This window comes from Oncorhynchus nerka, linkage group LG25 (genome assembly GCF_034236695.1).
Source record: "Oncorhynchus nerka isolate Pitt River linkage group LG25, Oner_Uvic_2.0, whole genome shotgun sequence".
In the NCBI taxonomy this organism is placed as follows: Eukaryota; Metazoa; Chordata; class Actinopteri; order Salmoniformes; family Salmonidae; genus Oncorhynchus; species Oncorhynchus nerka.
The window spans coordinates 27,520,786-27,661,791 of record NC_088420.1 but is presented as its reverse complement, the minus strand read 5'-3'; the positions used below and the strand labels follow the sequence as shown (position 1 = coordinate 27,661,791).

The 141,006-nt window shown below is 43.4% G+C and overlaps 10 protein-coding genes across 25 annotated transcripts in view; 2 read left to right on the top strand and 8 right to left on the bottom strand.

Annotated features, from left to right (window-relative positions):
- Positions 1 to 17,866, bottom strand: part of LOC115109313 (NEDD4-like E3 ubiquitin-protein ligase WWP2) — a 43,439-nt gene extending 25,573 nt beyond the window's left edge. For both annotated transcript variants that reach the window (XM_029634090.2, XM_029634091.2), the window contains exons 1-5: positions 17,780 to 17,866; positions 4,553 to 4,634; positions 3,637 to 3,790; positions 3,339 to 3,460; positions 2,872 to 3,009 (exon numbers count right to left, since the gene is read on the bottom strand). In XM_029634090.2, the coding sequence (XP_029489950.1) occupies positions 2,872 to 3,009; positions 3,339 to 3,460; positions 3,637 to 3,790; positions 4,553 to 4,622 (484 nt within the window). In that variant the 5' untranslated portion in view covers positions 4,623 to 4,634; positions 17,780 to 17,866. The remainder of the gene's footprint in view (positions 1 to 2,871; positions 3,010 to 3,338; positions 3,461 to 3,636; positions 3,791 to 4,552; positions 4,635 to 17,779) is intronic.
- Positions 17,867 to 27,133: 9,267 nt separating this feature from the next.
- polr2c (RNA polymerase II subunit C) lies at positions 27,134 to 32,418 on the bottom strand. The gene is made up of 9 exons (XM_029634083.2): positions 32,148 to 32,418; positions 31,746 to 31,795; positions 28,836 to 28,904; positions 28,675 to 28,727; positions 28,432 to 28,560; positions 28,283 to 28,334; positions 27,980 to 28,148; positions 27,810 to 27,884; positions 27,134 to 27,565 (listed from the first exon to the last, which is right to left on the bottom strand). The coding sequence occupies exons 1-9, from the start codon at positions 32,387 to 32,389 to the stop codon at positions 27,421 to 27,423; spliced, it is 984 nt and encodes a 327-aa protein (XP_029489943.1). The 5' UTR covers positions 32,390 to 32,418; the 3' UTR covers positions 27,134 to 27,420.
- ciapin1 (cytokine induced apoptosis inhibitor 1) lies at positions 31,529 to 47,764 on the top strand. Of its 6 annotated transcripts, none has more exons than XM_029634086.2 (9): positions 31,529 to 31,607; positions 43,118 to 43,280; positions 45,342 to 45,485; positions 45,578 to 45,657; positions 45,744 to 45,912; positions 45,997 to 46,073; positions 46,161 to 46,282; positions 47,121 to 47,202; positions 47,296 to 47,764. In XM_029634086.2, the coding sequence occupies exons 2-9, from the start codon at positions 43,124 to 43,126 to the stop codon at positions 47,404 to 47,406; spliced, it is 942 nt and encodes a 313-aa protein (XP_029489946.2). In that variant the 5' UTR covers positions 31,529 to 31,607; positions 43,118 to 43,123; the 3' UTR covers positions 47,407 to 47,764. The 6 variants fall into 6 exon arrangements, with proteins under 6 accessions (XP_029489946.2, XP_029489949.2, XP_029489944.2 ...); XM_029634089.2 differs by lacking the exon at positions 31,529 to 31,607 and adding an exon at positions 41,845 to 41,928 and having other exon boundaries at positions 46,000 to 46,073; XM_029634084.2 differs by lacking the exon at positions 31,529 to 31,607 and adding an exon at positions 41,846 to 41,928.
- Positions 32,608 to 41,832, bottom strand: coq9 (coenzyme Q9 homolog (S. cerevisiae)). Its single transcript, XM_029634082.2, has 9 exons — positions 41,747 to 41,832; positions 39,847 to 40,081; positions 35,346 to 35,481; positions 35,084 to 35,226; positions 34,877 to 34,961; positions 34,333 to 34,437; positions 33,852 to 34,007; positions 33,116 to 33,169; positions 32,608 to 32,846 (listed from the first exon to the last, which is right to left on the bottom strand). The coding sequence occupies exons 1-9, from the start codon at positions 41,802 to 41,804 to the stop codon at positions 32,811 to 32,813; spliced, it is 1,008 nt and encodes a 335-aa protein (XP_029489942.1). The 5' UTR covers positions 41,805 to 41,832; the 3' UTR covers positions 32,608 to 32,810.
- A 31-nt stretch (positions 47,765 to 47,795) lies between the features above and the next one.
- prmt7 (protein arginine methyltransferase 7) lies at positions 47,796 to 52,600 on the bottom strand. 3 transcript variants are annotated; one of them, XM_029634079.2, is made up of 17 exons: positions 52,331 to 52,594; positions 52,050 to 52,086; positions 51,705 to 51,854; positions 51,432 to 51,540; positions 51,002 to 51,114; positions 50,684 to 50,913; positions 50,398 to 50,578; positions 50,193 to 50,320; positions 49,908 to 50,046; positions 49,706 to 49,789; positions 49,547 to 49,594; positions 49,364 to 49,450; positions 49,037 to 49,198; positions 48,879 to 48,953; positions 48,545 to 48,705; positions 48,295 to 48,391; positions 47,796 to 48,141 (listed from the first exon to the last, which is right to left on the bottom strand). In XM_029634079.2, exons 1-17 carry the CDS (start codon positions 52,423 to 52,425, stop codon positions 47,983 to 47,985), a joined length of 2,055 nt encoding a protein of 684 aa, XP_029489939.2. In that variant the 5' UTR covers positions 52,426 to 52,594; the 3' UTR covers positions 47,796 to 47,982. The 3 variants fall into 3 exon arrangements, 2 of the variants coding, with proteins under 2 accessions (XP_029489939.2, XP_029489940.2); XM_029634080.2 differs by having other exon boundaries at positions 48,545 to 48,702; XR_003860500.2 differs by lacking the exons at positions 47,796 to 48,141; positions 48,295 to 48,391 and having other exon boundaries at positions 48,617 to 48,702; positions 48,879 to 49,198; positions 52,331 to 52,600.
- Positions 52,601 to 52,894: 294 nt separating this feature from the next.
- On the bottom strand, positions 52,895 to 62,396 carry exoc3l1 (exocyst complex component 3-like 1). Of its 2 annotated transcripts, XM_029634077.2 has the most exons (13): positions 60,037 to 62,396; positions 59,329 to 59,495; positions 58,494 to 58,713; positions 57,846 to 58,264; positions 57,335 to 57,624; positions 56,547 to 56,664; positions 55,311 to 55,436; positions 55,030 to 55,130; positions 54,736 to 54,852; positions 54,255 to 54,531; positions 54,009 to 54,167; positions 53,675 to 53,808; positions 52,895 to 53,492 (listed from the first exon to the last, which is right to left on the bottom strand). In XM_029634077.2, exons 1-13 carry the CDS (start codon positions 60,074 to 60,076, stop codon positions 53,306 to 53,308), a joined length of 2,355 nt encoding a protein of 784 aa, XP_029489937.1. In that variant the 5' UTR covers positions 60,077 to 62,396; the 3' UTR covers positions 52,895 to 53,305. The 2 variants fall into 2 exon arrangements, with proteins under 2 accessions (XP_029489937.1, XP_029489938.1); XM_029634078.2 differs by lacking the exons at positions 59,329 to 59,495; positions 60,037 to 62,396 and having other exon boundaries at positions 57,846 to 58,259; positions 58,494 to 58,582.
- A 97-nt stretch (positions 62,397 to 62,493) lies between these two features.
- Positions 62,494 to 74,336, bottom strand: LOC115109306 (anillin-like). 6 transcript variants are annotated; one of them, XM_029634072.2, is made up of 24 exons: positions 74,018 to 74,336; positions 73,738 to 73,832; positions 73,463 to 73,642; positions 71,053 to 71,121; positions 70,716 to 70,891; positions 70,420 to 70,512; positions 70,198 to 70,287; positions 69,777 to 69,930; positions 68,724 to 69,028; positions 68,493 to 68,587; positions 67,605 to 67,734; positions 67,252 to 67,387; positions 66,849 to 67,040; positions 66,517 to 66,643; positions 66,106 to 66,154; positions 65,916 to 65,972; positions 65,760 to 65,792; positions 65,479 to 65,500; positions 65,275 to 65,384; positions 64,804 to 64,857; positions 64,393 to 64,479; positions 64,167 to 64,274; positions 63,868 to 64,013; positions 62,494 to 63,605 (listed from the first exon to the last, which is right to left on the bottom strand). In XM_029634072.2, the coding sequence occupies exons 2-24, from the start codon at positions 73,826 to 73,828 to the stop codon at positions 63,440 to 63,442; spliced, it is 2,670 nt and encodes an 889-aa protein (XP_029489932.1). In that variant the 5' UTR covers positions 73,829 to 73,832; positions 74,018 to 74,336; the 3' UTR covers positions 62,494 to 63,439. The 6 variants fall into 6 exon arrangements, with proteins under 6 accessions (XP_029489932.1, XP_064865782.1, XP_029489933.1 ...); XM_065009710.1 differs by having other exon boundaries at positions 65,335 to 65,384; XM_029634073.2 differs by having other exon boundaries at positions 69,777 to 69,927.
- Positions 74,337 to 89,476: 15,140 nt separating this feature from the next.
- LOC115108891 (monocyte chemotactic protein 1B-like) lies at positions 89,477 to 93,058 on the top strand. The gene is made up of 3 exons (XM_029633452.2): positions 89,477 to 89,766; positions 89,971 to 90,091; positions 90,267 to 93,058. The coding sequence occupies exons 1-3, from the start codon at positions 89,703 to 89,705 to the stop codon at positions 90,397 to 90,399; spliced, it is 318 nt and encodes a 105-aa protein (XP_029489312.2). The 5' UTR covers positions 89,477 to 89,702; the 3' UTR covers positions 90,400 to 93,058.
- On the bottom strand, positions 90,613 to 129,562 carry LOC115109305 (septin-7-like). 2 transcript variants are annotated; one of them, XM_029634070.2, is made up of 13 exons: positions 129,234 to 129,562; positions 119,856 to 119,955; positions 104,036 to 104,142; positions 101,167 to 101,267; positions 100,879 to 101,013; positions 98,059 to 98,176; positions 97,857 to 97,949; positions 97,619 to 97,715; positions 94,138 to 94,189; positions 93,888 to 94,016; positions 93,473 to 93,608; positions 93,226 to 93,371; positions 90,613 to 93,105 (listed from the first exon to the last, which is right to left on the bottom strand). In XM_029634070.2, exons 1-13 carry the CDS (start codon positions 129,270 to 129,272, stop codon positions 93,066 to 93,068), a joined length of 1,293 nt encoding a protein of 430 aa, XP_029489930.1. In that variant the 5' UTR covers positions 129,273 to 129,562; the 3' UTR covers positions 90,613 to 93,065. The 2 variants fall into 2 exon arrangements, with proteins under 2 accessions (XP_029489930.1, XP_029489931.1); XM_029634071.2 differs by having other exon boundaries at positions 119,856 to 119,952.
- A 2,223-nt stretch (positions 129,563 to 131,785) lies between these two features.
- LOC115108890 (C-C motif chemokine 4-like) lies at positions 131,786 to 133,311 on the bottom strand. The gene is made up of 3 exons (XM_029633451.2): positions 133,146 to 133,311; positions 132,921 to 133,041; positions 131,786 to 132,348 (listed from the first exon to the last, which is right to left on the bottom strand). The coding sequence occupies exons 1-3, from the start codon at positions 133,213 to 133,215 to the stop codon at positions 132,234 to 132,236; spliced, it is 306 nt and encodes a 101-aa protein (XP_029489311.2). The 5' UTR covers positions 133,216 to 133,311; the 3' UTR covers positions 131,786 to 132,233.
- Positions 133,312 to 141,006: the final 7,695 nt, after the last annotated feature.

The window sequence follows — 141,006 nt, the reverse complement described above, 5'->3', positions numbered from 1 at the left end:
TAGTAACCAAAAAAGGTGTTCAACAAATCCAAATATATTTTATATTTGAGATTCTTCAAAGTAACCACCCTTTGCCTTGATGACAGCTTTGCACACTCTTGGAATTCTCTCAACCAGCTTCACCTGAAATGCTTTTTGAACATTCTTGAAGGAGTTCCCACAAATGCTGAGCATTTGTTGGCTGCTTTTCCTTCACTCTGCGGTCCAACTCACCCAAAATCATCTCAATTGGGTTGAGGCCAGGGGATTGTGGAGGCCTGATCATCTGATGAAGCCCTCCAACACTCTCCTTCTTGATTAAATAGCCCTTACACAGCCTGTAGGTGTGTTGGGTCATTGTCCTGTTGAAAAACAAATTATAGTGCGACTAAGTACAAACCAAACGGGATGGCGTATCGCTGCAGAATGCTGTGGTAGCCATGCTGATTAATGTGCCTTCTAAATGACAGTGACACTCACAGTGTCACCAGCAAAGCACCCCCACACCTCCTCCTCCATGCTTCACGGTGGGAACCACACATGCAGAGATCATCCGTTCACATACTCTGCGTCTCACAAAGCCACGACGGCTGGAACCAAAAATCTCAAATTTGGACTCATCAGACCAAAGGACAGATTTTATTTACTGGTCTAATGTCCATTGCGTGTGTTTCTTGGCCCAAGCAAGTCTCTTCTTCTTATTGGTGTCCTTTAGTAGTGGTTTCTTTGCAAAAATTCGACCATGATTCCTGCAGTCTCCTCTGAGCAGTTGATGTTGAAATTGTGTCTGTTACATGAACTCTATGAAGCATTTATTTGGGCTGCAATTTCTGAGGCTGGTAACTATAATGAACTTTTCCTCTACAGCAGAGGTAACTATTGGTCTTCCTTTCCTGTGGCGGTCCTCATGAGAGCCAGGTTCATCATAGCGCTTGATGGTTTTGCAACTGCACTTGAAGAAACTTTAAAAGTTCTTGAAATGTTCCGCATTGACTGACCTTAATTTCTTAAAGTAATGATGGACTATTGTTTCTCTTTGCTTATTTGAGTTGTTCTTGCCATAATATGGACTTGGTCTTGTACCAAATAGGGCCATCTTCTGTATACCACCCCTACCTTGTCACAACACAAGTGATTGGCTCAAACGCATTAAGAAGGAAAGAAATTCCACAAATTAACTTTTAACAAGGCACACCTGTTAATTGAAATGAATTCCACGTGACTTCCTCATGAAGCTGGTTGAGAGAATGCCAAGAGTGTGCAAAGCTGTCATCAAGGCAAATGGTGGCTACTTTGAAGAATCTCAAATATAAAACGCATTTTGATTTGTTTAACACTTATTTGGTTACTACATGATTCCATGTGTGTTATTTTATAGTTTTGGTGTCTTCACTAGAAAATAGCAAAAATAAAGAAAAACCCTTGAATGAGTAGGTGTGTCCAAACTTTGACTGGTACTGTTTAAACACACAAAGATACACATTTATGAACCATACGCTCAGAAACCCAACCCTGACTTGTGCTGTGTTCATTCACTAGGAAACACTCTGGCTCTGTGATTCGGAATGAAAAGGCTTGTGTGTTATTTCATACACAGATGAGAGATGCATGAACTGAGAAATTCAAGCCACCTCTATAAGTCAGTTTAATGTGTTGTTATTCATTAAAAACACCACGTTTAACAAACTCAAGAGGCAAGTCCAATCTTTGTCTCACAAAAGTATATTTGTCTGCTGTTTGTAAACAGAAGACACTGCTGCACTGTTTGGGTGGGCTTTTTTACCACTCATTTGTATACATGCAGTAAAGTGTTCACAACATAAAAAGACCTGTCACTGTCGTTAACCCTATCTGTCCCGAAAACACAGCAAAAATCTGCTTCAAAATCAGACTTTCATTTATATGCATGTCCAGTCCTTACATTTAGCCTCACAATGAAGTGTTTGGCCATTTTCTTTTCAGGACAAGTATGAACAAATTAATTTCACAAACAGTCACAATAATAAAAAATAAAGGTCAGACAAAGCAAAAACGTGATAAAAATGACTTTATATGAATGCTGAAAGTACAGAAATGGTTCGCTCAGTGGGAAATTAATATCCAACGAGTCCTTGACAACTGTGTCGTGTTTGTGACAGAAACAATGTGATCTTATTACAGTATTACAGACACTACGTCCTGGGATTTCCTATGATCTTCTATGTAGAAGAACCCCTTACCTTCTAATGACTCTTGTGTTGCTTTAGAGCAAAACATGTTACATGTGTGTGTTTGTGAGAGATCTCAGGTTTGAGATCTCTTTTAATAGTTTGCAGCTCAAACCATTTGGACTTTACAGAGGTTTTTATAAAAAGATCCAGCCCGGGCCCCTTCAGGATCCGCCCTTGTCTCACAAACAACGCTCTAGCTAAGCCCTCATTAATCACACAGACTAATTGTTGGTCTAGACGAATTCAATAGTACAACCCAGAAGTCTGTAGCTCAAACTCAATGTTTTAAAGGGGTTACAAGTCCAAAACGTGCCAGCGTCATGGTGAGACTAAAGAGTTACCAGCTAATTATGTTTCTGTGTTCACAAGTTATAGTGGATATTTAGCAATAGTATCAACTAGGTCTACGTGCAAATTTGGAAAGTTGTAATTGTCAAATAGCCACATAAAACTCATCACAAAGTACACTCTTTGCCGTTCTCCAAATGAGCCCTGCACTTCTTGCTTGGGTGGAGTCTGAAAAGCATAAGTCACTAACTGTAAAGTGAGTGAATATATACCAGAGAGCAAGATAGAGAATACGAGAAAGAAAGTGTGTGGGAAGATTTTGTTTGCATTAAAAAAAGAGTGTGCACTCTTTTCTAAGTGTTAATGTGTGTGTGTGTTGCAAGGCGGGACTCACTGTCTGTTGCTGTGCTGCCATTGGGCAAAGATCCCAGATCAACAACCAGGCCGTCCAGACAGACGTTCAGCTCGCCTCCAGCTACAAGTGAGCCTTTGTTCTCGGTCTGCAAGACCAGACTGAGCTGCAGATTCTCCACTGGAGGGTTAGGGGGAAGTGTGGGATGGAAGGAAGGAAAACGAAATAGAAAGAAAATTAAGGATTTGGGAAAAGTAAGATAGATGATAAGAGATAGGTCACTGCTCTTCAATAACCTATCAACTGCGTATAGAAAACCAAAGTTCTTTCTCTGACATGTTTGTAAAAAAAATTAAAGACTTACACAATTTTAAACTTGATCTTGCAGTTCGGTGGAAGGTAACCCCAAATATTTTAAAGTAGATAGAATACTACAGTAGCATGACTGGGAGTCCTGCTAACTATCCATGGACAATGGCCTACATAAAAATACACTTTTATTGTCTTACTCTTGCCATCATGTGTACGCAGAGTGTCAAGCAGGTCAATGGTGGCAGTCCCTAGTAACTCCTTCCTCAAAGTGTGGCAGCTCCACAGCTTAAGATCTAACCGGCTCTGAGGCGTCACATTCCTACACAAGTCATAATCAGATACACAGTCAAATAGGCCTACATTACACACACACACACACACACACACACACACACACACACACACACACACACACACACACAGACACACAGACACACTAAACAATATACAAGCATCAACAACAGAGTAAGTGAGGTTGAGATTAGGTGGGCTCACAGGGTGAGGTCCTCATTCCACTGTAGCTCAAGGTGTCCAGTTCGTTTGCCCGTTTTCTTGGTTTCACTAGTCAGGCCATCTGCAGTCACCTCCACAAAAGAGCTGAGTCTGGAGCGGGTGGGCAGCTTGGGTGACTGAGGCTTTGCTGAGACCACTTTGTGAAGAAGAAAAAAACAAAACAATTGTTGAACATATAGCAAAATACAAAAAAGACTACTGTGGTACACCAACTCCAGCCAATCCCTAACCTACAGTTTGTAATACAAATACTTATTACAGCTACTCTGGATTTGTAACTGTATGACAAGCAAACACTAAAATGCAAATGCCGCCCTCTAGCTGTCACAGGCAAACAGGGTGGTAGTTTAGGCACAGTGTACTTCTGTTCATAAATGTGCTGTTGATTGCTCCATATTAATGTGATATTCACTTGGCCAGCGAAATGTCAAACCTTTCTGGCTACCGTGGCTATCCATGTCAAAATTAACATAGAACTGAATTACATATCCGCTCAGGAAAACGTGGGCCGAATAACTGTTAGGATACTGCTGAATCTTTTCAACAGGGAGGACAGACCTGAAATGTTCCAATTATTTAAAACTGTCAAGGTGAATTAAACTTGTTTCATTTGATCTTATACAAGTGGGGGAGTGAGTGATGGGTGACAGCATAGTAGTGCATGCAATATTAACTGAGGAAAAGAGAGAGGAAAGGGAGTAATAAAGTGCAGGGAGAACAAATGGAAAAGTGGAATAACAATGGAGGCTGAAAAATGAAAGTGGGACAATAATTGCTTGGGGTGGTTCAGGTTGTCATGAGTTTAAGAGAAATGCACACAGACACAGGGAAGAGGGTGAGTATTAGAGTAGGTTACAAGAGCAGGTGATAGATGAGAGGAATTAAAAGCTGCTTATACCTTTCAAGGTCAACTGTGATTTCTCTGTGGTCTGGACATTGCCGGGTCTTGTCACACTGGCTGCTGCCATGACATCACAGCCCTGAGAAAGACACAGGCACAATCTAAGAACACACATAACTGACATGACACAGCAAACTCCGAAGTGAATCACTCACTGCAATACATAAAAATAGCTATCTATCTATTTCCCGTGTAACCTCCTTTCCAACATACACAGTGGACCACAACATAACAGTGGAGGCTCCTCAGAGGAAGGGGAGGACTATCCTTCTGTGAATTTCAAAAAATAAAAATTGTATTGATAACATTGAAAAAGTTATCCTTTTCAGATAAAGATGGACTAAATATATTCACATCACCATATAATTTATTAAAACACATTGTTCTGTAATGAAGGACCTACAGTAACCTCAGCAACACTCTGTAGGGTAGCACCATGGTGTAGCTGGAGGACAACAAGCTTCCGCCCTCCTCTTGGTATATTGGCTTCAATACAAAACCTAGGAGGCTCTTGGTTCTTACCGCCTTCAATTGACTTACACAGTAATTATGACAACTTCCGGAGGATGTCCTCCAACATATTAGAGCTCTTGCAGCATGAACTGACATGTTGTCCACCCGATCAAAGGATCAGAGAATGAATCCTGCACTGAAAGCATAAGCTACAGCTAGCTAGGAGTGCAGTGCATAAAATGTGGTGAGTAGTTGACTCCAAGAGATTAAGACAATAGTTGAACAGTTTTCAACAAATTCACTTATTCAAAAATTAAGGAGAAGCAAGAGATAGAGAGTCATTTTCTTTCACTTTCAGTTTCTCTTACTTAGCTAGCAAAATGCAGCTGGCCAGTTTAGTTACTCAAACACCTGGCTCAAACAGAGGGATGCTATGTTAGCTAGCTGGCTATGACTATCCAACACAACACTGGAACTCTTCCAAGTAATAGGTAAGCTTTAGGTTTAACAAATGTATTGCCACCGGTGCCCGCCGGTGTAACTGCTTAATGACTATACACTGTAATGTTACTGCATGATTGTAGCAAGTTTACTAACACATTAGTTCTATTAGCTATATTGACTAAAACGTTACTTTAGCTAATATGGGGACAACGACGTAGGCTGTGTGTAGCAGTTATGACATGGTTTGGCTTGGAAAGGTTTTTTCGCTAGGTCACATACAGCTGATGTGTTGTTCATTGAAGTCCACAAACGAAGGGAATAGGTGAGAGGAGGAGAGTGCATAGAGGCGAGAAGGAATACAACGTGGCTGCTATGAAAGTGAACTGTGTTTATGCGTGATCAGGGGTGTATTCATTCCACTGATTCTGTTGAAAAACATTTCTCAAACGGAAGCGAACAAAGCAGGGATAAAAAATACCTGAATTTGTCTCGTTTGCAAATGTTGGACTAATGATTACACCCTATATCAGCTAGATGCAGGCAAGAGTGTGCAAGGTGGTATTGAATGCATGTATTTAACTAGGCAAGTCAGTTAATTAAGAACAAATTCTTATTTTACAATGATGGCCTACCCCGGCCAAACCCTCCCTTAACCCAGACGATGCTGGGACAATTGTGTGCCGCCTTATGGGACTCCCAATCACAGCCGGTTGTGATACAGCCCGGGATCGAACCAGGGTCTGTAGTGATGCTTCTTGCACTGAGACGCAGTGCCTTAGACCTGTGTGCACCTACGTTGTCAACTGTCATTCATAGGCTAGGATGTAGCAACCTCATGATGGGTATAGGGAAAATTTGATTATCAAATCAAATTTTATTTGTAACATGCGCCTAATAAAACAGGTGAAGACCTTACAGTGAAATGCTTACTTACAAGCCCTAACCAACAACGCAGTTAAACAAAATATATGTAAAAACATACTTTAAAAAAACAATTAACAAAAACAAACAAAAAATTCAAGATCAGCAGTAAAATAACAATAGCGAGGCTATATACAGGGGGTACCAGGCAGTGGCAATGTGCGGGGGCACCGGTTAGTTGAGGTAATTGTAATATGTACATGTAGGTAGAGTTATTAAAGTGACTATGCATAAAAAATAACAGAGAGTAGCAGCAGTGTAAAAAGGGGGAGTAGCCATTTGATTAGATGTTCAGGAGTCTTATGGATTGGGGGTAGAACCTGTTTAGAAGCCTCTTGGACTTAAGACTTTGCGCTCCAGGACCGCTTGCCATGCGGAAGAAGAGAGAACAGTCTATGACTAGGGTGGCTGGAGTCTTTGACAATTTTTAGGGCCTTCCTCTGACACCGCCTGGTATAGAGGTCCTAAATGGCAGGAAGCAAGGCACCAGTGATGTACTGGGCTGCATGCACTACCCTCTGTAGTGCCTTGTGGTCAGAGGCCGAGCAGTTGCCATACCAGGCAGTGATGCTCTCGATGGTGCAGCTGTAGAACCTTTTGAGGATCTGAGGACCCATGCCAAATCGTTTCAATCTTCTCCTGAGGGGGAATAGGTTTTGTTGTGCCCTCTTTCTGACTGTCTTGGTGTGTTAAGACTAGGGTTGCAAAGGGTCGGAAACTTTCCGGTTAATTTCTTGAATTTTTCCGGAAATTTTCCATGGGAAGTTAAGCCCGGAAATTTGGGGAATTTTGCTTAAATTCTTTAAAAAGTTAGCTTATAACAGTGAACCTTTTTGTGGGATACACATAAGTCAATTTTATGTATTGCGGCATATTTTGGTTAAACTATACCCAATTCAATGGAATTGCAACAATCTGCATGCACAGTGCATTCTTCCATCACATGTACAGCTGATCTAATGAGATGCTATTGAGCCCACACTACTACACTGTCTGAGCCAAGGACTACATGCTTTCTGGTAAGTTTTGATTACAATACTGGGTGGGGTGAGTATATTTTACATGACATACATAATTTTTTGATAACTAGTAAATAGTAGCCTACAGCATAGTGTTTAAATAATTTATAATTTGTTAAAAAATTCTGCTCTTTAGTTTTTGCAACCATGTGAGTTTTAGCTTGCTTGAGACTGCTAACTGAGGAGTGTCAATTCACCCGTTTCCATACATGTTTAATTTAAAAAAAAATCTTACAAAGGAGTTGTTTAATCTAACTGCACATGGAATTGTATTTTAGGTTTTTTTACTCATTTTTTCCCAATCTTTAAAGAAGAATTCCAGGGCACTCTGATGTGTGGAGACATTTCACTGCTGCTAAGGTAGAAGGAAAAGCTGTGTACATTTGCAAATACGGCGCAAAATCATATGCTAAGAATGCAACAAAGATGCAGAATCATCTGGCCAAGTGCATAAAGTTCCCTCGGTACTCACAACAAGCAACCTCTGACAAAAGTCCCTCTACTTCTATTCGAGGTGAAAATTATGAATCCTTATCGATAGCAACAGCTCATTGTCCTCCTGGAATCAATAGTTTTTTTTTACTCAATGGCGGAACATAAGAGAAATACTGATGAACGTCTTGCTCAAGCTGTGAATGCAACTGGTTCACCTCTGATGCTCACAGGCAATGTGTATTGGAAGAGATTTCTGAATGTTCTTCGCCCAGCATACAGCCCTCCAACCAGACATACTTTATCTACTAATTTGTTGGATGCAGAGTTCAACAGAGTTCAAGTGAAGGTCAAGCAAATCATAGAGAAAGCAGACTGTATTGCAATCATCTCTGATGGGTGGTTGAATGTTCGTGGGCAAGGAATAATTAACTACATCATCGCCACCCCTCAACCAGTATTCTACAAGAGCACAGACACAAAGGACAACAGACACACCGGTCTCTACATTGCAGATGAGCTGAAGGCAGTCATCAATGACCTTAGACCATAGAAGATATTTGCACTGGTGACAGACAATTCTGCAAACATGAAGGCTGCTTGGTCAAAAGTCACACCCCACCCAATGTCTGTGCTGCTTGTGCATTGAATCTGCTCCTCAAGGACATCATGGCACTGAAAACAACAGATACACTCTACAAGAGAGCCAAGGAAATGGTTATGCATGTGAAGGGTCATCAAGTTATAGCAGCAACCTACTTCTCCAAGCAAAATGAGAAGAAGCTGCCCAGCAACACCTGTTGGGATGGTGTGGTCATCATGATTGACAGTCTCCTGGAAGTGAAGGAGTCTCTCCAAGAAATGGCAATATCAGTCTGCCAATATGGACAGCCTCATCAAGAAGATCCTCCTGGATGATGTATTTTGGGAGAGTGGTAAGCAGCCTGAAACCTATAGCAGTAGCCATTACACGGATTGCGGGAGACAATGAAATCCTGTCTGATGTTCAGACTCTGCTTGTAGATGTAAGAGAAGAAATCCGTACTGCCCTGCCCACATCACTATTGCTCCAAGCAGAGGAAACTGCAGTTCTGAAATACATGAAAAAGTGTGAAGACTGCCTGAAGCCCATACACGCCGCAGCGTACATGTTGGACACCAAGTATGCTGGCAAGAGCATCCTGTCTGGTGCAGAGATCAACAAGGCCTGTGGTGTCATCACTACTGTGTCTCGCCACCTTGGCCTGGATGACGGCAAGGTTCTTGGCAGTCTGGCGAAGTACACTTCCAAGTAAGGGCTTTGGAATGGAGATGCAATATGGCAGTCGTGCCAACATATCTCATCAGCCACCTGGTGGAAGGGACTTTGTGGATCTGTGGCTCTTTCCCCTGTTGCCTTCATCATCCTCCAAATCCCACCAACATCAGCCACCTCAGAGTGCAAAATGTCCTTGTTTGGGAACACACACACCAAAGCACGCAACAGGCTGACCAATACAAGGGATGAACATTTGGTGGCCATCTGGGCAAATTTGAGGCTTCTTGAGCCTGACAACAAGTCATCCTCAACAAGGTTGGAAAGTGACAGTGAAGATGAGGCCTCTGAGTCTGATGTTCAAAAAGTGGAAATTTTGGAGGTCCAGGGAGAAGAAATGGAAGCCCGAGAGGAAGACAACCATAGCCTTAGCTTCTAGACTATAACTTTACAGATTCTGGGAGATGCGATGGATTATTGGGGATCATTCAATATTCCCTTTCTTTTGTTGTTCAGTGAAATCATCCCATATGAAGAGTCAACTCATTTAATTAAAGTTCAATTTGTAACTATATAGTTTTTAAAATTTCTATTGGAAGGATTTAATCATTTGCAACTATGTCTACTTATGATTTTTTAAATGTAACCTTTATTTACAGTTGAAGTTTACATACACCTTAGCCAACTACATTTAAACTCAGTTTTTCACAATTCCTGACATTTAAATCTTAGTGAAAATTCCCTGTCTTAGGTCAGTTAGAATCACCACTTTATTTGAAGAATGTGAAATGTCAGAATAATAGTAGAGAGAGTGATTTATTTCAGTTTTTATTTCTTTCATAACATTCCCAGTGGGTCAGAAGTTTACATATACTCATTAGTATTTCGTAGCATTGCCTTTAAAATTGTTCAACTTGAGACAAACGTTTTGGGTAGTCTTCCACAAGCTTCCCACAATAAGTTGGGTGAATTTTGGCCCATTCCGCCTGACAGAGCTGGTGTAACTGAGTCAGGTTTGTAGGTTTCCTTGCTCGCACACGCTTTTTCAGTTCTGCCCACAAATTTTCAACGGGATTGATTGTCAGGGCTTTGTGACGGCCACTCCAATACCTTGCCTTTGTTGTCCTTAAAGCTTGGTCGCAAATGGGTCTTCCAAATGGACAATGACCCCAAGCATACTTCCAATGTTGTGGCAAAACGGCTTAAAGATAACCTTCTCCTTAATGCAACCGCTGTGTCAGATTTCAAAAAAGCTTTACGGTGAAAGCACACCATGCGATAATCTGAGTACAGTGCTCAGCCACCAAAACAAGCCATACAGATACCGGCCATGTTGTGGAGTCAACAAAAGTCAGAAATAGCTTTATAAATATTCACTTACCTTTGATGATCTTCATCGGAATGCACTCCCAGGAATCCCAGTTCCACAATAAATGTTTGTTTTGTTTGATAAAGTTAATCTTTATGTCCAAATACCTCCTTTTTGTTCGCACGTTTAGTTCACTAATCCAAATGCACAAAGCGTGTGCACTAAGTCCAGACGAAAAGTTTTTAAAAATTAATTAAAGTTCGTAGAAACATGTCAAACGATGTATATAATCAATCTATAGGATGTTTTTTTATCATAAATCGTCAATAATATTCCAACCGGACAATTCCGTTGTCATTAGAAAGGAAAGGGAACGGAGCTCACGGCCACGCGCCATAAACAACTCATGGCTTTCAGCTGAGCCACCTGCTTTGAGTGGTCTTATTCTCTCCCCTTTCACAATAGAAGCCTGAAACAACTTTCTAAAGACTGTTGACATCTAGTGGCAGCCTTAGGAAGTGCAATCTGACCCCATTTACACTGGATAATGGAAAGGCAATCACTTTGAAAAACTACAAATCTCAGATTTCCCACTTCATGGTTGGATTTTCTCGGGTTTTCGCCTGCCATATGAGTTATGTTATACTCATAGACATCATTCAAACAGTTTTAGAAACGTCAGAGTGTTTTCTATCCAAATCTACTAATAATATGCATATCCTAGCTTCTGGGCCTGAGTAGCAGGTAGTTTACTCTGGGCACGCTTTTCATCCGGACGTGAAAATACTGCCCTCTAGCCCAACGAGGTTAACTTCCTGACTAATGTCTTGAGATGTTGCTTCAATATATCCACATAATTTTCCATCCTCATGACGCCATCTATTTTGTGAAGTGCACCAGTCCCTCCTGCAGCAAAGCACCCCCACAACATGATGCTGCCACCCCCGTGCTTCACGGATGGGAGGTGTTCTTCGGCTTGCAAGCCGCCCCTTTTTCCTCCAAACATAATGATGGTCATTATGACCAAACAGTTCTATTTTTGTTTCATCAGACCAGAGGACATTTCTCCAAATAGTACAATCGTCGTCCCCCAGTTGCAAACCACAGTCTGGCTTTTGTATGGCAGTCTTGGAGCAGTGGCTTCTTCCTTGCTGAGCGGCCTTTCACGTTATGTCGATACTGAACTAGTTTTACTGTGGATACAGATACTTCTGTACAGGTTTCCTCAAGTATCTTCACAAGGTCCTTTGCTGTTGTTCTGGGAGTGATTTGCACTTTTCACACCAAAGTACATTCATCTCTAGGAGACAGAATGAGTCTCCTTCCTGGTCGGTATGACGGCTGCATTGTCCCATGGCATTTATACTTGCGTACTATCGTACAGATGAATGTGGTACCTTCAGGCATTTGGAAATTGCTCCCAAGGATGAACTAGACTTGTAGAGGTCTTGGCTGATTTCTTTTGATTTTCCCATGATGTCAAGCAAAGAGGCGCTGAGTTTGAAGGTAGGCCTTGAAATACATCCACGGGTACACCTCCAATTGACTCAAATTAGGTCAATTAGCCTATCAAAAGCTCCTAGAGCCATGACATTTCCTGGAATTTTCAAAGCAGTTTAAAGGCACAGTCAACTTAGTGTATGTAAACTTCTGACCCACTGAAATTGTGATACAGTGAATTATAAGTGAAATAATCTGTCTGTAAATAATTGTTGGAAAAATTAATTGTGTCATGCACAATACATTGTCAATACAATACATACACAATGTCCTAACCAATTTGCCAGAACTACAGTTCTGTGGAGTGGTTGAAAAACAAGTTTTAATGACTCCATCCTAAGTGTATATAAACTTCAGACTTCAACTGTAACTAGGCAAGTCAATTAAGAACAAATTCTTATTTAAAATGACGGCCTAGGAACAGTGTGTTAAGTGCCTTGTTCAGGGGCAGAACGGACTTTTACCTTGTCAGCTTGGTGATTCAATCTAGCAACCTTTCGGTTACTGGCTCAATGCTATAACCACTAGGCTACTTTCCACCCCTGAAAAGGTAAAAGGTTTATGTTTGTCTCTCCATATTATATGGTAAATATAGACAATGCAAAAAACATCGACATTTAAATGGTATTAATATTAATTTGCATATATTTATTTCCGTTAATTCCCATGGAAAGTTTCCAGCTCTGAATTTCCCCAAAATGTGCAACCCTAGTTTGGACCATGATAGTTTGTTGGTGATTTGGACACCAAGGAACTTGAAGATATCAACCTGCTCCACTACAGCCCCGTTGATGAGAATGGGGGCGTGCTCGGTCCTCCTTTTCCTGCAGTCCACAATCACCTCCTTTGTCTTGATCACGTTGAGGGAGAGGTTGTTGTCCTGGCACCACACGGCCAGGTCTCTGACCGTCTCGTCAGTAATCAGGCCTACCACGGTTGTGTCATCGTCAAACTTAATGGTGTTGGAGTCGTGCCTGGCCATGGAGTCATGAGTGAACAGGGAGTACAGGAGGGGACTAAGCAGGTACCCCTGAGGGGCCCCCGTGTTGAGGAGCAGCGTGGCAGATGTGTTGTTACCTACCCTTACCACCTGGGGCGGCCCGTCAAGAAGTCCAGGATCCATTTGCAGAGGGGGGTGTTTAGTTCCAGGGTCCTTAGCTTAGTGATGAGCTTTGAGGGCACTATGGTGTTGAACACTGAGCTGTAGTCAATTAATATCATTCTCACATAGGTGTTCCTTTTGTCCAGGTGGGAAAGGGCAGTGTTGAGTGCAATAGAGATTGCATCATCTGTGGATCTCTTAGGGCAGTATGCAAATTGGAGTGGGTATAGGGTTCTGTGATAATAGTGTTGATGTGAGGCATGACCAGCCTTTCAAAGCATTTCATGGTGTGCTACGGGTCGGTAGTCATTTAGGCAGGTTATCTTAGTGTTCTTGGGCACAGGCACTAACTATGATGGTCTTCTTAAAACATGTTGGTATTTCAGACTCAGGCAGGGAGAGGTTGAAAATGTCAGTGAAGACACTTTCCAGTTGGTCAGCGCATGCTCGCAGTACACGTCCTGGTAATCCGTCTGGCCCTGCGGCCTTGTGAATGTTGACCTGTTTAACCTCTTAAGTCGACCCTCTACTTTTTTGAACATTCTGTTAAAAATCGCGCAACATTTCAGCGCCCTGCTACTCATGCCAGGAATATAGTATATGCATTTGCTTAGTCTGTGTGGATAGAAAACACTCAGACGTTTATAAAACTGGTTAAATCACTGCTGTGGCTTTACCAGAACGGCATTTACATCGAAAAGCACAGGAAAAACTGATCACTGAAAATGGGAAAATATATCCATGCGCTACTTGAACCCATTGATAAAGGTGAACCACAATTAATTGACTGAGGTTGCAGTACCTACAGCTTCCACACGGTGTCTAGAGTCTTGTCATTTCCCTTCGAGTTTTTTCTTGGTCAAACACATGCAGGGCACCGTATCTCCTCAGGTCTAGGACCGGATATTTTCGTTGAGTTTCTAGCCGGACATTTTTCCAGACGGACAGCTAATGATCTTTACATCGCCTCCTGATGAATTTTATCGCTTATTAACGTTTACTAATACCTAAAGATGCATTACAAAAGTATTTCGAAGTGTTTTGTGAAAGTTTATCGTCGACTTTTGAATTTTAAAAAATGACGTTACGTTTTGAAACAATGTTTTTTTCGTTTATCACACAGTCTACATATAACGATATCTAGGCTTTATATGGACCGATTTAATCGAAATAAAGACCCAAATAGTGTTTATGGGACATCTAGGAGTGCCAACAAAGAAGATGGTGAAAGGTAATGAATGTTTTCTATTTTATTGTGCGGTTTGTGTAACGCCGAAATGCTAATTATTTTGTTTACGTCCCCTGCGGGTCTTTTGGGGTGTTACATGCTATCAGATAATAGCTTCTCATGCTTTCGCCGAAAAGCATTTTAAAAATCTGACTTGTTGCCTGGATTCACAACGAGTGTAGCTTTAATTCGATACCCTGCATGTGTATTTTAATGAACTTTTGAGTTTTAACTAATACTATTAGCATTTAGCGTAGCGCATTTGCATTTCCAGAGCTCTAGTTGGGACGCAAGCGTCCCGAGTAGAAGCAAGAGGTTAAAGGTCTTACTCACATCGGCTGCGGAGTGCGTGATCACACTATTGTCTGGAACAGCTGGTGCATAGCGGGATTTCTAATAAGGTTCCAGGTTAGAGTCCCGCTCCTTGAAAGAGGCAGCTCTACCCTTTAGCTCAGTGCAGATGTTGCCTGTAATCCATGACTTCTGGTTGGGGTATGTACTTACAGTCACTGTGGGGACGACGTCATCGATGCACTTATTGATGAAGCCAGTGACCGATGTGGTGTACTCCTCAATGCCATCGGAAGAATTGCGGAACATATTCCAGCCTGTGCTAGCAAAACAGTTCTGCAATTTAGCATCTGCTTCATCTGATCACTGTTTCATTGACCGAGTCACTGTTGCTTCCTGCTTTCATTTGAGCTTGTAAGCAGGAATCATGAGGATAGAATTAGGGTCGGATTTTCCAAATGGAGGGAGAGCTTTATACGCATCTTTGTGTGTGGAGTAAAGGTGGTTTGGATGAGGGTTTTCCTGTTTGCTTATGGCCGTATTCAGCTCATTGAGTGCGGTCTTAGTGCCAGCATTGGTCTGTGGTGGTATGTAGACAGCTACGAAAAATACAGATGACAACTCTCTAGGTAGATTAGTGTGGTCTACAGCTTATCATGAGATACTCTACCTCAGGCGAGCAAAATCTTGAGACTTCCTTAGATATCTTTCACAAGCTGTTGTTTACAAATATACATAGACTGCTACCCCTCGTCTTAGCAGAGGCTGCTGTTCTGTCCTGCCGATACAGTGTAAAACCCGCCAGCTGTATGTTGTTCATGTTGTCGTTCAGCCATGACTCAGTGAAACTTAAGATATTACGGTTTTTAATGTCCTGTTGGTGGTTTAATCTTGCTCGTAGGTCATTGATTTTATTTTCCAATGATTGCATGTTTGCCAAAAGAACAGATGGCAGTGGGGGTTTACTCGCTCGTCTATGGATTCTCAGAAGGCAGCCTGACCTCCACCTCCTTTTTCTCCATCTTCTCTTCACGCAAATAACAGGGATTTGGGCCTGTTCCCGGGAAAGCAATATGTCCTTCACGTTGGACTCTTTAAAGGAAAAAGCTACCAGTTTGTGGTGAGTAATCACTGTTCTGATGTCCAGAAGTTATTTTCGGTTATAAGAGATGGTAGCAGCAACACTATGTACAAAATAAGTTCTAAAATAAGTTACAAACAATGCAAAAAAACAAAACAAATAACACATTTTGTTAGGAGCACGTAAAACGTCAGCCACCCTCTCCGGAGCCATTCTACATGTAGTAGCCTAAACCTAGCAATGTTACATTGAACTGGGTGCTTTCACACAGGTTTGGCTCCAGAGTTAATTAAACAATTAACATCCCATCATGCTTAGGGTCATGTATAAACATTTTTCATGTTTACTACCATGGCTTTGCCCCCATAGAATGACAATGTTTCCATCCACAGGGCACGAGTGGTCACTGAATGGTTTGATGAGCATGAAAACTATGTCAAACATATGCCATGGCCGTCTCAGTCACCAGCTCCCAACCCAATTGAACACTTATCAGTCTGACTTTGTTGAGTAATAGTAAAATGCACAAGGTGCAATTTCGAAATTGGGTAGTGTGTCATCAGTTTTCCCCATCATGTCAGTCATTGCATACTTTAGAGAGATATTTATAACTTGTCAGAAATGCCCAGATCAATTAGCCCATGTCAGATGTTTTTTGACTAGATTTATTAGCCCATAGATTTTGTAGTAAAGTTTGAGTCACTTAAATATCACATGAATACACATTAGACATGGCAAATTTATTGAATTGCAATAAAATGAGCTTTGAAACAGCAACATTTGCTCTGCACCCAATGACAAAATGTGCAGAATTGCAGGAAACAAGCTTTAAACCTGCAACATTTTCTCTCTGCCAACAAGAGGGGTGTGAACAGTTTGTGTCATGAACACGCGAGAGGCATGAGTGAAAATGTTAGGGAACCCCTTCACTTTGAGATAGTCATAGGAGACAGTCGTAGCTTGAATAGTTTAGTCATATCTGGGTGTTATCACGTCCTACAATACACCTTTTCGATCCAGCATAAATGTTACCCCAAAAACAAACCGTTAACTAGACATCAGATCCGAGCCACTTGCTCCTCCGCGGACACATCACTGACAAACTGAAATGGTCCACCCACAGACAGTGTGGTGAAGAAGCCTGAAGAAATTTGGCTTGGCACCTAAAACACTCACAAACTTTTACAGATGCACAATTAAGAGCATCCTGTCAGGTATCACCGCCTGGTACGGTACCTGTACCGCACGCAACCGCAGGGCGCTCCAGACGGTGGCGGCAAACTACCTGCCCTACAGGACATCTACAGCACCCAATGTCACACAAAGGCCAAAGATCAAAGGATAACAATCACCCGAGCCACTGCCTGTTCACCCAGCTATCATCCAGAAGGCGAGGTCAGTACAGGTGCATCAAAGCTGGGACCGAGAGACTCAAAAACAGCTTCTATCTCAAGGTCACCAGACTGTTAAATAGCCATCACTAGTGCCTTAGAGGCTGCTGCCCTATATACAAAGACTTGAAACTGGCCACTGTAATAATATTTGCATAACTAATCTCATATGTATATACTGTATTCTACTGTATTTTAGTCTATGCCGCTCCAACATTGCTCATCCAAATATTTATATATTCTTAATTCCATTACTTTAGATTTGTGTGTATTGTTGTTAGGTATTGCTGCACTGTTGGAGCTAGAAACACAAGCATTTCGCTAGCCCACAATAACATCTGCTAAACACGTGTATGTGACCAATGAAAATTTAGTTGACAATTTTTTTTAATGGTAAACGAACGGAGTGACTATCTTCATTTATCCACCATCTTTGGAGTGATCCCAACAAAAGGGAACCTAAACATTTACTGCGTGTAAGATGCACAGGGTGAGACATCGCATTTGCTGATAACTACTAGCTTAATGTACATCGATTAACTGTACACATCAACAACTCAAAGTGGCTCATTGCCTCCATATTTAAATACCCTGCCCACAAAAACAAAACACGGAAGATGGTGAGCTAACGTTATAGCTCCTAGCTAGCCAACAGCTTTGTGTGGGCATAAGGACATGACAGCCACCTTTTCTCGTAAACGTAGTTAGATAAATGTGTACTATTGAAGAAATGTTTTCTACAATCCTGTTTTACTTGACATTCCTGGCAACGTATTTCGTTTATTTTCTCATAAATACCGTTTTCAGCTGTGGTCCTCTGGTACCGCTAGCTGGTTAACTTTCATTTCCGCCTACCTCAATGACGGGGTCACGTGATTCACAGTAAAAGGCTAGCGCAATGAATTGTGGTTCACAACATGCAAATACAGGTACAGTAATTTGACCGCTTTAATAAACCAAAGATAACAATGCATGTTTATTTAAAATACATTTGCACCCCTTTATCGGCAAACCTATATGTGACAAAAAGGAGAACACGTACTGGAAAGATAATCACAAATACACAAACTATCTGAAATAAAATCAAAACAATATATAAATACAATAGAAATTATCTTCCTAGAATGTTCTGACAGTTATGAAATCTCAGTAAGAGGGCAAGCACATCACAACTATCACATTTCTTATAGCTTTATAAGCTTGCCAAAGTATCAAGTACAATTCAGCTATATACTGTATTTCACTCCGTTCACACTGTGTGTGAATTCAACATGGTGTGGTTGGCCAGTAAAGAATTAACAGCACAATTCAATTGGAAGCTATACTGTATAATTCATTTTGTGCTTGAACTCAACATGGTGTGGTTTCCCAATAGTTTTCACCAGGCAGTTAGTTACCAGTAGTCTGAAAAAAGTTGGCTATGATCCATAAACCTACAGTAAACGTTGGGTGACTTGTGAACAGTGAATAAGCAGCCCTATCTTTCATGTGTGATTGAGTCACATAATGACAGGACACAGGCTCCAAAGATTCAAATTCAAAATAATTATGAATAGCTGTGGTGTATATTTTGTTGGTCTTTCAACAAAAATAAAAATAGATATTAAGGCTGTGATAACTCCCAACAAATGGACGAATCCTAAACTGGATAGTAGTCTTTCAAAGATATCAAAAAGTGCTGGAGCCTATCCAAAGTCAGCATAAGTGAGTGATCATGACAAACAGTCAGCAGCGGACAGTCCAGGAGGACGTTGGCCATGGTGACTCGTGTAGTGGTCGTGGACATAGATCATCACAGCCAGATAAGGACCCAGTAGCAAGCACAGCCACACCAGCCCACTGCCATAGTTACCCCTGAAATAGTGTCCAAGGTAAACAGCTACCAGGAGCTGGGGCAGGGAAAGAGAAGGGGGCGTTAACATTCATGTTCAAACACACACTGCATGAACACATATAGACCTATACTGTATGGTAGTTCACTGTAACTCACCTCAAAGAGCATCATGATGAAGATCCCTAGACGACAGTTGTACAAGGGCAGAGCAATGAGATACTGGCACAACAAAACAAACAAAATGTATAATATATAAATTTATAAATATATGCTGGAATTTATAGACATTAAAGACATTACGTGGATATAATATATAGTATATCTGTAGAATACATAGGATAGTATAGTATATACAGCAATAGTTAAATAGTTAAATAGGATGACATTGACTTGAATACAGTATACATATGAAATGAGTAAAACAATATGTAAACATTATTAGTGACCACTGACCAGTGTTCCATTATTAAAGTGACCAGTGATTCTATGTCTATGTACATAGGGCAGCAGCCTCAAGTTGCAGGTTTGAGTAACCAGGTGGTAGCCGGCTAGTGACCGTGTCTAAGTTCAGGGCAGGGTACTGGGTGGAGGCTGGCTAGTGATTACTATTTAACAGTCTGATGGCCTTGAGATAGAAGCTGTTTTTCAGTCTCTTGGTCCCAGCTTTGATGCACCTGTACTGACCTCACCTTCTGGATGATAGCAGGGTGAACAGGCCGTGCCTCGGGTGGTTGATGTCCTTGATGATCTTTTTGTCCTTCCTGTGATATCGGATGCTGTTGATGTCCCGGAGAGCAGGCAGTGTGCCCCTGGTGATGCGTTGGGCAGATGACACCATCCTCTGGAGAGCCCTGAGGTTGCGGGTGGAGCAGTTGCCGTATCAGGCTGTGATACAGCCTGACAGGATGCTCTTCATGGTGCATCTGTAAAGGTTTGTGAGGGTCCTAGGGGCCAAGCTGAATTTCCTCAGCCTCCTGAGGTTGAAGAGGCGCTGTTGCGCCTTCTTCACTACACTATCTGTGTGGATGGACCATTTCAGATTGTCAGTGATGTGTACCCAGAGGAACTTGAAGATTTTCACCTTCTCCACTGCGGCCATGTCGATGTGGTTGGGTGAGTGCTCCCTCTGCTCTTTCCTGAAGTCCATGATCAGCTCCTTCGTTTTATTGATGTTGATTGACATGTTATTTTCCTGGCACCACTCCGCCAGGGCCCTCACCTTCTCCCTGTAGACTGTCTCGTCATTGTTGGTAATCAGGCCTACTACCGTTATGTCGTCTGCAAACTTGATAATTGAGTTGGAGGTGTGCTTGGTCACGCAGTCATGGTTGAACAGGGAGTTCAACCATGTGGGGCCCCTGTGTTGAGGATCACAGTTATTCAATCACAGTACAAACACATGTATTTAATACATAAACATATCACCTGCTGTATGATTACCACCATCATTTGAGTAAAGACCACCTGAAAGAAGAGGCAAAAATTAAGAGGGTGGATAATAGTGTAGCCCTCATCTCACCATTTTTTACCAGCCTCTAACAAAAGACGTTGATTTGGACCCTGTGGGTCAAGGGGAAGTCTCACTGGTAGCATAGAGTGGGTTCCAGGAGGAAGAAGTAAAGGTCTGACAGAGCAAAGTCAATATCATTAACTGTCTATGTGTTCTTTGTCTACAACTAACCAGGCAGAAATTGTGTACGCCAAGAAAGAATAATTGTTCTCACCTTTAATATTCAGGTGTTCTATGTGTTTGTTTGTTTCATGTAATATACACTTGTCAGTCCCTGGAAAATGTATATATATTTTTTAAACTAGGCAAGTCAGTTAAGAACAAATTCTTCTTTACAATGACGGCCTACCCCGGCCAAACCCGGACGACACTGGGCCAATTGTGCACCACCCTATGGGACTCGCAATCACGACTGGTTGTGATACTGCCTGGAATCAAACCAGGGTCTGTAGTGATGCCTCTAGCACTGAGATGCAGTACCTTAGACCGCCTCACCACTTGGGAGCAGAATGCAGATATTTACCACAATAAAAATCCAAACTTTGCAGTTTTTCGTTTTTTTATGTGTTATTTCTTACATTATTAGCCCAGAAAGGTTTTGGGCTATTACATACAGACAAAAATAACTTTTGGATATCAGAACGGCGGTAACTCATCAGCATTACCAGCATTACGACCAGGAATACAACTTTCCCGAATTGGATCCTTTGTTCAAACCCCCCAGGGAAATTGAACCGATTCCAGAGGCTGATCCAAAACACCGGCAGTGGAGAAGAGGTATTCGGAGTGGACATTACTCATCTCATATGTATATACTGTATTCTATTATACTGTGTTTTAATCTATGCTGCACCGACAATGCTCTTCCAAATATGTATATATTCTTAATTCCATTTCCTTTACTTTACATTTGTGTGTATTGTATTGTTTGTATTGTGTGTATTGTTGTGAACGTTTTATATATTACTTGTTTGATATTACTGCACTGTTGGAGCTAGAAACACAAGCATTTCACGACACCCACAAAAACATCTGCTAAACATGTCTATGTGACCAATACAATTGGATTGAATTTGAACAAGAGAATAATTATCTTCCCTGTCCACTACCCACAATCAGTGGTAACAGCATCAAACCAACCATCAGTAACTACTGCACCCACTAACACTAGAAAGTAAAAAACAAACTGGATCGAACTGATATCCCTGGATATGAAACCGAACCCCTGACAACACCAACTGTTGGTTTCTTGGTAAGAATAAAGCTTGAGCCCAAGAACAGTGTAGGGCCAGAGAAATAAGTATGTTCCTCCTGATGGGTAGACAGTCAAACAGTCTGACCAGACAGGGTGAGTCATCATCTCAAGTTGAGGTGCAAATTCACACAAAGCTACAGTGGCAAGAAAAAGTATGTGAACCCTTTGGAATTACCTGGATTTCTGCATATATTGGTCATAAAATTTGATCTGATCTTCGTCTAAGTCATAACAAAAGACAAACACAGTCTGCTTAAACTAATAACACACAAAAAATTATATGTTTTCATGTCTTTATTGAACACACCGTGTAAACATTCACAGTGCAGGGTGGGAAAAGTATGTGAACCCTTGGATTTAATAACTGGTTGATCCTCCTTTGGCAGCAATAAACTCACCAAACGTTTTCTGTAGTTGAGGATCAGACCTGCACAGAGGTCAGGATGAATTTTGGACCATTTCTCTTGTGGTATCCCAGGAGGTCTACCCTGGGGAATGGTAATAAGAGGGGAGGTGCGTGAGGCGACGTTGGCTCCTTCTGCTGGGAATACGGGAGCTAGGCACCCCGACACGGACGGCGCTAAGTGTAGGTAATTAGAGGAAAGTGCCAACCAACCGTGGAGGCCAAATAAAAGGAGCAAGGTGGCACACCGCGAGAGACCGACACCAAGCCACAGTAGAGAAGAAGGACTGAGACAAACCTAAGTGATTTTCTTTCATGTTTATTTTCTGTGTTAGTAAAGTTGTTTTTGTGGACTAAAGCCTCCCTGTCTCTGTGTCAATCTCTGCACGCTCAACACAACGGTTTACCACACTCTTTACAAAACTGTTTCAGTTCAGCAATATTCTTGGGATGTCTGGTGTGAACTGCTCTCTTGAAGTCATGCAATAGCATCTCAATCGGGTTGAGGTCAGGACTCTGGGCCCCTCCAGAAAGCTTATTTTCTTCTGTTGAAGCCATTCTGTTGATTTATTTCTGTGTTTTGGGTCGTTGTCCTGTTGCATCACCCAACTTCTGTTGAACTTCAATTGGCGGACAGATAGCCTAACATTCTCCTGCAAAATGTCTTGATAAACTTGGGAATTCATTTTTCTGTCGACGATAGCAAGCTGTCCAGGCCTTGAGGCAGCAAAGCAAACCATGATGGTCCCTCCACCATACTTTACAGTTGGGATAAGGTTTTGATGTTGGTGTGCTGTGCCTTCTTTTTCTCCACACAGTGTGTTCTTTCCAAACAACTCAACTGTAGTTTCATCTGTCCACAGAATATTTTGCCAGTAGCGCTGTGGAACATCCAGGTCAGAGAAAAGATTGGACAGCAGTGGGTTCTTCTGTGTTGTCCTCCCATGAAAAACATTCTTTAGTGTTTTACATATAGTAGACTCGTCAGATATGTCAGCATGTTCCAGAGATTTCTGTAAGTCTTTAGCTGACACTCTATTATACTTAACCTCATTGAGCATTCTGCGCTGTGCTCTTGCAGTCCTCTTTGCAGGATGGCCACTCCTAGGGAGAGTAGCAACAGTGCTGAACTTTCTCAATTTATAGACAATTTGTCTTACCGTGGACTGATGAACAGCAAGGCTTTTAGAGATACTTTTGTAACCCTTCCAAATTTATGCAACTCAACAATTATTATGTCTTAAGAGATCTCTTTTGTTCAAGGCGTGGTTCACATCAGTCAATGCTTCTTGTGAATAGCAAACTCAATGTGTGAGTTTTTTAATTGGGCAGGGCAGCTCTAACCAACATCTCCAATCTTTTCTCATTGATCGGACTCCAGGTTAGCTGACTCCAATTAGATTAGTCATTTAGTCATTAGCCTAGGGGTTCACATAATTTTTTCCAACCTACACTGTGAATGTTTAAATTCTGTATTCAATATAGACAAGAAAAATACAATTTGTGTGTTATTAGTTTAATTAAGCACACTACTTGTCTATTGTTGTGACTAAGATGATCAGATACATTTTATGACTAATCTATGCAGAAATCCAGGTGATTTATAGCAACTGAGCCATAACCTAGAAAGGTAAGTGCAGGTCAATATCTGTGCAGATCATATTTGTGGTATTTAACTGTTGATTTTGAAGAATCATATAGAATGGCAGGAAAAAGTGTCAGTTATCCCAAGTGCCCCAGGTGTAAACAGCACCCTGCACTGGGGGACAGTGTTCCCTAGAATCAACACATCAACCTTTGTGAGACAGTTCACATAGCTGAGCCGCTCCTATTTGAAAATCTGGGGTAGACTTGTCTCACCTTATCCAGACACCTCAAGTAGCAGAGCAGCAATTGAAAACATATTGGCAGCTGCAAGAGTGAGAGAAGCATGAAGGATGAGTGAGTTTATTACTCATATTCATTAACAGTATATTCCTTGTGCAGTTGTTTGAGGTAGGGTACTGTATATCAAAGCTGACAATAGTTCAGGGATGACAAAGCCTCACCCAGTATGAGGTAGACAGAAGGCCAGTCAGTGTCCTCCAAAAGGTGTTCCAAGACCTTCTTCAAATCAATTAAGCAGCCATGTCTGTTCAGAAGAGGTCAGAGAAAAAATAAAACACATGAATTGCAAATTGTGTGTGTGTGTGTCATGTACTCACTGTATAAAGTTATCCATGAACAGGTGAGCATGGGTCAGGATCTGAGTGGGAAAAACCCAAACAAAATACACCATTGGTCTCTTCTCTTTCCCTGCATAGCTCATTTAGTATCCAGAGAGAATGTCTCACCAGAAGGATAATGTTCCAGTTGAATATCTCTCTATAGTTTGTGAAGTCAACATGGTATTGTGACAAAATGAAGCCTACATGTTATTCGGTCAATAACACTGGGATCATGGGAAGATCTGGAGACTTTTGGGACACTTTTAATATGAATGTGTACCAGAACATGTCAATGTCTGGATGTGGTTCAATGGGAGGATCAGAGCCGGAACTGCCATTGATATGACTCTTCCTCTTCAAGTGAAGAATAGGAGTAGTAGGAGTTCAATGCCATACAACTCTCCTTCCGTGGCCTCCAATTGCTCTTAAATACAAGTAAAACTAAATGCATGCTCTTCAACCGATCGCTACCTGCACCTGCCCGCCTGTCCAACATCACTACTCTGGACGGCTCTGACTTAGAATACGTGGACAACTACAAATACTTAGGTGTCTGGTTAGACTGTAAACTCTCCTTCTAGACCCATATCAAACATCTCCAATCCAAAGTTAAATCTAGAATTGGCTTCCTATTTCGCAACAAAATATCCTTCACTCATGCTGCCAAACATACCCTTGTAAAACTGACCATCCTACCAATCCTCGACTTCGGCGATGTCATTTACAAAATAGCCTCCAATACCTTACTCAACAAATTGGATGCAGTCTATCACAGTGTAATCCGTTTTGTCACCAAAGCCCCATATACTACCCACCATTGCGACCTGTACGCTCTCGTTGGCTGGCCCTCGCTTCATACTCGTCGCCAAACCCACTGGCTCCATGTCATCTACAAGACCCTGCTAGGTAAAATCCCCCCTTATCTCAGCTCGCTGGTCACCATAGCATCTCCCACCTGTAGCACACGCTCCAGCAGGTATATCTCTCTAGTCACCCCCAAAACCAATTCTTTCATTGGCCGCCTTTCCTTCCAGTTCTCTGCTGCTAATGACTGGAACGAACTACAAAAATCTCTGAAACTGGAAACACTTATCTCCCTCACTAGCTTTAAGCACCAACTGTCAGAGCAGCTCACAGATTACTGCACCTGTACATAGACCACCTATTATTTAGCCCAAACAACTACCTCTTTCCCTACTGTATTTCATTATTTTTTTTATTTTGCTCCTTTGTACCCCATTATTTTTATTTCTACTTTGCACATTCTTCCACTGCAAATCTACCATTCCAGTGTTTTACTTGCTATATTGTATTTACTTTGCCACCATGGCCTTTTTTTGCCTTTACCTCCCTTATCTCACCTCATTTGCTCACATCGTATATAGACTTGTTTATACTGTATTATTGACTGTATGCTTGTTTTACTCCATGTGTCAACGACTCTGTGTCGTTGTATGTGTCGAACTGCTTTGCTTTATCTTGGCCAGGTCGCAATTGTAAATGAGAACTTGTTCTCAACTTGCCTACCCGGTTAAATAAAATAAAATAAATAAATAGATACAGGCCTCAGTTTCTGCTGCAGACATCTCAGCCTCTGTGTTGATTGTGTCACAGCACGAGACCAAGTTCAAAAGTCAAATCAAGATATCCACATAAACTTCTATCTGGAAAAAAAGCAGAGTTTGTCTTGTTGCAACTTGCAAGCATTGCTATAATCTTCATCAATGTAAAAATGACTTGACAAAAGTAGTGAATTTCACTGTCTGTGAAGCAATTTGCATAGTGATTATTAGGCTACTGTATATTATTTGCCCTTGAGACACCACTACCTTGTCGATTACATGAGGCATTCATTCAATGAACGCAATATTGTTCCTCACTGTCTCTGTCGCAACATTGTTGCCTTATTTATGAGGGATATCATGAAAATAACCATGTATTAATAGGGTAGTCGGTTCTGACCTGACATTAATTGCCTGGAATTGATTATCTTTCTGCAAATCATTTTAACATGAATATCACACGTCTCCATTTTTCTGCATGTCCACGATGCACGCACCTTCCCTTTCACGTGCTAGGGAGAAACTCAATTGAATACTTCTCCCTTTCTCTCGCCTCCCCTGCTTCTCAAACTCCATTGGATGAGAAAGGTAGAGCGCCCTCCCTTCTGACCTTCTCCTCCAATGGGTTTTCAGAAAGAGGCGCGGAGAACGCGATTGAGATTATCCCCAAAATATCAACGCTCGGTTTTGCAGCCGTGACTAGATTGGGCTCGAGCAGCACCGAAAATGTACATAAATCATAATTTGGTGGGTGCTAATATGTCTTATTTCCCACATGTACAAGTGTGTATTAATAGGCATCTGTGAATTAGTCATTTGTTTTCTTTCCATATCCCAACTCTCCTGGAGACACCTTCTGAGAGTGGTGTCATGGCCAGGGTCTGCCATTATCAACTCTGACCCTGATACAATTAGGATTACGTGCATTGCTCAAGGGCAGATTGTTCACCTTGTAGGCTCAGGGAGTCGGAACTAGCGGTTACTGACCCATCGCTCTTATAGCTATGCTACCAGCTGTCATGCCAGCACTTCATTCGTCAGGACAGGTTGTAGGCTACACTTACGCGTTTGGCTGAGTACTGAAAAGCTGGGACCCTGTAATGCTAATTAAAGCTAACAAAATCAACCCAATTTCCTTTCCTTAGTGGTAACTACAATAATGAAATCTGATCACTTGTTCAGCCAAAACAGGCCAGTGATGCATGAGTTGGATACTGTCTGAATATAAAGTAATGATCGCAAGACATCATTGCGATTCTGTAGGTTTCTCTTCAAACATTGATTCAAACCTTGTAGCCTACATATACCCAAGTCACAATGACTGCTCACCTATGCTCTAATTCACCACTTTATTTAGATTAAAAGGCAATCACTTTCAAACTGGATGAAAATGGAGGTTTATTGAAAAAAAATAAAAGGTTCATTACACAAAATACAATTTAAAAAATAATCCTGCAAACAACTTCTACAAAGCGGAGATGTAGACAAAAACAATATGGTGGATGATGTAGAAACAACAGACGATATCAGTAGGTGAGCTGATATGGTTGGATCAACATTTCTCCTGCCAATATCACACATTTGCTACCATCAAATAAATCCATCATTTGGAACTGGGTCTGCTTCTGATCTCTGTGAGCAGTGTAGAACTGGCTAAAACTGCAGGACTCAGTTGATCGTGAGGACATCACTCTGGATTTCATGGCTCAGCTGGGTCTGTAAATCACTCAGTTTCTTTTTCAGCACTGCCAGAGCAGACATGACGATGGTCTCCGGTCGCAGTGAGCCACATGTCTCCACGTTGTAATAGAACCTGCAAGTTTGTGCCACAACACAAATTAAGAGTGACATCTCTACCATCTTTCCTACTGATCATTATTTACCATCTTTTGTCATCACATACTGCTTTAACACCATCAAAACCTGTATCACACAGTCATCCTTGGAATGCGACAGTTGACACTGAAGGACACAAATGCTCAATAACAGACATGTAATTCAATACATTGGTACTGACTGGTAAAGAACCATTTAGACTCCAATTAACTGATACTCACCTCTCAGGTTTGCCATTGGGGTCAAAGGGTGCTTGCACCTCATCCTCCTCAATCTCTGAGTATTCACTCTTTGGCCTGAGACAGAAAAACTCTGGGTCAATTCACAGTAACTCTCCCCCTCACAGAATACGGTCATGGGTCTCCATTAAGAACATTAAAATGTAACCCACCATTCCTCTGGCCGTGGATAAACAGTGTGCCTCAGTGCATTGTCTGGGTCATACTCAAAGGACACCCCTGCTGTAGGGTTCCACTTGGCATGCTCCTTGCCAAAACCCTTTTTGGCATAAGCTCTGAGACGCAGCTCCTGACCCTTCCTAAGCTTCACCAGCAAAATGTCTGACGAGAGGAAGGAGGCAGAGCCAAGATGAGGAAGAGGGTAGAATGATAATGCGAGAGCGGCAATGAATGTAAGAGACCAAATATTTATAAAAAAATACTTTAATAGAAAACCATTGGAAAGAGCAGCCTACCATCCTGTTCAACATAGTCATTGGGATCATTGTCTCGACTCTTGGAGGTCACCTAAAGATCAAATAAGATAAGTCAACTCGCTTCCGAACAAAATAATAAGGGGAGGAAAATCTGTATGTGAATTACTGTTGAATGGAAGCGCACTCACAGGAATGACTCGAGGGTGGTTGGACAGCAGGTCTCGTGAGGTCACATGGCGGGTCTGGTCCTCTGTGCAGCGAACGTCCAGTGTCAGTTCAACAGAGCATTCTGGGCAGAAATCGTCACATGTACAGTCCTGCGGTAGACGGGAATAGGTGAAAAGACTTAGTGGTTTTATCTTCAAGTGAGCATGGCTAGCAACATAACTTTCAGCCATTGTCTGGTCTTAATCAGGTGTCCAAATGCTTACTCTGGAGTACTGCATCTTGTCCACAACATCATCACTGGTAAGGGGAATAAGACCTGAAAAATGTGACCATAGACTGAGTTAGTGATCAGTACAATATTGGTATAAAAGGAGAAAGGGAGGAAAAAAAAAACATAGAGTCTTATAATACATTAACTACATACCCACTCTGTGAGCAATAAACTCGTCGTGGATCACAGAAGAATTTGCATCAATTTGAATCCAATCAATAGCTGAAATTAAACAAGGACATGAACACTTCCAAAAATATTAATCATTGTGGGGACTGGGGAGGACATGACTAACAAATGTCTACACGTTCATGAGATTATAACAACCACGGGTGATGCTGTATTTGACCTAGTCTGATTAATCAGGCTGTAATACACAATTGGTATATACACAGCCTGACAAATGCCTGCAAAATCATCTAAAATGTTCCTTACAAGCCAGAATGATGAATAAAATTACATTTAAAAACTTACTCTGTCTGTGCTGTTAGTCTTTCAGCTTCACGTAATTTGAGAAAATATCCACAGGAAAGTATTGTTTACCCAACTTTTTAGAGAGACGGTAATATGCCTCTATAAAAAGTTGAGTAAACAATATTTTCATGTGGGTACTTTGTCTCAATTTTTGAGAAGAGTAATTGCAGACTGCAATTAGGGGCATTTCTGATATGAAGTTACACCCATTGATGCTCGCCATTGGTCTGTGGACATTTCTTTCGCTTCAGGGACATCAGTTGTTGACTGTAGCAATGTAGCTGAGCCTAACCCCAACCCCTTTCCTAACCTCATTCTCCTAAACCTGCCACGCCAGTAATGATCCTAACCAGCCACGTTAATGATCCTAATCTCAATTCAAATTGTACATGCGCCGAATACAACAGATGTAGTAGACCTTACCGTGAAATGCTTACTGTCAAGCCCTTAACCAACAATGCAGTTAAGAAAAATATTGACTAAATAACATAAAAAGATCAACAATAAAATAACGAGGCTATATACAGGGGGTACTGGTACCGAGTCAATGTGCAGGGGTACAGGTTAGTTGAGGTCATATGTACAATACCGGTCAAAAGTTTTAGAACACCTACTCATTCGAGGGTTTTTATTTTGACTATTTTCTACATTGCCAGTTTCATCATAGCGCTTGATGGTTTTTGCGACTGCACTTGAAGAAACTTTCAAAGTTCTTGCAAGGTTCCGTATTGACTGACCTTCATGTCTTAAACGGTTCTTGATATAATATGGACTTGGTCACAACTGATTGGCTCAAAACGCATTAAGGAAAGAAATTCCACAAATGAATTTAACATCTGTTAATTGAAATGCATTCCAGGTGATTACCTAATGAAGCCAGTTGAGAGAATGCCATGTGTTATTTCATCGCCGAGCAGTTGCCATACCAAGCGGTCATGCAACCAGTCAGGATGCTCTCGATACAACTGTAAAACTTTGAGGATCTGAGGACCCATGCCAAATCTGTTCAGTGTCCTGAGGGGGAAATAGGCGTTGTTGCGCTCTCTTCACAAATGTCTTGGTGTGTTTGGACCATGATGATCGTTTTGTCTTGATCACGTTGAGAGAGGTTGTTGTCCTGGTGCCACATGCTCGGAGTACACGTCCTGGTAATCTGCCTGGCCTTGTGAATGTTGACCGGGCGAGCGTGATCACAGTCATCTGGAACAGCTGGTGCTCTCACGCATGCTTCAGTGTTGCTTGCTTAAAAGCACACATAGTAAGTTAGCTCTTCTGGTAGGCTTGTGTCACTGTGCGGCTGGGCTTCCCTTTGTAGTCCGTAATAGTTTGCAAGCCCTGCCACAGCCGACGAGCATCGTGTAGTAGGATTCAATCTTAGTCCTGTATTTACGCTTTGCCCGTTTGATGGTTTGTCTGAGGGCATAGTGGGACTTCTTATAAGTGTCTAGGTTAGAGTCCCGCTCCTTGAAAGTGGCAGTTCTAGCCTTTAGTTCAGATGTTGCCTGTAATTAACAATGGTCAACAATGTCATTGATGTGCTTTGATGAAGCCGGTGTCTGATGTGGTATACTCCTCAATGCAATCTGATGAGTCCTGGAACATAATCCAGTCTGTGCTAGCAAAACAGTCCTGTAGCTGAGCATCTGCGTCATCTGGCCACTTCCGTATTGAGTGAGTCACTGGTACTTCCTGCTTTTGTTTTTGCTTGTTTGCAGGAATCAGGAGGATAGAATAATAGTCAGATTCGCCAAATGGAAGAGTGAGCTTTGTACACGTCTCTGTGTGTGGAGTAAAGGTGGTCTAGAGTCCCCCCCCCCTGGTTGCACATGTAACATGCTGGTCGAAATGAGGTCAAACAGATTTGTTTTCCTGCATTAAAGCCCCTGGCCACTAGGAATGCCGCCTCTGGATGAGCATTTTCTTGTATGCTTATGGCTTTATACAGCTCATTGACTGTGGTCTTAGTGCCAGCATCTGTGTTGGTAAATAGTCAGCTACAAAAAAATAGAAAACTCTTGGTAAATAGTGTGATCTGCAGCTTATCATGAGATACTCTACCTCAGGTGAGCAAATCCTCGAGACTTCCTTAATATTTAATTTCGCACACCAGCTGTTATTGAGAAATAGACAACGTAGCTGTTCTTTTTTGCAATTGCACAGGAAAACCAGCCAACTGTACATTATCCATGTCTTTGTTCAGCTATAACTCAGTGAAACATAAGATATTTGTTTTTTAAAATCTGCTACGGTACTTATCCTAACCTATGTAAACAAATAATCTGTGTCGAGAAACCAGTATCATAACACCGGAATTGACCAATGGCAGGCACAAATTGGCGTACCTGATAAAGGAACGCCCACATCAAGAAACGCCTCGAATTACGGTTTGCAATTACACCATATTGCAAATTTCGAGCAGCTGAAGGACACATCTCACATACAACCGGTAGAGTAAGTTTAAATGTAATTTTCTATAAACATTCTGTCTTGTAAGGACAATTTAGTTACACGAGTTTGCAGCTATTCGTTTCAGGCTGTATATACACTAGTACCAATTAATTATGTACAGCCTGATTTAATCACTCTTACCTATTGTTGCAACTTCTGACATAAAGACACGTCGGATGGAATTCGCAACCCTGTATAAATAAGATAACACACGTGAAAGAATGAATGTGAAACTTTAGACAGTAGCAGTCTCTTGTAATAAGAATATGATCTAGCAGCAAGCCCTCCATGTCGTCGAGCACCACGACCCCAGATAAGAGCCAGGAGAGACAATGGTTTAAGCCCCGGTGCGCCACCCTTGCAAGCCAACTAACGTTAGCTAGTTAGTCACACGTCTGTTTCCATTGCAACTTATTTATTCACGTACAACGATCAAAACATTTACAGCTGTGATTATCAAGTTTATCGCAGGCGCGCTAACATTGGCTACCCTATCGCAAGCTCGCTAACAACTTTTTGATAATCAGTTGAATGGTTACTCACGACAGGTCGGTGTTCTCAATGACAAACTTAACATTCTCATCCGTCAGTTCTGTGATCTTCACTATTGGCTGGTTAGCATACGGCATGGTTAACGTATAAGAAAAGCAATGTACATTAAAATTTACACGTCTTGTCGGTCTAAACAACGCCACCGGGAAGGCCTCAAATTGCTTACCGCTTATTGGCCGAAATAAATCAATAGTCTGATTGGTCAGTCGTGGTGGGCGGGTTCTTTTTAACATCCGGGTCACACCGTGACGTCCAGAAATGTTCTAAATGTTTTTAAAAAATGCACCAAGATAAAAATCCATGCAGTGTTGTTAACGCATTGTAGGAACTCCTAGAGATAGGTGTTAATACACACAGGATATATCTAATATAGATTTGTTTCTTAGTTGACACTTTCCGATTATGCTTTGTCCTCATCCTAAATCAATTTGGGTGAAAAACAAATAGAAAATTGTTCTGTTGTAATTCATCTGTAATTTATTTAGGAACTCCCGATGGAGCCGAACAAAAATGTTTCAAATACAATCACATTTTTGTGTCCTTTATACAAAAAGGGATAGGAGTGGGTATGAGGGAAAACCAATTGAAACACAAACTCCTCCTCTGACTGGCAGAGATTAGAGAGGATGGTGGAACAGAAATAGCCATCTTGTTTCACCGTCTCTGGTTAATTCCGGTTAGATTTTTCAGCTGAAAAATAGAGAAATCTCCAGTCACTACTAAACACACGAAATACAATTGGAACTAAACAAATGCAGTGCCTGGTATTATCATTTTAAACAATGCAGAATTTTGGGGGAAAAGCCACCTAAGGTTACAAGCAATGAGGCTGTGCGTGTTCAAGACACAGATACAACATATCTTCACAATGTCTAGAGAAGCGTTTAAGCTGTCAATGTGTTATAATAATCCTTTATTCTGTGCATCTCAAACATGCATATTCTCTCTAGCATCCTCACCGTAACAGCAGCTCCCATAAGCCCCTGCACCACTGCTTCTCCTGTGGATGCCGCCTACAGGACACAATAGCAAAAGATGTCAATTACACGTATAGAGTTCCCTTAATATAGGTTGTATACTAGTGAGGTCTTTCTAATGATTTATAAATTTGACATTTCATTACTGGTGACCATTTACCTACACTACCGTTCAAAAGTTTGGGGTCACTTAGAAATGATTGTTTTTGAAAGAAACACTTTCTGCCCATTTAAAATAACATCAAATTGATCAGAAATGCAGTGCAGACATTGTTAATGTTGTAAATGACTATTGTAGCTGGAAACGGTATATTTATTTTTAATGGAATATCTATATAGGCGTACAGAGGCCCGTTATCAGCAACCATCACTTCTGTGTACCAATGGCACGTTGTTAGCTAATCCAAGTTTATCATTTTAAAAGGCTAATTGATCTTTAGAAAACATTTTTGCAAAAAGGCTTTAATGATCATTTAACCTTTTAAAATAACTTGGATTAGCTAACATAACATGCCATTGGAACGAAATTTCAGCCATTTCCAGATTCAATAGTCATTTTACAACAAATGTCTACACTGTATTTCTGATCAATTTGATGTAAATTTAATGGACAAAAAAATTAGCTTTTCTTTCAAAAACAAGAACATTTATAAGTGACCCCAAACTTTTGAACGGTAGTGTATATTAAGAGACTATACACAGACTGAGGAAATGGTACCCGTTTGGTGGCGTTGGCCATGTTGACAATATCCTGGATGCGGTTGTCAAGAAAGTTCCAGGTGTCCTGGAAGTCTTCTGAGGAGTCCTGTACCATCACCAGCTCTGTGGTGTTATAGATCCCAGTCAGTGCAGCTCGTTTTGTATACCAGTTCAACTGAGATGAGAACAGAGGGAAAACTGAAAAAATAGGATTTTGATAAACAGACACAGCATAGTGGTTGTTGACAGACTATCCTAAAACCTTCGTCATGATGGAAATATAAATATTTGGATTAGACAAATGTCAGTAGCACACATGTAAAATAGGGATATTATAGCGCATAGGAGATGGATTAAAGGAGTAAACTGTGCTAAAAGTGAGAGGGAGAGGTGGTGAGTAGTAACCTTTGCAGAGGCAGGCCAGATAGTATGAGGTGATGATGAAAAGGGGTGAGGAAGACATGGGAAGAGGGGTATTTAGGCAGAGGGGATCGACTCACATCTGTGGAGCGGTCTCCAGCGTAGTACCAGATATCATCCACCAGGGTGGAGAGGTGCTTCAGACTGTTTGGTATGTTGTGTGGCAGAAACAGAATACTCAAAGCCTGGAGAAAGGAAGATGTACTTTAATCAGCAGGGAAAAAATTATATTTGTTAGAGTGTAATAAAAAATAATAATTGGGAGAGACTAAGAATGTGGATGGCAGTGATACATTTCTAAGTAAGCTGTATGGCAAATGGCTGGAACTGAGAAATCGGAATGGCATCAAACACATGGAAACCATTTGTTTGATACCACTCCAACTATTCCGCTCCAACCATTACCACAAGCCAGTTCTCCCCAATTAAGGTGCCACCAACCTCCTGTGGTGTACAGGTGTAATAAATGGTTGCCTCTATTAGTGTGTCAAAGACGTTACAGGATTAGGCTACTTTATATCAAGGAGTAGCTTGAACTGGTTCAAGGTGAGGGGATTAACCGTCAGTTGTCAAGGTCTAGGGCACATAGGGCCCAATTGTTATACTGTGTTGTGTGCAAGATACCTGTGGCCAATTATTTATGTATGGGGTCAACATCCTCAATCTGGTTTCCACTGCATCCCTAAGAAACTCGGCAGTTTTCTTTGGTCTGCAAGAAAATCTGCAGTTAACACATGCTCACATACATACCAATAACAAATCACATACATGTTTGAATCCTAACTGCAATATCATTCTTCCACCTGCTAATTTTAGAGTGCGGGAACTTACTCTGCCTGACCAAGTTGGACCTGATTGTGATGCTCTGCCAGTTGCTCTGTTAGCTGGGTATTGGACTGAGCTATGAAGTGCAGGACCAGGTCCCCTGCCCCATTCTGGAACATTCCACTGGCGGCTGCTGAGAGACCCAGGGTCTGCTCAGAGGAAAACAGTGATAGGAAAGCAACAATTATATTTAGTCACATTACCTTACACTCTCCAACCTCTCCATCCACACAACTACAGTGAATCCAATATCCCTAAACTCACTAACCTCAGCTCCTGCTGAAATGGCTTCAACAGTCCAACCATGTAGTGGGACAAAGTCCAGCGCAGCGTTAAGGATGCGCACTTGCAGTTGCTCCTCTGTTTCATAGTCTTCTCCTTGTTCTCCACTCTGGTCTACATAACTGCACCATCAAATCAAAGTTTATTTGTCACGAGTGCCGAATACAACAGGTGTAGACGTTAGTGAAATGCTTACTTACAGGCTCTAACCAATAGTGCAAAAAAGGTATGTGAACAATAGGTAAGTAAAGAAATAAAAACATTAAAACCACAGTGAAAAATAACAGTGGCGAGGCTATATACAGACACCAGTTAGTCAGGCTGATTGAGGTAGTATGTACATGTAGATATGGTTAAAGTGACGATGCATATATGATGGACAGAGAATAGCAGTAGCGTAAAAGAGGGGTTGGTGGGTGGTGGGACACAAGGCAAATATCCCGGTTAGCCAATGTGCGGGAGCACTGGTTGGTCGGGCCAAATTGATGGTAGTATGTACATGAATGTATAGTTAAAGTGACTATGCATGTATGATATACAGAGAGTAGCAGCAGCGTAAAAGGGACACAATGTAAATAGTCCGGGTAGCCGGACTACCCTCTGTAGTGCCTTGCGGTCGGAGGCCGGGCAATTGCTGTACCAGGCAGTGATGCAATCAGTCAGGATGCTCTCGATGTTGCAGCTGTAGAACCTTTTGAGGATCTCAGGACCCAAATCTTTTTAGTTTCCTGAGGGGGAATAGGCTTTTTCTCGTGCCCTCTTCACAAACGTCTTGGTGTGTTTGGACCAATCTAGTTTGTTGGTGATGTGGACACCAAGGAACTTCAAGCTCTCAACCTGCTCCATTACAGCCCCGTCAATGAGAATGGAGATGTGCTCGGTCCTCCTTTTCCTGTAGTCCACAATAGTCTCATTCTTGGTTACGTTGAGGGATAGGTTGTTATTCTGGCACCACCCAGCCAGGTCTCTGACCTCCTCCCTATAGGCTGTCTCGTCGTTGTCGGTGACGTTGTTGTTGTCGTGTCATCAGCAAACTTAATGATGGTGTTGGAGTAATGCCTGGCCATGCAGTCGTGGGTGAACAGGGAGTACAGGAGGGGACTGAGCACGCACCCCTGGGGGGCTCCAGTGTTGAGGATCAGCGTGGCAGATGTGTTGCTACCTACCCTCACCACCTGAGGGCGGCCCGTCAGGAAGTCCAGGATCCAGTTGCAGAGGGAGGTGTTTAGTCCCAGGATCCTTAGCTTAATGATGAGCTTTGAGGGCACCAAAAACGACGAGACGGCCTACAGGGAGGAGGTGAGGGCCCTCGGAGTGTGGTGTCAGGAAAATAACCTCACACTCAACGTCAACAAAACTAAGGAGATGATTGTGGACTTCAGGAAACAGCAGAGGGAACACCCCCCTATCCACATCGATGGAACAGTAGTGGAGAGGGTAGTAAGTTTTAAGTTCCTTGGCATACACATCACAGACAAACTGAATTGGTCCACTCACACAGACAGCATCGTGAAGAAGGCGCAGCAGTGTCTCTTCAACCTCAGGAGGCTGAAGAAATTCGGCTTGTCACCAAAAGCACTCACAAACTTCTACAGATGCACAATCGAGAGCATCCTGGCGGGCTGTATCACCGCCTGGTACGGCAACTGCTCCGCCCACAACCGTAAGGCTCTCCAGAGGGTAGTGAGGTCTGCACAACGCATCACCGGGGGCAAACTACCTGCCCTCCAGGACACCTACACCACCCGATGTTACAGGAAGGCCATAAAGATCAAGGACAACAACCACCCGAGCCACTGCCTGTTCACCCCGCTATCATCCAGAAGGCGAGGTCAGTACAGGTGCATCAAAGCTGGGACCGAGAGACTGAAAAACAGCTTCTATCTCAAGGCCAATCAGACTGTTAAACAGCCAACACTAACATTGAGTGGCTGCTGCCAACACACTGACACTGACTCAACTCCAGCCACTTTAATAATGGGAATTGATGGGAAATGATGTAAAATATATCACTAGCCACTTTAAACAATGCTACCTAATATAATGTTTACATACCTTACATTATTCATTTCATATGTATACGTATATACTGTACTCTATATCATCTACTGCATCTTTATGTAATACATGTATCACTAGCCACTTTAACTATGCCACTTTGTTTACATACTCATCTCATATGTATATACTGTACTCGATACCATCTACTGCATCTTGCCTATGCCACTCTGTACCATCACTCATTCATATATCTTTATGTACATATTCTTTATCCCCTTACACTGTGTATAAGACAGTAGTTTTGGAATTGTTAGTTAGATTACTTGTTGGTTATTACTGCATTGTCGGAACTAGAAGCACAAGCATTTCGCTACACTCGCATTAACATCTGCTAACCATGTATGTGACAAATAGAATTTGATTTGATTTGTTGAACATCGAGCTGTAGTCAATGAATAGCATTCTCATATAGGTGTTCCTTTTGACCAGGTTGGAAAGGGCAGTGTGGAGTGCAATAGAGATTACATCATCTGTGGATCTATTTGGGCGGTATGCAAATTGGAGTGGGTCTAGGGTTTCTTGGATAATGGTGTTGATGTGAGTTATCAGCCTTACAAAGCACTTCATGTCTACGGACGTGAGTGCTACGGGTCTGTAGTCATTTAGGCAGGTTGCCTTTGGTGGTATTACAGACTCAATCAGGGACATGTTGAAAATGTCAATGAAGACACCTGCCAGTAAGTCAGCACATGCCCGGAGCACATGTCCTGGTAATCCGTCTGGCCCCGCAGCCTTGTGTATGTTGACCTGTTTAAAGGTCTTATTCACATCGGTTACGGAGAGCGTGATCACACAGTCGTCCGGAACAGCTGATGCTCTCATGCATGCTTCAGTGTTGCTTGCCTCAAAGCGAGCATAGAAGGGATTTAGCTCATCTGGTAGGCTCGTGTCACTGGGCAGCTCTCGGCTGTGCTTCCCTCTGTAATAGTTTGCAAGCCCTGCCACACAAGACGAGCGTTCGAGATGGTGTAGTATGATTCAGTCTTAGCCCTGTATTGACGCTTTGCCTGTTTGACGGTTCGTCGCAGGGCATAGCAGGATTTCTTGTAAGCTTCCGGGTTAGAGTCCCACACCTTGAAAGCGGCAGCTCTACCCATTAGCTCAGTGCAGATGTTGCCTGTAATCCATGGCTTCTGGTTGGGGTATGTAAGTACAGTCACTGTGCGGACGACGTCCTCAATGCACTTATTGATAAAGCCAGTGACTGATGTTGTGTACTCCTCAATGCCAACGGAAGAATTCTGGAACATGTTCCAGTCTGTGATAGCAAAACAGTCCTATAGTTTAGCATCTGCTTCATCTGACCACTTTTTTTTTAATAGACCGAGTCACTGGTGCTTCCTGCTTTAACTTTTGCTTGTAAGCAGGAATCAGGTGGGTAGAGTTGTGGTCAGATTTACCAAATGGAGGGCGAGGGAGAGCTTTGTATGCGTTTCTGTGTGTGGAGTACAGGTGGTCTAGAATTTTTTTCCCTCTGGTTGCACATTTAACATGTTGATAGAAATTTTGTAGAACAGATTTAAGTTTCCCTGCATTAAAGTCTCCGGCCACTAGGAGCGCCGCCTCTGAGTGGTTTCCTGTTTGCTTATTTCCATATACAGCTGACTGAGTGTGGTCTTAGTGCCAGCATCTGTCTGTGGTGGTAAATAAACAAGTAGCAAGTAGTGTGGCCTGCAATTTATCACAATATACTCTACTTCAGGCGAGCAAAATCTAAACTTCCTTAAATTTCATGCACCAGCTGTTGTTTACAAATATGCACAGAACGCCCCCCCACCCCCCCTTACTGGAGTGTGCTGTTCTATCTTGCTTGTGCAGCGTATATCCCGCTAGCTGAATATCCATGTCGTCATTCAGCCACGATCCCGTGAAACATAGGATATCACAGTTTTTGATGTCCCGTTGGTAGGATATTCGTGATCGTACCTCGTCTAGTTTATTGTCCAATGATTGTATGTTGGCGAGTAATATTGACTGTAACGGCAGCTTTCCCACTCGCCTCCTGCGGGTCCTCACAAGGCATCCCGCTCTGCGTCCTCTATACCTGCGTCTCCTCCTCTTGCAACTAACGGGGATATTGGCCCTGTTCTGGTGTTTGGGGAATGTCCTGTGCTTCCTGCTTGTTGAAGAAAAAAATCTTAGTCTAATCTGAGATGCAATCTGTCAATTGGAACTTTGTTCTGGTACTCACGATTTTTCAGGTGTGGCCAATAGACTGGCTGAGAGTTGCGGTTTAGACGGGTGGAGATTTCGCTAATCTCGTTAGTACATTTTCAAACATGTCTCCCCCCAGAATTTATTCGAGCATCTGACACACTAAAGATGTTAGTTCTGGGTGTCCAAGATCAGCAGCAATGTCAAATGTGGTATGGTAATGTTATGCATTGGTACGGTGTGTAAGTGTCAGTTTGCTGTATCATCCTAACCTGATGTTGGGCTGGGGAGCCTCCTCAGCAGCAGCAGCTTCCTGCGCTGATGTGGCTGTGTCATGTTCAGATGGATGAGCTTGATAATGTTCGTGGAAAGTTGTAGTCGGGGATGCGGTGGAGGATGGAGGGACTGGGATGGACTTATCCTTGTCCCCCTGAAGCCGAAGTGCAGCACAGTGCAAGCCTCGTCTCAGGCCATTACACTGGGGACTGGATGTTTTTGGAACCACCACTAGAATAAATAATCAGAGAAAGATGCTGTAATTATGTTCATACTGAAACTTTGCATCCTGTGTCCTGAGCACATGTATTAGCTTAACTTATACTGAACAAAAATATAAATGTCAAATATTTTACTGAGTTAGTTCATGTAAGTCAATTTAAATAAATAAATTAGGCCCTAATCTATGGATTTCACATGACTGGGAATACAGATACCTTCAAAAAAAGGTAGGGGGATGGATCAGAAAACCAGTCAGTATCTGGTGTGACCACCATTTCCCTCTAGAAGCGCGACATCTCCTTCGCATAGAGTTGACCACGCTGTTGATTGTGGCCTGTGGAATGTTGTCCCACTCCTTTTCAATGGCTGTGCAAAGTTGCTGGATATTGTTGGGAACACGCTGTTGTACACGTCAATCCAGAGCATCCCAAACATGCTCAACGGGTGACATGTCTGGTGCGTATGCAGGCCGTGGAAGAACTGGGACATTTTCAGCTTCCAGGAATTGTGTACAGATCCTTGTGACATGGGGCTGTGCATTATCATGCTGAAAGCGGCAGATGAATGTCACGACAATGGGCCTCATGATCTCGTCACTGTATCGTTCAAATTGCCATCGATAAAATACAATTGTGTTCGTTGTCTGTAACTTATACCTGCCCATACCATAACCCCACTGCCATCATCAGGCACTCTGTTCACAACGTTGACATCAGCAAACCGCTCGCCTACACACCACCATACATGTGGTCTGCGGTTGAACGTACTGCCAAATTCTCTAAAACAATGTTGGAGGAGCCTCATTATAGAGAAATAAATATTTAATTTTGGCAACAGCTCTGGTGGACATTCCTGCTGTCAAGCATGCCAATTGCAACCTCCCTCAATTTTAGACATCTGTAGCATTGTGTTGTGACAAAACTGCATTAGTGGCCTTTTGTCCCCAGCACAAAATGCACCTGATTAGCTTCTTATTTACAATGATGGCCTACCCTGGGCCAAACCCTAACAACGCTGGGCCAAATGTGCGCCACCCTATGGAACTCCCAATCACGGCCGGTTGTGATACAGCCTGGAATCGAACCAGGGTCTGTAGTGACGCCTCTAGCACTGAGAAGCAGTGGAGAAAGGCTCAATAACAGCGACGTAAACAAATCCATGCACAACATTTTAGAGAAAAGCTTTTTGTGCGAAATAAAAATATCTGGGATATGTTATTTCAGCTCATGAAACGTGGGACCAACACTTTATATTTTTGTTCAGTATAGTTGCCAAATAATGGGTGGGGGAGTCCCTATGTAGCTAGGTAGTTTGTGAAAATACAAGCAGGCTGACTGAACTCGCCACCCTCTCACAATTTAAGGGGTCAATTATTGCATATTAACGTTACCTAGCTACGTGTATTGCAATAAAGAGCTTAATACTTGCAGTTGTGATAACTAAGTTAAATGTTTTCTTGCGCTGAGATGTAGTTTGCAATGAGTAGTTAGCCAACATTATGTAATCTAATTCTGTCCTTCATTATCACCTTCTCCGATAAGTGTGTTCCCATTGGTTGGCTAGCTAGTTAGCAAGCTCTCTTGCGATTTAGACCTAAATCAATCAACACGATTACCAAAAACAAGTTCCTGAGCTAATGTCTAGACTAAGACCAACTAGCAAGTCTTGGCTCACCGCTGCCAAGACATCGAAGGGCTCTTCCAACTCGAAGTCCTTGTAGCAGCGCCGCCATATCTAGCTACGAACTGTTTTTTGAAGATATCAGACGCGTCATTTTTACGCGACTCTCTTTAAGCAGCACGCAAGTCGAATATTTCCCAGTTGTTTTGAACGAGGCAATTGTTTTGACCGGAGAGGTAAGTTAGCAAGCAGGTAATCTAACTTTGACCGAAACCCCTTTGCCCTATTTAATGTTCAGAATTCTCAAAGTGAAAGCGGAATTACTACACGTTTTGTTGAGTTTGCATAGTGAAAACATACATTTTGATTGGAACTTTTTAGCTTAAACTAGCTAGCGTTAATGAACTTCTATGTCACGCCGTTACTAGCTGGCTGGTTGTCACAAATACAATTAAACGAGGCGATAAGACCAATATAATCTATAGAACACAAGTTGGTTAAATATGCTTGATGGTGTCTGTTTGACTGGTAGTAGCGTCGTTTGCCAGAAACTTTTTTTTGGTTTCTAGTCGGTTCTAGAATATTACACATTTCATGTTTGTTTATTATGAGGTTGGATTCTAGCCCTGAACTACAGAGATACTAACATTAATCCTGATGTATGTGTAACTGATGCAAGGTGCTGGCTGTAACTAGTCCTGAAAATGTGAAATCCTAACATAAATCAGTAAAGCATTGTGTATTTATGTTTCGCAATCATTCAGGTCATGTGACTGCTGCTATCAGGGTGCTTTTGTCAAAGATGATCTATTTTATTGACAAGATAGTCGAGTGACCGCTCTAACAATGGAAATGCATGTCCTCAAAGATGGAAGGCAGGCGAGATCAGTGATAGGGCAGATACGCGTGTGAATAACAGGTGCACAACTCCAATATAAGTTGCCGAAATGCCACCTGCGTCAACTTATATCATTGCATTCGTAACAACCTAGCCATTACGAAGCATATTTTCGATCAAATAAGCCCCAAGTAGCAAATTAGCAATACATTTTTTAATTGACCTGCATAAAAAAATACTAAAGGGAAAGGGGGGTACCTAGTCAGCTGTACAACTGAATGCGTTGAACTGAAATGTGTCTTCCGCATTTAACCCAACCCGTCTGAATCGGAAAGGTTCGGGGAGCTGCCTTAAATCGACATCTACGTCTTCGGCGCTCTGGGAACAGTGTACAAGGACAGATTTTGGAATGAGTAAACCCTATTGCTTTTTGTCTTCCCCTGGTCTAGTAAAACTCCTGTCTCCCTGCTGTGTTATCAGCAGGATGTCAACACACTCAGATAAGTCAAGTCTGATAGAAGCTGTCCTGTGGTGGTATCTTTAGTCGATTTTAAATGACATTGAGTTAATTGATTGCTGCTTTGCAGGAGGACATGGCAGACCTTGGTGTGAAAGCAGGAGATAAGGTGCTTTTGGTGTGGAGCCAGCCTTCGTCCCCAACAACCCTGAAGGAGCTGGCAGAGAGTCTAGGGGCCATGGTTGGCACCGATGGCCGAGTGTCCCTGGAGAATATGGAAAGACTTATGATGTGTAAGTTTATTATCTATGCGTATTCATCTGTAATTTGTTTATTTGTATTTAACTAGGCAAGTCAGTTTAGAACAAATTTATTATTTACAATGACAGCCTACACCGGCCAAACCCGGATGATGTTTGACCAATTGTGCTCCGACCTATGGGACTCTCAATCACGGCCGGTTGTGATAAAGTCTGGATTCGAACCAGCGTGTCTGTAGTGACGCCTCTAGCACTGAGATGCAGTGCCTTAGACCTCTGTGTCACTCAGGATCCCATAACTCCACCCCTACCTACATGTACACTTCACCTCTACCTACATGTACAGATTACCTCGACTAACCTGTACCTCCGCACATTGACTCGTTACCCCCTGTATATAGCCTCGTTAATGTTGTTTTATTGTGTTACTTTTTATAATTGTTTTATTTAGTTTATTTGGTAAATATTTTCTTAACTCTTCTTGAACTGCTTGTAAGTAAGCATTTCTCGGTAAGGTCTACACATGTTGTATTCGGCACATGTGACAAATAAAGTTTGATTTATAGTGACACTCATTCACCTGAGGATCTGTTACAACACTTAGCCTATGCTTGTTCTTAAACCCATGCATTGACATGTGGGTCGTTCCACCTCAAAAAGTACAGGACAGAGGATTTTGACACCCACCATCTCAGATTGTTACGAAATTGTTTCTGTAGTTAGAAACAGATAATATGAGCTTTCCTGCAACATTATTTTGTTGAAATAATAAAGCTAGTTGATTGCACCCAAATTGCAATTTTTTTAAATTATAGGATTCCTGTAATGTTCAATAAATATATTAAGTAACATCTGATTTGGACCCCCCACCCCCCCAAAAAATGTAACAATGAGTAAGACATGAGGATTACAAAGAAATGGTCAAAAGCCACCCACGGACCCTCCCACATCCCATGCCAATACACCCCACTCCCACCCCAACAACCAGTATACAGTAACAGTTCTCTATGTCTAACAAGTAGTTTGGAGCTGCAGCTCTGAGTATTGTTTTTTCATGTTATGTAATGTATTCCCAGTGAATTTGGTGATGTTTTCCCTCCCTGTTGTTAGGTTTATGTCCCATCCTACATCCTGATATTACCAAGTTCTGACCACTAGATGGTGCTGTTCTGTATTTTTTGTTTTGTTATGACAACAATCCATGCTTTCTACCTTTTTAGCATTTGTGGCACAAATCCAATGCAAGTTAGTAGCTAGGTTTCCAACCAATTTAGCGACAGATTTCCATGCAAATATTTTAGAATCTGCATAAAGAAAATATGCGTATTCTCCCAGCAGTGGTGTATCCACCAAACGGACTTGTTGTGGATAAAAATCTGTGTGTGACAACCTGAATAAAAATCAAAAGTTCAACATGTTTCCAAAACTCTACCGATTAGTTTTATCACAAACTGTTGTGTTAAATAGTAAATGTGTCTACTACTCTGGTCTTGGCACGTGCGCTCTAGGCATCAGTTTGCAGATAACCTACTGTAGGGTATTCTACATGATGAGATTATTAATTTGTCAAATGGCAGTCAAGCATCAATCATCATGTCACCAGAATATTATCAATATTTATTTGAAAGGAGCTTCAAGATCACCATGTACTTTCACCATCTTGAAGTTCATCATCTATTTCATCTAGTGGTCAGAATATCAGGATGTAGGATAGGACATAACCCTAACTGCTCCATACTACATACAGTACTTGTCAGACATAGAGAACTGATATGGTATACTCGTTGTTGGGGTGGGTTTGGCGTGGGGGGTCCATGGGTGGCTTTTGACTATTTAGTTGGATTCCACATGTCTTATTATTAGAAAAAAAGTTTGGTTCAACTCTGATGTTGGGTATATAAACAGAATAAAGTTGGAGGAATGCAAATCTTATCTGCTTTTAACTACAGGATTATTCTTTTTAAATCTGAGCTGGTGGGTGTCATGGGTGTGAACAATGCATGTCTGATATGTCTAGCTATATATACAGTTGTTATAAGGGCATCGGATTGTACAATTTTATTAACTACATGCTCTTTTCTCTCCTTTCCTCAGCTTCACATGCAGCATCAAGCTACGACTGGGTCCTCTCAAGTGTACTCTCTGACAGCTTTTCTGTCCACACCTCAGAGACACTAGCAGAGATGGCCAGAGTGATCAAACCTGATGGAAAACTAGTGCTTGAAGAACCTGTTACAGGTAAGAAGGTGGAGAGCGCGAAGTGTTTGAGTGTCCTGGTCATGATTGAGGACACATAGTAAAGGACTCAGATTCTTGACACCTGTCCTTAGGAACTGATGACCAAAAAGTGAGGACTGCTGAGAAGCTTCTATCAGCCTTGAAGTTGTCTGGCCTGGTGTCAGTGACTGAGGTGAGTAAACCAGCACTGGAATGTCATAGATTCACTCCTCCAGGCACTGTGTACTTTACACACTTTTTCTTTACCAACATTGACAGGTCAGTAAAGAACCCCTGACCCCAGAGGCTGTGTCTGCCCTGAAGACATACACAGGCTTCCAGGGTAACACACTATCCAGGGTGCGCATGTCTGCTTCTAAACCCAACTTTGAAGTGGGCTCTTCAAGCCAGCTGAAGCTTTCCTTTGGGAAAAAAACCTCAAAACCAGGTATGTGGAGTTCTCCTTCCTTCTGTTAACATGTCATACTATTCCTCCTGGTCTCCTTTGAAAATGTAATTGATTTTGTTTCAGTAGACAAACCTGTACTTGACCCCAATGCTGCCAGGGCGTGGACCCTGTCAGCCAATGACATGGATGATGATGATGTGGTGAGTGATTGATTTGTGTATTTTTTAGTTTTTATATTTCTCTGATGGTGATTCTCAATATGCCACTCCCTTGTCTTGTCTTCTCAGGACCTGGTAGATTCAGATGCGCTGTTGGATGCAGATGACTTTAAGAAGCCAGACGCATCCTCCCTCAAAGCGCCCTCCTGTGGTGACGGAACCACCAAGAAAAAGAAGGCTTGCAAGAACTGGTAAGAAACACCCCTCACTCTTTATTTGGTTCCAGAAAAGAGGCCTCACCCATACGCCAACAAGTTAGTTGGCATCATCACAAGTGATAAAGTTCAACTGATTATTGAATATCTCTAGTGCAAATATGGAGATAATTACACATGGTTGCCTTGTATCATAACTATTCTCTTGTAAATGTCCCCCACAATGAAATTGGGGAGGTGACTGTGGATTTGTCTCCAGATTGAAAATGTGAACTTTGAAAGGTCACACCCTCACCCTGTTTGACCTTAAGTCATGAAATTCAGTACATAGGGCCCTCTCCCCACAAGGAACACATTTGCCTCAGGGACCCATAAGGTCAGATTTTCCACCATTTTAAATTTGGTTAAAAAACACTACTCTGCTGGCACCAAATGAGTGGTGTCCATAGATTATATATATACAAAGGTCTCTCAATGTAATATTTTCCGGAATAGTACCTGGCCACTATTGACCAATTAACATGGGTGTGGTCTGGCACAAATGTATATAAATCGGTCAATGATATTCATATTGTACCACAATTTTGGTGCATATGTTGCAAACACTCAAGTATCAACATATGCGAGGACATTCATATCAACCACACGGTGACTCTATAACAAGCAATGAACATGTTTAACTCAGTGCTGAAATGAGTCTAGCAAACCTACGCATTATCCAACAACTGGCCTGATTTTAACAACTTGGGTGAATGATGTTTCTTGCCCTAGAGATCTGGCATTTACAAAATGACACTTATCCAAGGGGGTTGCTGCATCATTTGTGGGGGACGGCATGCTTACTGTTGCCTTGTTTGTCATTACTCCTATGTAGCTCATGTGGTCTTGCTGAGGAGTTGGAACAGGAGAGCAAGGGTGCCAAGACAATCAGCCAGCCCAAGTCCGCCTGTGGAAGTGTGAGTGTCACTCTTTGCCCATATGCAACCACCATGGCTGTCAACACCAGCATCTTTGTGAAGCCAGTTTGTAATTGTTGACCTGAATTTCAGTGTTACCTGGGCGATGCCTTCCGATGTGCCAGCTGTCCGTACATTGGGATGCCTGCCTTCAAACCTGGAGAGAAGATTGTACTAGCCAACACAGGGCTAAATGATGTCTAGGAACAACCACAATATATACTTTCTGGAATATCACATTCCTTACATCATTCTAACCTCCCACCCCCTGGAGTCAATGACAGGTTCTCACTGAGATGGTCAGAATGGCTCTTCTACATCTCATGTATAAGAGCAAAAAGCAGGTAGTTTGAAGTAGCGAAACAATCCAGGTTACAGGCTTATTTGACCATGTAAAAACTGTTCCTGGACATACAATGAAGATTTCACAGGGCACTCACCATATTAACATACAGGTGTCCATAATAAATGTCAGTTCAATTAACTGTGTGTATATTACTATCTGTATTGTTTTCTACAAAAAGTCTTATTAAATGGGAAATCCTGAAAATAGACCAAGTCATTTACAGAATCAATGACAATCTTTTCACAAGTTATTTTTCAATCATGGCCTGTTTATATATTCACTTTCACACTTAAAAGCACAAGAATACAGTATAAAACAAACACCATCCATCAGTATTTGGTTTTACTAGAGTAATTTGGGGCTATATTTGCAATGTCTGTCCTCTTTATAGAAGCCAACCCAGAGATGTCCAATTTCATGTGTACCACTACAGATCATTGTGAGGCAACTGTGAAGTCCATTTTGATATCCCCGATGCTGGGTTCAAAGGTGAAACTATAAGACACTGAGGCCCTTCCATCCCCTGCGCTCTCCCATGGGGACCTGAAGAAGTACACGCCTTGTTTCCGATGGAGACTCCATTCACAGGCACCCTACAGGGGAATAAAGAGGGGTTCATTTACTATTCAACTGTATAGAACCATTTTGGATCAGTGAATTTATTTAACCTTTATCAGGGATTCATACTGAATTACAGAAATACAAATTGCAATGCATTAGTAGTATTGAAAGAGTGATGTTAGTACCTCTTCACTGACTGGTCTCGTCAGGCCCATGCTAACTTTGATGTCATCATTCAGTTGGTACTCCATCCACAGGGCCACACCATGGCAACGTCCCCTCCTGTACAGAAACACAAATGGTGTTGGACCATTTGGAATGCAGTTATCAGAGGATATTTGAGAATGTACTCTTGCTGTGCTCTGGCTAGGAGATAATGACAATTTACTTACCGGTATGAGAAATTAAAATTCTGACCAAAATAAGAGTCCATACCTCGTAAATGGTAGTGATCCCTGACATCTGATTGGCTGTTCAGGAACACACTGTAGGAAGTCAAAGGTCATGACAGTTCTGGGCTGGGTCAGGGCCCGACACGGGTACTCCCATAGGGGCTGTGGCTCGGCCTCATGGGACTCACGGAAATCCAGAGACTGCTGTGCGAGGAGCGTTACAAAGGTGCTGTGAGTGAGAGCTAATGAATAGACAAGAGCAGTGCCCATTCCCATTGCTATCTTTGATCACATTGATACGTGTATTTTTCTCCAAATGAAATTGTCCATTCACTTAAAGGTAGTTTAAGTTCATATTGAAAGAGGTGGATTCTAACCTGAACCATCTCATCCATAGGTCCAACATCAAAGCCTTCACATGTACCACAAGGAGCTCTTATCCTCCACAGATCCTGACAGAGGTTGAGTGAATGAGAGAGGCACACAAGTTCAAAAGTTTACTTTTCATTTTACTACAGATGCCAATATCTCTTACCTGAAACTCCACAGCGACCATGCACAGAGTGGCAGAGCAAGGCAAGATGGTGGCATTGGGTGTCAGCAGACGGACCAGGGCAGTACGACAGTACCAGAAGTACAGGGAGTGCCAGGGCAGAAGACTGGTGCTGAAGTAGGGCTCACCTATCAACACTGATATCTAGGGGACACATTAAATAATATAAATACATTCATCAAATAAAAGCAGTAGAAAAGAATAACAACTTTTACAAGTGTAAAATAGTTTTTGTACAGACACTGTTCAGGGGATTGTAATACTGTAGATCATATACAGATCACCCCCAAACAGTGTTACTGTTAATACCTGTTCCCCCGCCAGGTCAGTACTGGACAGCTGGTCAGGACGAATCCCCAGAATCTGAACTCCTCTCATGGAGTTGGCATTCAGCACCTACAGAGATATATACACCTTTTAGCAACCCTGTGTTCATTGACTTTCACTAATAGATTTGAACGAAGTAACAACTTTTGTTATGGGGACTCTCACTTGTTCAATGACCTGCTTCAACATTCCAGAGTTTTCCAAACTGAACACCTGGATGGATACAGACAAGCCTTAGTGTGGCTTTGTTGGAATCATTTCAAATACCAAATAGGTGAGTAAACATATACAAGTACGAGCATGACAAAGTCAAAATAGTAATACCTTCTTAGCTCCAAGCATGTGAGCGAAGATGGGTAACAGACTCCCATCACTGACCCCTACGCACACGCTGTCTGGTTTTATAACCTAAAATTGACAAACACCCATATTCATTATTTGTATCGAATAGTAGCTACACCATATCCATTATGGCAAAGCCGCACACACCCTGCTCTATGCCTGACCCTCAAACCTCATCACTCACACTGCGTAGAGCTCTGACGTAGCTCTGTGTGCGCTGGCGGTCGTTGAGCTCCCCGAAGCGTGTGCGTGTCCACACCAGGTGAGCCTGACAGACGCAACATGGCCGGCAAGGTGGTGCCTCACTCAACATGCCCTGTTGACTGAGAGGACACATAATAAACAAATCACACACAGCTCTGATGAAACAACCTTTACTCACCGTTCTTTGTGCAACATTAGGTAACTACAGACAGTTTTGTACATCGAAGTAGTCTAGTGTGTGTGTGTATATATAAGAGTTAGTTACCTGACTGGCTGTAGGCTGTACCACAGGCTGTAGTCATCATGGGAAACAGTAAGGCTAAGTTCCTCTCCCTCTGCCACCCTCCTCTCCACAGGAAGGAAGTAGACACTCTGCATCCAGTGATCCCGCCACTAAAAAGACAGACACAAACATTACTTCCTCAAACTGTATCACACATGTACATCCATGACATACCCACTGCACTTACAGGAGCGGACTGAGGGTCTGGGTAGGTCCAGCTGGGAGCCATGGAACACACGATGGAGCCGCTGGGGTCCATGTCTATGTCCCACCAGGAGAGGACCACTTGAGCCCTGCCACTGGACTGAGCTGGGAAGCTGGAGGAGTGGGACTGAGGGGCACTGCTCACTGGCTTACTGAAGTCCACACTGAGAGGGAGAGAAGAGAGAGAAAAGCATAAATTACCACTGAATGGAGAAGATTCATTGGGAATATATGTATAATACATGTTTGTTCAATAATGTGCATCTCACCTGAACATGGTGCAGAGAGGCCCTAGTGGTGTGAAGCGGTGAGGGGGCACCTGACTGAGCTGGATGTCACAGACCGAGTGGGCTCCAGCACAGTGGCTTACAGCGGGAGGAGGCAGCAGTTTGCGACCATCCACCTCCATGGGTTGTAACTGTGCCCAACTCCACAACTGCTCTGACTCCACTAGCTGGGCATACACTGTGGCACGGTGGGGCACAGCCTCACAGCCCGCCTACAGGAGAAATACACATCTGCTTCACACGTCGGACTATTTCTCACAACACACACACGTGCACGCAAGCACACACAGACACACCTACCTGGACCAAGTTGAGATGAGCGTGTTCATAGCTGGGTAAGGCTCCCTCTCCAATTAGTTCAGTGTCAAACAGCTCTGTGACGAGGACGTTGGCTCGAGTCTGCATGTCTCCATCTGGAGTGGAAACGCATGTAGCAGACTTATGATAATACAGTCGAGGTTATAAAGTTTCCCTGCACAGTTAAAGAAAAGTGCTCCAAAGTGGATGTAACTGCACTGTATGAGGCATATTTCAGATATATTTCAGGTCACAGTTCATTACATGGGTTATTGTTAAGGTGATTCAAAAACAAACTTTGCACTTTCTGTCAAACTTGGAGTTAGTCACACACAGGAGTTACTGATGCTGCAGCACAGGCCATTTGAAAAGACATTTTTGAATCAGCACAACTGTACATCACATGACTGTGTGTGTGATACGTGTGACTTACCTAGGCCAACTGTCACTTCTGTAGAGTGTTTATTGATGATCTTGATCTTGTCTGAGAAGCCATTTTTCTTCACTATTCTGAAAGCAGTGTCTGCCATGGGCTTGAAAACCTATTGGATGAGACAAACAAATCACAATTAAATGGTGTTTCAAAATCAATTCTTCCATAGAACACCTTTTCCTATATTCCATTATCCTGTCATTGATGGTGAATTCTAAACGCTATTTGATTGATTTGCCAATGGTGTGTGGATTTCAGCAAACTCATGCTCACCTCTACAGCGTAGCAGTAGTCAGCCCCAGCTGTGACAGCCATCATGGACAGCAGTCCTGTTCCAGTGCCAATGTCCAGAACGATGACTTTCTCACCCCGTGCCTTCACTCTGCTCACAGCAGCCCTGATGCCCTGGTAGTATTTCTCATTCTGGAGGGCAGACAGACAGAGGTTAAGATACATCAGTGGTCCCCAACCAGGGGTACTAGGCCTACTGATAAAATGCACATGAGGGGTACTTCAGGGGTACCCCCGGGCAGAGAACCACAGAAACATACAGGGAAAGTACAAACTATATGTTGTAAGTGTTATTTCCTGTCAAATGAAGCATGGACACACACTCACCCTATCATGATCGTGCAGCATATCAGCATAGCAGGACCTGAGAAACAAACCGGTGATCATAATTTGATCAGATACGGACGTGGGTACACTGCCTAAACGCCCCGGACGCTAAATCGAGCTCACCTCATGGTTAAAAAGTGATTTGACAAAAAGATAGAAAATAGTGCTTTGTATAGCTAGTGCAATAAATTAATATTAAATTATATACAAACGAAATGTTGCATTGGCGGAATCTTTTAATGGAATATAAGTGGTTGGCTTGCTAGCATAACGTTAACTACCTGGCAATCTCTTGATGGTAGTCATACTCCTCACTCTCCTCGACCCAATCCAACGCGCCTGTGGCCGGGTTGGCACGTCCGCAGAAAGTCTTCATTACGGTAGCTATATATCGATTCCGATGCCGCGGTCTTGATTCAATATAATATATTGTATTCCAGAATAATACCGTTTTTACACTAATCCCTACCAAATTGGATTATGGCAGCATTGCTTTAACGGGGGCAGACATGTTTTTTCTCCCCCGGAATGTCAATTGGGGTGTATTCATTCCGTGAATTCTGTTGGAAAACGTTTCTCAAACGGGACAAAATGGGCGGAAACGATCTGAATGTGTCCAATAGAAACTCAAGTTTTACTCCGTTAGCTTCTGTTTTGTTCTTAAACGGTCAACGGTTCCCTTAATGAATACCCACCTGACGTCACTCTCCAAGTCACATGACTAGTGTCAAATTAACCCCTTGTAATCTGAGCGCTTCTGCTCTTTTTTTTCTGGCAGTGTATACTTGTCATTGTAACAGATTCATCAACTATTTTACCAAGTAAAAAGTAACGAAATACACAGATTTTCATTTAGAATGTATTGTTCATCTGAATATACATACAATGAATAATACAGTAAAATACATCACATTACAGGTGTCCCCCGATGTTCTGTAGGTACAGTCTCTTGTGGTAACAATCAATTCAGAACATCAAAAGGATTGATTTACATTGGAATTGTAATGTATTCATTAAGACCATCTCACCAGACAATATCCATAGTACCACCCTGTGAAGCTGGACAAGCATTTCACTGCATCTGCAATAACACCTGCTAAACTGTGTACAAGACCAATAAACATACATTTGAACTCTGCAGACCATCAAGCTTGATATACAATCCACTATGCGGTGGATGGATGTATTATAAAGTTGATATAACTTATGAATCACAAGCTGTGTGTTGTGTGGATTTAAAGGCTGCAAAATTGTAGTCAGGCACACTTGGCAGTAGGCAGACAGAATGGCATGCTAGGAGTAGGGACCAGGATGTCAGAGAAGATGGGTCGGTAGCCAGCAGGAAGAGGAGGAGTGCTCTGCTCCAGGAGGTCCAGAACTGTACCCCTCACATCCCTGGAAACATCTCCCCTAACATCCAGCAACACTGACACATGCTCATCACTGAGGGGCACAGACAGAAGACCAACACAGAAGATCAACACCTGACTACTGAAGAGACAGCTGTACAAGTGTCCCTGATATAATCATGTCTTAGGAGTGCGGTCATTAAGGCAAATGTTAGATGTGTTAAAAAACATGAATTGATTTATAGGAAATTGATATGGTAAGGATTGTGTGTATACCTGATATCAGGGTACTTGGCCACCAGTCCAGACACCTCGAGCGTAAGCATGCTAGGGTCTTTAAGCCGGATGAAGTCAGCCAGAACAGGCAGTAAAGCCATTGGGTTCACCTCACTCACTGATCCCTCCACTTCCTAAACAGACAGTGCATGCATGAACATGGAATACTGTAAATAAAATGGTGTAGTGAATAAAAATGAAGGAAGGGGTGGGTATATGTTGAGTATGGTGTGGGTTGGGTATGTAGTCTGTGTACCGTGGGATAAAGGACAGAGCAGAGCGGAGATGAGTGTCCCACTAAACTGGGTGTGGCTAAACTCAAGACTATCCTCACCACCAGGCCCTGGAAGAGATCCCTCAGATGCTGGGCATCCAGTGCCATTCTCTGGGCCAGCTGGCGCCGCTCCTCTGCATTCCGACACACCAGCCTCTTCTGCATCAACACCCTCACATACTCCACCACCGTCAGCCACTGGCACTCTTCCTGCAAACGCTACAGGAACAGGGAGGGGTCAACAATACCATACAGAAGACTAGTATAAGTCAGCTACAGACTAATTTGATTGTCAAAGAGCCTGACCTGCCGGCAGGGTGGGCGAACACGACTATACAGCTCAAAATGGCGCTCCAGGACTCCACATAACTTCAGGGTAACCGTGACGTCTCCCTGGGCCAGCCAGGAGCGAGACAGTAGTCCCTGCAGGAAGGGCTGGAGCTCTAGCAGCAGCTGGTCCATCACCAGGCGGCAGGCCCTCCTCACTGCTCGGTCCAGAGCAGCCAGGGGGCCGGGGGGAGTCCGGGAGAACCGGCTGGCTGAACGGGACGAGAGCTGCTGCTGCAAACTCTCTGTGGAGGTCCTGAGGAGAGGATAGGATACGGGGAGAAACAGAAGATAGGGGGGGGAAGAAGAGGAAAGGAGTTGAGAGGAGAGGCAAGGACAGTCTTGAACAAACTGTATAATATACTACATGTATGTGTGTACACAGACTCACATTGATGAACGTACAGATGAACAGAAACAGATAGCACTGACAAAAATAAAACAATGTACAGAAGCTCACTTGAGGATGATGCAGTTGCTTATAGAGGCCAGTAGATAATGGAGGTAGAACTTGTTTTGATTTGTGCTCTGATCCCTGCGGTGCTCCTTCCCAAATTCCACAAGAGCCTCCCGAAACCTGGAAACAGAGGGAGACGGAATGAGAGACTTACATGATGGAAAGAGAACGAGGACCCCGTATTTAATTGCAGTTACAATAAAATATCATAGGTTGCATTAGACCTTAAATGTGTGAAAAGTATCACTGATTTTGTGCCACATTCTCGAACATACTGACATAAGAACACTGACCCACCTATTGAGGAGGTTCTCCATCTCATAGAGCCCCATCTGTATGGTCTGATCCCGAAGTGATTCACTAACCATCAGAGCCACCCGTGCATTCTCCTCCAGCATCTAACACAACCACAACACAAACACAATATCAGTTCAACTCAATCACCGGCCTCAAAACACTCAACGTGTCGCCACAAAAGAAACACAACATTGCCACAACTCATGTATCTGCATAGAAATATAATTTAACCACATTTTAAACCAATATAAATATAGAGGTAGTGAGGTATGTATGTTTACCTGTGTGATGATGGTTGGCAGGCTGGTGAGGTAAAAGCCTTCGTGGTCTGTGTCTGGTTCCTGGTCTCTCTGCCAGTCTGTCAGCTCCACCTCCAGGGCCTTATGCATCCACTCAGACACACTTTTCTACAGCACAATACACACTCCACTCAACCACACTTTTCTACAGCACAAAACACACTCCACTCAACCACACTTTTCTACAGCACAAAACACACTCCACTCAACCACACTTTTCTACAGCACAAAACACACTCCACTCAACCACACTTTTCTACAGCACAAAACACACTCCACTCAACCACACTTTTCTACAGCACAAAACACACTCCACCACACTTTTCTACAGCACAAAACACACTCCACTCAACCACACTTTTCTACAGCACAATACACACTCCACTCAACCACACTTTTCTACAGCACAAAACACACTCCACTCAACCACACTTTTCTACAGCACAAAACACACTCCACTCAACCACACTTTTCTACAGCACAAAACACACTCCACCACACTTTTCTACAGCACAAAACACACTCCACCACACTTTTCTACAGCACAAAACACACTCCACCACACTTTTCTACAGCACAATAAAACACAAACTCCATAGGGACCTCCTGAGTGGCGTAGCGGTCTAAGCCACGGCATCACAGTGCTAGAGACATTACTACAGACCCGGGTTAATTTCCGGGCTGTGCCACAACCGGCTGTGGCTGGGAGTCCCATGGGAAGGAGCACAATTGGCCCAGCGTCGTCCGGGTTAGGGGAGGGTTTGGCCGGTGGGGCGTTACTTGGCTCATCGCACTCTAGCGACTCCTTGTGGCAGGCCGGGTGCCTGCAGGCTGACCCCGGTCGCCAGTTGAACAGTGTTTCCTCTGACACATTGGTGCAGCTGGCTTCCGGGTTAAGCTGGTGGGTTTTAAGGAGCGCGGTTAGGCGGGTCATGTTTCGGAGGATGCATGACACTCCACCCTCGCCTCTCCCGAGTCCATTCGGGAGTGTCAGAAATGTGGCGAGATCAAAAATTGGGGAGAAAAAGGGGGTAAAATACAACAACAACAAAAAACTCCACTGAGACAGACAGGGATATCCCACACCACAGTGCACATGCACAGAGGCATTAGTACACAGACATACAGGCACACTGACAAACAAACAAGACCTAGTTAGAAACACAGATAGTAAAGGCAGACAAACAGACAACTCAAAGACCCAGAAGTCTCACCCACCCGCACACTGTGTACATATTTGTTCTGCAGCTGTTCCAGACACTCCTGGGAGATCAGGGGTCCCAGCTCCTCTGACTCCATCTCCACCATTAGGTCTGGATGCCCCATCATATCTGAGCTGCACACATACGGTACACACTGATCTAATTTACCAAAGTTACCAGTCTTTAGTAATTTTGGTAATCAACATAAAATTGATTGCAATCTATGGTAACTTTGGTCATTTATACATGAACTTAAATTATATATAGCATTAATTTGTCCATGAGTTTCTAGTAGATAGATCATATGGTTCAAGAGAAAATAGCCTAATTAATGAAAAAGCATTTATTCAACAATAGCATTATTCTCAATTACCTTTGCAACTCCTGAAACTATTTACTTTTTTCACAACTGCCACCAGTTTGACACAAAAACATTGTCAACTAATACATAGACAATGCCATAATCAAACTCCTGTATTGAACACCAATGGTATTATGGTTTATATTTAGGATAGTTTTTTACAGCTTAGTCATTCAATGTTTTATTTTGAAATCATCTTATGTAATTATTTCATATAATAATGGGATAAGGCCAGACAGCGGGCCAGAGATAATTACAGACACCTGTGATAGCCTGAAGTTCACGAAAGGACCACTAAATACATAAAATCCTTGAAAGATACCAAAATTCTGTAAGTTTACTGGTAAACTTATAAAGTTTCCAGTAATATACCCTTCTTTTGCAACCCTATTAACACATAAAAACATATTTTGGCTCAAATTGTTTGGTCTATATTTGCTCACCTGTTGTAGATGTGTAGGACCCAGTTAAGAACAGCAAAGATCTCCCCGCTCTCCAGCTCCCATCCGCTGACCTGGCCCAGGTGTGACTGTAGACAGCGGTGGCAGGCCCGGAGGTAGGCCCTGGTCAGGTTATAGTGGGGAGGAACGCAGTGGTCCAGCAGGTGGCGCACCGTGGCCAGGTCTCCCATGATTCCGTGCTGTAGGGCAGACAGGTGGCCTGCAAGGCCAGGCCCACGGGTGTGCAGGTAAGAGACGCTACGGAAACGTGCAGACACTGCCTCTTCCAACACCTAACAGAGTACAACATCACTGTAAAGCACCTGTGCAATGCTACTGTCAAAACATAAGGAAAACCATCCATGTATCTCATTAACATAGGACCTAGGCCTATTGCATCATGCTCTATTCCAGTCATTTATTTTGATGTACATGTGTGGGCTCTTGAACGATGCTCAACCCTATCATTGAATCTCACAGTATTCAACTAGTGTACATTCAAGTCTAGACATACTTGGAAGAAGCGCTCCCTCCAGCAGCGTGGCCGTCCAGAGGGAAGAGGCCTGCTGTGCCCCCCTGCACCTCCTCTCTCCTCCAACATGGCCTGATCCAGTGCCTCCTCTCGCTCCACAATCCTCACAGCAGACACAAACGGCGTAGGGTTCTGCTGGGCTAAAGCCAGTCCACTCCCCACCACTGCCCACAGCTCCTTCCCCAGAGCCTCCACCAGCTTTCCAACGCCTGAGAAGTAGTTCCTGACCAGCTCCTCATCCTGGGCACTGAGGGCTGTCCCTGCTGTCCCAGGGGCCCCTGCTCCATGGAGCTGCCACAGGATGTCATCCTGCCAGCACTCCAGCTCCATCAGACGTGCGTGGGCCTCCAGGAGCCGGCGAGATTCTACCAGCCTCTCTGTCTCCGATACCATGCTCTGTACTGACAGGTAATAAGGGAGACACTGTAGTTTTAGCCAAGTTACAGATTGACATACCGGTAGTTATTAAAGTTTTGGCTGGAAGGGAGTCAATTATTCCTTAAGGAACAGGATATGTGCATTTATGGGAGTCTCTCTGAAGATTCAATTAAGTTTTATTTGAAAAGATTCATGAAATATTTTCCCAGTTGTGAAGCTACAGAACCATGGAAGCTGTTGGGACAGTCTCACCAGAGTAGAGGCGTGGCAGGTTGCTAACGGCAGCAAGGAGTTGACAGTGATTGACAGAGACTTCTCGCATCATCTCCAGAGCCTTGACTCCCTCTGCGTTTCTGCTGGACTCCACCCCTGCCTTCCCCAGGGCACGGGACACCTCTTTCAGCTCTTCCCGGGCCTCACGAAGCTGCTCCAGGCCCCAGCCCACCCCCTCTAGGTAGGACTGGACCACTGACTGGAGGAAAGGCAACATATGTAGGATCTCACAATCAGAAAATCAATCAAGGCACAAGTGGAAGTGCCATATAATAATAATTTGTTGGGTGCATATATTTGTCCTATTTCATGTACAAGTGTGTATTATACAAATGTGTGAATTGGAAATGTGTTTTTTGCATATACCAACTCCCCCGAGACACCCTCGGAGAGTGGTGGTACGGCCAGGGTCTGCCATTATCAACGGCGACCCTTGAGCTATGAGACCAGGGCTGCCCAACCCTCTTCCTGGAGATCTACTGTCCTGTAGGTTTTCAGTCCAACCCTAATTTAGCGTATCTGATTCAGCTAGTTAAGGTCTTGCTGAGCAGCTAATAAGTAGAACCAGGTGTGTTAAATTAGGGTTGGACTGAAAACCCACAGGACTGTAGATCTCCAGGAAGAGGGTTGGGCAGCCCTGTATTAGGCCATCGACAGATTTTTCACCTTAACATATGTTAACATCGACACAGATCAATAACCTGCCATCACAAACATTTTGAAAAATAAATTTCTCCCTCAAGTTTTTTTAATTTCATGTGGTAAGTGACAATAGCCTCTAGTGAGAGCAGGTGTGTTTGTAGTTACAGAATACCTTGAGTCTTGACTGGATGGACGAGGTCCTCTGGCTTTCCCTTTTGCGGTACTGTCCTAACCTCTCCAGATGCTCAGGGCGACAGAACACACCCGATGCCCACTTCAGGGCCGCGCCCCTGGCCAAGCTCTCTGCCCTCTCCGCCTCTGGCCACACCTCTGGGAGCGCTGCCGCATCAGTCAACCACACGAAAACAAGCTCAATTCACCAGACATTATGTGACAGGAGGATCCATGTGAAAGTATACATCTCTGTCTGTCTTTATAGAATAAAATCCCTGTTTTGTTCAGCTTGTATGTGTGTGGGGACATGAGCGATTATGAATCAATGGAGAGCAGCACGGTGTGTTAATCTGTGTGTGTGCAATTTAAACAAACAGCTCTGTCTCACTGGTGGTCATGAGACAGAGATGTTTACTACAAGCATTAAATGTGACATCAGCATTTCTGCTGCACAATAAACCTATGGAGAATGAGACTAATGTATTCGTTAACAGCACCATCATGCTTGAAATACAGAAAATAATACGCTTCCTCTGTCTTAAACACAGAAACAATTCAATTTGGAGAGGATGAGAGATATACATGCAAATGTAATACAATCTATTCTTTCCTCTGTTGTGAGTTATTGAGAAGTGGGTGTTGGTTAGAGTCAGTGGGTACAGTCTGTTTTGGTTGTTAGCAGTGTGTGTAGAGTAGACGTCTGTACCTTCAGGTTTGTCACCACCATTCTTGTCTCCGTCTGACATTTAAGTTCAGTTCAGCGGTCCGCCTGTCCACCACCAACAGTGGCCTACCCAGAGGGCCAGAACACCACTGAACGAGGGGGATGATCAGAGCCCGAAAGAGAGAGAAGGGGTGGAGGAACGAAGGCACATAACCATTGTACTGACGGCCTTCCTCTCACACTCCCAGACACATCCTCTACGCAGAGGCCGGCAGGAAGGGAGGGAGAGGGGGCAAAGAGGGGGAGGGCAAGAGGGAGGGGACTCCAGCCAAAAGACAAAATCCAGATGGATGGGGGAAAAGGGGGAGAGCTAGGGGTTATGGTCTTGTTTCGAAGAGTGCCGCTCTGTGTCTGAAATTATTATTTTCCTTTACGAGCAAATTCATTTTATACATACTCGTTGATAGAAAAATACATGCATACAGTACTTGCCATTAGAAATTAAGGGGAAAACTCTTCCATATTTGTAAGACATTGCAGTTTGTAAAGCAGCTCAATACAATGAGTAAATGATGTACTGACCTTAAGCTGTACATTGGTCTCTGAGGAGCGAAGTCCCAGTAAAGTCCTCTGATCCTCCACAGCTGTTGAGATCTGGGACAAACTAGGGACGTTTCACAACTGCTACCTCTAAAGGGAATTTGTTTATTTGTGTATCAGTCAAGGCCTCTGACCTCTCCCCACGTCTGTGTTTACATCTCCTCGTTTCCTGGACCTCTTCAAAACACACTGAATTATGCCAAGTGGCCCAGACACTAGCCAACAACAGCCTCAGTGGGGGTATTATTACAGCCTTGGTATTCGTGATGGGATTTCTTACAACTATTTTCCTTTCCAGTTTGTAACACAATCCAGTTGATGCAGCTTCCACAAATCAGTGAGGCAGTCAATTAGAGTTTATTTGATGTAAAGCCTCCTGTACCATGTCTTTAGTGGTTCATATGCCAAGTACTATAATGGGTTCAGGCCAGGTATCTAACAAAACAAAAGACTAAGAGAAACTTCCCAAATATGACAGCAACAGATTGGGGAGAGGATGTTATATTGTCTCCTCTCAGGGTGGGACTGTTGTACTTTCAAGGCCAGTGCCCCATTGTTCTTACTGTATCTTACTGACCACCCGGATCACTAAAGTCACTGGATGTCTATCATTACTTGCCCCACAACATTGGCCTTGTGTGCACTTGGGCATCTCACCACTCATGTCAATGTTATGCTAGCTATAGGCCCAGTATACATACCAAATGGCATCATATTGCCTACAAAGTGCACTTCTTTTGACCAGGTCCCACATTAGTACACTACATTTTAGAACAAGGTGCCATTTAGGACCCGTTTGCTGGCTGAACACAACACTTTGAGGCGTGGTCTGTACAGATGTGTACCCCTGTGCCACTCCTCCACTGTCATCACCTTGAGCTGAGAACAGCCCCACCTCCACCCAGAGGGGCTCAAGGGAACAGGAAGTCTATTTCTGTAGTAGTAAACCAAACACAGGGAGTACTTCCTGTCTGGCATTCCTGACCTGGGCTGAGTTCCTGCTCCACTTCAACCCCATTCACTTAAAGGCCCAGTGCAGTCATACATGTAATTATCCTGTTTAATATACACATTTCCACACTAGGAGGTTGGAATAATACTGTGAAATTGCGAAAATTATTTTAATGCCCTTTTAGTATAAGAGCTGTTTGAAAAGACTGGCCGAAATTTCAGGCTGTTTTGGTGGGACGGGTTCTTTGCCTGCCTGGTGACATCACCAGGTGTCACATCAGTTTATGTAAACTGTGTGGTTCGAGCTCTGAATACCGAATGGCTGACAGCCATGGTATATCAGACCATATACCACGGGTATGACAAAAATATCTATTTTTACTGCTCTAATTATGTTGGTAACCAGTTTATAATAGCAATAAGGCACCCTGGGGGTTTGTGATATATGGCCAGTATACCACGGCACTCCGCGTTGTGCCTTCGAACAGCCCTTAGCCGTGGTATATTGGTCATATACCACATCCCCTCGGGCTTTATTGCTTAAAATAGACCAATAAGAGTTTCAAACTTTCTTGCCACACCCATAGCCCTAGCAAAATTCTTTGCTTGAAAATTCTCTCTTTGCTAAGAAGCTATTTTGTTTATTTATGGCCAATTCAATTGAAAACAATCACAATAAGTTACTTCATTGTTACCCAGAAATTATTTTATAGAAATTGAGATACAAACTGCTGCATCATATTGTAATATTGCCATCACTATTTTAAAATAGAGAAATATTAGTCACTAAGGTCACACTGCATTGTGTGTGTCAGCTTTAAAGACTTTGCAGACAATAAATGCTACATTTGAGCCCATGGGGCTTTGAACTCAATGTTCATATTCTCCATATAAAAATGTACAGGGTAAAAAAGGAGGAGGGACATAAAACAAATGCATCAGATAATGTACACTATTAGAGACATTTTTATTATTTACTTGTAGTACCTTCATCAAATCAACTGCATATAAGAATGTTGACAGGTAGCTGATAACATCCACATATAAAAAGAGAATGACAGATTGACAGCAAATACATCAAGGGGGGGGATAGGTTAACATCAGAGTCTACAGACAGCAGCTAAATTCATCATGTCCCTTTAGGGTCCTACTAGGATTTATCATCAGATGAGGCACTAACATTACACCGAACATCTCCTTCGGACGTACATCATTCTATACTCTCAATTGCCTTGCCTGGGTAGCTGCCATTTTTGTGGTTTGGCCCCTGTTGGGTTATGCACAACACAGCACTAGATTTTGAATGAAGGATCTAATTAATGGTCAGTATTTCCAACCTCGTAGCAGGTTGTCAAGTACAATACTATAACTCAACTTGCACTGCAATTCTACTTAAATCACTAAATTAATGAGTTTTTAGATGAGGTATTTATATATTTTAGAGGTAGACTATATTATTTCTGAGAGACATATTTCCACACTTTAGAGGGTATTACAGCAATGCTGTAGTACTGAAATAATGTTGTCCAGTAGACATGTCATGCTTTGTAATGTTTGGCTTATCAGAATTATAACTACACTATTGGACTAATCATCCATTTAGTGTTAGGGCTCTTCTGCACTAGCTTTGATACTTATTCAGTAGTTTCTAGATTATATGGATGTCGTTAAATTGTCCACTTCAAGCTCAGTTAAATAGTATATAATGCTAATAGGCCACAAGATGGAGCTCTATTTTAAAGAGCTATTCAAAGTGACAAGGCAAAAATATCACCATGTATAAAATAACCTCCCAATGGTAATCATAAGAATCCATAAAGATATATATATATAAAGAGAGAGAGAGAGGGATAGATAGATATAAAGATATAGCATATCATTATATAATAGTGTGTTACAGACTGCTCTCCCTTATGTTCCCACTGCTGGCCTGAGTGTTGGGCTGTGCTCCAGCATGGTTCAGGGCTCGGTGAGTCCAGGCATGCAGGTCCAGGAGAACCTGGTTCAGCTTCTCCATCCAGTCCTTTCGATCCTCCCGCGTATCTGCTGAGAACCAGCACCTGAAGAACAGAGAGATCATGGAACAGAGATTGGATTCAATACTAAATGGGAATACTGAAATGTTATGCTAGATCTATGAAGATACACCAACGTCTATGACATACACAGATATGCTTACTTTAGCAGGATCCGTCATTCACAAAACATTAATATTGAAAACATCCATGACCACTTGTTGTCAAGGAATGGTAATTTGCTTGTATCATGTGAGTAGTTGTCTAGAATGAACTGTAAAGTAACAACTATTAAATATAATCTTACTTGGCCAGAGCGAGCTGGTCATTCTGTTGTGCAGTCTGGATGCAACTGACCAGTTCAAAAGTATAAGGGCGAGCACAGGAGTCCCTCTTCACTGGCTTCACACTTTGACTAGAGGAACTAAACAAAGAGATACTGCCTTCTGCTACCTGCAAGCACAACAGACAGTACAGTAGAGGGAATAACATAATGTTTTTAAGAGTTCAATGACCATAAGAAATATCAAGTCAGGGTGTAACTTGGTCTACGAGAAATAAAACCAAGAGCTCCAGTCTATAGTCATCTGTCACTTCAATGCCCACCTTGCTGCCCTGGTCATTGGGGTGGTTCCAATAGGACATGTGGTTTCCCTCCAGGACAAAGAAGCGTCGATGCCAAGCTCCAAATCCATTCACCACCTCAAACATTGTCTGAATGGAAGGAGAAGGGAGAAAGAAGGGGTGGGTGGAAGATGAAATACCGTAAAGAAAGTATAGAGGACAGAAGCAGGATAATATTCACAGGAGATTAAACAAACAAGTAACTCACAAGGAAGCCCTGGTGTTGGACGTTAGAGTGGCTCTCGCTGTCTAGTCGCAGGTAGATGTTTCCCTCTAGTGGAGATAGGAAGGGCACCTGTGCAGAGAGGAGGGGGAACTAGCAGGACATGGATGCCAGGGTTGTGCTGCTTATAATAGTTCATCTAGCTAAGGAGGTAAACAAAACATGCAGTGGAAAGCAATATGCAATGATTGTATTTTGCTCTAAGTCATAGGAACATACATTTATTTCTACACACATTTTCATCTACCTATAGAGTACACCATCACTGATATTGAAGCCAGTGTAGCTAAGACTAATTATTGGTTGTTGATACCAGTGTTGCTGGCCACACACTCAGAGGCATGATAGGAGTCAAATGGAGAAGCAAAGAGAAAAGAGAAAAGGTGAGAGCAAAACCTTTTCCTGAAACTCATCTCCCAGGAGTCTCCTGATTTTGCCATCAAACTGTATCTGTGCACAAGTGGAGACACAGCACAGGGGGTGGTAAAGGTTACGTCACTAGTGATCCCCACCCAGACACGGGAAAACTTTAAACCAAAAACAAACTAAAGTCATGTGAGGAAATGACAACCATTCCAATCTGTATATCGCAACTGACAGAATTACGACGGGTGGAAAAATCTGAAATGTGACATGACATAGATTCAATCAAATGGTAACCCACATCCTCAAGTGACCGTGAGAGAAACAAGCTAGCAATCAGGTGGTTCAAAATCAAAAAGGACAAGATAAATCCACGAATGCAGTGACAAAAACATAAATCGCCACATCTTCCCATACTGCAGTAAAAATATCTGATACACAATCATCCAGGCTGGAGCACTGCAGCAGGTGACTGTGACGTGCAGCCAGGTGAGGTGAGTCTACCTTGTCCAGGGGGAACTTGCTATGGCCCAGGGAGGCCAGGGAGATCTTGTGAGAACCAACCAGAGAGAAGTGGCTGGTGCGGCGGGTGTTCAGGGCTGGCATGGTAGAAGCTGTGGGCGGTTGATTTGATCTAAATCAAAAACTGACACCACTCAGGATGAATGTTATCTTCAGATTATATGCAACCGGGACAATAATACTTACATGTCACACGGTGGTTGGATCTCTGTTGAAAAGTAACAAGAAAAAGTTTTCAGATGAGAAAAGTGTAACAAGTAAGGAAAAAGGGTTGGTGTATATCCATCTATTCCAAATTAAATGCATGTGTGCCTTTCTGCACTCTTAACGATCAAATATGTATTCTCTGACATCCCAGATCTATACAGTGTCCTAACATATACAGCATTTCATTGAAAAGGGTCATGCAGATACATACACAGTGAGTGGGACATTTCAAGTACTAGGCAGATAAGAAAGCTGATCACCTTTATGGTGCTTAGAAGCTTCCTTGGGGTGATCTTAAAGAAGAACAAGTAGTAAGATCAGAAATTAGCTTTGTGCAGAACACTCGCATGTATACTTCATTGTAATCTATAGAACACTGGACAGCATTTCTTAAATCAGAAGATTAGCTCAGTCACCTTTGACCTGGAAGAGCTGCGGAGATCCACATTACAGGTGTTGCCTGAGGTGTGGGACTGAGTAATAGAACAAAGTTTGGAAATAATACATACAACCTATTAACACCTTTCTCAACATTGACCCTCTATTGTAAAGATTTACTAATACACCCGTTTTAAGTGACACATTCAGTAATACGTTCCATCTCACCAGGCTGTAGACCTCAACATCAATCTCAAAGTTGGAGTGAATGTCCTGCCTGAAGGGACACAGTACAGAATCAGAAAGACTTGGACAGACGAGAGGTGAAAGCCATTTCAGCAGTAATACAGTAGACATTACATAAGCATCTCCTTCAAGGCACGGACAGACCAGTAGGATTGCCGGCCGAGAGTACTTGGCACCTCTGAACAGAGCCGGCTGTAATTTGCAAACTGATTCTACATGTAGAAATACGGCCAAAATGATGGCCGTCAGTCGTCCACCGGCGAGTGGTCTCTATAACACGCACACCGACAGCAAGCAAACGGCGAACAAACAGCCCCCTACTGTATAGACCGACAATCGAGTTGTCACCTTTACTCCACATACTAAATATGTGGAACCAGTGGAGGGACTCACATGGTGATGGAGGTGGGGAAGGAGATGGTGTCTCCATTCTGGGCATCCGCTGCAGTGGCCAATGGGGTCGCAACAATGTTGCAGGGTCCATAGCGAATCAGGACAAAGAAATAGTGAGTTGGGCGACCTTTAGGGAGGAGAGAAAGATTCAGGAGACTTGTTCATTAAATAATCTGGTATGGTGTCTTGAGCTGACCATGAATTGGACTATACTGTTTTGTGCATTTAACCTAAATGAAGAGGCAAACAACTAACCTCTGCAGCTGGCAGATTCAAAATAAACTTTACATTATAAAGGTGACAACATGCATAGCCTATCGGATGGTAGGTACCTGTTTGTGTGCGGGCTGAGCAGACAAACTCCACCTTGAGAGGGAGCTGGACACTGTTGATGCTGACGGTGCCCCTGCAGGGGTGCTGGGACATGCTGGTGTCCCCCTCACCATCACCGCCCTCTAACTCCCCTGAGATCCCCCTCTCCCTCAGCCTGGTCACCTCAGCCAGCAGGGCCGCCCGCTTCTCACCTGACACAGAGAGAGGGGACAGTCAGATGACAATACAATGAAGACTAATTAAGAGGTTCATCATTCACTCCAGAATAGAAGGATTTGGGAGGGAAAGGAGAGGAATAACCATAGGACAGAGATCGAGATGAGTTTGTGTAGAAACTAACTGAGCAGATGGAAAAACTGGAATCATGGCGCTAGAAGGTGGATATGACCAGCGGCGACTCACAGGAGACGAGCAGTAGTTTCTCAGCCTCGGCCTCCTCCAGGGAACCTCTGCCGTGGTCCTCGTCAGTGCAGCAGCTCAGGGCCTGCAACGTCTGATTAATGACCGTCTGTAGCTTGGCAGACTCCTCATTCAGAACCTGACCAATCACAGGAGGACAGGATATTCACTCCACCATAATAATCATTTAAAAAATATTTATTTACAGTGTCAGAGGCATAGTTATGTTATCCATGTGGTACATTTGTCAATGCGTTCACATAAAGGAACGTTTTGGATGACATGCTACAGTGGTAGTCACACTCCATGACACAGAAGACACACTAGACTCAACCGCTCCAAGTTGTACTACAGACCATGATCCTGTCCTTGGTGTTGACAGTTTTCTGGGGGTGGAACTTCTCAGCGGCACGCCTCTGCAACCCTGGGGTTACACTCTGAATAGCTGGCTTGGTGCTCTGCCTCTGGGTACGGTAAGCATCGATGCTGTTAATCAATCAATGACAAAACACATTGGAGTCATCAGTCACAGGTAGAAATCACAAGCCAATAATTTTTGTTGTTGTACTTTTTACCTACATTTCTTGATAGTCAATTGGTAGTTACAGTCTTGTCACATCACTGCAATTCCCGTATGGACTCAGGAGAGGCGAAGGTCGAGACCCGCGCGTCCTCCGAAACACGACCCCGCCAAGCCGCACTGCTTCTTGACACACTGCTCACTTAACTGCTTAACTACACACTGCTCACCAGAAGCCAGCTGCACCAATGCGTTGGAGGAAACACCGTCCAACTGGCGACCATGTCAGCGTGCACGCGCCCGGCTCACCACAGGAGTCACTAGAGCGCAATGGGACAAGGACTTTCCAACCGGCCAAACCCTCCCCTAACCCGGACAACGCCGGGCCAATTGTGCACTACCTCATGGGTCTCCCTGTCACAGCCGGCTGCAACACAGCCCGTGACTGAACCCGAATTTGTAGTGACTTAGACCACTGTTCTACTCGGGTGACTGCCAATCATATCTTTTGAAAGATTTTCATAGTAAATATTTTTTTCCAATTTTACTCATGTTAGCTGATCCCCCCTCGCAGTTTGTTTTTTTACACCCTAATAACAGACTCACCATCAAGCTTTGGTTATTTGAATCAGCTGTGTGGTGCTAAGGCAAAAGCCAAAATGTGCACCCTGGGGGGGCAGGACAGAGTTTGGGAAACCCTGGTGTAGAGGACATGATGGCTCACCTGTAGAGAGGGGCACTGTCGGCAGGGGGAGTGGTCAGCTCTTCAGGAGTCAGAGGTAGGGATGGTGGGGTGGCTGGCTGACTAGCTGCAAGTCTCTGCAGGGATATTAAAACACTTAGATGTCAATTTGGAAGTGTAAACACTCCAAGCTTTAAAACTGCAGGGCAACACTTTCAGAATCACATTGAACAAGGTGACCCTGGCACCCTTTGTCTGTCTGCAGAGCCTTACCATTGGAGTGACCACAGCTTCCACAGACCTGCTGAGAGGAGAGAGGATGCAGCTGGGTGGGAGGGTCAGCAGCTCATCTACACTGGAGTCCAGTTCCCTGATCTCTTCCAGGTCTTCACCCTCCTCAGCTTTCTCATTGTCCAACTCTGTTTTCTCCTTTCTGCGCATCACTGTGGCTATGCCACTGTCGTAATCCTCAGTGCCCTCCTTCTCTCTTCCCTGGGCAGAAGCCTCCAACATGTCCTTAAACATCAGGTCAATCATCTCAGCAGTGTTGGTTTCATCTTGAGAGCTCAGCTCAGCCTCTGTGGATATATCCCCATATGCAGTAAGTTAACATTCAAACAAACTATTGCTGTAGTATGTCTGGGACCTGGTTTTCCAACTTGTAACAAATATTTCAAATGGCTCATCATTTGGTTGTTCAATGTAAAAAAAAATGATAGGGGTGTGAGGTGGTGGCAGTGACCCATTGAACCGATTGTTTAGAATGGAGTGCACTGCAGACAGTAAAATATGACCAGTATCTTTATAACCCAGGTGTGTAAGCGACTGCATGTACAGTGCTTTCAGACAGTATTCACACCCCTAGACTTTTTCCACATTTTGTTGTTACAGGCAGACTGAATTGAAAATGGATTCAATTTAGACTGTGCGTCACTGGCCTACTCACAATACCCCTTCATCTCAAAGTGGAATTATGATTTTAACATGATTACAAATTATTAACCAATTTAAAGCTCAAATGTCTTGAGTCAATAGGTATTCAACCCCTTTTATGGCCAGCCTAAAAATGTGCTTAACAAGTTTGCGATAGTGTTTAACATTTTTGAATGACTACCTCATCTCTGTACCCCACACATTTCCCTGACAAATGTCCAGAGTGCACTCTGCCTCCTCTGTCATGCGTCTCTTCAACCTCTTGTGGTGGGACATCCATGTTGTAAACTGAGGCTCTCATCTCACACCCCTATTCTACACTGACATTTGCACAAAACTCTGACTAACAGGAACAGTTAGATTTTTCTCAATATATACTGTTAAAGTGTCTACCTCCAAGCTCTTCATCTGTAATAGTGACTTGTCTTCTTGCAGTGTCTTGGATTGGAGGCTCCACTCCATGGATCTTAGCAGTGACAGAAGTCTCGGTAAAGCTGCCGTCCTTCACCCAGAGAGGCTCATCACCAGTCACATTGAGGTCTGCCTGCTGGACAAAACATTTTTTTTTTATAGCTCAGGCCAAAATACAAGCAAGCACCTTTGTTCCTCTCATGCACACATCTATGAAGCCTTTTGTAATACACATATTACAAAAGGTACTGTGCCACTATGTGAAGGACCAGGTGAACCCTTAAACCCGATTACCATTCACATGACTTTGAAGAGGACAATGATTGTCAGTGACACCTGTGACACCCCGGTTTCTCCACAGAACCAGTTACACCGAGTCTAATGTCCATATATGTAAACTCACATTCCATGGTTGGAACGGTGGCCACTGCAGTCTCCTGCTATAGCCAACCATCATCCGAGGGGAGGATGAGGAGACGGGTGGGGTCGCCCTCTAATGATCTCACAACAATACCATTGTTCTATCAGGAACCGAGTACTTGAGCTCAACCAAAGAGCCACAAACATAACCCTTAAGAACAATATGCCATTACCAGACACAAGGGGAGGGTAACACCAAACTTACCTCAGTCAGTGAGGAATCAGAGAATCTTTGATTTAGAAAGACATTCTTTGCAATTGGCTGAGCCCTTAAGAGTCGCAGCTCCTCCTCCCTTTCCTGATTGGTCAGACAAATAGAAGCCTTTAGACAGACACTTCCCAGGAATCTTAACAATTGTGTAATATCAACATTTCAACAACCTCTAGATAAGCTCCTGCTGTTCTCAAGAGAGTTGGTGAGCACACAAACCACATCGAAAATCTTACTTCACTGCCTGGTGTATGTGTGTGTGGCACAGACCTGGCGTATGCGGCACAGACCTGGCGTATGCAGGAGACTTGCTTGGAGCTGGGTGTTTCACTGTCCTCAAGTTTAAGCTGTAAGTTGGTAACGGCGTTAGAGAGGGTACGGGGGCACCGGTTTCCTGGCAGAGGGCTGGCCGGACAGGTGGTGGGGGCGTTAAACCGCTCCACCCGTGAGCTGAATTCTGCCTCACCTGAAAAACAGACCAGATGCTCCTATCATACAACAACCTCAGAGCAGACAAGTGTTCTCCCTCACATTCAATGACTGATAATGATGCATTCTTTACATTGGCAAGTGAGTGTTGCACACTGTGTAAAGAAGCATTAAAGGTGAATGTGTAAGATTACTCACCAATAAGAATGTGCTCTTTGAACCCTTCCTGGATTATAATGGATAGTCTCGGAGCCAGTAGAGGGCCTCCTACAAACAAAACAACCACCATTAGTCACTGTTTCTCAATGACTACAGATCTAAGTATTGCAAGTAGGTTATTTTAGGAGGGAGAGTTATTAAATCAAACTTGGTCACATGCTCCAAATACAACAGGTGTAGACTTTACCGTGAAATGCTTACTTAACGAGCCCTTTCCCAACAAGGCAGAGTTAAAAAGTAGTTCCATTACGTAAGTCATTGGAAGAAGGCGTTTTCTGTACAGGGAGGTTTTATAAGACTCCCAAACGCTTGGTCTGAACATTAACATGGATTGCTGGCGGTACGGTTTTTGAAGCACAAGGACCTTTTTTTTCATATCGGCGTTAAATAATCTTCAAAGAACAACAGGTTAAATTGATACACCTTTATAGGGTCAGGTTTCCCACACAGCCATATTTTTCATGTTACAGTGCTTGTTTACAGGAAAACAGAGTGGACTACCTGTACAAATTAGCTATGTGCATCTCCGAAAACCTGTGTGTAAATCCGGAAGTCGGACGACACAAACATGTTGTCACTGAAAAATACTGCAACTATTAAAACACTGTACAGTAACTATGTACTTTGCATTTGTGAAATTTTGAAGTGATATTAAAATAGAGGGATTTATGTTTTCAGAACCATACCACATTTGAGAATTGATTCACGTTTAGATGGATTGTTTGGCCATTTGGGCTGCCAGAGCCAGTTCGCCTTTAAACAGAACATGTAAGGTCCATGAGCTATAAGGAGTAAGGCTCCTTTAATCCATTATTGGGCTATATAAAAATCCCTTTTTCAGGACCCTGTCTTTCAAAGATAATTCATAAAAATCCAAATGACTTCACAGATCTTCATTGTAAAGGGTTTGAACACGGTTTGCCATGCTTGTTCAATGAACCATAAACAATTAAGCAACATGCACATGTGGAACGGTTGTTAAGACACTAACAGCTTACAGACGGTAGGCAATTAAGGACACAGTTATGAAAACTTAGAACACTGAAGAGGCCTTTCTACTGACTCTGAAAAACACCAAAGAATAGATGCCCAGGGTCCCTGCTTATCTGCGTGAACATGCCTTAGTCACGCTGCAAGGAGGCATGAGGACTGCAGATGTGGCCAGGGCAATAAATTGCAATGTTCGTACTGTGAGACGCCTAAGACAGCGCTACAGGGAGACAGGATGGACAGCTGATCGTCCTCGCAGTGGCAGACCACGTGTAATAACACCTGCACAGGATCGGTACATCCGAACATCACACCTGCGGGACAGGCACAGGATGGCAACAACAACAGCCGGAGTTACACCAGAAACGCACAATCCCTGCATCAGTGCTCAGACTGACCACAATAGGCTGACAGAGGCAGAACTGAGGGCTTGTAGGCCTGTTGTAAGGCAGGTCCTCAGACATCACAGGCAACAACGTCGCCTATGGGCACAAACCCACCGTCGCTGGACCAGACAGGACTGGCAAAAAGTGCTCTTCACTGACGAGTCGCGATTTTGTCTCACCAGGGGTGAGGGTCGGGTTCGCGTTTATCGTCGAAGGAATGAGTTACACCTAGGCCTGTACTCTGGAGCGGGATCGATTTGGAGGTGGAGGGTCCGTCATGGTCTGGGGCGGTGTGTCACAGCATCATCGGACTGAGCTTGTTGTCATTGCAGGCAATCTCAACGCTGTGCGTTACAGGGAAGACATCCTCCTCCCTCATGTGGTACCCTTCCTGCAGGCTCATCCTGACATGACCCTCCAGCATGACAATGCCACCAGCCATAATGCTCGTTCTGTGCGTGATTTCCTGCAAGATAGGAATGTCAGTGTTATGCCCAGCGAAGAGCCCAGATCTCAATCCCATTGAGCACGTCTGGGACATGTTGGATCGGAGGGCGAGGGCTAGGGCCATTCCACCCAGAAATGTTCAGGAACTTGCAGGTGCCTTGGAGGAAGAGTGGCGTAAAATCTCACAGCAAGAACTAGCAAATCTGGTGCAGTCCATGAGGAGATGCACTGCAGTACCTAACCTACCTACCCAGCTGGTGGCCACACCAGATACGGACTGTTACTTTTGATGCCCCCTTTGTTCAGGGACACATTATTCCATTTCTGTTAGTCACATGTCCAGTTTATGTCTCAGTTGTTGAATCTTGTTTATGTTCATACAAATATTTACACATGTTAAGTTTGCTGAAAATAAACACAGTTGACAGTGAAAGGACATTTCTTTTTGCTGAGTTTACAAGGAGATAATTGAGATAATATGTACATGTAGGTAGGGGTAAAAGTGACTAGGCAATCAGGACAGATAATATAAATAAAGAGATTAGCAGCAGCATGTCTTATTTTACCCGCACGTCTCTGGGTTAGTTGCTGTACTCTGGAGCGGACAGAGCAGAGAGCGGGGGTGTCTGGCTTCACCTCCAGCTCTGCACAGCAGAGGTGGTCTCTTGATGAAGAACTCTTGTTAGGACTGACGTTCTCCTCGCCCAACAACTTCAGGCGACGCCTCTTCTGAACATCATTGACCTCTAAGACAGGATAAGGAAGTTCATAATAACGGGTATGCCCCAACTCTGCACTGTTAGTTAGGTGTTTGTTAGTTACACATTGACAACACACTCACCTGACGAGGGGACATTGTCCTCTGTGTCAGACAGAGGACCTCTATGTCTCTTCAAAGCTGTCGACAACCCACTTCGATGTTTCCTATCCATACTCCTATAAAATAAACACCAAATGAAGTGCAGTGCCCAGCTAGCTATCGATTATGCAAATGAGCTAACTATCTGATTTACCCAGCAGTAGGTTCAGCTACGAGCCTGCTGCATACTGCTATTAGCTAACGTATGTGGCTGAAACGACTTACCGTTTTCTAAAATGTGTAGGATATAACATCCTCTTACCTTAACAGAAATGTCAGTGTGTGGCAAACAAGTCACGACTGGGCATAAATTGCAGTGAAGATTCAAAAGACTTTGTTTATTCGACGCCTTTCCTACTTTAAACTTTGAATTTCAGCGGGTTCTAGACGTAAGTCTGTTGTGCTTGAAAACATCGCCCTAAGACTACCGTAACGCCAAGCGTTTAGTGCGCAAAACGTTTGCTATTGTATTTATGGTAGGTAGACGATTAACTTCCAGAGCGGAAGAGGCAAGGAACTTCAATAACTAACTTTATTAGATCCTTGAAGTCTCCCAAACAGTAAACATGTTGTCCCCCACGAATGGCGCAGTGCCCCCATTTGGGCCAATTAGTAATAACAATTCAAGCACCAACGGGACAGGAGATATGCTCGTTCAAAGTTTGGAATTTCAGTTGATTACTGTAAGCGCCCCCTTTGGGCTTATCGTCGTGATATCGTCATTTCAACATACTGTACTTATTGTATCAAATGGTAGGCTACAGTAGCCTACAATGACATATCAACTACTTGATGGCCAACAGATGCAAATGTAGCCTATCATTCTCCACATTTAATGTCATTTTCATTGTCAACTTTTTCCCATAGCACAAGGAGTTCCATAACTTCCATTTCAAATTGAGCAGCGCTCCAGACCCTAAAACTGAGCATCAAATTAAATCAAATGTTTATTTGTCACATACACATGGTTAGCAGATGTTAATGCGAGTGTAGCGAAATGCTTGTGCTTCTAGTTCCGACAATGCAGTAATAACCAACAAGTAATCTAACTAACAATTCCAAAACTACTGTCTTATACACACAAGTGTAAGGGGATGAAGAATATGTACATAAAGATATATGAATGAGTGATGGTACAGAGTGGCATAGGCAAGATGCAGTAGATGGTATCGAGTACAGTATATACATATGAGATGAGTATGTAAACAAAGTGGCATAGTTAAAGTGGCTAGTGATACATGTATTACATAAAGATGCAGTAGATGATATAGAGTACAGTATATACGTATACATATGAGATGAATAATGTAGGGTATGTAAACATTATATTAGGTAGCATTGTTTAAAGTGGCTAGTGATATATTTTACATCATTTCCCATCAATTCCCATTATTAAAGTGGCTGGAGTTGAGTCAGTGTGTTGGCAGCAGCCACTCAATGTTAGTGGTGGCTGTTTAACAGTCTGATGGCCTTGAGATAGAAGCTGTTTTTCAGTCTCTCGGTCCCAGCTTTGATGCACCTGTACTGACCTCGCCTTCTGGATCATCTTTATGGCCTTCCTGTAACATCGGGTGGTGTAGGTGTCCTGGAGGGCAGGTAGTTTGCCCCCGGTGATGCGTTGTGCAGACCTCACTACCCTCTGGAGAGCCTTACGGTTGTGGGCGGAGCAGTTGCCGTACCAGGCGGTGATACAGCCCACCAGGATGCTCTCGATTGTGCATCTGTAGAAGTTTGTGAGTGCTTTTGGTGACAAGCCAAATTTCTTCAGCCTCCTGAGGTTGAAGAGGCGCTGCTGCACCTTCTTCACGATGCTGTCTGTGTGGGTGGACCAATTCAGTTTGTCTGTGATGTGTATGCCGAGGAACTTAAAACTTGCTACCCTCTCCACTACTGTTCCATCGATGTGGATAGGGGGGTGTTCCCTCTGCTGTTTCCTGAAGTCCACAATCATCTCCTTAGTTTTGTTGACGTTGAGTGTGAGGTTATTTTCCTGACACCACACTCCGAGGGCCCTCACCTCCTCCCTGTAGGCCGTCTCGTCGTTGTTGGTAATCAAGCCTACCACTGTTGTGTCGTCCGCAAACTTGATGATTGAGTTGGAGGCGTGCGTGGCCACGCAGTCATGGGTGAACAGGGAGTACAGGAGAGGGCTCAGAACGCACCCTTGTGGGGCCCCAGTGTTGAGGATCAGCGGGGTGGAGATGTTGTTGCCTACCCTCACCACCTGGGGGCGGCCCGTCAGGAAGTCCAGTACCCAGTTGCACAGGGCGGGGTCGAGACCCAGGGTCTCGAGCTTGATGACGAGCTTGGAGGGTACTATGGTGTTAAATGCCGAGCTGTAGTCGATGAACAGCATTCTCACATAGGTATTCCTCTTGTCCAGATGGGTTAGGGCAGTGTGCAGTGTGGTTGAGATTGCATCGTCTGTGGACCTATTTGGGCGGTAAGCAAATTGGAGTGGGTCTAGGGTGTCAGGTAGGGTGGAGGTGATATGGTCCTTGACTAGTCTCTCAAAGCACTTCATGATGACGGAAGTGAGTGCTACGGGGCGGTAGTCGTTTAGCTCAGTTACCTTAGTTTTCTTAGGATCAGGACCAATGGTGGCCCTCTTGAAGCATGTGGGAACAGCAGACTGGGATAGAGATTGATTGAATATGTCCGTAAACACACCAGCCAGCTGGTCTGCGTATGCTCTGGGGATGCCGTCTGGGCCTGCAGCCTTGCGAGGGTTAACACGTTTAAATGTTTAAATGTTTTACTCACCTCGGCTGCAGTGAAGGAGAGGCCACATGTTTTGGTTGCAGGCCGTGTCAGTGGCACTGTATTGTCCTCAAAGCGGGCAAAAAAGTTATTTAGTCTGCCTGGGAGCAAGACATCCTGGTCCGTGACGGGGCTGGTTTTCATTTTGTAATCCGTGATTGACTGTAGACCCTGCCACATACCTCTTGCATCTGAGCCATTGAATTGAGATTCTACTTTGTCTCTATACTGACACTTAGCTTGTTTGATTGCCTTGCGGAGGGAATAGCTACACTGTTTGTATTCGGTCATATTTCCGGTCACCTTGCCCTGATTAAAAGCAGTGGTTTGTGCTTTCAGTTTCACTCGAATGCTGCCATCAATCCACGGTTTCTGGTTTGGGAATGTTTTAATCATTGCTATGGGAACGACATCTTCAACGCACGTTCTAATGAACTCGCACACCGAATCAGCGTATTCGTCAATGTTGTTGTCTGACGCTATACGAAACATATCCCAGTCCACCTGATGGAAGCAGTCTTGGAGTGTGGAATCAGATTGGTCGGACCAGCGTTGAACAGACCTCAGCGTGGGAGCTTCTTGTTTTAGTTTCTGTCTGTAGGCAGGGATCAGCAAAATGGAGTCGTGGTCAGCTTTTCCGAAAGGAGGGCGGGGCAGGGCCTTATATGCGTCCCGGAAGTTAGAATAGCAGTGATCCAAGGTTTTGCCAGCCCTGGTTGCGCAATCGATATGCTGATACAATTTAGGGAGTCTTGTTTTCAGATTAGCCTTGTTAAAATCCCCAGCTACAATTAATGCAGCCTCAGGATGTATGGATTCCAGTTTGCAAAGAGTCAAATAAAGTTTGTTCAGAGCCATCGATGTGTCTGCTTGGGGGGGAATATATACGGCTGTGATTATAATCGAAGAGAATTCCCTTGGTAGATAATGCGGTCTACATTTGATTGTGAGGAATTCTAAATCAGGTGAACAGAAGGATTTGAGTTACTGTATGCTTTTGTGACCACGCCACGTCTCGTTAGCCATAAGGCATACGCCTCCGCCCCTCTTCTTACCAGAAAGATGTTTGTTTCTGTCGGCGCGATGCGTGGAGAAACCAGCTGGCTGCACCGACTCCGATAGCGTCTCTCCAGTGAGCCATGTTTCCGTGAAGCAAAGAACGTTACAGTCTCTGATGTCCCTCTGGAATGCTACCCTTGCTCGGATTTCATCAACCTTGTTGTCAAGAGACTGGACATTGGCGAGAAGTATACTGGGGAGTGGTGCACGATGAGCCCGTCTCCGTAGCCCGTCTTCTTTTACGAAGTCGTTTTTTGGGGTCGTCGGCTGGGATCCATTCCGTTGTCCTGGGTGAAAGGCAGAACACAGGATCCGCTTCGCGAAAGTCATATTCTTGGTCGTACTGATGGTGAGTTGACGCTGCTCTTATATTCAGTAGTTCTTCTCGACTGTATGTAATGAAACCTAAGATGACCTGGGGTACTAATGTAAGAAATAACATGTAAAAAAACTAAAAACTGCATAGTTTCCTAGGAACGTGAAGCGAGGCGGCCATCTCTGTCGGCGCCGGAAGTACCTATGAGTAAAACCCTTCGCTTAATACTGTTATCCATAAGAAAAGTCAACATTATAATTCAGTTTACTTTAAACCACCTCTGAGCGAACTTATCGAAAGAGCTCTAGTGCGCCTAAAGTCGTTTTTCCAATGCTTAGTCGCCGTTATATCAGGTTTAGCACGTGAATATGTTTTATGGAAAAAGGGTGTCTCCATAATGACCGATCTAAATAGCCAACCAACAACTAGTAAACAGTTGTCACGATATGTGGGCATGCTGTTCTGTCTCCGTGACTCAGCTGCCTCTCAAATCACACACATCCCTCCACCACTTACTCACTCACTCACTCACTCACTCACTCACTCACTCACTCACTCACTCACTCACTCACTCACTCAGTAACAGCCTGCTCACTGCCTGATAGTCAGCAGCAGCAGATCACAGTGTAATATAGATTTTTTTTAAAGATACATGCCATGGATGGCGCGGTGCAATTTAAAAGTAGCCCAAATACCCACCACCCGTCACATAGTTTTCAAAGTAGCCCAATTTCCCACGAAATTCGCTCACATGGCAACACTGATCATTAACCATGTTTAAAAAAGGCAATAGCCTAAACATATAGTCCTTCACGACTGATGCAGCGCCTCCCTTGGGTCAGTCAGTGTAATTGAGTAAATTATGGATCTCTATGGCAAGACACATCATCTACCCAAGTTTTGTCAAAATCGGGCCAGTGGTGTCTGAGATATCGCTTGGGTTAGCTAGACTCATATCCCTCAGCATGTGTGCTAAATTTCAGCTCTCTGAGTCAAACATATCCTGCGTCTCGCCCGTCCATAAAGAGTTCTCCGAATCCTGAGAAGCGTTGGAGTGGGCGGATTTCCTTGTCGTTCTCGCCAGCCGTGATTCTGGGAAGCTCCATGATAAGAAATGTGACCGTTCCTGGTGCAAAAACAATGTCTTATCCCAGAGCTCGAGTAAATCACATTACTAAGCTGCTCCCGAATGTATTACGCCAGGACATGGACATCGATTCTATCGTAGTCCATGTGGGTTTTAATGACATTATGAAGGGCAGCTCTGAAAAGTTTAAACTGGATTTGAAAGAGTGGATTGACTCTCTGCTAGACACTAACAAAAGTCCCATCATATCTGTCCCTCTGCCATCTCTAAATCGCGGTATTGATCAAATCAAATCAAATTTTATTGGCCCCATACACATGGTTAGCAGGTGTTAATGCGAGTGTAGCGAAATGCTTGTGCTTCTAGTTCCGACCATGCAGTAATATCTAACAAGTAATCTAACAATTTCACAACAACTACCTTATACACACAAGTGTAAAGGAATGAATAAGAATATGTACATATATGGATGAGTGATGGCCGAACGGCATAGGCAAGATACAGTAGATGGTATAGAGTACAGTATATACTTTCCACCTTCTCCACTACTGTCCCGTCGATGTGGATAGGGGGACGCTCCCTGTCCTGTTTCCTGAAGTCCACGATCATCTCCTTTGTTTTGTTGACGTTGAGTGTGAGGTTATTTTCCTGACACCACACTCCGAGGGCCCCCACCTCCTTCCTGTAGGCCGTCTCATCGTTGTTGGTAATCAAGCCTACCACTGTAGTGTCGTCTGCAAACTCGATGATTGAGTTGGAGGCGTGCATGGCCATGCAGTCATGGGTGAACAGGGAGTACAGGAGAGGGCTGAGAATGCACCCTAGCGGGGCCCCAATGTTAATGATCAGCGGGGTGGAGATGTTGTTTCCTACCCTCACCACCTGGGGGAGGCCCGTCAGAAAGTCCAGGACCCAGATGCACAGGGCGGGGTCGAGACCCAGGGTCTCGAGCTTAATGATGAGTTTGGAGGGTACTATGGTGTTAAATGCTGAGCTGTAGTCAATGAACAGCATACTTACATAGGTATTCCTCTTGTCCAGATGGGTTAGGGCAGTGTGCAGTGTGATTGCGTTATCTGTGAACCTATTGGGGCGGTAAGCAAATCGGAGTAGGTCTAGGGTGTCAGGTAGGGTGGAGGTGATATGACCCTTGACTAGTCTGTCAAAGCACTTCATGATGACGGAAGTGAGTGCTACAGGGCGATAGTCGTTTAGCTCAGTTACCTTAGTTTTCTTAGGATCAGGACCAATGGTGGCCCTCTTGAAGCATGTGGGAACAGCAGACTGGGATAGGGATTGATTGATATGTCCGTAAACACACCAGCCAGCTAGTCTGCGCATGCTCTGAGGACGCGGCTATTGATGCCGTCTGGGCCGGCAGCCTTGTGAGGGTTAACATCTTTAAATGTTTTACTCACGTTGGCTGCGGTGAAGTAGAGTCCGCAGGTTTTGGTAGCGGGCCATGTCGTTAGCACTGTATTGTCCACAAAGCGAGCAAAGAAGCTGTTTACTTTATCTGGGAGCAAGACATCGGGGTCCGCGACAGGGATGGTTTTCTTTTTGTAGCCCGTGATTGACTGTAGACCCTTCCACGTACCTCTCGTGTCTGAGCCGTTGAATTGCGACTCTACTTTGTCTCTATACTGACGCTTAGCTTGTTTGATTGCCCTGCGGAGGGAATAGCTACATTGTTTGTATTCGTCATGTTTCCAGTCGCCTTGCCCTGATTAAAAGCAGTGATTCACGCTTTCAGTTTTGCGCGAATGCTGCCATCAATCCACGGTTCTGGTTGGGGAAGGTGTTAATTGTCGCCGTGGGTACAACATCACCGATGCACTTGCTAATAAACTCGCTCAACGAAACAGCATATACATCAATGTTGTTGTTCGACGCTATCCAGAAAATATCCCAGTCCACGTGATCGAAGCAATCTTGAAGCGTGGAATCAGATTGGTCGAACCAAGGTTGAACAGACCTGTGCACTGGCGTTTCCTGTTTTAGTTTCTGTCTATAGGCTGGGAGCAACAAAATGGAGTTGTGGTCAGATTTGCCGAAAGGAGGGCGAGGGAGGGCTTTGTATGCGTTGCGGAAGTTAGAGTTACAATGATCCAGAACTTTTCCAGCCCGGGTCGCGCATTCGATATGCTTTAAAATTTAGCCTTGTTAAAATCCCCAGCTACAATAAATGCAGCCTCAGGATATGTGGTTTCCAGTTTACATAGAGTTCAATGAAGTTCTTTCAGGGCCGTCGAGGTGTCTGCTTGGGGGGATATACACGACAGTGATTATAATCGAAGAGAATTCTCTTGGTAGATAATGCGGTCGGCATTTGATTGTAAGGAATTCTAGGTCAGGTGAACAAAAGGACTTGAGTTCTTTGAACATTTTAGAAGGATTTCTTCGCTTCACAACTGGCTATGTGATTATTACAGCTCAATGTGTATAACTTTTGTTGACAAATTCGATAGCTTTTGGAAACAAAACACGTTTTATAAGGAGGATGGGATCCACCCAAATCATATGGGATCCTGGATCCTTTCACAGCACTATAAGGCTGCATTGAGACAATGACTTATCAATGACCCAAGCCTAGCTCAGCTAATCCCTACCATTGTGATGCAGAGTTGTCATAATGCTTCAGCAAATGTACATTACACCAGGGGTGTTGGTAGACACAATGTAAGTTAACCTAATTCATGTCCGTCTAACTGTCCTGAATACCTCTGCTGATCCTACAGCTATTGTGTGCAGTAATCATGTGCCTATGAACCAGATTTATACTGTTAGCACCAAGCCGGTGTGCCCTATGAGGAAGTCCACTGGTGTGCAGCTCACCATGCGCAACATGAAGAACATGAGCATGTCTACTGCTGCTAAGCTTCCCAGTAAAGCAATAAAAGTAAGTAAACTTCCCAGAAGAAAAGTGCTCAAAATAGCCCACGTTAACTTATGTAGCTTAAGAAACAAGGTTCATGAAATCAATAATTTGCTAGTAACAGATGACATTCTGACTATTTCTGAAACTCACTTAGATCATACCTTTGATGATACAGTGGTAGCAATACAAGGTAATAACATTTTCAGAAAATATAGACATGACAATGTTGGAGGTGTTGCTGTTTATATTCAGAACCATATTCCTGTAAAGATTAGAGAGGATCTCATGTTAAATACTATTGAAGTAATATGGCTACAGGTTCATCTGCCTCACATAAAGCCTATTCTGGTGGGAAGCTGCTATAGACCACCAAGTGCTAACAGTCAGTATCTGGATAACATGTGTGAAATGCTTGATAATATATGTGATATCAACAGAGAGGTATATTTTCTGGGTGATTTAAATATTGACTGGCTTTCATCAAGCTGCCCACTCAAGAAAAAGCTTCAAACTGTAACCAGTGCCTGCAACCTGGTTCAGGTTATCAGTCAACCTAGGGTAGTTACAAACAGCACAGGAATGAAATCATCAACATATATTGAACACATCTTTACTAATGCTGCAGAAATTAGCTTGAAAGCAGTATCCAGATCAATTGGATGTCATGATCACAATATAGTAGCCATATCTAGGAAAACCAAAGTTCAAAAGGCTGGGCCTAATATAGTGTATAAGAGCTCATACAATAAGTTTTGTAGTGATTCCTATGTTATTGATGTAAAGAATATCTGTTGGTCCGTGGTGTGTAATGAGGAGCAAACAGACACTTTACTTGACACATTTATGAAATTGCTTATTCCAGTTGCTAATAAGCATGCACCCATTAAGAAAATGACTGTGAAAACTGTTAGATCCCTATGGATTGATGAGGAATTAAACAATTGTATGGTTGAGATTGATGGGGCAAAAGGAATGGCAAATAATTCTGGCTGCACAATCAATTGGCAAACTTACTGAAAATTGAGAAATCATGTGACTCAACTGAATAAAAAGAAGAAGAAACTACACTATGAAACAAAGATTAATTAAATAAAGAATGATAGTGAAAAGCTTTGGAGCACCTTAAATTAAATTCTGGGAAAAAAGTCAAACTCAGCTCATCATTCATTGAATCAGATGGCTCATTCATCACAAAATGAACTGATTTTGCTAACTACTTTAATGATTTTTTTCATTGGCAAGATTAGCAAACTTAGGCATGATATGCCAGCAACAAATGCTGACACTACACATCCAAGTATATCTGACCAAATTATGAAAGACAAGCATTGTCATTTTAAATTCTGTAAAGTTAGTGTGGAAGAGGCAAAACAATTATTGTTGTCTATCAACAATGACAAGCCACCGGAGTCTGACAACTTGGATGGAAAGTTATGGAGGATATTAGCAGCCGATATTGCCACTCCTATTTGCCATATTTTCAATTTAAGCGTACTAGAATGTGTGCCCCCAAGCCTGGAGGGAAGCTAAAGTAATTTCGCTACCCAAGAATCAAGAATAGTAAAGCCCCCTTTACAGGCTCAAATAGCTGACCAATCAGCCTGTTACCGACCCTTAGTAAACTTTTTGAAAAAATTGTGTTTGACCAGACACAATGCTATTTTACAGTCAACAAATTGACAACAAACTTTCAGCATGCTTATAGAGGACATTCAACAAGCACAGCACTTACACAAATGACAGATAATTGGCTGAGAGAAATTGATGTTAAAAAGATTGTGCCGGCTGTTTTGTTAGACTTCAGTGCGGCTTTTGACATTATCAATCATAGTCTGCTGCTGGAAAAATGTATGTGTTATGGCTTTACACCGCCTGCTATATTGGGGATAAAGAGTTACCTGTCTAACAGAACACAGAGGGTGTTCTTTAATGGAAGCCTTTCCAACATAATCCAGGTAGAATCAGGAATTCCCCAAGGCAGCTGTCTAGGCCCATTTCTTTTTCAATCTTTACTAATTAATTGCTACTGGCTTTGAGGAAAGCCAGCGTGTCTATGTATGTTGATAACACAACACTATACATGTCAGCTACAACAGCGACCGAAATGACTGCAACACTTAACAAAGAGTTGCAGTTAGTTTCAGAGTGGGTGGCAAGGAATAGGTTCGTCCTAAATATTTCTAAAACTAAAAGCATTGTATTTGGGACAAATCATTCCCTAAACTTCAACTAAATCTTGTAATAAATAATGTGGAAATTGAGCAAGTTGAGGTGACCAAACTGCTTGGAGTTACCCTGGATTGTAAACTGTCATGGTCAAAACATGTTGATACAACAGTAGCTAAGATGGGGAGTTTGTCCATGACAGCACTGCTCTGCCTCCTTGACAATATTGTCAACAAGGCTGGTCCTACAGGCTCTAGTTTTGTTGCAGCTGGACTACTGTTCAGTAGTGTTGTCAGGTGCCACAAAGAAGGACTTCGGAAAATAGTAATTGGTTCAGAACAGGGCAGCACAGCTGGCCCTTAGATGAACACAGAGTGGAGGAGAGATTGACTTCATCACTGCTTGTATTTATGAGAGGTATTGCCATTTTGAATGCACCAAGCTGTCTGTTTGAACTACTGGGGCACAGCTCAGACACCCATGCATACCCCACAAGACATGCCAGAAGAGATCTCTTCATAGTCCCCGTCCAAAACAGACTATGGAAGGCGCACAGTACTAAATAGAGCCATGACTACAGGGAACTCTATTCCACATCAAGTAACTTATGCAAGCAGTAAAATTTGATTTAAAAAACAGATTAAAAAAACACCTTATGGAACAGCGGGGACTGTGAAGCTATACAAACATAGGCACAGACACATGCATACACACGATAGCATACACACTATACACACACGTACACATGGATTTTGTATTGTATATATGTGGTAGTGGTGGAGTAGGGGCCTGAGGGCACACAGTGTGTTGTGAATGTATTGTAATGTTTTTACAATTGTATAAACTGCCTTAATTTTTCTGGACCTCAGGAAGAGTAGCTGCTGCATTGGCAGCAGCTAATGGGGATCCATAACAAACACAAATACAAATCAAGATATAAACATGTGCCTGTTAAAGCGCCACCGTGTGGTCGATATGAATGTTCTTGCATATGTTGAGTCTTGACAGTATTTGCAACATGTACCAAATTGTGTTACACTACGAATATCCTTGACTGATTCATACTTTAGGTCAAGGGGTGAGGGGTGTGACATTCAAAGTGAGCTTTTTCCTATCTCTTGTTATACCTCCACCATCTGGCCAATCAGTGTAATTTAGTAAATGCCGGATCTCTATGGCAAGACACATTTCACAGAAGTGTCTTCAAAATTGGGCCAGCGCTGGCTGAGATCAGATTTGACTAAAATAAGAATGAGAACGTGTATGGACGGAGACAGATCCACAGTCCCCTCCCTGATTTACATGTGGGGGACAACAAATCCCAAACACATTCTACATTCATTTAACATTGATTGAACATACATGCGAGGTCTGAAGTAATCTCATTAGTTAATCATTGGTATTCTGCAATAATGCTGTCTGTGGAAATTGGTGAGGGTTGAAAATGAGGGGTTGCAAGTGTGTGGGAGTCAGCATGTTATGAAAATGCTACTGTATGTATGTGTGTAAAAAATATCTGATAAGATCTGTTGTCTGTACAATCTCCACTTGTCACAGACAGCTCCACACCACAGACTTCTGCAACAGCGTCCTACACTGACATTTTCACAGTGTTGGGGAGTAGTGAACTATATGTAGTTCAACTAGTAATTTAACAACATTTTGCAGTAGCTTGGTGGTAGTTTAAGTAAATTCAAATATGGATGGTGTTTTCAGTAGTTAATTACTTTTTTGCCATGTAGCGGAGTAGCTATTGGAACTACACACTACATACCTTACTAAGTCTCACTTGAAACATTGTGTGTTTAATAGGATAAATTACACATTCTGTTATTATATGACCCCAAAGTGTCCTGTTATTACATTTTACATTTCAGATTTACATATGATAATTTTTCACAAAGTAGTTTGGAGGTAGTGAACTACTTTTTCAAATTAAGTTTAGTTGAGTAAAATATATTTTTTGTAGGGCTAGCTTAAGTGTAGCTCAACTTCTTCCAGTGTGAAGTAATTGGTAGCTATATATATACAGTGCATTCAGAAAGTACTACTCAGTACTTTGTTGAAGCTCCTTTGGCAGTGATTACAGCCTCGTGTCTTCTTGGGTATGACGGTACAAGCTTGGCACACTTGTATTTGGGGAGTTTCTCCCATTCTTCTCTGCAGATCCTCTCAAGCTCTGTCGGGTTGGATGGGGAGCGTCACTGCACAGCTATTTTCAGCTCTCTCCAGAGATGTTCGATCAGGTTCAAGTCCGGGATCAGGCTGGGCCATTCAAAGACATTTGGGGACTTGTCCCGAAGCCACTCCTTTGTTGTCCTGTTGGGGGGGGGTGAACCTTCGCCCCGGTCGGAGGTCCTGAGCGCTCTGGAGCAGGTTCTCATCAAGGATCTCTCTGTACTTTGCTCCGGTCATCTTTCCTTCAACCATGACTAGTCTCCCAGTCCCTGCCTCTGAAAATAATCCCCACAGCATCATGCTGCCACAACCATGCTTCACCTTAGGGATGGTGCCAGTTTTCCTCCAAACGTGATGCTTGGCATTCAGGCCAAAGAGTTAAATCTTGGTTTCATCAGACCAGAGAATCTTGTTTCTCATGGAAAACTCCAAGTGGGCTGACATGTGCCTTTTACTGAGGAGTGGCTTCTGTCTGGCCACTCTACCATAAAGGCCTGATTGGTGGAGTGCTGCAGAGATGGTTGTCCTTATGGAAGATTCTCCCATCTCCACAGAGGAACTCTGGAGCTCTGTCAGAGTGACCATTGGTTTCTTGGTTACCTCCCTGACCAAGGCCCTTCTCCCCCGATTGCTCAGTTTGGCCGGGCGGCCAGCTCTAGGAAGAGTCTTGGTGGTTCCAAACTTCAACCATTTAAGAATGATGGAGGGCACGGTCTTCATGGGGACCTTTAATGCTGCAGAATTGTTTTTGGTACCCTTCCCCAGATCTGTGCCTTGACACAATCCTGTCTCTAAGCACTAAGGACAATTGCTTCGACCTCATGGCGTGGTTTTTGGTCTAACATGCACTGTCAACTGTGGGACCTTATATAGACAGGCGTGTACCTTTCCAAATCATATCCAATCAATTGAATTTACCACAGGGGGTCTTCAATCAAGTTGTAGAAACATCTAAAGGATGACCAATGTTAACAGAATGCACCTGAGCTCAAATTTGAGTTTCATAGCAAAAGGTCTGAATACGTATGTAAATAAGGTATTTCTGTTTATTTATTTTTTGCAAACATTTCTAAAATCCTGTTTTCCCTTTGTCATTATGGGTTATTGTGTGTATATGGATGAGAAGAAATATGATTTAATACATTTTAGAATAAGGCTGAAACATACCAAAATGTGGAAAAAGTCAGGGGTCTAAGTACTTTCCGAATGCACTGTATATAACTATATTTTCAGAGTAGCTTCCCCAACACTTCCTTTTCACACGCATTTGAAAAAAAATCTTAAATAGAAAATGCTTGGGGGTTTCCTGATGTCATTGGTATCATTTGACCAAATGAAAATGGTCATACAGTAGACCTAGCATGCATATATACAGTGCATTCGGAAAGTATTCAGACCCCGTTACTTTTTCCACATTTTGTTACGTTACAGCCCTAATCTAAAATAGATTAAATATATATTTTTCTCATCAATCTACACACAATACCCCATAATAAAGCAAAAACAGTTTATATTTTTGTTGCACTTTATTACAAATAAAAAACAGAAATACCTTATCTACATAAGTATTTAGACCTTTTGCTTTGATTCTCAAAATTGAGCTCAGTTGCATCCTGTTTACATTGATCATCCTTTAGATGTTTCTACAACTTGATTGAAGACCCTCTGTGGTAAATTCAATTGATTGGATATGATGTGGAAAGGCACACACCTGGCTATATAAGGTCCCACAGTTGACAGTGTATGTCAGACCAAATACCAGATCATGAGGTCAAAGGAATTCTCCGTAGAGCTCCAAGACAGGATTGTGTCGAGGCACAGATCTGGGGAAGGGTTCCAAAACATTTATGCAGCATTGAAGGTCCCCAACAACACAGTGGCCTCCATCATTCTTAAATGGTTGAAGTTTGGAACCACCAAGACTCTTCTGGGGGAGAAGGGCCTTGGTCAGGGAGGTGACCAAGAACCCGATGGTCACTCTGACAGAGCTCCAGAGTTCCTCTGTGGAGATGGTTGTCCTTCTGAAAGGTTCTCCCATCTCTGCAGCACTCCACCAATCAGGCCTTAATGGTAGTGTGGCCAGATGGAAGCCACTCCTCAGTAAAAGGCACATGACAACCCACTTGGAGTTTGCCAAAAGGCATCTAAAGGACTCTCAGACCATAAGAAACAAGATTCTCTGGTCTGATGAAACCAAGACTTTGGCCTGAATTCCAAGCGTCACTTCTGGAGGAAACCTGGCACCATCCCTACAGTGAAGCATGGTGGTGGCAGCATCATGCTGTGGGGATGTTTTTCAGCAGCAGGAAGTGGGAGACTAGTCAGGATTGAGAGAAAGATGAACGGAGCAAAGTACAGAGAGATCCTTGATGAAAAACTGCTTCTGAGCACTCAGGACCTTAGACTGGGGCAAAGGTTCACCTTCCAACAGGACAACAACCCTAAGCACACAGTCAAGACAACAAAGGAGTGGCTTCGACAAGTATCTGAATGTCCTTGAGTGGCCGAGCCAGAGCCCGGACATGAACCTGATCGAACATCTCTGGAGAGAGCTGAAAATTGCTGTGCAGCGACACTCCCCATCCAACCTGACAGAGCTTGAGAGGATCTACAGAGAATGTGAGAAACTCCCCAAATATAGGCATGCCAACCTTGTAGTATCATACCCACGAAGACTCGAGGCTGTAATTGCTGCCAAAGGTGCTTTAACAAAGTACTGAGTAAAGGGTCTGAATACTTATGTAAATGTAATATTTCAGTAATTTATTTTGTTTGTTGCAAAAATGTCTAAAACATTGCTTTTGCTTTGTAATTATGGGGTATTGTGTGTAGATTGATAATGGAAAAATATATTGAATCCATTTTAGAATAAGGTTGTAACGTAACAAAACGTGGAAGAAGTCAAGGGATCTGAATACTTTCCGAATGCACTGTACATCTCAATATTGTTTGTTATTAAGGCTTGTGGTGATAGTAATTGTATAGTAATTTTTGACCTATTACAACTAAATAATGGAAGAGGACAACAGAACGTTCAGCTTCTTCGAAGACTGTTAAATGAATGATGGTTGATGATTGCATAGCTTCAAATAGCTGATAGAGTGTGACCCATTACGGCTTCATCCACTTTTTGTGATGATTCGTCATTCGCTTTCCGGCGACAAAGGGTTGCTAGAGATCATTTGCAAGAACTGTGGTGGCACTGCATTTAATCTTATCTTCATCGCCTCATGTTTACAGTCCCCTGACTCTCAAAAAGGAAGTGACAAGGAAGTAGAATATAAAGATGATAGATATTGTAGTGGTTGGCAGGCTATGGGGGTGTATGGAAATTGGACATCGTAATGTCATTCTCTTCTAGGAAATATTAATATAACTCTGGAAGTTCCATCATACATCTTGAGAGTATTTATATGAGGAGATGCAACCCTTATTGACTCAGACTACAGAGGAACCAAAACAAAGACAGGTCAAACGCCAGACTTTCGACATCTCAAATCATCATGAAGACTACCTGCTTGGCTCTTGGGTTATTGCTGCTGACAGTATCCCAGTCCTATGCTATCCGTAAGTTCATTAAGTTTTCATGAGGATTGTAACCAATGTGTGCTTATATGCCCATTTATAACTTGGCTAGGTGACTCCTTTCATGATTTTGATTATATACCTGTAAAGAGCTTGTCATACTTATCTTGGGTCGGGTTGCCTTATGGCTTATGCTAGGAAATAGTAATCGAAGGATGTTCTAATTGACATCTTATTCCCCCACAGCTCTTGGACTGGAGTCATCACCTGACAGCTGCTGTTTCAGCTTCTCCAAAATTAGAGTGCCCCCCAAGAAGATCGACTCCATCCAGAGAACTCACAGTGGATGCCCCCGACCAGCTTTTGTGTAAGTGTTTGTTCCTCTTCCTCTGATGCCACAGACCAAAAGGACAACTGCTTAGTTCGGGGCCCTAGCATTGTCTCAGTTATGGAAGACAGAAGAACTACTGACTTGCAACAATCATACAAGCAATAGAACCCGCCTGATGTTTCTCCTTTGTACCATTATCCCTCTACAACAGGGTCAGAACTGTTGAGGGCAGAGTGATTTGCTTCCAGTCAAGTGTGCCGTGGGTACAGAAAGCCTTCAACCGGGTCAAGCAGCCAGCAGCTGTGGCCACAAGTAGCGGCATTGAGGGTTCCAGTTATTCTTGATAACCTCCTCATCATGACTCAAGCCTCACAAGACTATATAGTCATCAACATGCAAGCAATGCATTCTAAGTGACATGTTTATCACTTAGAATGCAGCAATTACTATTTTGCGACATATGGAATTGGGGAAGGAGTGTTGGTGTACACACCTTTTTGTTTATGTGAATACTGTATGTGAGAATCCACTGCTTAAATAAAATGAGAACATTTGACTTAAACATAAGTCTCATCTTTAATATAATAATGTACAGTTAGATAGAGAACAGATGATAAAATGAAGAACCAAATAAAGCTGAAAACAGTGTACATATAAAAAAACAATACAAAAAAACCAAACTCCTCCTAAAGTTATGACTACCTTGGTGGGGGGTTTCTAGGATAAGGGATTGGTTAAAGTACTATTTAAAAAAGGTTTGTTTCAGAACTTCGCTCAACTGAGCCTTTTACTGACCAGTGTAGGTTGGGTCAAAGGTTGTCCTCTGTTAATTCACAGTGATTTTGAGTTTGTGTTCAGTTGTGAATTATATAACAATTGAGTCATTTCCATTATGAATGTAAACCAGAGAAGAAGTACAGGGGTTAGATACTAGATGTGTGTTGTCTGCGTCGGTCCCTTTTGCATGGCTTCGATGCATCTGTTAAGATTCTACAGGTTTGTAAAATCAAGACTAGGCTAAAATATTGGCTTATGAACCACTTACTGTAATGATCCTACTGGGTTTAAGAAATCTTAGTTCTCCAACCATACATTATATATTAAAATAAAACTTGACGATCCTCAGAGAGGTAAGGGCTTTGAGGTGTCACACAGTGTGGCTTAGTGTTAGTCTCACCATGCGTTTGGGACAAACCCATGCATATAGAGGTTTCAGCACAGTCTTTAGAACAGAGGACGAGACGGGGAGAGAGAGAGGATGGGGAGAGAGAGAGAGAGGACGAGACGGGGAGAGAGAGAGAGAGGACGAGACGGGGAGAGAGAGAGAGAGGACGAGACGGGGAGAGAGAGAGAGAGGACGAGACGGGGAGAGAGAGAGAGAGGACGAGACGGGGAGAGAGAGAGAGGGACGAGACGGGGAGAGAGAGAGAGAGGACGAGACGGGGAGAGAGAGAGGACGAGACGGGGAGAGAGAGGACAAGGGATAGATAGGGCTTTAGGTTCAGGGCTTCCACAAAATCCATCACTTCACATAAAACATTGTCACGGTTATCATTGTTTTAGACACCCATGCGATTTGTGTAATATCATCTATATAATAGGGAAATGATTATCTACTTCAGTATCCAGATAATGTTGCTATAACACTGACAATTTTCCTGTTAACGTTACATGTGTGTTCTATTAGTAAAAATCGGAGGCACACACACACACACACACACACACGAGATAGGTCATCCCTTTTCCTGAACCTGGCATATTCATCTTGACTTTTCACTGTCATCATTCCACACAATTATTTTCCTTTTTTCTTATACTCTCTGACCTGACTCAAACCCTTAATGACCACCTACATTGTCCCCCCCTGGACACACACTCCAAAGTGTGGTGTTTAACATGCACATGTACCAGGTGTTCGGGGAATTTCAGACTGTATATGATTATGTGTTTACACATGTCACAATAGAGTGTGCTTGCGAATAGTCTAAGACTTGAGCTGCCTGTACTGGAAGAAACAGGCGAGTTAAGTGGCCAGAGCAGCATCTAGAAAACAGTCTGTAGTACACTTGTGTAAAGGATGACTATGCATGGTGCCTGCCATGTGTAAAACTCAGATCAGAGGGACATCATTTCCTCCATGTCAAGAATAGGCATTGACTTTCACATTCACATGCATTCCCACATAAAAAGGTTAAGGTTTTGGCAGAGACTCCAAGAGAGCGATGTGGCTGTGTGTGTGTTGTATGTACTGTATGAGAGTGAGTAATTGGGGTGTGTTGTATGTACTGTATGAGAGTGAGTAATTGGGGTGTGTTGTATGTACTGTATGAGAGTGAGTAATTGGGGTGTGTTGTATGTACTGTATGAGAGTGAGTAATTGGGGTGTGTTGTATGTACTGTATGAGAGTGAGTAATTGGGGTGTATTGTATGTACTGTATGAGAGTGAGTAATTGGGGTGTATTGTATGTACTGTATGAGAGTGAGTAATTGGGGTGTATTGTATGTACTGTATGAGAGTGAGTAATTGGGGTGTGTTGTATGTACTGTATGAGAGTGAGTAATTGGGGTGTGTTGTATGTACTGTATGAGAGTGAGTAATTGGGGTGTGTTGTATGTACTGTATGAGAGTGAGTAATTGGGGTGTGTTGTATGTACTGTATGAGAGTGAGTAATTGGGGTGTGTTGTATGTACTGTATGAGAGTGAGTAATTGGGGTGTATTGTATGTACTGTATGAGAGTGAGTAATTGGGGTGTACTGTATGAGAGTGAGTAATTGGGGTGTATTGTATGTACTGTATGAGAGTGAGTTAGTGATGTGTGAGGTCCATGTCTGACATGTACTACAAGAGAAACATACATTTGGAATGTTGGTATGGAATGTCTACTATAGTACAATATGTGTGTGTGTGTGTGTGTGTGGTGTGGTTTGCGGGTTACAGATCGTGTGACCATCTAAAAGGATGTAAAAACAAGTTTGTAATATTTCATTGGAGGAATAGGTTCAACTCTTAAAATATTTTTCCTTTCTTTTTGTTCTTTTCCATGGTCCTGTAAAAAGAGAAAGGGAAATGTCACATTTCAGCATTGCATTACATTGAGAAATAGATAAAGCATACTGTATGTTTGAGAGAAAAAGAGCAAGGATGAGTAAATGTGTCAGACACTCACTTAGAAGCGTCAAGTTTCTGCTGCTCCAGTATACGTTGCTGTGCCTCCCAGTTTGACTTCTCTTCCTCATGGTGACGCTTCTTCTCCTCCAGTTCCTTATACTGAGCCTCCAAGTTCTTTTTCATCTGCTCGTGGCGTCGCTCCAGCTGAGAAGGGAAGGGTGGCAAAAACTTACTAAGACCCAAATACCCCCCCACACGGACAAACACTCTCTACCTCTCCTGTCCCCATTGGTACACACACACACCTCGGCCTCAGAGTCCTTCAGTTTCTGTTTCTTCTCCTTGACCTTCATCTCAAACACCTGCTCCATCTCAGTCTCCATCTTCTTCATCTTCATGACATGTTCCCTCCGCTCCTCCTCCATCTGGGCCAGGGGGCTCCTACAGGTCAAAGTTGAGAGACCAGACAACAAGCATCACTAACAGTGACCAGTGATTCATGAATCACATCTAATATAGTCTTGTCAACTGTCACTTAACGACAGTATGACAATACCTTAAAGTATCAAACCAAAGGTTCATCTATGAAATAAAGCTTCATAGCAAATGAATGATATTGCTATTTGTTCTCTTAACGTCATTTAGATTATTACTGTCTGAATACTATTCAACATATCAGAACTGTGGCATTTCCTCTGATGATTAGGGTCTCTCTCCTACCTGGTCATTTGGTTCTTGGTCTTGCTGGTGTCCACTCCTCCATTGCAGGTGACGGCAGCAAGCTTCCTGCTGCGGTAGTTCTCATAGTGGACGTTGTTAGTCACATCCTTCAGATCTTGCATATGGGTCCTACAGGAGGGAATTGCTAACGTTATCTCAAATAACGATATCACTAATTCTAACGATATCACTGTACATACTGTAAATGCTGCGGTATAAATCACTTTGGCATGCATCCTCTGTCTCTCACCTGATCAGCATGTTCCGTAAGACAGTAAAGTCACAGTGCTCCCCGTTCTCCACTGAAACAGGAAGAGAGAGATGTCAGAGACCTTTTGAGATGAATCTCATCATTACTGTGTCTACTGGTAGAATACACACCACTTCCCAGAGTTCCCAATAATAATTGGTGTCTAACGACATTACAAAGGCTCTCGGATCAAACGGGACAATCTCTACTTCTGGAGCCAAAAAGCACTGGGTCACTCAGCTAGTCAAGTGTACAATCAGCCTATTAGCTGATGAGACAGTTAGGTAGTCAAACACAGACAGACACAGTCAACACACAAATGCATGAGCCAAAAGGAGCCATGCTCAGTCAGTTAGACTGTTCACTGAGCAGACACATTATTTAGTTTACACACAGACACCGTCAAACCTATCACTGCTTGCTAACACAGAGACAGGACATCTCACTGGACCACTGTTCAGACAGACATTCAGTAGTATACATGGAGTAAACAACAACAGTCAGATAGACAAACATCTCACCGATCAGACAGACTACTGCCCTAAGCCATTCATTTCAGCTGATTAGATGGCCATACAGTCTCTCTGCTCAGACAAACACACGGTTAGAAGATCACATGGGATTCTGGAAAAGGACTGCAGACGCTGTGCTGCTGCTGAGGATGTGGATTCCTCCTCTTTCCTGATCAAAACATGGCTCCTCTCCCCAGGCCCCACCTCCTCTAGGGCTAAACCTAATATGCATCCCGCTGTCAGCTGTGGATCTCAGGAGGACACCTTACCACGAGGTGCATGCATAGAGCCCCGTCTGCCAACCAATCCCCAGATGTCACCTACCTGAGTGACTTTGATGAAGGGAGGGCACACAGGAGCCCAGGTGACCCCCATAACCCGTGTCTGTCCAACCTGACTGTCTACTGAACCAGGGGTTACATGAGGGGGTATGATGGCTTGCAGGGCAGGCCAGCCTCAGTGATGGGGCGGGAGTGGAGGAGGGTTGGGTTCAAAGGGTGATAGGGACACAACAAAGCAGGGTTGTAGCGCTGATGGAAAGATACACCCTCGGCCGATTGGCTAAAAACTCCTGATGTATGCTGGACTGAATGGTTGTTGCCCCCTCACTGTTTTCAGTGCTCTGACATTAAAACAGAAATATCGCGAGCAAGAGGTCAGCTGCCCATCTGGAGTTTTAAACCAGAGTGCTTTAGCTACGAATGTTTGTTAGGTTATGATACATGCATGGACGTTTCCATTGAATGTTTGTTAGGTTATGATACATGCATGGACGTTTCCATTGAATGTTTGTTAGGTTATGATACATGCATGGACGTTTCCATTGAATGTTTGTTAGGTTATGATACATGCATGGACGTTTCCATTGAATGTTTGTTAGGTTATGATACATGCATGGACGTTTCCATTGAATGAGCCAAGAGCAGTGAAAAATGTCTTCGCTCATGACCAGGTACTTATTGTAAAATGCTCTATGCATCAATATGCAATGTATACTGAACAAAAATATGAACGCAACATGTAAAGTGTTGGTCTCATGTTTCATGAGCTGAAATAAAAGATACCAGAAATGTTTCATACACACAAAAAGCTTATTTCTCTCAAATTGAACACACAAATTTGTTTACATCCTTTTTAGTGAGAATGTCTCCTTTTCCAAGATGTTCCATCCACCTGACAGGTGTGGCATATCAAGAAGCTGATTAAACAACATGATCATTACATAGTTGAACCTTGTGCTGGGGACAATAAAATGCCCAAAAAATGTGCAGTTGTCACACAACGCTACAGATGTCTCAAGTTGAGGGAGCGTGCAATTGGCATGCTGACTGCAGGAATGTCCACCAGAGCTGTTGCCAGAGAATTGAAATGTTCATTTCTATACCACAAGCTACCTCCAACATCGTTTTAGAGAATCTGGCAGTACATCCAACCGGCCTCACACTGTAAACCACTTGTAACCACGTCAGCACAGGACCTCCACATCCGGCATATTTTTATTTATCTTTATTTAACTAGGCAAGTCAGTCAAGAACAAATTCTTATTTTCAATGACGGCCGACCCCGGCCAAACCCAGACGACGCTGGGCCAATTGTGCGCCGCCCTCTATGAGACTCCCAATCACAGCCGGATATGAAACAGTCTGGATTCGAACCAGAGACTGTAGTGACGCCTTTTACACTGAGATGCAGTGCCTTAGACTGCTGCGCCACTCGGGAATCATCTTCACCTGCCGGATCGTCTGAGGAGGGGGATAGGGGTGCTGAGTAGTATTTCTGTCTCTAATAAAGCCCTTGTGGAGAAAAAAACGCCTTCCCAGGCCCACCCATGGCTGCTCCCCTGCCCAGTCATGTGAAATGCATAGATTAGGGCCTAATTATTATAATTATTATTTCAATTGACTGATTTCCTTCTATGAACTGCAACTCAGTAAAATCTTTGAACTTGTTGCATGTTGAGTTTATATTTTTGTTCAGTATACTAGTGTGAGTGACCCCCTGTGGACACAGAGTGCAACTACAGGTATGGAGTGCCAGCAAACAGCATCATGGCACCAGGATTTAGAGCAAGAGTGTGTAGCTATATACGTGAGCGAATGTTTGTAGAGCATGCATGCAAAATGTGTATACATTGACATTATGTATACAATAAGTTTGTGCAAATGCGCCTTTATCTCTTAACATGTCTATAATTGTATGAGTGGCCAAATGATGACAAAAACAGATAAAAGGTGGCTCAGAGTTTTGGAAAATGTATGACTTTTTATATTAAGATAATTAGGCCCCTATAAACACAAGTTAGAGGGTGATTTTGCTTTATTCTAGGAGTAGCGTCAGCACTGAACAGCCTTTAGTTTTCTCCATGACCCCTGACCATCAACCTAATGTCACAGCAACATAAAGGTGAAGAGGGGAGGAAGGCCTGAGGGAGAGTAGTAGAAAAAGTGAGAGATGGTTTTGTTTACCAAAAATGCCCTCTGTCAGTCATGGAAAAGAATAGATGGAAAGGAAAAAGAGAAAAGAAAGAATGAAAAAGTGAAAGACTGATAAACGGTCAACCACAGAGCAACACTTGAAAATGAAAAAAAATAATAGTATTTTAGGGGACTAAAACAAAAGAAAATCAAGTGGAGAACAACAACAACGATCCATTGTGGCCAATGATGAAAAAAAACAGGGTGACAGTCTTTCCCTCTGATGTCAGTGAGCGGTACAGTACAGTATTTACTGTCAGGGGGCCCATGACACCCTATTACATCCCTGTCCCCCTTTTCCAGAATCCCTGTCAGACACACTATCGGGGGAGAAGACCATGCGGCCTCCCTACACTGGATCTCCACACTCCGTCCTCAAGCATGGCACAGTGAGTGACATTAATAAAGAGCAGTACAACCCTCAACATCATGCCAATATCTCGTCTCATCTGAGCTAGAGAACAGAGAACCCAGCCCGGAACATGCTGAACCTACCTTCTGCCACGCCCCAGGGGTACTGACGACCTCTGACCTTCTTGCCGTTGACTTCGATCACCACATTGCTGCCAACCACTGCCAGAGGCATCCGCTCCTGCCACACAGGGACAGAGGGACCAGCGTCAGTTAATCAGTGAGCCTGTACAGTATCCACAATATATTACTGGGCAGATAGGGACTAGTGTGAACTGATACAGGTTGACTATCCGTCTCGCTCCCTCTCTTTGCACACTACCTTGATCTTCCGGATAAGCTTGCTGTCCTCATCGTCCTCTATGTCAGGAAACTCGTAGATCTGGATCTTGTGTTCTTGGATTTCCTTCATGATCTGAGGATGAGTTGAAGGTAAAAATGACATGAGTTATTGCCACACACATACCGGTACACACAATGGGTTTGTGCTAACACAAAGAATTACCACACACCCACACCCACACCTGTTTCTTGAATAGCTGGCATTCCTCAGGTGTCAGGGTGTCTGCCTTGGCGATGAGAGGGATCACGTTGACCTTGTCATGGAGACGCTTCATAAACTCAATGTCCAGGGGCTTTAGCCTAAAGAGAAATTCACACATTACAGTTACAGTCATCCAGTCAGACAAACACAGGCAGGCAGGGAAGGCTGATCTATGCTTTGATGTGACATCGTCCTGAATAATTCTCTGCAGTTATGCCGCATTCACACCATTCAGAACCTCTGCGTTAAAGTGAACGCAAGTTATTTGCGTAGAGCTTCATTGTGGTTGATTTTGATACCTCCCAATGGGGAAACTCAGGATCCGACTCTTCCGCCTAGGTTAGCAAGTCGGAAATGTCAGAGTTTCCGACATATCACCAACACCATAAGTACACTTTATGCTCAAACTGATGCAGTTCATTATGTCACCGGTAGAGGGTCACTGGCATGAAAACACAGTGGGGGTACAAAGGAATCAAAGAAACAGTGACTGACTTATTTTCCTGTATTTTCTTTTTTACAGTCAGCGACCACTAATAATTATGTCATGGTGGGCCCATGAGGGATTCTCTTTGTTCTCACTCTGACTGGTGAGGGAGTAGGTGGACAAAGGGGCTATTCTTCTCAGTGGCCTGAGAGAGTGAGTTCTGTCCAGGGACCGGAGGGAAGGCCTGGAGGGGGCAGAGCAGTAAGGGGGGGTGCTGCTGCTGAGTATTCCATGAATGTAGAGATACAGAGCAACACTCCAGCTGTTTACAGGTCACAAGAATAAAGGAGGCTTATGAAGTGGGGAGAGAGACAGAGACAGACCTGACAAAGATTAAATGTCATGTTCTGAATTTCTCTCCACATTATCAGGAGCAGGGGGGTCAGAGGCAAGGGCTGACATGACCTCTGATCTCTTAATACATCACCTTGTGTGGGTCTTATAGAATTACAGCAAACATGTGTCCCTACTCCTTATGGCTGCATATAATTACAGCAATCATGTGTCCCTACTCCTTATGGCTGCATATAATTACAGCAACCATGTGTCCCTACTCCTTATGGCTACATATAATTACAGCAACCATGTGTCCCTACTCCTTATGGCTACATATAATTACAACAACCATGTGTCCCTACTCCTTATGGCTGCATATAATTACAGCAATCATGTGTCCCTACTCCTTATGGCTACATATAATTACAGCAACCATGTGTCCCTATTCCTTATGGCTACATATAATTACAGCAACCATGTGTCCCTACTCCTTATGGCTACATATAATTACAGCAACCATGTGTCCCTACTCCTTATGGCTGCATATAATTACAACAACCATGTGTCCCTACTCCTTATTGCTACATATAATTACAGCAACCATGTGTCCCTACTCCTTATGGCTGCATATAATTACAGCAACCATGTGTCCCTACTCCTTATTGCTGCATATAATTACAGCAACCATGTGTCCCTACTCTTTATGGCTACATATAATTACAGCAACCATGTGTCCCTACTCCTTATGGCTGCATATAATTACAGCAACCATGTGTCCCTACTCCTTATGGCTGCATATAATTACAGCAACCATGTGTCCCTACTCCTTATGGCTACATATAATTACAGCAACCATGTGTCCCTACTCCTTATGGCTACATATAATTACAGCAACCATGTGTCCCTACTCCTTATGGCTGCATATAATTACAGCAACCATGTGTCCCTACTCCTTATGGCTGCATATAATTACAGCAACCATGTGTCCCTACTCCTTATGGCTACATATAATTACAGCAACCATGTGTCCCTACTCCTTATGGCTACATATAATTACAGCAACCATGTGTCCCTACTCCTTATGGCTGCATATAATTACAGCAACCATGTGTCCCTACTCCTTATGGCTACATATAATTACAGCAACCATGTGTCCCTACTCCTTATGGCTGCATATAATTACAGCAATCATGGTTTGTTAAAAGGTGTGAGGTTGGATAGGGTGTGCTATGATACAAATTGTGGACCTAGCTGAGTTGCTATTGAGGCAATTTTCTAGGCTGAAACTAAAACCTCCCGTTCCCAGGGATTCTGAGCTCTGGGGCTCCTCAGCGAGCTGCTGCCTCCTGATTAGCTGGCTCAGTGATGGTGAGAATGCTCATCTTCCACAGAGCACGCTCAGTCTAGTGGGTGTTATGCAACCTTGTGGGTCACAACATTGGCAGCCTACATCTCTCTCTCACTTCCCACTCACATGTGGACCCATGGCTACGCCTACAATCCAATCCACTCATGTTCACATTCAGCCTCACATACATAGGTAGGCAGAGAAGCATAGATAAAGGCAAAGGCACACGATCAAAAGCATATAGAAGCAATAGCATCGTGGCTTATATAACAATGAGTGTAATACACATACGAATACGTGGGTACTCTAACTCAGAAGCAGCACAGGGAAGTGGTCCTCTGTAGCTCAGTTGGTAGAGCACGGCTTTGGCGCTTATAATGCCAGAGTAGTGGGTTCGAGGACCACCCATAGGTAAATGCATCCATGACTAAGTCACTTTGGATAAAAGTGTCTGTTAAATGGCATATTTTATTATATAGAGGGAATGTTTTTAAATCTAGAATTTCTATGATCCATGTTATCCAGTACACATACTGTATAACAAGTGTGCTTCAGCTCATACGAGTCTCTTTATGAGACAAGGTGGGTAGCATAGGCATCATACATACTGTATGTTCTACGGCATCATTGTAGTACTGGTCCATGACAAAGGGCCTGTCCCTACAAGGCCTGTCAGTGTCAGTACTCACCCATGGCCAGAGGGGGCGATGAAGTACAGGCAGCAGTGAACCCTGTTGTCTGGCATCAGTCTTCGGTTCACCCTGGACTCCGCATTCAGGAAGTCCTCACACTTACTGTCAATGTAGTTAATGACAGGCTGCCAGCTGAGAGGGGGATGATTAAGGAGAGAGAGAGAAAATAGGAAAATGTTGTTTACTCTACATGTAGGCTCTCATTGACTCAGAGAGCATATATTCACTCCTACACAACATACAAACTGTCATTCATACATGCTCACAATTACTCCCAATACTCACCAGTTACTATTATCCACTGCATCTCCGAACCCTGGTGTATCGACGATGGTGAGAGTGAGTTGGACACCCCCTTCCTTCACCAGAACCTTGGACTGCTCCACCTGTAAAACAGCAACAGTTTCTCTAAAACAGCACTCCATAGTTTCCATGTTATCCCTCAGCGCCTCCACACACTACAGTTCATCAATAGTGTCATCACGTTCTCTTGATCAGAGTGGCAGCTGGGACTCAGTGATAATAGTGTTGGTTGATTTTTCTTCTTCTTCTCAGTTTAGGAGACTAATATATAATTCTCTCCCTGCTGCTGTTAGTTTCAGCGGCTCTCTGTTTGGCTGCATACTTTCGTTTTCACAAGGGTAGTTATTTTGGCTTGATCCCTTTCAGTCTCTCTGAAAACAAAAAGCTGGGCATATATCAAGCATTCAAAACACTTTTGTAAGTGTTTGACTGTGTGTGTGTGTGTGTGTGCAAAAATCAACTTCAGTGAATGAAAAACAAAGGAAGAAAACCCCCAAAACACACACCCATCAGTTCAGTGAAATCTGAGTAGACAGAATGTGACCATTTGACAAACATAAGAGATTGTTAAGAGATTTATTGGAATGTAAATACTCTTCCCGTTTCTACCCCTCAGTGGCCACATCACACAGCTCACTTGCCCCAAGTCTACCCCTCAGTGGCCACATCACACAGCTCACTTGCCCCAAGTCTACCCCTCAGTGGCCACATCACACAGCTCACTTGCCCCAAGTCTACCCCTCAGTGGCCACATCACACAGCTCACTTGCCCCAAGTCTACCCCTCAGTGGCCACATCACACAGCTCACTTGCCCCAAGTCTACCCATCAGTGGCCACATCACACAGCTCACTTGCCCCAAGTCTACCCCTCCATTTTTACACTGTGGATCTGGCCGACCCAAACAGTTCCATTCCTAAACATTGGACACACTCCTCAATGGAGAACCAAACACATCAGCAGGAACCACAGGGACCCCTGAGCCACAACCAGGAATCTCAGGCCTCAACAAATGTGCAAAACAGCTTATTTCTGTCTACATTCAAAAGGGAAGTCAAACATTCGCTCAAACAAACACATTTTTTTGGAGCAGCTTTATATGACTGTGATTCTAATTTCAGGAGATTGTAACTTACCATGGTTCAGGCCCACGCACAGATCACTCAGGGGGTAGGGGCTCAAAATGAAAAAAGGGCAACACACTCACTGATCTCAAATTGTAAGCAAGCTAGTTAGTGCCTCCTAAAGACATGATTGACATCGGATATAGAGCTGATCATTGATGTAAATCTGCTATTGTTTTTTGTTTTTTTTAATACTTTTTTTATTTAACCAAGCAAGTCAGTTAAGAACAAATTCTTATTTACAATGACGGCCTACCCTGGGCCAACCCCGGACGACGCTGGGCCAATTGTGCGCCGCCCTATGGGACTCCCAATCACAGCCGGATGTGATACAGCATGGATTCGAACCAGGTACTGTAGTGACACCCCTTTCACTGAGATGCAGTGCCTTAGACCGATGTGCCACTCGGGAGCCCGTAGTTATAGCTAGCTTTTTCTTTCTGATTGAGATTTATCTTCAGTGCTCTTAAATAACTTCATAATATGTTATTACTAATCTTCTAACTCATGATATATGGCCGGCTAGTGGCTTGTGTGGATATTTTAGTGTATGGTGGTTAGCTAGAGTCTAGACTAGCTGTGTTGCTGCTGCCCTGACACACGTGCAACTCCTGACTGAAGAAGGGATGGAGTTGGGTCGGAGGGTGGTGGATGCAGCTGCTCCTCTCTAGGTCTCTCTGCCTTTCTACTGTGGGTAGGCCATCAGCCAACCAGACCCAATACTGTTGATCGTGTAAATGAAGTGTTATCAAGTGTTAATAAAATGTTATGCTGCAGCTGCTGTGGCAGTACGGTTGATATTTAAACTAGGTAGCTAACAACACACACTTGACCGGTGACTGCTTCTCAAGACATGAGTGTTTGGATACCGGGGGCGTGCGAGCTCCGTACAGGGCAGACCAACAGGTGCAACCAACCAACAGCCGGGGGTGGCGAGCTTGACAACGTCAAGGCGACTTACCTTGGATTCAGAACAAAGGGCACTTGGCGAGTGGTAGCGCAAAGGGCTAGGTGCTCTGAACAGGTAGACCCCGATCTGTGCACGTGCCTGCCATGGTTACTAACTCCAACACATCAGTGCTCTCAGTATGAACCCAAATATCAAGCACCACCCCTGTGTGTGTGTGTGCCTTTGCATATGTGTCATAAAGACAGGAGGTTATTACAGGATGCCTCAGATGGCAGTCTAGTGTTTGGTGGGAAAGTCACCACTGGGTGTTGAGTTTCATGGGAACATTCCTAACCTCCTACTGACCCCTTCAGGCACCAAGAGGGACCAGCACGCCCGAGTCCAACTTATTCCCCTCTCCTCCCCTCCTTGTCCCCGTTCTAAATCGAGACCACACAAACCTCCCCAAACACCCTTAACTAGCCTACACCCCTCCCTCCCCTCCCCTGGTCCTCCAGATGCAGCCTCTTCACCTGTCCAGCTGCTGGTTCTCTGGGTGCGTTGCCTCTGACCTGGCCACAGTAACCATCCAGTGGTAATTGGGTTTGTTTGCTGTGTGATCTCTGGCCTTTGGTTGTGTTGAACTCCCACATGTGTTTGGATATGGGGGATGGTTACAGAGGTGAGGAGGGAGGATTGAGCCCAGGGGGAGTTGGAACCAGCTAGAGAGAGAATGGAGGGGTTTTTGGGAGTAGTGCCAGTCCTGAAGCGAGACAAACATGGATGAGAGGTAGGTTAGGTCAGGGGTGAGAGGTCGAGGAGAGAGGGATGTGGGCTACCTGAACAGTCTTCTTGATCCGTAGGGATGGCCCTGGGTAATCCTTGGAGTACAGGTCAGTCAGGAAAAGGGAGTTGATGAGCGTGGATTTCCCCAATCCTGACTCACCTATGGGAGGAGTTAAGGAGATCAGACATCAGTTACATTGTCAATCCATGTAATCCATCAACACCATAGCTAAAATAACAGGTAAAACCAACATGTTTCAGCATACAGTTAAGCCTTCATTTGCCTATGCATACACTTCAACACACTTACTAACATCATACACACCCTGTAGTGACACAGTCACAGTCTAAGGTTTGAAGGTAATCTCTGTCCCAAAGAACTGCAGCACAGGATATAACAAGCGGATTCCGTGTCTCACTGGGAAAGGTCAAAAGTGCATCTGCCAGAGAGTAGGCATGAAGTCCGAGGGAATAAAACATCTCTCTTCCCAATGTTCCTTCCCCTTTCTTCCCACCCTGACATTAGAATCATTCGGCATGTTGACGGTTTGACTATATGACCCATTAGTTTACAGATCACACACACACACATCTCCCACTTACATGTTACAGTGATTAATGAGTGGGCATCTGGCAAACTGTGCTGGGGAGTGACTGCTCCAGTGTTCAGGGGGTAGGGGATGGTAAAAGGAAGGTTGCCTGGCGTGCTCCAGCAGGTCCAACCCACTAGCAGCTGAGCAACAGCAGCACTACCACTATGGTCCCAGCAGGGGGCACCCCACCACAAGTCAACCCATACTACTGCTCCAAGACATGTTCTTGGGGTTAAGGGGATCACTTATTGGAAATCGTAACAGCACAACATAAAACAAACTTGAGGGGAGGTTCATGGGGCCCTCTCTCTTCCATCAATACTGCCTGATAATGACTGACTGTTTAGATGAGTGGGGTTGTATGTGTTCATCTCTGCATACAATATTCATTACATTTACAACCAAATCATCTGCCACCACAAATTATGATGACTGAATCCCAGATAATTATCAGGTTGTCCTGAACAGTTGTGAAATCCTCAGATTCCAGTGTTTCTCTTAATCTTCACACAGAACCCATCTTTGAGGTGCAGACTCTGGGCGGTTCCTCCGCACCAAGACACTTCTCAGCTCACCGCTGGCTGACAAACAGCACTAGATTACAGGATCCCTGGCTCTTTAAACAAACGGTTTAACCAGGAGGTAACAGACATACTGTAACTGCTGGGTAAAGACACATCCCAGCCCCTCGCCCATGCTGGAGGTGGTCACCCTCCCAAACCAGAAGGGGGTGGGACGTAACTGCATCTCCTACGTCTCTCTGAGGGGAATGGAGGGGGACCACAGAGGGTCAGGAGTGTGCAGCTAAAGCAGAGAAGACATGCCCTGGAGCCTGATAGCAGTTACAAAGGCATTCTAATGGAAGCCAGTCACACATAGCCAGTCACCCTCCCCTCTCTGTGGCCTTGAAATCTGGTATTGGGCATCATCTGTTTCAGTTCAGCAATATTCTTGGGATGTCTGGTGTGAACTGCTCTTGAGGTCATGCCACAGTATCTCAAATCAGGTTGAGGTCAGGACTCTGACTGGGCCACTCCAGAAGGCATATCATCTTCTGTTGAAGCCATTCTGCTGTTGATTTACTTCTGTGTTTTGGGTCGTTGTCCTGTTGAAGCTCAACAGAAGTTGGGTGACGCAATTGGCGGACAGACAGCCTAACATTCCCCTGCAAAATGTCTTGAGAAACTTTGGAATTCATTTTTCTGTCGATGATAGCAAGCTGTCCAGGCCCTGAGGCAGCTAAGCTGCCCCAAACCATGATGCTCCCTCCACCATACTTTACAGTTGGGATGAGGTTTTGATGTTGGTGTGCTGTGCCTTTTTCTCTCCACAGTGTGTTCCTTCCAAACAACTCAACTGTAGTTTCATCTGCCCACAGAATATTTTGGAACATCCAGGTGCACTTTTACAAACTTCAGATTTGCAGCAATGTTTTGTTTTGGACGGCAGTGGCTTCTTCCGTGGTTTCCTCCCATGAAAACCATTCTTTAGTGTTTTATGAATTGTAGACTCGTCAAGAGATGTTAGCATGTTCCAGAGATTTCTGTAAGTCTTTAGCTGACACTAGGATTCTTCTTAACCTCATTGAGCATTCTGCGCTGTGCTCTTGCAGTCCTCTTTGCAGGATGGCCACTCCTAGGGAGAGTAGCAACAGTGCTGAACTTTCTCAATTTATAGACAATTTGTCTTACCGTGGACTGATGAACATCAAGGCTTTTAGAGATACTTTTGTAACACTTTCCAGCTTTATGCAAGTCAACAATTCTTAATCTTAAATCTTCTGAGATCTCTTCAGGCAATGCTTCTTGTGAATAGAAAACTCACATTTTGTGAGCAAGGCAGCTCTAACTAACATCTCCAATCTCATCGATTAGACTCCAGGTTAGCTGACTCCTGACTCCAATTAGCTTTTGGAGAAGTCATTAGCCTAAGGGTTCAGATACTTTTTCCAACCTACACTGTGAATGTTTAAATTATGTTTTCAATATAGACAAGAAAAATACAATCATTTGTGTGTTATTAGTTTAAGCACACTATGTTTGTCTATTGTTGTGACTTAGATTAAGATCAGATCAAATTTGATGACCAATTTATGCAGAAATCCAGGAAATTCCAAAGGGTTCACATACTTTCCCTAGACTCTGTAGGCCTATTATTACCAAAAAGAACTTGAACCGTTTCCTACCATCTAAAAACCAACCCCTACTTCGTCCTCCCTCCACCCCCCTCATGCTGCTGTCCCAGATCAATTACACCCCCCTGCCCCCCATCTCCCCAAACACTTCACTGAAATGGTGCATTTCCATTCAGGATTTACCATGGTGTTTTACCCAAAAGACTCAGACTTTTCTGTTTCTATATCGCGGGCCGGCACCAGTCTCTCTCTGGGCCATGGCTCTGGAGAACCTGCTCTCAGTTAGGGCCAAAGCCAGGCCACTGGTACTTTTCAGCTTGAATTTACATTTATTTATTTTTCTTTATTTTTTCTTTTACCTTTATTTAACTAGGCAAGTCAGTTAAGAACAAATTCTTATTTTCAATGACGGCCTAGGAACAGTGGGTTAACTGCCCGTTCAGGGGCAGAACGACAGATTTGTACCTTGTCAGGGATTTGAACTTTTCGTTTACTAGTCCAATGCTCTAACCACTAGGCTACGCCTTTTCACAAAGCAACTGTTTTGATTATGCAGAGGTTGTTGATTCTGCTCACTGTCAGCCCTAGCTATGGAAACAACTTCCCTAGCATAACATAATGGTGTATACACTAGTGTAACACTGTTTCAGTGGAAAAGCAGCAAGAGAGCCACAACAGCCCAGCCACAACACAGGGCACTAACCAAACACCGAATAGAACTACTCCAAAGAGGATGCATCACAAATGACAACCAATGTCCTCTGCAGTGTACTCCACCTATAACGGCTTCCGCAACCGTTTGGTCGAGTTGGTCCATATATTATGACGACATTTTAGACTTGAGTTTTTTTTGGGCTGTTCGGACACACAATATCTTTTCTGGAGGCAAGCCGTACTTCGGGGCCGAAGTCTACACCTCTTTGTCGGTGATTGGTCAACAGTAGGGATTCTTCAATAGTCTGTTGTCATTGAATAAGAAACCACTTGTTTCATGCAACAACAAAAAAACATGAAAAATACTGCACCAAACATTTCAGTTGGATGTAAAATTGCACGACTAAAATCTCCTCGGCAAAAACGTCAAAAATATTATTTTTATTTCACCTTTATTTAACCAAGTAGGCTAGTTGAGAACAAGTTCTTATTTGCAACTGCGACATGGCCTAGATAACGCAAAGCAGTCTGACACAGACAACAACACAGAGTTACACAATAAACAAATCAATGACACAGTAGAAAAAATAAAGTCTATATACAGTGTGCGCAAAAGGCATGAGGGGGTAGGCAATAAATAGGCAATAGGAGCGAAGTTACAATTTAGCAGATTAACACTGGAGTGATAAATGAGCAGATGATGTGCAAGTAGAGATACTGGTGTGCAAAATAGAAAAGTAAATAAAATAAAAACAGTATGGGGATGAGGTAGGTAGATTGGGTGGGTTATTTACAGATGGACTATGTACAGTTGCAGCGATCAGTTAGCTGCTCAGATAGTTGATGTTTAAAGTTGGTGAGGGAAATAAAAGTCTCCAACCTTTTGCAATTCGTTCCAGTCACTGGCAGCAGGGAACTGGAAGGTGGCCAAATGAGGTGTTGGCTTTTGGGATGATCAGTGAGATATATCTGCTGGAACGTGTGCTACAGGTGGGTGTTGTTATCGTGACCAGTGAACTGAGATAAGGCAGAGCTTTACCTAGCATAGACCTATAGATGACCTGGAGCCAGTGGGTCTGGCAACGAATATGTAGCGAGGGCCGACTAGAGCATACAGGTCGCAGTGGTGGGTGGTATAAGGTGATTTGGTAACAAAACGGATGGCACTGTGATAGACTGCATCCAGTTTGCTGAGTAGTGTTGGAAGCTATTTTGTGGATGACATTGCCGAAGTCGAGGATCGGTAGGATAGTCAGTTTTACCAGGGTAAGTTTGGCGGCGTGAGTGAAGGAGGCTTTGTTGCGAAATAGAAAGCCAATTCTAGATTTGATTTTGGATTGGAGATGTTTTTTATGAGTCTAGAAGGAGAGTTTACAGTCTAGCCAGACACCTAGGTATTTATAGTTGTCCACATATTCTAGGTCAGAACCGTCCAGGGTGGTGATGCTAGTCGGGCGGGCGGGTGCGGACTGCGAACGGTTGAAAAGCATGCATTTGGTTTTACTGGTGTTTAAGACCAGTTGGAGACCACGGAAGGAGTGTAGTATGGCATTGAAGCTCGTTTGGAGGTTAGTTAGCACAGTGTCCAAAGAAGGGCCAGAAGTATACAGAATGGGTTTGTCTGCATAGAGGTGGATCAGGAAATCGCCCGCAGCAAGAGCGACATCATTGATATATACAGAGAAGAGTCGGCCCGAGAATTGAACCCTGTGGTACCCCCATTGAGACTGCCAGAGGTCCGGACAACATGCCCTCCAATTTGATACAGTTATCTCTGTCTGCAAAGTAGTTAGTGAACCAGGCGAGGCAGTCATTAGAAAAACCAACGCTATTGAGTCTGCCGATAAGAATAAGGTGATTGACAGAGTCGAAAGCCTTGGCCAGGTCGATGAAGACGGCTGCACAGTACTGTCTTTTATCGATGGCAGATATGATATCGTTTATTACCTTGAGCGTGGCTGAGGTGCACCCGTGACCGGCTCGGAAACCGGATTGCACAGCGGAGAAGGTACGGTGGGATTCGAAATGGTCAGTGATCTGTTTTTTAATTTGGCTTTCGAAGACTTTAGATAGGCAGGGCAGGATGAATATGTCTGTAACAGTTTGGGTCTAGGGTGTCACCCCCTTTGAAGAGGGGGATGACCGCGGCAGCTTTCCAATCTTTAGGGATCTTGGACGATACGAAAGAGAGATTGAACAGGCTGGTTATAGGGGTTGCAACAATGGCGGCAGATAGTTTTAGAAAGAGAGGGTCCAGATTGTGTAGCCCAGCTGATTTGTACAGGTCCAGTTTTTGCAGCTCTTTCAGAACATCTGCTGTCTAGATTTGGGTGAAGGAGAAGCTGGGGAGGGCTTGGGCGAGTAGCTGCGCGGTGGGGGGGAGCTGTTGGCCGGGGTTGGAGTAGCCAGGAGGAAGGCATGGCCAGCCGTTGAGAAATGCTTATATAAATGTTCGATTATCATGGATTTATCAATGGTGACCGTGTTACCTAGCCTCAGTGCAGTGGGCAGCTGGGAGGAGGTGCTCTTGTTCGCCATGGACTTTAGTGTCCCAAAACCTTTTGGAGTTAGAGCTACAGGATGCGAATTTCTGATTGAAGATAGCCTTTGCTTTCCTGACTGACTGCGTGTATTGGTTCCTGACTTCCCTGAACAGTTACATATCGCAGGGACTATTCGATGCTATTGCAGTCAGCCACAGGATGTTTTTGTGCTGGTCAAGGGCAGTCAGGTCTAGAGTGAACCAAGGGCTATATCTGTTCTTAGTTTTAGATTTTTTTGAATGGGGCATCCTTATTTAAGATGGTGAGGAAATTACTTTTAAAGAATGACCAGGCATCCTCGACTGACGGGATGAGGTCAATATCTTTCCAGGATACCCGGGCCAGGTCGATTAGAATGGCCTGCTCGCAGATGTGTTTTAGGGAGCGCTTGACAGTGATGAGGGGTGGTCGTTTGACCGCGGACCCATAGCGGCTACAGGCAATGAGGCAGTGATCGCTGAGATCCTGATTGAAAACAGCAGAGGTGTATTTGGAGGGCAAGTTGGTCAGGATAATGTCTGAGGGTGCCCATGTTTACGGATTTAGGGTTCTACCTGGTGGGTTCCTTGATGCTTTGTGTGAGATTGAGGGCATCTAGCTTAGATTGTAGGACTGCCGGGGTGTTAAGCATATCCCAGTTTAGGTCACCTAACACAACGAACTCTGAAGCTAGATGGGGGGCGATCAATTCACAAATGGTGTTCAGGGCACAGCTGGGAGCGAGGGGGTCGATAGCAGGCGGGAACAGTGAGATAATTATTTTTGGAGAGGTAAATTTTTTAAATTAGAAGTTCAAACGGTTTGAGTATAGACCTGGAAAGTATGACAGCCTGCAAAGTTCTATCTCTGCAGTAGATTGCAACTCCTGCCCCTTTGGCAGTTCTATCTTGATGGAAAATGTTGTAGTTGGGTATGGAAATCTCAGAATTGTTGGTGGCCTTCCTAAGCCAGGATTCAGACACGGCAAGGACATCAGGGTTGGCGGAGTGTGCTAAAGTAGTGAGTAAAACAAACTTAGGAAGGAGGCTTCTGATGTTGACATGCATGAAACCAAGGCTTTTTCGATCACAGAAGTCAACAAATGAAGGTGCCTGGGGACACGCAGAGCCTGAGTTTACCTCCACATCACCCGAGGAACAGAGGAGGAGTAGGATGAGGGTACGGCTAAAGGCTATCAAAACTGGTCGCCTAGAGCTTTGGGGACAAAGAATAAAAGGAGCAGATTTCTGTGCGTGGTAGAATAGATTCAGGGCATAATGTGCAAACAGGGGTATGGTGGGGTGTGGCTACAGCGGAGGATGCCCAGGCACTGAGTGATGATAAGAGAAGTTGTATCTCTGGATAAGCTGGATATAATGTGTGGGAGGTGGGACAAAGGAGGTATAATGAGAGGAACTAGGGGCTCCATTGTAAACGAAAACAATGATAACTAACCTAAACAACAGTATACAAGGCATATTGACATATGAGAGAGACATACAGCGAGACATAAAGTAATCACAGGTGTTGATTTGGAGGGCTAGCTAAAACAACAACAGGTAAAATGACGATTAATGGGCAGAGAGGGTTGAAAAAATAAAACGAATGGAGTACCGTGATTAATGGACAGTCCAGCAGGCATCAGCTATGTAACCAAGTGATCATAGGGTCCAGGGGGCAGCAATAGATGGAACAGGGAAGCCGCGGAGTAGTCGCTACTACGCTAGCGACATAGCGTTTAAAGTTAGTAGCCCGGGGCTAGTAGAAGTGTCTGCGCCGACGTCCGACAGAGGCCGGTTGAAGGCACAGCGGATGGAGTATTCATCGGCAGACCTGTCGTAGTGGTGCGGCTGGGCGCCGTGTCGACTAAGGATCCAAGCCAGATGGCGAAAGAGGTATTGTAGTTGTAGTAATTTAGTGTTCTAGCCGGGAGATGCGCCTGTCTCACGGCTAACTGATGCTAGCTTCGGGGCAGGGGCGTTAGCCACTATTGCCACTTGGTAGCAGCGGTGATCCGGTGCCAAGGTCCAGAGCTTACGGCAATTATCTGGTGGAGTAGTGTGTTCTAGCCGTGTTTGGGTGGAGTCCGGGTGAACAACTGAGTAGGCCGAGATAGCTTCGGTACTGGGTAACTCGGTGGGTGCTAGATAGCTGTGAAGATCAGGAGTAATGGTCCAGGGTTTACGGCAGGAATCCGGCGTTGTGGTGGAGAGACAGTCCGTTACTGCTAGGCTGGCGAGTATTATCCAGGCAAAAAAATAAAAAAGGGCTGGTATCTGTGCAGAAGGTAAAGGCCGCTAGCAGTGGCTAACAATGACTAAATAGCTTTAGTTAATTAGCTTCTGATGGCTAGGTGGTTCTTGCTATAAGGTCTAAAAACAAAAAATAATAGCGGTTCCGTATCACATTGGGTGAAGCAGGTTACCGGAAGGTATAATTGAACTAAAATGGAGAAGAGATTGAAAATAAAATTGAAATATATACAAAAAATACAAAAGTACACGAGAGGACGAACAAAACACATCTGCACTGCTACGACATCTTGGAATAATATTTTAGTTGGATGTAAAATTGCACGACTAAAATGTCCTCGGCAAAAACGTCAAAATGAATGACCGATTTATTGAGTTATCTTAGATTAATTCTGACTATTTTGAGGAAGTGTATACTGGCTATGGTGTCTCAAACAGTACTTTTGTGCTTTTTTCTCATTTTTCAAGCGAGCACACTAGTTTGGTTTGCCAGATATCGGCATTAACCTAATGCAGAGCCTGGAATGGAATAAATGGAACGGTTTCAAACAAACTTTTATTACATTCCAGCCATTACAATGAGCCTGTCCTCCTATAGCGCCTCCCACCAGTCTCCCCTGACCCCATGGTAACTCATGGGGGTCAAAATCATGGTACAACAACAGTTGACATTCCACATACAGTTAGTTGTGACAGCGGCTGTTCTGTGGTACAAACTAGCTGACAGCTTTGACCAATGATAGTCTCACTCACCCCCCCCCCCCCCCGGAGGGCAAGTCCAAATGAATTAGCCTGCCTCTCAGTTAATTAAATACTGGTTCACATGATCTCTGGAAACACACTCTCCATAAATAGACCCTGTCCCTGATGACCCAGAGCTGCATGGATGGTTCGCTGGTTGAACCCCCTCTCACCCCCCCTCTTTCTTTCATTACAAGAACATTAACTGAGCAGTGTGAGGGGGACAGAGGGAGAGACTAAGAGTCAGGTGAAGAGAAAATGCAGATAGGGAGGGAACGGATGTAGAGTAGTGAAGAACAGTTAGAGAGTGACTGATTGAAAGGGCTATGGGGACAGACATACAGATGGACACACAGGGTACATTTCCCAGGCGATTATTAACATTCCTGGCTTTCTTCCTGTCAACATACTAATGGCCAACCAAAAATTACCCATGGGGCAGCAGTTGGCCCTCAACATCCTGACAGGCCCCTTTACCCAGCGCCCCTCCCGTGCCCGGCCAGACCCCTTGCTCCTCTTCTCACCTCGCCCCACAGAAAGGGGCTCCTGGTGCTTATAGTCGGTATGCCTGTAGCTCTTTACCACTGACAAACACAGAGCTCTCCTCCCCTAACTAACAGACATGTGCGCTTGAATCGGAGTCAAATGAGACATCTGGCCGACACACACTAAAAAGAGAAGGGAGAAAGAGGGGGAAGGGAAGAGAGAGAATGTGAGTAGGGACTCTATTGTTCAGGAGAAAAGGGATGGCTGCAGTAGGGTCAAAGGTCATCTCTATTGTGATAAAGATCTGCAACTCACAAGGATGGACATAGGGCACAATCTTGATAACATCAAACTGTTATAAATGATTAGGAAGTGTATTGGGTCCAAAAGGAAATACTCTGGTAGCCTTACAGATAGATTGGCTACACTCCACTGACTATAAAGACCTGATCTTAAAATAGACAATGTGAGCCAGTTTCTAGAGATGTGAGAGAGAGTGAGTAATGTATAAAAGTTTAACTTTGAACCTCTGAGTCTAAACAGAAACAGCACGTGTGAGGTCATACAGGACATGTGCACACACTGCAGCAGCAGCGCCTCCCACACACAGTCACTCACACACCCAGCAGCAGTCCCACTGATCACACACATTATCCTGCTGTGTCTTACCGCCAAGGGCCATAATAAATCATTGAGAAATACATTTACATTTACATTTAAGTCATTTAGCAGACGCTCTTATCCAGAGCTCAATTACTTTCTTAGTGGCTCTGGCATCTTGTAATGTGATGAGATTTCCTTTACGATTCACCTGGAACATCGATTTCTGAAAACATCCTTTCTTTTCATGATTCTATGCTTCTAAGGTAATGCTTTGCTTTTGGTCAGTGAACAGTAAACAAGGGTTAGCAGATACCAGTAAAAAGATGAGTTGGATGAAACCAATCGGTGAAAATAGACTGGCATTGAATATGGGATGGTGGAGGACTGTGTTATATAGGCTAGGGGGAAGATGAATGGGTAGTAGAGGAGATGTGGGCCAAGCCAAGGCCTCAGTACAAACACTGGTGAGTGAACTACACAAAGAAAACTACAGTTAATCCCATAGATTACTCAGCCAAAGCCTGGGTCCCCTGCCAGGTCAGCAAGCAAGCCAGTCAGAGCTAAGCCCGTCAGACCTTCTTATCAGAACGCACACAGAGAGCTTACACACAACCAGGAGACAGACAGGCAGGCAGGCAAGTAGACACAGACATAATGGCTAACAGGAGATAACACAGACTGGGATCCACTGCTCTGACTGTGAGTAAAGAGAAGCTCCACTTCCAAGTGTTGTGCAGGGTTGTAAATTCTTAGGTCTTGTGAGGTGAGTTGTTATAGTGGGCTGTTTAGACTCCACTTTGTTCCTACAGTATATCATGGATTTGGATAACCTTGTACAGCAGCACGGATATTTCCAATCTTTCCAAAGTTAGCTACAGAAACTGCCAGCTGGCCAAAAAGCCAGGAAACAGGTTTAAATCCTTCCCAGATTTTTGGAGGGAAAAAAATTGTCCCGAGCCAAAGTTCTGTGGCATCAGAGTGACAGCGGAACAGTGGAGACACTTCCAAGCGACTGGGCTCTAACAAGCGAGTGGATTCACTTTCAGTCAAGACCCAAACAGAGCCCTAGCCTGTCAAAACAGTGAACCCAGCTGGCTTCCATTACAGCCAATCTTCACACAGCTACAGCTCACTCTACTTGCCTGAAAGTGCACTCTCTAACACTCTCACAGTGATAGAGGTAGAGTTTCGCAATAGTGTGCATCTAAATGTGTTATATTGAGTTGCACCCCTTTTGCCCTCAGAACAGCTTCAATTCGTCAGGGCATGGACTCTACAAGGTGTCAAAAGCATTCCACAAGGACGCTGGCCCATGTTGACTCCAATGCTTCCCACAGCTGTGTCAAGTTGGCTACATGTCCTTTGGGTGGTGGACCATTCTTGATACACACAGGAAACCGTTGAGCGTGAAAAATCAAGCAGCATTGCAGATCTTGATACAAACTGGTGCACCTGGCTCCTACTACCACAACCCGTTCAAAAGGCACTTAAATCTTTTGTCTTGCCCATTCACCCTCTGAACGGCACACATTCACCCTCTGAACGGCACACATTCACCCTCTGAACGGCACACATTCACCCTCTGAACGGCACACATTCACCCTCTGAACGGCACACATTCACCCTCTGAACGGCACACATTCACCCTCTGAACGGCACACATTCACCCTCTGAACGGCACACATTCACCCTCTGAACGGTACACATTCACCCTCTGAATGGCACACATACACAATCCATGTGTCAACTGTCTCATGGCTTAAAAACCCTTCTTTAACTGGTCTCCTCCCACTCATCTACACTGACACAAGTGACATCAAGAGCAGGTGTTCTTAATGTTTTGTACACTCAGTGTCTCTCTCAAACACTTTTGTGCTTGTTCGCTCTTCCACACTTCACATTTTGTACGTGTAACGTTTGGCCCAGCTGGGGTATGCAGTGGTTAGAGCCAAAAATAATTCAAGAGAGGCCCATATGTAACAAGGCTGAAAGTAGGGATGTAATGATTCACAGATAGACATTTGAACCGGGGACCGATGCGTAACATCCCGCATCGGTCCGCGGGAGCCCAAACAGATCCAAATGAAGCATGCATCCATAAGAAAACCAATTCAAACGTTACGAATCGCCAGTTTACTAAAAAATGTTTTACTCATTCATTTCGGCCTCATTCTGAAAATACATCTAATCTGTTGTGACTGAATTGATGCTTCCTCTTCTTCAGCCTATCAAAATGTTATGCATGTAACGGAGTATGACGTTGATCTACATGTCAGATAACAACTGTGTACAGTTCGCAGCAACGACAGGTAGGCCTACCCAATCCCTGTTCTAAAATTCGTAGGCTACATCTACACAGCACCTTCAGCATTCAGATGTTTGTAAAATGGCTTTCACAAAATATTAAATCATAGGCTTCATTAATTGAGGGACAACCAATGTAATTTGCTGGGTCACTGTTACCAAATGCATTTTTTACCAGAAGAGCTAGAGCCGTGTAGGATACAGGAGGGGTCACATTTCACATCTTGTTGATTGCACATTAACTACTGATTGGGACTTTGATTGCCAGGTTCACCGTACTAAATGACAACTGTCAGTGCTTTTGGTCATTTTTACATGAACAGGGTAAAGGTGTTATTTAATAACACGGACAGGAATAATTATTTGCGATTCGCACTGGTCGGGACTCTCCTCCGTAACGCCTCGATCACACCAATGGAACTCTGTGTTTGCATTGCAGAGGATGTTACACCTTGATCACACCGACAGTGTCTTGTGTTTTGGTACACCAGAAGTAAACTCAGCAAAAAAAGAAATGTCCTCTCACTGTCAACTGTGTTTATTTTCAGCAAACTTAACAATGTGTAAATATTTGTATGAACATAACAGACATAAATTGAACAAGTTCCACATACATGTGACTAACATAAATGGAATAATCTGTCCTTGAACAAAAGGGGGGGGGGTCAAAATCAAGTGACAGTCAGTATCTGGTGTGGCCACTAGCTGCATTAAGTACTGCAGTGCATCTCCTCCTCAGACTGCACCAGATGTGCCAGTTCTTGCTGTGCAATGTTACCCTACTCTTCCACCAATTATGGCCGATTACATTGCACTACATTGCACACACAAAGAGACTGTGTGGCAGGCTGACCACCTGTTACGCGAGTGCAGCCAGGAGCCAAGGTAAGTTGCTAGCTAGCATTAAACTGATCTTATAAAAAACAATTCATCTTAACATAATCACTAGTTAACTACACATGGTTTATCTAGCATGTCCTGCGTTGCATATAATCAATGCGATGCCTGTTAATTTATCTTTGAATCACAGCCTACTTCGCCAAACGGGTGATGATTTAACAAGCGCATTGGCGAAAAAAGCACTGTCGCTGCACCAATGTACCTAAACATCAATGCCTTTCTTAAAATCAATACACAAGTAAAAAAATGTAAACCTGCATATTTAGTTAATATTGCCTGCTAACATGAATTTATTTTAACTAGGGAAATTGTCACTTCTCTTGCCTTCTGTGCAAGCAGAGTCAGGGTATATGCAGCAGTTTGGGCCGCTTGGCTCGTTGAACTGTGTGAAGACCATTTCTTCCTGACAAAGACAGTAATTAATTTGCCAGAATTTTACATAATTATGACAAAACATTGAAGGTTGTGCAATGTAACAGCAATATTTAGACTTAGGGTTGCCGCCAGTTCGATAAAATACGGAACGGTTCCGTATTTCACTAAAAGAATAAAAGGTTTTGTTTTCGAAATTATAGTTTCCGGATTTGACCATATTAATGTCCAAAGGCTCGTATTTCTGTGTGTTTATTATATTCTAATTAAGTCTATGATTTGATATTTGATAGAGCAGTCTGACTAAGCATTGGAAGGCAGCAGCAGGCTCGTAAGCATTAATTCAGACAGCACTTTCCTGCGTTTGCCAGCAGCTCATCGCTGTGCTTCAAGCATTGCGCTGTTTATGACTTCAAGCCTATCAACTCCCGAGATTAGGCTGGCAATACTAAAGTGCCTATAAGAACATCCAATAATCAAAGGTAAATGAAATACAAATGGTATAGAGAGAAATAGTCCTATAATTCCTAGAATAACTAACCTAAAACTTCTTAACTGGGAATATTGAAGACTCATGTTAAAAAGGAACCACCAGCTTTCAGATGTTCTCATTTTCTGAGCAAGGAACTTAAACGTTAGCTTTTTTACATGGCACATATTGCACTTTCTCCAACACTGTTTTTGCATTATTTAAACCAAATTGAATATGTTTAATTATTACTAAATTGATTTTATTTATGGATTAAGTTCAAATAAAAGTGTTCATTCAGTATTGTTGTAATTGTCTTCATTACAAATATATATATATATAAATCAATCATATTAAAAAGCGGCAGATTAATCGGTATCGCTTTTTTTTTTGGGGTCCTCCAATAATCGGTATCGGCGTTGAAAAATCATAATCGGTCGACCTCTAGGCACAACAGTAGTAGGCCTGATTACCAACAATGACGAGACACTAGGAAAGTGGTGCCAGGAAAATAACCTCTCCCTCAACGTCAACAAAACAAAGGAGCAGATTGTGGACTTCAGAAAAGAGCAGAGGGAGCACTCCCCCATCCACAGACAGTACCGCAGTGGAGAAGGAGGAAAGCTTCAATTTCCTCGGCACATCACGTCACTGACCATATGAAATGGTCCACCCACACAGACAGTGTGGTGAAGAAGGTGCAACAGCATCTCTTCAACCTCAGAAGGCTGAAGAAATTTGGCTTGGCCCCTAAAACTTTTACAGATGCACCATGGAAAGCATCCTGTCAGGCTGTATCACCGCCTGGTACGGCAACTGCACCTCTCACAAGCGCAGGGCTCTCCAGAGGGTGGTGCGGTCTGCCCAACGCATCACCGGGGGCACACTGCCTGCCCTCCAGGACACCTTCAGCACCCGATGTCACAGGAAGGCCGAAAAGATAAATCAAAGACATCAACTACCCGAGCAACTACCTGTTCACCCCGCTATCATCCAGAAGGCGAGGTCAGTACAGGTGCATCAAAGTTGGGACAGTGAGACTGAAAAACAGCTTCTATCTCAAGGCCATCAAACTGTTAAATAGCCATCACTAGCCGGCCTCCACCCGGTTACCCAACTCTGCACCTTAGAGGCTGTTGCCCTGTATACATAGACATGGAATCACTGGCCACTTTAATAATAGAACACTTGTCACTTTAATAATATTTAAATAATGTTTACATACTGCTTTACTCATCTCATGTATATACTGTATTCTATTCTACTGTATTTTAGTCAATGCCACTCCGACATTGCTCAATCTAATATTTATACATTTCTTAATTCCATTATTTTAGATGTGTGGATTGTTGTGAATCTCTTTTAGATACTACTGCACAAGCATTTCACTACACCAGCAATAACATCTGCTAAATATATGTGTATGTGAACAATACAATTTGAATACTGTATACCCTGACACCAATTGCGTCATGCAGAGTGATGATTCAATAAACATGTGATTGTGTGTCAATGTGTATAACCCATCAAGCCTACATTCTCTACCCATCTTATCTTCTTAGACACCAGATTCCAACAAGTTCATTCATACATTCTGTGGTTTGCTAATTCTTCAATCCACAAGTTTTCCAGTATAGAGATCTAGAGACGTACAAATAATGAACACATTGTCATAACTCAAAATGTCCAATGACATTTCAACTTCAATTCCATGCAGAGACATAGGGAAAACACACCGATCCACACAATCCATTCAAACTAAATATTAAACCTCAAATGGCATGGTTTACATTCCCTTTTCAGACAGACAGACAGAAAAAAAGAAGCAGACAAAGTGACTCACCAACAACCATTAGTGTGAACTCAAAGCCCCTCTTCACTGACTTCCTGTACACCTGGTTTGGGAGGTTGGCGAACCCCACATACCCCTCCAGATTCCTCTGCTGGAAGAAAACACAGAGTTACTCTGGAATCTTCCGGGGGGGGGGGACAAACACCTTGAGATTGTGTACACGGCATGTGCGTACACACTCCCACGGAGACAAAGGGTTGGTTTTAGATTCAAATTTCTCTGGCCGGGAGTGACAAAGCACCATTGAAGGAGAGGGGTAAAACTGGAACAGGGTTTTGGGGGTGAGGTGAGTAAAATGGTAGTCTAACTGCTCCCCCTGTTTATTTACCAGTTGTATCATATCCATCATATCCATCATCTGAGAGACGTCATCATGGAGACCATGGATCTCACACCAGATGACAGCCAAGGCGTTCCCAAGTTGTGTGTTCTCCTTCTCTCTGGTACTGTATTTCTCCATTCCTCCCTCTCCCCCTGCCTGCTGTAATCTCATCCTCTCCCAGTATCATGCACGCTACACAAGGCAAGTACAATTGATTACTGCTTACCCCTGCTAACGGCCCTCGTGTGTGTCCCAATGGAAAACTCGGGTAGAGAGAGAGAGGGGCCACACTAGTCACTCCTACACAGCAACCCAGTGGGCCACTGTCTACCACCCTGAAAACATGTGTCCTCTCACTTATCCTACAGAATCAGGAAACAATAGGGCTGCTAAGATAGCAAACACTTTGTGGTATGTCCAGCCACCCAAGTCATAGTCTGTTCTCTCTGCTACCACATGGCAAGCAAGTCTAGAACCAACAAGACCCGGAATAGCTTCTACCCCCAAGCAATATATGCGGACTATCTGCATTGACCCTGTTTGTACTTACTCTTTTGACTAATCACATACGCTGCTGTTAAAGTTAATTATCTATCCTGTTGCCTAGTCACTTTATTCCTAGTTATATGCACAGTACCAATCAAAAGTTTGGACACACCTGCTCATTCAAGGATTTTTCTTTATTTTTACTACATTGTAGAAGACATCAAAACGATGAAATAACACATATGGAATCATGTTTTAACCAAAAAAAGGATTCAACAAATCCAAATATATTTTATATTTCAGAATCTTCAAAGTAGCCACCCTTTGCACACTCTCAACCAGCTTCATCTGGAATGCTTTTCCAACAATCATGCTTTTCCTTCACTCTGCGGTCCAACTCATCCCAAACCATCTCAATTGGGTTGAGGGCGGGTGATTGTGAAGGCCAGGACATCTGATGCAGTACTCCATCACTCTCTTTCTTGGTCAAATAGCCCTTAAACAGCCTGGAGGTGTGTTGGGTCATTGTCCTGTTGGAAAACAAATCTCACGAAGCACAAACCAGATGGGATGGCATATTGCTGCAAAATGCTGTGGTAGCCATGCTGTGCCTTGAATTCTAAATAAATCACTGACCACAGAATCACGTGTCACCAGCAAAGCACCCCCACACCATCACAGATGGTGCTTCACGGTGGGAACCACACATGCAGAGATCATCCATTCACCTACTCTGCGTCTCACAAAGACACGACGGTTGGAACAAAAAATCTCACATTTGGACTCATCAGAGCAAAAGGACAGATTTCCACCGGTCTAATGTCCATTGCTTGTGTTTCTTGGCCCAAGCAAGTCGCTTCCTCTTATTGGTGTGATTTAGTAGTGGTTTCTTTGAAGCAATTCGACCATGAAGGCCTGAATTATGCAGTCTCCTCTGAACAGTTGATGTTGAGAAGTGTCTGTTACTTGAACTCCGTGAAGCATTTATTTGGGCTGCAATTTCTGAGGCTGATAATTCAAAAGGAACTTACCCTCTGCAGCAGAGGTAACCCTGGGTCTTCCTTTCCTTTTTAACAAGAATTTAAGCTTTCAACTGATATAAGACACTTGTACACTGCTCAAAAATTAAAGAAACACTAAAATAACACATCCTAGATCTGAATGAATGAAATATTCTTATTAAATACTTTTTTCTTTACATAGTTGAATGTGCTCAAATTTTTAACCCATGGAGGTCTGGATTTGGAGTCACACTCAAAATTAAAGTGGAAAACCACACTACAGGCTGATCCAACTTTAATGTAATGTCCTTAAAACAAGTCAAAATGAGGCTCAGTAGTGTGTGTGGCCTCCACGTGCCTGTATGACCTCCCTACAACACCTGGGCATGCTCCTGATGAAGTGAGGGATCTCCTCCCAGACCTGGACTAAAGCATCTGCCAACTCCTGGACAGTCTGTGGTGCAACGTGGCGTTGGTGGATGGAGCGAGACATGATGTCCCAGATGTGCTCAATTGGATTCAGGTCTGGGGAACAGGCGGGCCAGTCCATAGCATCAATGCCTTCCTCTTGCTGGAACTGCTGACACACTCCAGCCACATGAGGTCTAACATGGTCTTACATTAGGAGGAACCCAGGGCCAACCGCACCAGCATATGGTCTCACAAGGGGTCGGAGGATCTCATCTCGTTATCTAATGGCAGTCAGGCCACCTCTGGCGAGCACATGGAGGGCTGTGCGGCCCCCCAAAGAAATGCCACCCCACACCATGACTGACCCACCGCCAAACCGGATGTTGCAGGCAGCAGAACGTTCTCCACGGCGTCTCCAGACTCTGTCACGTCTGTCACATGTGCTCAGTGTGAACCTGCTTTCATCTGTGAAGAGCACAGGGCGCCAGTTGCGAATTTGCCAATCTTGGTGTTCTCTGGCAAATGCCAAACGTCCTGCACGGTGTTGGGCTGTAAGCACAACCCCCACCTGTGGACGTCGGGCCCTCATACCACCCTCATTGAGTCTGTTTCTGACCGATTGAGCAGACACATGCACCTTTGTGGCCTGCTGGAGGTCTTTTGCAGGGCTCTGGCAGTGCTCCTCCTGCTCCTCCTTGCACAAAGGCGGAGGTAGCGGTCCTGCTGCTGGGTTGTTGCCCTCCTACGGCCTCCTCCACGTCTCCTGATGAACTGGCCTGTCTCCTGGTAGCGCCTCCATGCTCTGGACACTACGCTGACAGACACAGCAAACCTTCTTGCCACAGCTCGCATTGATGTGCCATTCTGGATCATCTGCACTAACTGAGTCACTTGTGTGGATTGTAGACTCCGTCTCATGCTACCACTAGAGTGAAAGCACCACTCCTTTATTGGGGGTGTCTTGCTAATTGCCTATAATTTCCACCTGTTTTCTATTCCATTTGCACAACAGCATGTGAAATTTATTGTCAATCAGTGTTGCTTCCTAAGTGGACAGTTTGATTTCACAGAAGTGTGATTGACTTGGAGTTACATTGTGTTGTTTAAGTGTTCGCTTTATTTTTTTGAGCAGTGTATGTACCTAAATGTTTAAAATCCATAATTTTTATGATTACTTATTTGAATTATGCAACCTCCAGTTTCACCAAAAGTTGTCCCACTAGCGGGACGCCTAGCCCTATTGACATAGTGCCCTCAAAGCTCATCAATAAGCTAAGGACCCTGGGACTAAACACCTCCCTTTGCAACTGGATCCTGGACTTCCTGACGGGCCGCCAGAGCATCCTGGATGGTTGCATCACTACCTGGTATGGCAACTGCTTGGCCTCCGACCGCAAGGCACTACAGAGGGTAGTGCGTCCTGCCCAGTGCATCACTGGGGCCAAGCTTCCTGCCATCCAGGAACCCTATACCAGGCGGTGTCAGAGGAAGGCCCTAACAATTGTCAAAAAGACTCCAGACTAGAGGTCGACCGATTAATTAGGGCCGATTTGAAGATGTCATAACAATTGGAAATCTGTATTTTTGGACACCGATTTGGCCGTTTTTTTTTTTTTTTTTTTACACCTTTATTTAATCTTTATTTAACTAGGCAAGTCAGTTAAGAACACATTCTTACTTTCAATGACGGCCTAGGAACGGTGGGTTAACTGCCTTGTTCAGGGGCAGAATGACAGATTTTACCTTGTCAGCTTAGGGATTCAATCTTGCAATCTTACAGTTAACTAGTCCAACGCTCTAACCACCTGATTACATTGCACTCCACGAGGAGCCTGCCTGTTACGCGAATGCAGAAAGCCAAGGTAAGTTGCTAGCTAGCATTAAACTTTATCTTATAAAAAACAATCAATTATAATCACTAGTGATATTACTAGTTTATCTAGTGTGTCCTGCGTTGCATATAATTGATGTGGTGCGTATTCGTGAAAAAGGACTGTCGTTGCTCCAATATGTACCTAACCATAAACATCAATGCCTTTCTTAAAATCAATACACAAAAGTATATATTTTTAAACCTGCATATTTAGCTAAAAGAAATCCAGGTTAGCAGGCAATATTAACCAGGTGAAACTGTGTCACTTTTCTTGCGTTCATTGAATGCAGAGTCAGTGTATATGCAACAGTTTGGACCGCCTAATTTGCTAGGATTTTACGTAATTATGACATAACATTGAAGGTTGTGTAATGTAACAGGAATATTTAGACTTATGGATGCCACCAGTTAGATAAAATACGGAACGGTTCTGTATTTCACTGAAAGAATAAAGTCTTGTTTTCAAGATGATAGTTTCCGGATTCTACCATATTAATGACCTAAGGCTCGTATTTCTGTATGTTATTATGTTATAACTAAGTCTAAGATTTGATAGAGCAGTCTGACTGAACGATGGTAGGCAGCAGCAGGCTCGTAAGCATTCATTCAAACAACACTTTCGTGCATTTCTTTCCAGCAGCTCTTCGCTGTGCTTCAAGCATTTCTTTCCAGCAGCTCTTCGCTGTGCTTCAAGCATTTCTTTCCAGCAGCTCTTCGCTGTGCTTCAAGCATTTTTTCCAGCAGCTCTTCGCTGTGCTTCAAGCATTTCTTTCCAGCAGCTCTTCGCTGTGCTTCAAGCATTTCTTTCCAGCAGCTCTTCGCTGTGCTTCAAGCATTTTTTTCCAGCAGCTCTTCGCTGTGCTTCAAGCATTTTTTTCCAGCAGCTCTTCGCTGTGCTTCAAGCATTGAGCTGTTATGACTGTTTATCAACTCCCGAGATTAGGCTGGTGTAACCGATGTGCAATTGCCAACTAGTTAGCGGGGTGCGCACTAATAGCGTTTCAAACGTCACTCGCTGCGACTTGGAGTAGCCGCGGCTTTTGTGGAGCAATGGGTAACGCTGCTTCGAGGGTGGCTGCTGTCGATGTGTTCCTGGTTTGAGCGAGGAGAGGGATGGAAGCTATACTGTTACACTGGCAATAGTAAAGTGCCTATAAGAACATCCAATAGTCAAAGGTTAATGAAATACAAATGGTATAGAGATAAATAGTCCTATAATTCCTAGAATAACTAAAACTTCTTACCTGGGAATATTGAAGACTCATGTTAAAAGGAACCACCAGCTTTCATATGTTCTCATGTTCTGAGCAAGGAACTTGAACGTTAGCTTTCTTACATGGCACATATTGCACTTTTACTTTCTTCTCCAACACTTTGTTTTTGCATTATTTAAACCAAATTGAACATGTTTAATTATTTATTTGAGGCTAAATTGATTTTATTTATGTATTATATTAAGTTAAAAATAAAACATTTATGACAATTACAACAATATTGAATGCACACTTATTTTATTTTTTAATTAATATATATTTTATAATCGGTATCTGCCTTTTTTTTGGTCCTCCAATAAATCGGTATCGGCGTTGAAAAATCATAATCGGTCGACCTCTACTCCAGACACCCTAGTCATAGACTCTTCTCTCTGCTACCACACAGCAAGTGGTACCGGAGCCCCACGTCTAGGTCTAAGAGGCTTCTAAACAGCTTCTACTCCCAAGCCATTAAGACTCCTGAACATCTAGTCAAATGGCTAACCAGACTATTTGCATTTGCCCCCCCCCCTCCCACTCTCTGTTGTCATCTATGCATAGTCACTTTAATTCATTATACCTACATGTACATACTACCTCAACTAACCAGTGCCCCCCGCACATTGACTCTGTACCGGCACCCCCCTGTATATATTGTTATTTTACTGCAGCTCTTTAATTACTTGTTACTTTTATCTCATATTCTTATCCGCATTTTTTGTTAAAACTGCACAGTTGGTTAGGGGCTCGTAAGTAAGCATTTCACTGTAAGGTCTACCTGTTGTATTCGGCGCATGTGACTAATAAAATTAGATTTGATATAACAACATGAGATTTTGGTGCTCCTTGCAAGCAAGGTGATTATTCACTCCAAAGAAAAGTGAAAGATAAAATGTACAAAATCTGTACGGTTTTATTTAAAAAAAATTAAAATGGTGTGCAGGTGAGGATGGAAGCCTAAAAGGGCTTACATGAAAACCACACCACAAATAATTTAAAAAATAAGTTGTTGAATCAGTTAAACAGAACATATTAAGTATAGATGTACAGTTAAAGTCGGAAGTTTACAAACACCTTAGCCAAATACATTTAAACTCAGTTTCACAATTCCTGACATTTAATCCTAGTAAAAATTCCCTGTCTTAGGTCACCACTTTATTTTAAGAAAGTGAAATGTCAGAATAATAGTAAAGTGATTTATTTCAGCTTTTATTTCTTTCATCACATTCCCAGTGCGTCAGAAGCTTACATACACTAAATTAGTATTTGGTAGCATTGTCTTAAAATTGTTTAACTTGGGTCAAATGTTTCTGGTAGCCTTCCACAAGCTTCCCACAATAAATTTGGTGAATTTTGGCCCATTCCTCCTGACAGAGCTGGTGTAACTGAGTCAGGTTTGTAGGCCTCCTTGCTCGCACACGCTTTTTCAGTTCTGCCCACACATTTTCTATGGGATTGAAGTCAGGGCTTTGTGATGGCCACTCCAAAACCTTGACTTTGTTGTCCTTAAGCAATTTTGCCACAACTTTGGAAGTATGCTTGGGGTCATTGTCCATTTGGAAGAACCATTTGCGACCAACTTTAACTTCCTGACTGATGTCTTGAGATGTCGCTTCAATATATCCATAACATTTCCCCCCCTCATGATGCCATCTATTTTGTGAAGTGCACCAGTCCCTCCTGCAGCAAAGCACCCCCACAACATGATGCTGCCACCCCCGTGCTTCACGGTTGGGATGGTGTTCTGCAAGCCTCCCCCTTTTTCCTCCAAACATAACGATGGTCATTATGGCCAAACAGTTCTATTTTTGTTTCATCAGACCAGAGGGAATTTCTCCAAAAAGTATGATCTTTGTCCCATGTGCAGTTGCAAACCGTAGTCTGGCTTTTTTTTTTATGGCAGTTTTGGAGCAGTGGCTCCTTCCTTGCTGAACGGCCTTTCAGGTTATGTCGATATAGGACTCATTTTACTGTGGAAAACGATAGTTTTGTACTGTTTCCTCCAGAATTTTCACAAGGTCCTTTTGCTGTTGTTCTGGGATTGATTGGCACTTTTCGCACCAAAGTACGTTCATCTCTAGGAGACAGAACGCGTATCCTTCCTGAGAGGTATGACGGCTGCATGGTCCCATGGTCTTTACTATTGTTTGTACAGATGAACGTGGTACCTTCAGGCGTTTGGAAATTGCTCCCAAAGCTGAACCTGACTTGAGGTCTACAATGTTTTGTCTGAGGTCTTGGCTGATTTCTTTTGATTTTCCCACGATGTCAAGCAAAGAGGCACTGAGTTTGAATGTAGGCCTTGAAATACACCCACAGGTACACCTCCAATTGACTCAAATGATGTCAATTAGCCTATCAGAAGCTTCTAAAGGCATGACATCATTTTCGGGAATTTCCCAAGCTGTTTAAAGGTACAACTATGGTTTCACAAGACATTTGTGGAATGGTTGAAAAACAAGTTTTAATGACTCCAACCTAAATGTATGTAAACTTCCGACTTCAACTGTAGCAAACAAGTCTTTGGTTGCCTAGGCAATGCCCCCTTCCCTGCAGTCAGGAGCGGAGAAAACCAATAACTGACCAATAACTCTCATCCAGAATTCCATGACTGTCACAGACCTACACGTACCAGATGGGTAGCAGCTTGAATTATTGGCGATTTTTTTGAAGAGGGAGAGATAGAGATTTGAGGCCTGTGAATAAAGCTGTGTCTGTGGTTCAGAAGAGGCAGTCCATGTCCATGTGTTGCTCTTTAACCCCCTCTGGATGACATCTGCATTTGATTCTCTTGTTTGCCAATGCAAATTTGTCAAATTCTGTTTTTCTGCATATTGAACTGAACATAGGCCTAGTCAAATTTTGATTGAACAAGACCCACTTACAGCCTATAGAGAGAAATAGTACTGGCGTATTTTTGTAGGCACTAACTACACCATGGTTCGTTGGACAAATCCTATAGGGAAATTTAAGAGTTGTTGTATATATGCTGAAAATAAGGTTTGTGGTAAACACAGGCATAGGAGATGTTATATGTTTTGTTTAATGAGAATCTTTATCATGAAACACCCCCCCACACACACACATAATGCACATAAAGGCTTCATATTTCATAAAGGTCATGTTAACTGACTGATATCTCAGAACAAAACATATAAGAGCTCCTAAGCCTGTGTTAACCTCAGACCTTATTTTCAGCATTTATCCCAAAACCCTATTCTTTCCCTATTAGGAATGGCTAAATGAACCAGAGGTAACTTCTTTTTTTTAGGCCTACAAAGCTGGAGAGCTCTATAGAATGAAATCATCAGACTCCACTACATCCAATAACCTTCATCACGTGCGCAAATACAAAATTGTCATATTCATATAGCCTATGGATGTTTCGGATATCTGCATGGAAACAAACCTTTCCTCAGAAATTCCATAGTGCATTCGCAATGTTAGGGTGAGTCTCTCCAAAGCGTTATTATGCATGCATGTCCATGCCTTTCCACGACTGGACGTGGGATGTCATTGGCACTATTCAATTTGATCGGTCGGTGCGTGAGCTTTTTAAAGCGACCGGTGCACTTCGCAAGAGCAGGTTACAATTGTTACCTTTATAATAAAGACAACATATCTATACAATGTATGCTGCCTAATACAATGATACAACGCGTAATAACACAACGTAAATGGGTACAACAAAGCGGAGTAGCAGTCGAGATGCTCAAACCTAAGGCAAGGCCTATAATAGAACGTTCATGCGTAGTCTTCCGTTGCCAGAGGCTGGTTTTCTAGTGAATAAAGGGAGAATGGAGTCGAACAAACCTACTCAGGCCAAGAGCTATGAAAGAAATCCTAATTTTCTGCTTACATTCCTCTTTCTCCTAATGCCTCGGACGATCATGGGGTTTTAACGTTGGATAAGACAACATGGGATGCATTCATAGTATTGGTTTAAATTAATTAATGAAAATATGTGTCCAGTTCACACGAGAGAAAATATCATTGATTTGATGTGATAAGAATAACACTTACTGCAATGCTGGCAACTGCAGATTCTGGTCGTTCGATCATTGTAGTACTACTGTGACACCACCCACCCAAGAGACGAATAGATCAGACATACATTTTTTTTTTAAACACGGAACAAAAGCGTCAAGAGACACTGCTTTTAAAAAAGAGCCGTCCTCTTCCTGCAACGCAACGTTTGTATGTAGCCTACTAGTAGCAACAGAACCCTTGTGCCTCTCAACGGGCCCAAATGAATGAAATTGGGTTGGTGGTAGACTATCAACATAGGTTACGACGACTAGTAGAATAGACCGTTGACAAACCGCACAAGTGTGGAAATGTTCGTGTTGCAATCTCGAAAGGCGATTGTCTCCTCCTTTGGAACTACTGTATATGCCTATTGGCTAGAGACAGCTGAAATTGTGATGTCACATCATATTCGACGGACTACCGAATTCTATTGGTTCTTAATACGAACTGCATTCTTATTCGATGAGGTTTAACGGCGGTTGGCATCCAATGTATGTTACGTTACTGCCACCTACTATACTGGAGTACAACTCCCTTATACTTCGCTTGAAAAAATAAAATAAACAAATAAACAAATACCCTACCATCTAACACTACACTCACAATATACTTTTTTTTATAATAAAAAAGAACACCACCCTACTCCACTATTTAAATCTATTTAGTCCTATCTCATTCCAACAACCTGAAAGGACGGGACACCACCACTTAATACACCCTGTAACACTTCTGATGTCGAGTCTCACACCCAAATACTTCTCTGCAGCTGCCACCACAACCTCAAGTTTTGGAGACTTACGTTCCATCCCTGCAGTACAGTTGATAACCATTGCTATAAATGCTAAAAACCCAATCTTACTGAACCACATAACACTTGTTTGTCTATCCCTCTGTACTGATACAGATGTACCACTCACACAACTCCTCTCAGGATCCCTCCCCCTTGACCCATCTTCCTCTACTTTCTTCACTACCTCAGCATATGACAACTTCTGCACTACTCTAACCCTGAAAACCTGTACCTGCCTCTCTAGCACGGACATTTCTGATCCCCAGTCCCATGGGCACCCCTACAATTAACACATACCACTAGTGCCAAGTCTAGGACAACAAGGCTTCTCAACAGTTTATATTTCACTGTAAGGTGTATTCGGAGCACGTGACAAATAAACTTTGATTTGATTTCCCCAATGCTACACATTCCTTTGTCTCATGCCCTTCTGCACACATCTCACTGTAACAATGTAGTGTCTTCGGCAACAAAAGCTTATACAGGATCACTTATATATACTAACATCATTTTGTCGGGCAAAGACTCAACATCAATATTATTGCATTTCCCTACACCCACAAAACATCTGCTAAACATGTGTATGTGACCAATACAATTGAATTTGGTTTGATCAAAACTCAAAAGAACAGACAATGACTCTTCTTTTTCACCACTCACGCCACCCTGTCTGCGTCGCACCAAACAACTAGCATCACAAACACTGGGAATTTTCTTTTTCAGTTGGTCTACGAACTGCATTGTGGTAAGCCGAGCCTTTTATCTTGAATCTGTTACGAATCTTTCATGAAGGTCTTGGACAGACCATCATCTCATAAACGTGCCATTGGATTTGCATTGATCACAGGTCCAATATCGCACACATGTGGTCTCCTTGCCTCCTGCATTCATATTGTCAACAGGATAATCCAGAAACAACCATGAGTTCATTCCACACGGTCATTCGAGAACACCAGCATGTCTAGTTGCGCTCTTTTGTGGCTGTGCATTAGAGCATTAGGATCCAATCAAAATGTATTTGTCACATACGCCGAATACAACAGGTGTCGACCTTACCGTGAAATGCTTACTTACAAGTCCTCAACCAACAATAAGAGTTAAGAAAAATAAGAGTTAAGAAAATGTTTACTAAATAAACTTATGTAAAATAACATAAACATAATAACATAAATGAGCAACAATAAAATAAGAGTAATGAGGCTATATACCTATATACAGGGGGTACCGGTACCAGGTCAATGTGCGGAGGTACAGGTTAGTCGAGGTAATTTATGTAATATGTACATGTAGGAGGGGGTGTCAATGCAAATAGTCCGGGTAGCCATTTGATTAGCTGTTCTACAGTCTTATGGCTTGGGGGTAGAAGCTGTTAAGAAGCTTCTTGGACCTAGACTTGGTGCTCCAGTATCGCTTGCCATGCGGATGAGGCAATGACACACACACACACACACACACACACACACACACACACACACACACACACACACACACACACACACACACACACACACACACACAATGAGCCTATGACTGATACAATAGTTAGGAATCCACCACTACAGTTCATTTACAGGTAATATATCAGTTTACGAATGAGCTGGCCAGTGAAACTGTCGTGTTCTTCACGCTGAGACAGTTTGACACACTTACACAATTGAGTGCATCTGAATATTCAGTGTGGTTTAGAGATGTTTTACAGTCCTGTTTAATTAGGTAAGCATTATAAAACAGAGAGCGAGGCATTGAAACCAACAAATTATTTGTCTACATGCATTTTAATGAATTGAAGGCAGTAAAACAGAATATAGGCCTATATCCTACAATTCAGTAATCAAGAATACTTAAATGTACCATAACCTGGAACTACACTCAAATTCTACACAATTATGTGTTTTACGGATGTGTGTATCGAATTTAATTTAAAAAATAAATATTGACAATCGTTCTGTCAAATCAATCTCTGTCATTTGATCACAGGCATCAAATGCTAAAGAGAAAGGTATAGAGGCTGCTCACAGTGTTACAGTTATATAGAGATCATCTAGCTTATCTATTTCCCCAGACCCAGGTGGTGTTTTGGCTCAGGACCATGACTGCTCTCTCTGAGGCAGATCACTGGCCATGTCCTTGTGAAATAGAGGTACAAAAGAGGTTCTGAAGGATTTGCTTTGATGTTGACGCAGCTGCCGGTCCGATCACCATGGTTACAGGAGTGGTGTCTGCTCCCCAGACTTCTTGCTGTCCAGGAAGTTGATGTAGTCCTTCACCCATCTGTCTGAGGACCTGGCACACACCTGTCGCCCCGCCTGAGTCTTAAACCTGGACATAGAAAAACAGGGTTATTAGCACAGCATAACAGCAACAACACTGCATAGGGACAATCACATGCAAGACATGCTAGGCTCACTTATGACATCCTGTTTTAGATCTATGTTCGATTTTTAACCTAGTTTTAGATGATGATGTCAGAGGACTTTTGTTCTCGTTTTTAAAGGAAAATGCATGACGACGTGAAAGTGAGGTAGTGAAAGTTGATCACAGGAAAGAGGAACACATTCTGGGTTTTTACAACAGAGGGATAGTCACCAAAAAGAAGAAGCTCGCTCTCTCTCTCTTTGTGGAGCGGTCTCTTACACTGATTTCTTTGAGGATTTGGACCACGAATGCCAATCATTCCCTGTCAGTCCTATAACTATCCCAGTCGCAGTATGATTGAATCAATGGCTCTCTGTCTGTCTGACACCTGTAATATTATAACATAACACTTTTCTTTGATTCTTTCAGTAGCTTGAGTGTTCGGATCACACTAACTTAGAAATCACCCTCAAGCACTAATCGCCACATGTCAAACTCTCAGACAGTAACAGCTAAATAACAGTAAGGTTACTCACAGAATGGCTGGGTTGGAGCACTGCTGGCTGGTCTTGGTGTAACCCACCACTCTACCTCTGGGTATCTGATGATCAGCAAAGGTAAAACAACATTTCTTCGGTCCGCTTGCCATACGCAGGCCTAGACAACACACAGAACACACACTTATAGGTCAGATTGGGACACACACACACACACTCAAAAATACGAGCAAAAATACAAACATTACAGTTACAGTCGCTTACCTTCGGTAAAAGTGATGGCACTGAGTACCAGAACAAGCACAGACAGCATAGCAAGACGAGGGGTGAACATGCTGGCTTAGAGTTGGTCCAGGTAGGGTGGACAGTGAATGAGGAGTAAAGTGTTGTGACTTCAGGTGTCAAGCTTTATTCTCTGCGTTGTTGTGGTGTACAGAGGACCAGTCTTTATACTATAAAGGTGGAGTTAGGGGGAGACCCAGACAAGGGTCTCCCCCTAACGATTGTCTCGGTCAGGTTTTTCCCATCTAATTGTTAAACATTTAAGTCGTGTGCATTTGAGTGTGTGTCATCCCATACATCAGTGTCATGATTCTTCTATGACGTGACTGTATTTCACTTCTCTTTTTCAGCATTGGGTTTCACATCAGAAGTATACATATGATTGTGAATTCATAATGAAGAAAAGCCCAGGTGGGATTTTTAGATTCTATTCATCTGTTCATCAACAAATGTATTCTTAGAGTTATTTAAACTTAGAGAAGGTGAGTTTGTACTTAGTGACTTAGTACATGAGATTTATATCCTGGACATAGTCTATAATATACTGTACATATAGCTGTGTGACGTACAATAGCTCAGTATTTTGTTATTTATTTTATACAGTAATTTTTGTTAATCTTTATCAAGGGTGTCAATAATTGTGGGCGCAACTGTACATACAGAGCATTAAGAAAGTATTCAGACCCTTTGACTTATTCCACATTATGTTACATTACAGCCTTATTCTAAAATTGATTTAATTGTTTTTTTTCCCCTTCAATCTAAACACAACATCCCATAATGACAAAGAAAAAACAGGTTTTTAGATTTTTTTGCAAATTAATAAAAATAAATACATGTAAATATCACATTTACGTAAGTATTCAGACCCTTTACTCAGTACTTTGTTGAAGCACATTTGGGAGCGATTACAGCCTCGAGACTTCTTGGGTATGACACTACAAGCTTGGCACACCTGTATTTGGGGAGTTTCTCCCATTGTTCTCTGCAGATCCTCTCAAGATCTGTTAGGTTGGATGGGGAGCGTCACTGCACAGCAATTTTCAGGTCTCTCCAGAGATGCTCGATCGGGTTCATGTCCGAGCTCTGGTTGGGCCACTCAAGGACATTCAGAGACTTGTCCCAAAGCCACTCTTGCGTTGTCTTCGCTGTGTGCTTAGGGTCGTTGTTCTGTTGGAAGGTGAACCTTCGCCCCAGTCTGAGGTAGGGAGTGCTCTGGAGCAGGTTTTCATCAAGGACCTCTCTGTAATTTGAAAATCCTTTAGGTGCCTTTTGGCAAACTCGAAGCGGGATATCATGTGCCTTTTACTGAGCTCTGTCAGAGTGACCATCGGTTTTCTGGTCACCTCTCTTCTCCACCGACTGCTCAGTTTGGCCTGGTGGACCGCTCTAGGAAGAGTCTTTGGTGGTTCCAAACTTCTTCCATTTAAGGCCATTGTGTTCTTGGGGACCTTCAATGCTGCAGAATTTATTTGGTACCCTTCCCCAGATCTGTGCCTTGACACAATCCTGTCTCTGAGCTCTATGGACAATTCTTTCGACCTCGTGGCTTGGTTTTTGCTCTGGCATGCACTGTCAACTGTTGGACCTTATATAGACATGTGTGTGTCTTTCCAAATCATGTCCAATCAATTGAATTTACCACAGGTGGACCAATCAAGTTGTAGAAACATCTCAAGGATGATCAATGGAAACAGGATGCACCTGAGCATCATTTCGAGTCTCATAGCAAAGGGTCTGAATACATGTAAATAAGGTATTACTGCTTTTTGTTCTTAATACATTTGCAAAAATGTCTAAAAAACGGTTTTTGCTTCATCATAATGGGGTAATGTGTGTGTATATGGATCAATTTTAGTATAAGGCTGTAACGTAAAAAATGTGGAAAAAGTCAAGGGGCCTGAATACTTTGCAAATACACTGTATACATGTAGCTCTGTGACATACAGTATATTCTGGTATGTACATTTTTACCCAAGCAGGTGAATTCCCCTCTTTATTAAAAGTCATACTATTACTGATTTTTTAAAACTGTGGTTCTAGTCATGCATGTCAACGTCTTTAGTATAGAATGCATCATGGCCGTTGGCACAAATTCACTGTATTCATGATTGAATATAATAATATTGCCATTATAAATGAGAGTTGCTGTTTATGGTTGACTGGACAAGCAATTTGCTTAACTCATCGGCATATCAGGCATATCATCAAGCTCAAATGAACAATCTAGACCTCGAAATTAGATACAAATTACAAGGCATGTGTAATTGACTAGTTTGGAGGAATGTTATTTGGGGATATTGACCCTTGATTGGTAAAAGATGCCAAAATGAAAAGGTGTGTCTTTATGTTTATATTCTTTTGCTTTATGTTTATAGGGAGTCCCCTCGTTGGAGTTTTCAAAAAAGCTCATACAATGGAGTGTTCTACCACTGAAGAGTTATTTGTGGTTCTTCACAAAGTATTCAAGTGTAACATTGAACTCTCCTCTCCCCTGATATTAAAAAGAAGAAGTATATGTCATACGAGGAAAATACCCACAAGGTTTAACTTCCTTGTCACTTTTCTTTCTTTGGTACACAAGTGGTTTCGTTCCTTTCTAAGTCCTATATGCTGTGTAACTAACCACGATTACCTTATGTAACGCCAAGCTTTCATAGAAAGTGAAGCTAATTAAATATCATCAAATAAACAGTAACAGTCAAAAGTTTGGACACACCTACTCATTCAAGGGTTTTTCTTTAATTTGACTATTTTATACATTGTAGAATAATAGTGAAGACATCAAAACTATGAAATAACACATATGGAATCATGTAGTAATAAAAAATATATATATAATATATTTGAGATTTTTCAAAGTAGACACCGTTTGCCTCGATGACAGCTTTGCACACTCTTGGCATTCTCTCAACCTGCTTCATGAGGAGGTCACCTGGAATCCATATCAGTTAACAGGTGTGCCTTGTAAAAGTTAATTTGTGGAATTTCTTTCCTTCTTAATGCATTTGAGCCAATCAGTTGTGTTGTGACAAGGTAGGGGTGGTATACAGAAGATAGTCCTATTTGGTAAAAGACCAAGCCCATATTATAACAGCTCAAATAAGAAAAGAGAAATAACAGTCCATCCTTACTTTAAGACATGAAGGTCAGTCAATGCGGAAAATGTCAAGAACTTTGAACGTTTCTTCAAGTACAGTCACAAAAACCATCAAGCACTTTGATGAAACTAGCTCTCATGAGGATCTCCACAGGAAATAAAGACCAAGAGTTACCTCTGATGCAGAGGATAAGTTCATTAGAGTTACCAGCCTTAGAAATGGCTGCCCAAATAAATGCTTCACATAGTTCAAGTAACAGACACATCTCAACATCAACTGTTCAGAGGAGACTGAGGGCTTCATGGTCAAATTGCTTCAAATAAACATTTACATGACATTTAAGTCATTTAGCAGACGCTCTTATCCAGAGCGACATACAAATTGGTGCATTCACCTTATGACATCCAGTGGAACAGCCACTTTACAATAGTGCATCTAAGTCTTTTAAGGGGGGTGAGAAGGATTACTTTATCCTATCCTAGGTATTCCTTAAAGAGGTGGGGTTTCAGGTGTCTCCGGAAGGTGGTGATTGACTCCGCTGTCCTGGCGTCGTGAGGGAGTTTGTTACACCATTGGGGGGCCAGAGCAGCGAACAGTTTTGACTGGGCTGAGCGGGAACTGTACTTCCTCAGTGGTAGGGAGGCGAGCAGGCCAGAGGTGGATGAATGCAGTGCCCTTGTTTGGGTGTAGGGCCTGATCAGAGCCTGGAGGTACTGAGGTGCCGTTCCCCTCACAGCTCCGTAGGCAAGCACCATGGTCTTGTAGCGGATGCGAGCTTCAACTGGAAGCCAGTGGAGAGAGCGGAGGAGCGGGGTGACGTGAGAGAACTTGGGAAGGTTGAACACTAGACGGGCTGCGGCGTTCTGGATGAGTTGTAGGGGTTTAATGGCACAGGCAGGGAGCCCAGCCAACAGCGAGTTGCAGTAATCCAGACGGGAGATGACAAGTGCCTGGATTAGGACCTGCGCCGCTTCCTGTGTGAGGCAGGGTCGTACTCTGCGGATGTTGTAGAGCATGAACCTACAGGAACGGGCCACCGCCTTGATGTTAGTTGAGAACGACAGGGTGTTGTCCAGGATCACGCCAAGGTTCTTAGCGCTCTGGGAGGAGGACACAATGGAGTTGTCAACCGTGATGGCGAGATCATGGAACGGGCAGTCCTTCCCGGGAGGAAGAGCAGCTCCGTCTTGCCGAGGTTCAGCTTGAGGTGGTGATCCGTCATCCACACTGATATGTCTGCCAGACATGCAGAGATGCGATTCGCCACCTGGTCATCAGAAGGGGGAAAGGAGAAGATTAATTGTGTGTCGTCTGCATAGCAATGATAGGAGAGACCATGTGAGGTTATGACAGAGCCAAGTGACTTGGTGTATAGCGAGAATAGGAGAGGGCCTAGAACAGAGCCCTGGGGGACACCAGTGGTGAGAGCACGTGGTGAGGAGACAGATTCTCGCCACGCCACCTGGTAGGAGCGACCTGTCAGGTAGGACGCAATCCAAGCGTGGGCCGCGCCGGAGATGCCCAACTCGGAGAGGGTGGAGAGGAGGATCTGATGGTTCACAGTATCGAAGGCAGCCGATAGGTCTAGAAGGATGAGAGCAGAGGAGAGAGAGTTAGCTTTAGCAGTGCGGAGCGCCTCCGTGATACAGAGAAGAGCAGTCTCAGTTGAATGACTAGTCTTGAAACCTGACTGATTTGGATCAAGAAGGTCATTCTGAGAGAGATAGCGGAGAGCTGGCCAAGGACGGCACGTTCAAGAGTTTTGGAGAGAAAAGAAAGAAGGGATACTGGTCTGTAGTTGTTGACATCGGAGGGATCGAGTGTAGGTTTTTTTCAGAAGGGGTGCAACTCTCGCTCTCTTGAAGACGGAAGGGATGTAGCCAGCGGTCAGGGATGAGTTGATGAGCGAGGTGAGGTAAGGGAGAAGGTCTCCGGAAATGGTCTGGAGAAGAGAGGAGGGGATAGGGTCAAGCGGGCAGGTTGTTGGGCGGCCGGCCGTCACAAGACGCGAGATTTCATCTGGAGAGAGAGGGGAGAAAGAGGTCAGAGCACAGGGTAGGGCAGTGTGAGCAGAACCAGCGGTGTCGTTTGACTTAGCAAACGAGGATCGGATGTCGTCGACCTTCTTTTCAAAATGGTTGACGAAGTCATCTGCAGAGAGGGAGGAGGGGGGGGGGGAGGAGGATTCAGGAGGGAGGAGAAGGTGGCAAAGAGCTTCCTAGGGTTAGAGGCAGATGCTTGGAATTTAGAGTGATAGAAAGTGGCTTTAGCAGCAGAGACAGAAGAGGAAAATGTAGAGAGGAGGGAGTGAAAGGATGCCAGGTCCGCAGGGAGGCGAGTTTTCCTCCATTTCCGCTCGGCTGCGCGGAGCCCTGTTCTGTGAGCTCGCAATGAGTCGTCGAGCCACGGAGCGGGAGGGGAGGACCGAGCCGGCCTGGAGGATAGGGGACATAGAGAGTCAAAGGATGCAGAAAGGGAGGAGAGGAGGGTTGAGGAGGCAGAATCAGGAGATAGGTTGGAGAAGGTTTGAGCAGAGGGAAGAGATGATAGGATGGAAGAGGAGAGAGTAGCGGGGAGAGAGAGCGAAGGTTGGGACGGCGCGATACCATCCGAGTAGGGGCAGTGTGGAAGTGTTGGATGAGAGCGAGAGGGAAAAGGATACAAGGTAGTGGTCGGAGACTTGGAGGGGAGTTGCAATGAGGTTAGTGGAAGAACAGCATCTAGTAAAGATGAGGTCGAGCGTATTGCCTGCCTTGTGAATAGGGGGGGAAGGTGAGAGGGTGAGGTCAAAAGAGGAGAGGAGTGGAAAGAAGGAGGCAGAGAGGGATGAGTCAAAGGTAGACGTGGGGAGGTTAAAGTCGCCCAGAACTGTGAGAGGTGAGCCGTCCTCAGGAATGGAGCTTATCAAGGCATCAAGCTCATTGATGAACTCTCCGAGGGAACCTGGAGGGCGATAAATGATAAGGATGTTAAGCTTGAAAGGGCTGGCAACTGTGACAGCATGGAATTCAAAGGAGGCGATAGACAGATGGGTAAGGGGAGAAAGAGAGAATGACCACTTGGGAGAGATGAGGATCCCGGTGCCACCACCCAGCTGACCAGAAGCTCTCGGGGTGTGCGAGAACACGTGGGCGGACGAAGAGAGAGCAGTAGGAGTAGCAGTGTTATCTGTGGTGATCCATGTTTCCGTCAGTGCCAAGAAGTCGAGGGACTGGAGGGAGGCATAGGCTGAGATGAACTCTGCCTTGTTGGCCGCAGATCGGCAGTTCCAGAGGCTACCGGAGACCTGGAACTCCACGTGGGTCGTGCGCGCTGGGACCACCAGATTAGGGTGGCCGCGGCCACGCGGTGTGGAGCGCTTGTATGGTCTGTGCAGAGAGGAGAGAACAGGGATAGACAGACACATAGTTGACAGGCTACAGAAGAGGCTACGCTAATGCAAAGGAGATTGGAATGACAAGTGGACTACACGTCTCGAATGTTCAGAAAGTTAAACTTACGTAGCAAGAATCTTATTGACTAAAATGATTAAAATGATACAGTACTGCTGAAGTAGGCTAGCTGGCAGTGGCTGCGTTGTTGACTTTGTAGGCTAGCTGGCAGTGGCTGCGTTGTTGACACTACACTAATCAAGTCGTTCCGTTGAGAGTAATAGTTTCTACAGTGCTGCTATTCGGGGGCTAGCTGGCTAGCTAGCAGTGTTGATTACGTTACGTTGCGTTAAAAGAACGACAATAGCTGGCTAGCTAACCTAGAAAATCGCTCTAGACTACACAATTATCTTTGATACAAAGACGGCTATGTAGCTAGCTATGTAGCTAGCTACGATCAAACAAATCAAACCGTTGTACTGTAATGAAATGAAATGAAAATGTGATACTACCTGTGGAGCGAAGCGGAATGCGACCGGGTTGTTGAGTGCGGAAGTTCTATTCGGTAGACGTTGGCTAGCTGTTGGCTAGCTAGCAGTGTCTCCTACATTAAGGACGACAAATAGCTGGCTAGCTAACCTCGGTAAATTAAGATAATCACTCTAAGACTACACACTCTAAACTACACAATTATCTTGGATACGAAGACAGCAAAGACAACTATGTAGCTAGCTAACACTACACTAATCAAGTCGTTCAGTTGAGTGTAATAGTTTCTACAGTGCTGCTATTCGGTAGACGGTGGACGTTTGCTAGCTGGCTAGCTGCTGGGCAGATAGCAGTGTAGACTACGTTAGGACGACGAAATACGATAATTACGCAATTATCTTTGATACAAAGACGGCTATGTAGCTAGCTAAGAAGAAATTGCTAAGATTAGACAAATCAAACCGTTGTACTATAATGAAATGTAATGAAAAGTTATACTACCTGCGGACCGAAGTGCGGATGCGACCGCTCGCTCCAACCCACAACTTCTAAGGACACCAATAAAAAGAAGAGACTTGCTTGGGCGAAGAAACACGAGCAATGAACATTAGACCGGTGGAAATCTGTCCTTTGGTCTGTTGAGTCCAAATTTGACATTTTTGGATCCAACCACCGTATCTTTGTGAGAAGCAGAGTAGGTGAACGGATGATCTCCGCTTGTGTGGTTCCCAACATGAAGCATGGAGAAGGAGGTGTGATGGCGTGGGGGTGCTTTGCTGGTGACACTGTACAGTATGTTATTTATTTAGAAAACAAGGCACACTTAACCAGCATGGCTACTACTGCATTCTGCAGCGATACCCCTTCCCATCTGGTTTGCGC

Coding starts and splice junctions, on each gene's coding strand:
- polr2c (XM_029634083.2), bottom strand. CDS start 32,389: ATGTTAAAAAGAACCCGCCCACCACGACTGACCAATCAGACTATTGAT. Junction 28,149..28,282: donor TGACTATGTTGAACAGGATG/GTAGGCTGCTCT, acceptor TCCTCTCGTCAG/ACATTTTGCTGGTGAAGCTT. Junction 27,566..27,809: donor CCCAATGGCAAACCTGAGAG/GTGAGTATCAGT, acceptor ACAAACTTGCAG/GTTCTATTACAACGTGGAGA.
- coq9 (XM_029634082.2), bottom strand. CDS start 41,804: ATGGCGGCGCTGCTACAAGGACTTCGAGTTGGAAGAGCCCTTCGATGT. Junction 35,482..39,846: donor GCTCCCCAGCCCAACATCAG/GTTAGGATGATA, acceptor TTGATGGTGCAG/TTATGTAGACCAGAGTGGAG. Junction 32,847..33,115: donor TTATGGGAGCTGCTGTTACG/GTGAGGATGCTA, acceptor TCTATTTTTCAG/CTGAAAAATCTAACCGGAAT.
- ciapin1 (XM_029634086.2), top strand. CDS start 43,124: ATGGCAGACCTTGGTGTGAAAGCAGGAGATAAGGTGCTTTTGGTGTGG. Junction 45,486..45,577: donor GCTTGAAGAACCTGTTACAG/GTAAGAAGGTGG, acceptor ACCTGTCCTTAG/GAACTGATGACCAAAAAGTG. Junction 46,283..47,120: donor AAGAAGGCTTGCAAGAACTG/GTAAGAAACACC, acceptor ACTCCTATGTAG/CTCATGTGGTCTTGCTGAGG.
- prmt7 (XM_029634079.2), bottom strand. CDS start 52,425: ATGAAGACTTTCTGCGGACGTGCCAACCCGGCCACAGGCGCGTTGGAT. Junction 52,087..52,330: donor TACCATCAAGAGATTGCCAG/GTAGTTAACGTT, acceptor TTTGTTTCTCAG/GTCCTGCTATGCTGATATGC. Junction 48,142..48,294: donor CGAGACCAGTCAGTGAAGAG/GTACTAACATCA, acceptor ATTCCCCTGTAG/GGTGCCTGTGAATGGAGTCT.
- exoc3l1 (XM_029634077.2), bottom strand. CDS start 60,076: ATGTCAGACGGAGACAAGAATGGTGGTGACAAACCTGAAG. Junction 57,625..57,845: donor GGAGGGAGCGCTTCTTCCAA/GTATGTCTAGAC, acceptor GTACTCTGTTAG/GTGTTGGAAGAGGCAGTGTC. Junction 55,437..56,546: donor AATATGTACACAGTGTGCGG/GTGGGTGAGACT, acceptor ATTGTGCTGTAG/AAAAGTGTGTCTGAGTGGAT.
- LOC115109306 (XM_029634072.2), bottom strand. CDS start 73,828: ATGGATAGGAAACATCGAAGTGGGTTGTCGACAGCTTTGAAGAGACAT. Junction 67,735..68,492: donor GACAGTGCCCCTCTCTACAG/GTGAGCCATCAT, acceptor ATTGATTAACAG/CATCGATGCTTACCGTACCC. Junction 64,480..64,803: donor GAGATGAGTTTCAGGAAAAG/GTTTTGCTCTCA, acceptor CTCTCTGCACAG/GTGCCCTTCCTATCTCCACT.
- LOC115108891 (XM_029633452.2), top strand. CDS start 89,703: ATGAAGACTACCTGCTTGGCTCTTGGGTTATTGCTGCTGACAGTATCC. Junction 89,767..89,970: donor ATCCCAGTCCTATGCTATCC/GTAAGTTCATTA, acceptor ATTCCCCCACAG/CTCTTGGACTGGAGTCATCA. Junction 90,092..90,266: donor TGCCCCCGACCAGCTTTTGT/GTAAGTGTTTGT, acceptor CCTCTACAACAG/GGTCAGAACTGTTGAGGGCA.
- LOC115109305 (XM_029634070.2), bottom strand. CDS start 129,272: ATGATCGAACGACCAGAATCTGCAGTTGCCAGCATTGCA. Junction 97,950..98,058: donor GCCAGCTATTCAAGAAACAG/GTGTGGGTGTGG, acceptor ACTCATCCTCAG/ATCATGAAGGAAATCCAAGA. Junction 93,372..93,472: donor TGAAGGACTCTGAGGCCGAG/GTGTGTGTGTGT, acceptor TTCCCTTCTCAG/CTGGAGCGACGCCACGAGCA.
- LOC115108890 (XM_029633451.2), bottom strand. CDS start 133,215: ATGTTCACCCCTCGTCTTGCTATGCTGTCTGTGCTTGTTCTGGTACTC. Junction 133,042..133,145: donor TGCCATCACTTTTACCGAAG/GTAAGCGACTGT, acceptor TGTGTTGTCTAG/GCCTGCGTATGGCAAGCGGA. Junction 132,349..132,920: donor TGCTCCAACCCAGCCATTCT/GTGAGTAACCTT, acceptor TTCTATGTCCAG/GTTTAAGACTCAGGCGGGGC.